This window comes from Mesocricetus auratus, unplaced genomic scaffold (assembly GCF_017639785.1).
Source record: "Mesocricetus auratus isolate SY011 unplaced genomic scaffold, BCM_Maur_2.0 Super-Scaffold_100691, whole genome shotgun sequence".
NCBI classification, from domain to species: Eukaryota; Metazoa; Chordata; class Mammalia; order Rodentia; family Cricetidae; genus Mesocricetus; species Mesocricetus auratus.
Genome location: NW_024429267.1, coordinates 52920761 through 53064939, shown reverse-complemented (window position 1 = coordinate 53064939; position 144179 = coordinate 52920761). Strand labels below are relative to the sequence as shown.

Here is a 144179-nt window from a genome sequence, read left to right as displayed (position 1 = left end):
ATATTGGATGCCGTTTATGGTTGGATTTATCTTTGGGCTGCCAGCTCACAAATAAAGACATGGAGGCTTATTAATTATGAAAGTTCGGCCTAAGCTTAGGCTTGCCCCACTGGCTTTTATAACTTACATTAAGTTGCTTCTATTCATCTGTGTTTACCATGTGACTTTTTACCTTTCCTTCATTCTGTGTCACTGACTCGCTCCTTGTCTCCTTGGCATCTAGCTGGCATCATTCGTGAGCCTAGCTTCCTCCTCCTCTTCCTCTCTTTCCCTGGAAATCCCACCTATCTGTCCTGCCTAGCTATTGACCACTTAGCTCTTTATTAAACCAACCACAGTGACACATCTCCACACAGTGTAAACAAATATTCCTCAACAAAGAACTTTCTATAGCACTGTCTGATCAGCACTCAGACTTGGAATCAAGTTGGACACCTGATTCGCTGTTATACAACATACTGCAAGTGGAATCTTACATGGTCCTGATAGCCTAATGCAATGGTTCTCAACCTTCTATCACTTCAACCCTTTGATTAGCTTCCTCATGCTGTGGTGACCCCCAATCATAAAATTATTTTCATTGCTATTTCATAACTGTAACTTTGTTACTGGTATGGATCATAATGTAAATATCTGTGTTTTCCAATGATCTTAGGTGACTCCCGTGAAAGGGGTTGTGTCCCACAGTTGAGGACCACTGGCCTAAAGTTCACTTTTTGATGCCTGTGGACGTGACAGAGTCTGGTGGCTTTGGATTGTAGTGTTTCTTGGAAACCATACATGATGATGATTGGCATTCATTATCAATCTGATAGAATGTAGAATCAATTGGAAGACAGGTCTCTGGGCACGCCTGTGGAGCACCAGGCTGAGTGTGCTAATTGATGTAGGATAATCCATATTGATTTTGGGTGGGACCACCTCTGAGGCAAGGCAGTCCTAGTTGTATGAAATACACACACAGTGTGTTGAGTGGCTGCATGCATTCATTGCTCTCTGCTTCCTGAGTGTATATAAGATGTGGTCAGCTACTTCAAGCGCCTACCCCTTGACCTTCCTGCAATGACAGACTCCATCCCTGAGCTGTGAGCTGAAACCAACCAGTTCTCCATTAAGTTGCTTATCAGAGCGCTTTACCACAGTGACCTGAAAAGAAACTCAGACACCCTGTTCTACCAAGTGTCATATGAATTCAAAACCGGGACTTCTCCACAGGGCAGCCACATGGAGAACCCAGGGAGATAAGCACTGCCTTGTGCTTTTTGGTCTTGTCGTTTGGACTTTTCTTTTTTCTTCATACTAGATTCAGAAGACAATGTTTTCTTTAAAAATAGGAAAGGAAAAGATCAGCACAATTTTAGGCCATTTGGTGCCTGGCCTCATCCCCATAGCTCAGATTCTGTTATCCACCAAGTAGATATTAAAATAATCCAAGTCATTCGCTCCTGCAAAACCAACAGTCCTGGAAAGTTGGCAGGCATACTTGTTTAAACAAGGCTCCCAAACTTTCTACTGGCAGGTGTTTCCAGAGTTCTTGGAGCACAATTCTTTGGATAGGATATTTGCCAATATACATAGCAACAGGGGTGGGGGTGGGGAGTGTTTCCCTTTAACACAGCACAGATACCCAAATGCCTGAAGTGCAAAATTGGACATTCAGTGCACTTATTTATTTTGGCTCTAGCTCAAGCTATCAACAATAATAAAGTCCCCCAATCTCAGGGCCCAGAGCCTTGATGGGCTGCAGTGTGAAACAGACTTGCGTATCTGTCTGCAACCAACATGGCCTCCGCAGCCTTCTCCATGCTGTGACCCAATGAGCTTGGTTCTGCCTGCTTTGGCAATTCCTCAGTCTCCTGAATGCACCATTCTCTAACTAATTCTGCTTGAAATTGGGGCTGGAGTTGGTAGGAAAGTTAATAGCATGGAGGCAGACCAGGTAAGGCTTCATCCTCCCTACTTGAGCCCCAGGCATTGACTTTAGTTATTCCTAAATCCGACTTCCCGAAATTGAAACCTGGGATGGCTTTCAAAGCTCATGGCTCGCTTTATAATCTGCTCCTTGGCAGTTGGGCCAATTCATATTTTCTGCCATCAGATGCACTCCCTCAGCCTTCCATTAAACTTGACATCAGTTCTGGAACCCCGCAAAAGAGGAGTAATCCTGTGTCGTCTCCTGAACTAAATGAAATAAATAGAAACTTAAGAAACAGAAGGCAGAGTATGGAAAGGGGAGGCTTCATATCTCAAAGAAAGCGGAACATTATCGGCTTAGACGGTACTTAGCGGTCACTAGATACAGTCCAGTGAAATGAAGGTTTTTCAGCTCTGCCTACAAAATCTTAGAATATTAGTTGGTATTAAACAGCATTTTAAATCATCTGTTCTAAAAAAACTGTGCTCTCTTTCTCTCTGTGTGTATCTTGGTCTCAGTGTGTATCTTGGTGTCTCTGTCTCTCTGTCTTTCTCTGTGTGTGTGTGAGTATGAGTGAGTGTGTGTGTGTGTGTGTGTGTGTGTGTGTGTGTGTGTGTAGTACAACTTTGAGAGTCAGTTTCTTCCTATCACCTTTATGTGGGTTCCAGGAACAGAGCTCAGGTTGTCAGGATTGTGTGTTGTGCAACAAGTGTTTTGTTCTTTTTATCTGAAGCTTACAGACAGTTTTAGTAGAGTCTAAGAGAAAAAGAAAACTGGGCAGGCTGTAAATATTGGCAGTTGCCAAGAGAAGGGAGATGGAGAGGAGGAGAGAACGGTGTGTGGTTTGCAACATAGGGTAACAAGCAGCCACAAGGCAAAAGGACAGAAGGGGCTCCAGGAAAGGAGAGGAAGGAGCCCCGAGTGCCAGGAAAGCGCTCTTAGCCTTCGGTCAGTATTGGGAGAGGGGATAAGGAGAAAGAGAAGACATTCATCTTTTAAGTCACAGTTCTGAGAAGTGAGCAGGCCACGTGGAAGAGGCCTGTGGGGCTGCCTAACGGAAGGGGCTGCCATAGGCGAGCATATTTCCCTGCTGAGCCACCTGCAACCTCCCCCAACATTTCCTCTTCCCTGACTTGCTGGCAAATGAGATGAGTAAGGTCCAACAGACAATAGATTGACCTCTATTCACTCTGTATTGATTGGCCCCTCTCACCGGAGGTTCACTCTGTGGCTCTGTCTGACTGTTCCCCTGTCCTGTGGTCCCTCTCAGCTTCCGGTCACTCGGTCCTTTGTGAGCTTCTGTATAGATTTACACAGCAACCCGTGTGGGTGTTCTGAGTTCAGAATGCATACTTTCCAAGCAGGATGGTGGAATACTATCTAATTTAAAACAAAGAAAGAAAGCAGTTAGATACACACACACACACACACACACACACACACACACACCGAGAAACAGTCCACTTAATCATCAGAAGGGAATCATGTTGTTTTTTTCTTCTGGACAACACCACAGTAATCAAGCTAGAAGCTTTTTTTAAGGCAAATTAAAGAGGGGAGAATTGTGGTTAAAGTGCAGATTTTGGTCAGACAGATCTGAGTTCAGTTTGCTGTGTTTCCGCCTACTCAGAAGGTGTGCGAGAGCAGGGCCTTCCCCTTCAATCATGGTTAGATGGCATCACTTTACCTTGTAACACTGAAACCAACTTGTTAGAACCACTGGTTTTTGTTTTCGAGATGCTAAACTGGATGGCATATCCTGTAACCCAGCACTTGGGGGAGCTAAGGCAGGAGCTGGAGGAGATGAAGGCTTTTAAGGCCTGGGATACATGAACCTCTACTTAAAAAAGAAAACAAAGCAAATAAAATGGGCAAACCAAGTAAAATATTGTCGGGATACATGATGATATTGCCTAGCCATATATTTTGAAAAAAGGAATTGGTTAAATCTTGAAATCACTATACTTAAAAAAAAATTCTTCTCTGTGTGTGTGTGTGCGAGTGTAAATACATTCCCCATGATGCACTGTGGAGGTCAGAGGACAACTCTACCAGTCAGTTCTCTCCTGCCCCTTTGTGAGGGTCAAGGATTGAACTCCAGGCCTTTGGGCTTGCTCAGAATCACCTCTACCCACTGAACCATCCCACCTGCCCACAAAATTGGCATAAATTTCTGTTTATTTGTTTTACTTTCCATGTGCTTCAATCTCGTAAATATGGAATGTCTGTTCTGGAAAAGAAGAACAGAACTAGGTGAAAAAATAGAACTGTTGACCCCCTTGTGGACTTACCTGCCTGGAGTCAGCACTGTGGAGAGTTTCATTAAATCCTTTTAGACTTACACACTCGATGCGAGGGGTTGTGAGGGAGGCTTTTGTGCTTTACCCTCCCACGGCCGAGCATACCTTCTGCTCTCTCTCATGAAAGAGAGTCTCGGAGAGGTGATGAGAAATTGATTTCTGTGAGATAAACCCAGAGGAAGGAGCCTGAGTGGGGCCGAAATGAATTTTTGTTTGTTTGTTTTCACAAAGAGATGCTGTGGATTCCAGGCAGTATATTGTTTTCTGCCAGATCATTTTTGGAAGAAGCAATACTCCAAGCCAGCATTTCTCTCGGAAATATAATGGGTAGGAGAGAGTTTCTTCTGGGCGGGTTTCAGCAAATACGATGAATCAATATTGTTTCTATTGTCAAGTCCCCAGTGACTGAACTGGAAAAGATAGATGAAGCAATAACTTCTTATGTGTTGCCCCTTTCTCCTTCCTCCACAGATAGCCTGGTGAACTTTGGTTTCTAAAGTTTACATTATATTGCCAAAAGAACAGAATAATGATTTTGGAAAAAAAAAACTTTGCTGAAATCTGTTTGATAACAATGTTTTAACGTAGCATTAACATTCTTTCATGGCAACGACAAGCAGGGACTGGGGTTCTGCCTGTCTCTACTCTCCAGCACCTGAGTTGCAGATGGACACAGCCACACCCAGCCTCACGTGGGTCTCATGCTTAAGCAGCAAATGTTGTACCCACTGAGCAGTCTCTCAGGCCATACAGTGTTTCTTTCTTTCTTTCTTTTTTTTTTTTTCCGAGACAGGGTTTCTCTGTATTGTTTTGGAGGCTGTCCTGGAACTCACTCTGTAGACCAGCCTGGCCTCGAACTCACAGAGATCCACCTGCCTCTGCCTCCCGAGTGCTGGGATTAAAGGCGTGCGCCACCAACGCCCGGCCATACAGTGTTTCTTAAGAGGATGAAAAGGCTTGAAACTGAAGCATCATGTTTGTCATCGTCAACCGCCAAGAAAGATACCATTCCTGAGCTCATGTTGTCTACAAGATGCAGTCCTCCAAACCAGGGGCCAAGGCACCTGAATGCATTAAGTTTTTAATTTCAAAAGTTTCTTGATGCGTTTGTTGTGTAAGAGCTTGGAAGAGGGAGGCAGGGTAAAGATTTGTTTTCCTGGTACTTGTGTGTGCATGGGTTTCCTTTTCGCTGTTGTTCACAGAGAGGACTTTTCCGTTGACTCCTCTCACTGACTGTTTTCAAGGGAGATTTCAACACCCCTTCAGCAAACAATGCCACATAAACCAGAGATGAATAGCCAGAAAGGATGTATTCTCTCAGCACCTCCATCTAAAAAACACAGCAGAGGCACTTCCTGGATTAAATTAACAAATAAATTTCATGTGAAGTCATGAGTCCTTTGAACTGATGGCATCTAGAGCTAGGCTGTTCACACACAGATCCAGGGTGGAAGTGGAGGGGGGAGGGGATCAGAGAGAGGGGGACTGGGAGAGCCATGGACTGCAGAATTAAATTTCAAGGGGGGAGAAAAAGAAGAGAAAAGAAAAAAGAATGGCTTGGTTATATGCCACCCTCGGTGACGTAAACACTCTCAAGATGGCTGACTCTGATCTTTAGACCTGCCCCTGGATCAGCTCTAGAGGACAGCTGATTCTCACAGGAACTGAGAGCCCTGGACAGAAATTTCCCATGGTTTGCTTAATGTTTGTTCTCTCTCTCTCTCTCTCTCTCTCTCTCTCTCTCTCTCTCTCTCTCTCTCTCTCTCTCTCTCTCTCTCTCTCTCTCTCTCCCTTTTTTATCTTGAGGAACCAGAACAGATCTTAAAATGCATTTCAAATATGGAAAGCAGGTGCTTTGCATTGCTTGAGCGCATCGAGACAAAATACGGAATATAGATTCAGATCTCACACGCCATGTGTGTTCACGCATATATGGGCATGCACGTGCAGAGGTCAGATGCCAATGCCAAGTGTCTTACTCAATCACCCTGCACTGTATTTTTTGAGACAGGGTCTCTCACTGAGTCTGGAGCTCATCAATATAAGTAGACCGACTGGCCAGCAAGCTCCAGGGATCCTGCAGCCTCTACTTCCCCAGCGCTGGGATTATAGATGCGCACCATGCCCTACTTGTTACATGGGTTCTGGGATCGGACTTAGTCCCTCGTGCTTGTGTGGCAGGGACTTTACAGACTGAGCCATCTTCCCCACATCCCCACATGCCCTTGAATTAATTTGAATGTAGTCAGACTGAGCAGGAGCAGCTAGGGCTGTTTGAAGCCCACCTGGATTCCTGGCCTCCGCCTCCTCTGGTTCATTACTAGCAGCTGGGCTAGCAGGGGTTAAACTCTAGGGGAAAGAATGGGAAGAAGATGAACCATGACTCCTTTTATCAAGAGTTACAGGAACAACAGACCACTGTTTGTAGACCGTGGTTAGAAGACATGTTTCCTATACCAAATTTTGATTAGTTGGTTGGAGGCATCATTCATTTATTAATGTCTAATGTATATTGCAATATGGATTCCGTGAATAAACTTATTTGCATAATCCCCCCTTCCTTCCCAGTGAATAATTATAAGAGTTCAGGCATAGACCGCCCCCTCTGACTCCTGGCTAGGTGCTAGGGCAACAGTGGTGATGACAAGGATTATACATCAAAGGAACTCACGGCCAAGTAAAACTCAGGTAAGCATCCATACACAGTGCTGTTTTAGAAGCTGAAACAGGACTGTCATCTCCACCCAAGCATGCATGAAGGAATGACAGTTCTTGCTGGATGAGAAATCAAGACCAGAAACTTGGAAAGGCAGAATTTGGAAAACCACACAGTTCTTGAGTGTGAGAATGTCTAAGTGTAGTCCATTGGTCTGCTATGGTATCTCAAGGAGTCTCGCCTGCTTGGAGCCTTGATGATGAGAACTAGAAAAGAGTTTTGCAGTGCGTGACGACACCAGAAGAAGCTGGAACAGGGAATCCCTTGAGAAACATGTCAAGGTTTCCTGCTGCTAGCACCAAATAGCCAAATGTGGCCTTTGAACCCGGGAATGGCATGGTCACTTCTGGAAGCTTGCCTTATTTTGTTTCTGAGGATCACTCTAAGATGGAGGATGAAAAGCTATAGCTGTGAGGGCAGTTAGAAAAATGGAAACTGGGCTTTGACCTGGCCATTGACTTAGCATTATCAGTGTTATTAGTGTCAGTACATGAGCCCTGGCAATTAAAGTTGGCCACTCTTTCTCAGCAGCCAGTTAAACAGATGAGAGAGAATGAAAAGCAAAGAATGGAGATTTATTAAGTGAAGCCACATGAGAAAGAGGAACAAATAGGTCATGTGACCCTCAAGTCCTCCTCCTGGGTCCTGACATGAAGCTTAGGTTTAAACAGAAGAAAGAGTATGTGTAACTAAGCATCCCTGATCAAGGTTTAAACAGAAGAAAGAGTATATGTAACTAAGCATCCCTGATCAAGATGTGGTCTCACCCATCACTAACTATTGTCTTGGCTCCAGTCTCTCCTGCATGGTAGTCTGAGAAGCTGTTAGAGCTGTGTGGAATTTTTGCAAGAGACACACTTCTCTTCTGGTTGCACCAGACTCCAAACTCTTCTGTCTCCCAGCATGAGACATCTGAGGAATTTTTGGTTTATTGGGACCCACTGTTTAGTAATCTGATAGGCAAGAGGAGAGGCAAAAGTATCCCTCGAGAATCCCTGCTCAGATGGTTGCTGTAGGACATCAGAGGTTGACCACAAACAGCCAACAACTCAAGAGCTTCAAGAGAGTACAGTCAGACAGACGTGGTAGGGCACACCTTTAATCCCAGCACTTGGGAGGCAGAAACAGGTAGATCTCTGTGAGTTCTAGGACAACCTGGTCTACAGAGCGAGTTCCAGGACAACTAAGGCAAAGAGAGAAGTGGGGGGGGGGCTTCTGGAATTTCTCATCACCCTGAGGCAATGACTTAATTTGCAAGTGCAGTGTAGAGAGGGGCCTGCTGAACAGGGTGGGAAAGGGAACAGAGCGAAGGCATCTCACAGAATGCTTGGAGAGCTAGAAGCTGGTGAGGTGGCTTAGTCGGCTAAGGGGATTTCCTCCATGCCCTATGACTGAGACCTGTCCCTGGAACCCACATGTAGAAGGAGAGAACTGACTCCCACAGGTTGCCATTTGCCACTCACACATGCAATGTGCAACATGACAAAACTGTACATGTAGATGGTTTAAAAGACAACACTATATACCCTTGTAGTTACTTTTCATTTGCAAAATACTATATGAATTAGCTCACTTTGCTCTTTGACAGGCAGAATAAACCCAACTTGCAAAAATGTAGTTCATCTACCAGCTAAGGTGATGCATGCCTTTCATCCCAGCAGTCAAGAGACTGAGGCAAGAGGATCTGGAGTTCAAGGCTAGCCTGGATTTCATGGCAAGATCCCATCTCAAATAATAGAAATGTAGTAAAGGAAACTCGGAGTTAAATGAAAGGCACCGGTAGAAATCACACTTTTGTAGGGTGTGGTGGTAATGTTCCTGAAGGATTAGGAATTTGAAGTCAGGGCTGCATAGTGAGTTCTAGGCCAGTTTTGGCTGCATAGCCACACATACAGACACAGACACACACAAACATAGACACACATACAGACACAGACACACACACAGAGACACACATACAGACACAGACACACACACACACACACACACACACACACACACACACACACACACACACACACACCCCTGCCATTTCCCTCAGATAAAATAGCAGACACTGACCCTGACACTGTGTTCATAAAGTCCCAAGATCCGCAGTCACAGAAGGCTGGAGAAATGAAGTCAGATGAGGGACAGGGCCTCCTGCTACCCTCTTTCCCAGCAAAAGGCAGATTTTCCTACTAGCCTAAGGACACTAGAACAAAGCAGTGTTCTGAAGTTTGATATGATGTTTAAGGCAACAAAGGGTATTGTCTCTCTGAGGACTCAGAGAGAAAATTCTCATCTCCTAGCCACAGGGAACTGCTCCTTTGTGGAGAGATTAGACAGTTTTAGCATTGGAAAAGGTATGAGTCACTTACTTACCTAACTCCTTCTGCCCAGGAGAAGCAGGGAGTCTGGCTTGGGGCACACCTCTCACAAATATGCATGACCTCATTGCCCAAACTTTTGTGCTCCGCACACCTCTGCATTCTCTCAGCTTTCCTGACTCACTCCTCCTCATCTGCCATTTCACCCCCCTCTTACTGAGTCACTTTAAAGTCTTTCTGGAACAGACTGAGGTGATGACAAAGGGCATTTTAGTTAACAAGTAGCAGGGGCGTGACAGATCCAACAGATCAATGCCATACCTTATGAGAAAGAGCTAGCTACTTCCAAGGCATCCTAGGTGGCATTGCCCTCTGTGTGTGGTATAAACAATTATTGGATATGTCAATTCTTTTGGTTTTGTTTTTAGGGTTTTTTTTTGGAGGGGAGGCATGGCTCATTGTGTTAGCCCAGGCTGGCCTGTTCTCAAACTCCACATCTCCCTGCCCCAGCCTCCCCTGGGATAAGATTGTAGTCATGTGCTCCCCTACACCTGCCTTCTAGAATCTCAGCTTTTGTCAGTAGTGTTAATGCTTGACAGCCTTCATCTTCAGACTGAGCCAATAACATTCTGTGACCTCACACATCGGAGGACACAGGGACAAAACATTAAATGGTTCACATACGTCCAAAATTCATGGGGGAAGGGATTCAGAAAACGCCTCTCCTTTCTTTGTCCTTCATCTTGCTCGCTTACGCATGCTCAGACAGGAAAAATAATAATATAAAGGCGACAACACTCCAAGCCTGGATGTCCTTTAGACATTTACACAGAGCAATTTCTCTTTACTCAGTTGGCGATTCCTCTAATGCTTTTGTGCTGTGGGACTAGGGAATTCCTAACGAATGGGGTCATGGTTTTACCCACCTGGGGAAGGTTAAGGGTTAAAGTGAAATGCTCCCAGGCTTTGGAGTTACTGTGTTGTGCATGGGTGTGCATGCTTGAATGGGAATTAACTTTGAGGATGGAGGGGAATCGGAGCTGGATATTCCCCAGTGCTATATCTGGCATCTGAGTCAGACACAGTGAGCTCACACTTCCAATGACCTAGGAGTGAGTGAAGAAGTCGTAAAGCTGTCCCACCCTGCTCACAAAACAGCCCGGGAAGGACGGTAACAGCACTACCCACTGCCTCCATAACAGGAAAAATGGAACCCTGAGGAACCCCTGCAGGCTAGAGACCCTGAGTCAAAAGACTGGGCAGGGCTCAGTGGATAACGGCTCTTGTTGCTGAGAGTGACAATCTGACTGGGATGCCCAGGACCCACATGGTTGAAGGGGACAACCAGCTCCAGAAAGCTGTCAGCTGTAGTAGCAGTCTCTGCTCTCCTGATATGATCTACAATCCAACAGAGAAAGAGAGCCCACCCTTCGCTTCTCCACCTTCCAGTCATATCCGCAACTTTAAGCCACGCTCAAAGTTGTGTGGCCACTAACACAAATCCACTGGCAAGGCGAGATGCTACTACAGTCATCTGACCGCCACACATATGCTATGGCATATATACATACCCACCCACACACAAATAAATAAATGCAATAAAAACTTTAAACCCAGGCAACTGGCTTCCAAAGCAGCAGTGGGAGATGCAGAGCATAGATGTTGAGGGGGACCTGGGCCTACGGTGTGTGGGGTCAATCTCTAAGAGGCAGCAGGATACTCATCACAGCGTTTCTGTCCCTCACTCTCTCTTTCTACAGAATTTCTTGAGAGATTCAGTGGGTAATCTTTAGAAAATTCTTGGAGCTAGAAGATAACATAAATTTCCTCAATGCTGACATCGGTTTGGATTCCTCTCTAGGTTGTGCCTTGTGTCACAGACTTACCTGTATTGTCCAATAAGATATTTGCCAAGAAGAATAGCCTGAGAGAAATCATTACTACCCTAATGTCCACTATTGCCTTTGGGGACGGAGGATGTCATGATATGGGGGTTGGGGGGAAATGGGGAAGAGTCATGTGCCTTGCTAACACAGGAGATTTCATGTTCAGTCAGGATGACAGTGAATGTCAACCCTTACAAGGATCAATGCAGATCAAAATGTGAACCTTCAGGCCAAAGGGCCACGTCAAGCCTTGGGTCTGTCATGCAAGTGTAGACTGCAGCATGTGTTCAGTCTTGTGTCTGGTAGCTTCCAGGTTGCAAAAGCCTGGGTGACCTGTAAATATAGGACACTCATAATTTGCACACATAGCCAGAGAAAAGATTTGCCAGTCCTTAGCTATGAAAATACTTAGGAAACACCACATCATCTAGCTATGATAATACTTAGGAAGCACCACGGCCTCTAGTATGATAATACTTAGGAAACACCACGGCCTCTAGCTATGATAATACTCAGGAAACATCACGGCATCTAGCTATGATAATACTTAGGAAGCACCACAGCATCTAGCTATGATAATACTTAGGAAACACCATAGAATCTAGCTATGATAATACTCAGGAAACATCACGGCATCTAGCTATGATAATACTCAGGAAACATCACGGCATCTAGCTATGAGAATACTTAGGAAGCACCACAGCATCTAGCTATGATAATACTTAGGAAGCACCATAGAATCTAGCTATGATAATACTTAGGAAGCACCACTGTGCTCGGCCATGGTTTTGCTCATGCTTCTGCAGTCACTCTTGGTCACCAACGCCTTTCATCCTGGCAGTTTCATCTGGAGCCCTTTGGGATGCAGCCCATCTGTGCTGGGCAGCTGCCACTTTCAGCTTGATTGGGTTGAGGAAGATGACAAGGGTCTGGAGAGATGGTTCAGCAGTTGGGAGCACTGTCTGCTATTCCAGAGGGCCCAGGTTCAAGTCCCAGCACCCATAAGGCAGCTCACAACTGTCTGTAACTCCAGTTCCATGGACCCTAACACTCTCACACAGAAATACATGAGGGCAAAACACCAATGCACATTTTTTTTAAAAAGCTGATGAGGCAGGCATATTGTTGGGTATTTGTGGGGCCATTTCCAGAGAGGACTAACTGAGCAGGATGGTGGCCACACAAAATGAAAATGGAGAAAAGAGAGTCTGATGGAGGAAGTCCTGTGTATATGTCAATAAAGCACTGTTGGCCAATAGGGAACCAAGATAGGTGGGACTAGGAGTCCAGGAGGACTCTGGGAAGGAGAAACACGAGAGTCAAGATGTAACTCCATGGGGTAGGAAGTCCGGAAACTTCTCCAGTAAGAGATATACTTAGATTAACAATTATGGAGTAATTACTTAAGTCAGAGCTAGCCAGTAAGAAACAAGCAAGGCCAACAGCTTCATAATTAATATAGCCTCCTGTATGTTTATTTGGGACTGATGCGGCTCTGGAACCAGGCTGGCAGGAAGGCTTCTCTTTACAGGAGTCTCTTGAGCACAGGTTTTTTTTTTCGCTTGCCAAGCTTCTGTCTACAAGCAGCCACAGGCTTCCATGGAGCCCCCTGCAACCATGCCTTCCCCCGCCACAATGAGCTGCGTTAAGTGATGTCTTCTCAGGCTTTTGATAAGAACGATAAGCAAAAAAGCTAAAAGAGCCACACCAACCCTAAGTTGCATATGAGCTGGGCTGAAATTCAGCATCTCTCCCCACATTACTTCAAAGATTACATGTGTGAATTCTGCCAGATAGAGTTCTTATGTGGAGACCAGGCCTAGTTTGACCATGTGGAAATTATTTTAGCTTAAATGTATTAAAAATTAACAGATGATTTCATTTCTTCTACGTGCGAGGTCCTGCCTTTGGGTGCCAGGACACATGAATTAAACAGGTTTTAAAATCACTAACATTAAGCATAAAAGGGGAAGTAGAAGTGAGATTTAATTAAATGCAGTATTAATGGTTGTCACATATGAAAATTAAGAATGTACTAGAATAGCAAAACGCAAGCAAGGCTCATGAATCCCGTGCTCCTTTTTTCCATTCCTTCAAGTCATTTGATTAAAATGTTTCGGTTCCAAAACTACAGTGCTGTAGTGTGTTAGTAGACAAGTGTTAACCTAACTTGTGCTCAGAGTTTGGAGAAAAGAGATTGGTCCTAGCATATACAGAAACACAGTCATTTTCTATACTTAGTTAAATATGTGAGGACCTGACAGATCAACAAAATGGATGATTAGACATCTCAAACAGAAGTACCAAGGAGTGGGGTTGCAGAGACGGCTCACTGGGTGAAGAGCCTGCTGCACAAGTGTGTGAGCCTGTGTCCAGATCCACAGCACCCGCCTAAAAACCAGAGCAAGGGCGTCCATCTGCGAGGCCAGCTCTGGGGACACAGACAGGTAGGCCTGGGGGGGTGATTAGGCAGCTGCTGTAGCTGAAGCAGGGAGCTCAGGCTCAGTGAAAGACCTGTCTGGAGAAATATGGAGCGTGACTGAGGAAGACATTCTGACATGAGCCTCTGGATTACACTGGGGAGCACGCACGCACACACGCATCCATACATGCATACATACACATGCACCTCTCTCACACACATATGCTATCTCTCTCACACGCACACAAGCACACACATACACACACATGCCCACTCACATGCACACACATGCACACCTCACACATGTGTGTATCTCTCTCACATACACATGCATCTCTCTCTCATACACACACACACACACACACACACACACACACACAAGCATACCCACATAGACACACACAAAAGAAATACCCAAACAGTGACCTGTTAAGTAAAAGTGAGAACAGCACAGCCCCATTGAGCCTTGTTAGCTCTGGCAAGGAAGGAAATGACTTCATCAGAGAATATGGGTGTATTGTGCTCCGTCCTTGCCATTCTCCGGGGACCACAGATGTTCATGCCTCACAGAGTCTTGAGCTTTTCACTCAGGCCAGATCTTATGCATTTGTGGATTGTTTTCAAAGCCCGGCCAACTCCTTTCCCAACATGTTTACCTTCCCACAAAGTTTCTCTTCCCTTCCTGCCGATGCCACATTCACCAGGACTCGGAGTTCCATCCCTGCACTCCCTGCTGTGACAGCCCCCAGCCACAGGTGTTGGCAGAGCCAGTGAAATTTGGCTCATGCAGCTGAGGAAGTGAATTTTAAATCTTGTTTGGTTTAGTTAAGTTAGAATGAAATGCAAGCAAGACATCATGGCCCATGCCTATAGTCTCAGCTCTTTGTGAAGCTGAGGCAGGGTAATTACTACGAGTTTGAGACAAGCCTGGGATACGGTGTGAGACTACGGTTCAAAAGCAAACAAAAAAAAGTGAGTTGTCACAGACGGCGAGGATTTATCATTATAGGACATCCGTCACAGGCTCCAACTGAGCTGGTTTTAGAATGTCTGTATTATTTAATTATTTTATCGTTGATGGCTTTGTGAGACAGGATCTAGCTCTGTGGCCTCAACTGGCCTGAAACTCACAACATAGCTGATTCTGGCTTCCAACTTGGAATGCTCATGCCTCTGCCTCCAGAGTACAAGGACCGTAGGTGAGCGATCACTGTGCTGTCCTTCAGATTATCCCACAGCAAAAGGAAATGTGAGAGTTGTTTCCACAAATAACACCAACTTTTAAAAGATTATCTACTGTGTGCATGTGTGTTTGTGTGTGTGTGTGTGCACATGTGTGCAGGCACCAGGGAGGCCAGAAGAGGACCTCAGATTCCCTAGAGCTTGAGTCCCAGGTGGTTGTGAGTGGGTGCTGGATGCTGAACACAGGTCCTCCGCAAGAACAGTATATGCCCTCCCTATGACACTGACTCTTTTTCTTAATGAAGTTTCCGGTTTTGTGTTTTATGCTACGAGTATGACTGTTTGGCCTGCAAGTGTGTCGGTACATCACCTGTTTACGTAGTGCACTCAGAAGACAAAAGAAGGTGTTGAATCTCCTGGAACTGGAGTTAAAGACAGTTGTGAGCCACCACGTAGGTGCTGGGAATTGAACCCAGGTCCTCTGTCAGAGCAGCCAGTGCTCTTCATTGCTCAGCCGCTTCTCCAGCCCTGACTCTTAACTGAAGGGCTCCCTCTCTCATTGTATATACATCTAAATTTGACCCATGCTCTCTCACTCTTCAAACTGCACCTACTTGCGTCTCATTCCCGAAGGTCTATGCTTTTTCTAACTAATCACCCGGGTATTAACTCAGTGAAAGAGCCACTGAGAGCGTTAAATACCAAGAGGCTCTCCCACTTTGACCTTTTTCCATCACGTGGATCCATCTACACCTGAAAGGGGGTACGACGGCAGACGCATGGCTAGCCTCTGTGCGTTCCTCCCACGTTTGCTGCAAACCCAGACTTCTTGCAAAAACTCAGTGTCTAGTAAAAGCAAATTAATACAACAGTCAGGTTAAAGTTGAAAAACAAAACTTGTTTAGAGGTTGTGAGAAACCCTCAAAATGCAGAAATGTGTAAGGACAGCTACCTGTAAAGTTGAAATGTGATGTAGACCATACCATATTTAGATTTATGTGCACGTATCATATATATAAGTTCGCGATTTTCAATATAGTCAGTGTTAGAAATTTATAAAAGTAGATAAAACTGACTCTATAATAGAAGAACTTTCTAGAAAAAAATGAAACCTGGTAGGAAGACTTATAGCCTAGACCTATTGGCTATTCGGTCTGTCTATGTGGTGAAGCAATAAAAAGTCCTGTCAATACCATCCGTGGCTGATGTGACTAGATTCATCAAACCTGCGGCTGTTAGAGTCTTTTCACTAAGCTTCCTGACAATTACACCAGGAGGCTATTTTCTGAGTTTCAGTTCCCCATTTCAGAAAGGCAGATCAAACACCTGAGTGACGACAGATGGTCCCATGACTTAGGCATGCTATGGTCCTCACCAGGCAGCTGTGAGCAGGAGGAGAGAGTGTCTTAAGAGTTTTTAAAGATCACGAGGTGTTTTGTACTATAGCACATTGATTCTTAACCAGCAATCGTGTCTATATTTTAGAGAGATTGTCAGGTTGAATGAATCACTGATTGATGACTATGGCCCATCCTCCTCTGCTCACTTGTTAATTGTATCCTGTTTTACTGCAGAGTTGCTCCTACATAACCATGTCTTAAGTCAGGATAGAGAGATGGGAACCCCGGAGGAAACACAGGAAGGGAAGCCAGCATCTGGTTGAAGCCTCTTGCCAACTGAAAAGCAAGAATTCCATGGGGCCTGAGAGGTGACTTTGGGGTTAAGAATACTTGCTGCTCTTGCAGAGGACCCCAGTTTGGTTCCCAGCACCCATGTGGGGTAGCTCCCAACTGCCTACAATTCTACTTTTAAGGGATTGGACACTCTCTTTTGATCTCCAGGGATGCATGTGTGTGCACACGTGTACACACACACACACACACACACACACACACACACCTAAAATAAATCTTTGAATAAAAAAGTATCCCAATATGGTTAACTGTGGAGGCTTCAATAATGAGACAAGTCCTTTTATAAGGGGAATTATTTCCCAACAAGAACATTGAAACAGCAATATGTCTGCTTATCACCCGGGTGTATGTGATGCAGAGCACAGCCTGGTGCCCTTTCTGGTTGTTTTCTGGGGATCTCCAAGTGGGAATGGCTTTGTGTTAAAGTGGGAGCCCTCCTGTAGAATTCCTAAGGCCTACAGTGCTCATCAGCTGCAGTTACACCCAGTGCCTCAGAAAACACCTCAGCCTTTGAAGACAGAACCTCAGCAACCTGCAGCGTGGTTTATTGGCTGTTGGAAAACATGGGAAGCAGGTACACCTATTGATCTTGCCTGTGTCTTATCCTTCCCTGGCGCCTCTCTCAATGGCCTTGCTTGAATCTATTTAGAAGGTCTTCCCAGTAAACTAAATCTGCTTCATCATGGAGTTCACTGAAGGTCCTTTCGGGAGAGATGTCAAGAGCTGGGCTTCACTGATAAGAGCACACCAGGCTGCTGCAGGCTATAGGTAGCATGGAGCCCTGTCTCTGAACCACACCCAACAGACTGAAGTCGGTGGTCTTTACAGAAGAGTAGGAAGTGACTGCTGTAGCCCCTACGCCCAATGTGGGGAGAGATATCCGCATGCTTATGTAAAAGAGTAAGAGGACCCAACTGCGCTCCACTTGAAAGTCTAAGCTATGGGATCTTTTACCCCTTTGTAGCTATTTACCCTGCTCTCTCTCTCTCTCTCTCTCTCTCTCTCTCTCTCTCTCTCTCTCTCTCTCTCTGTGTGTGTGTGTGTGTGTGTGTGTGTGTGTGTGCGCGCGCGCATGCATGCATGCACTCGTGTGTGAGTCAGAGGACAGCTCTGAGGAATTGGCTCTCTTCCATTGTATGGGGACAGCGGTGATGGGGAAAGTTCTTCTGTGTAAATGTTTGTCTTATTGGTTGATGAATAAAACACTGATTGGCCAGGCAGGATGATAGGTAGGACTAGGAGACAAGGAGGATTCTGGGAAGTATAGACAGAGAGGAATCATCATGTGATCCCAAGAAGTGATGTAGCTGGGCAGAAACTGCCACTGGCTAACCATAGAGGTCTGGAGGTCTGTGCAGACAGGCAGGAAGTGATGTAGCTCAGCAGAATCAGAATATAAGCAGGGAAAAACAGGAAATCACACTCTTCTGTTCAATGTAGAGAGATGAACAGTCAAGATGTAGGATGCCAGAAGAGTGAGAGGCCCCTGGACCTTTCTCCAGTAAGAGACGACCACGTGGAGTACTTCGATTATTAGAAATGGATTAATAGTTAAGACAGAGCTAGCCAATGAGAAAACCTAGCCAAACAGCCAACAGCTTTATTACTAATATAGCCTCTGGGTGTTCATTGGGGACAGAGAAGGGTGGCGGGACCTAGCCAGGCCAAGAAACATTCACGATACATAATGGATTGAATTCAGGTTGCCAAGCTCACTGACAATTGCCTTACCACCACCACCACCCCAATCCATTTCATTAGCCTCAGATTTTTAAAAACAGAATTCATAGGAAAAATGAAAAAATAAATTAACATTTGGTAGGTACTGTGAATGTGATGTTTTAGATCATATTTTAGTATTCCAGGGACAATGGTGACAATTAAGATGAAGGGGCCAAGGAGATGGCTCAATGAGTAAGGCACTTGTGAAACTGGAAAACCCAAGTTCAGTCCCCAGTAGGGTGTGAAATTCAGGTGTGGAGCCATGCTTGAAAGCACATAGCTGGGGTGGAGTCAGGGGGACTCGGGAGACTGTGTGAAACACCAAGCCCCAGAACCAATGGGAGACCCTGTTTCAAAAAGGTGGAGACAGTGACTAGAGAAGACACCTGATGCTACCCTCTGGCTTCCACACGTGTCTGGACAGACAAGTGCTCAGGTTCAGAGCAGTGAGCTGAAGGTAAGCTGTTTGGGTCTGTTCTCTTTTCTTGAAATGTAGTTTATTAAGAAACGATTAGCATAGATTAACATTGGAAGAGAGGTAGAAGATAGATGATAGATAGATAGGTAAGATTTGACATGCTTGCTATAACAGAAAAATGTAACTTGGTAAAAGTTGAGGATTTCCTATTGATTCACTCTCTCACAAACACAGTCAAAGAAGAAGCACGATTCCTTCCCAAGAGACAACAGAGGACATGAAAGAGAAAGTTACCAGAAAGGAGGAAGCAGAAAGCAAGGCTTCGAAAACACAGAGCACTGTAAACTACAGGGCAGCGTCTTCAGCTTCCCCCAGGACGTCTCTTCTCAGCGACTATGGTGACATATTGTTTGTGATTTATCAAAGCTTGCCTGAGGATTCAGAAAGCAAAACCAGCCATAGGCCATAGAAGCCAGGCACACTCCTTTAATCCCAGCAGCCAGAAGCTAGGAGGAGGTGGAACACACCTTTAATCCTAGAACCCAGGAGTAATAGGTAGACGGATCTCTGTTGAGTCCAAGGCCACCCAGATCTACACAAAAGCAAATCAGTCTAAAAGAGAATTATAGCTCATACTTTAATCCCAACATTAGGGAAGTATGTAAGACAGAAGCAAGGTCTCAGAGAGCATTCTTTCTCTGATCACACTGAGGAGAGGCAGCAGTTTGAGACTTAGTGAAGAGCTCATGCATGGATCAGCCCCTTCAGCCTGAGCTTGAGGTGAGAGCTGGTGGCCAGCTGCTTTGCTTTTCTGATATCCATTTTGACGTCTGAACCCCAATATCACTCCCTGTTTTAATTTTATATTCCCTGAAAAAGAACCCTCCTTGGCTCCCCACCAGCACCACTGACAGACTGAGACTTAGTTAGTTTAGTTTATGTGTAAGTATTTTGCCTGTATGATGTCTGTGCACCACACATACGCCGTGCCCAGGCTGGCCAGAAGAGAGTGCTGGGTCCCCTGAATGGGAGTTAGAGATAGTTGTGGGCTGCCATGTGGATTCTGGGAATCCAACAAGATCTCTGGGAGACCAAGCACTCTCACCCTGTGAGCTGTCTTTGAGTCCTCTGAGCTGTCTGGGGAAACTAGGAGAAGACTTTACAGAAGCAATAGCATCGAAGGAAAGGCCACTGGGAGGCCACACAGACCCAGTCAGGGAACATCTCAGAACAGGGGCCAGAAGGAATTTAAGAGCTGGAGGATGGAGAGGAATGCTCTGAAAGGCCACTGAAGCCTTAACTAATTACTCTTTATCAATGAAAACTCGGAGTCAGCATCGGAAAAGAACCTGAAAGATCAGAGAAGCAGGGGAGCAGCCACCAGTGACCCCCTTCCTCTTCCGTTCCCTCCTCCAATAGGGTGGAGATTCTCTCTCAGCCCCGCCTTTCTATTTCCTGTCTCTTGTCTCCAGTCCTCCAGACCCATATGGTTAATTTTAGTCAGCTGGTGGCAAGCCCCGTCCTCTGGCTCCTAGCAAGCTTTACTTGTCAGAACACAATGGAAACATCACCCAGCAGGACATCTTGTGACCATGACGTAGCCAGAGCACACACAATCCCACAGAAGCCGTGGCTACCTACACAAGATCAAACCAGTCAAAAGTTCCTGAGGCGCTGCCCTTAGCTGGGAAGCCACCAACAGTTGTTGATGGCTGTGGGTGGTGGTGGGAAAGCCATTGTTATTTTTGTGGCCACTGATGGATTGCTCGTGCCCTAGTGAACGGCCTCACACTTAAGCACATACAGACAACACTAGTTGGGGTCAGTAGATTAATAAATTAATTAATGGTTTTAAATGGAGAACACGAAGTTGAGAGGGAGATGTGACAGAAGGGAATGCAGGGGAGATTGGGAGCTAAGAGTAGGACATAGGAATGGCAGAGACACCTGGTATACATTTATAATATTTTCAAAGAATAAATAAATATAATTCTTAAGAAGATGTGTCTTTTAAATGCTGAGTGGACAGAAATTCACACATGAAACAAACCTAAAACTCTTCTCGTGGCGTATGCTGGGCCTTCTTCCCAGCTGCTGCCATCCAAACGAGCCACTCTGCAAAGGGGCCGCTGAGGAAGGCTTTGGAATGTGCCCTCTGAAACAGTCACACACCCCCAGCCCCCCAGCACATGCGCCTTTGTCCAGTGACAGGAACAGCAGAATGGCCCCTAAGGCAGCAGAACAATGACCCATTTATTCTGATATCCTGTCTCTTCCAGAGGCTTTTGAGGAAGGGCTAACCACCACAAGAGCACCCTATTGTGTGCCAATTGCTGGACTATAGAGTTGGGGGGCCTTGGGGCGTGTGGGAAGGGTGGTTTTCTTCCTGAAACATATGGGACGTGTAAACAATAGCCAGCCTTTTGTTCCCCTCAATTTGGACTTCTGGAGAGTCTTAGGAGCAGGAATTCTGAGCGGTGTAGGACAGACTGTGAATAGAGACAGCACACAAACGTACACACACACTCATGCTCAGGCATGTCTAAAGTTATCTATGTACATGCTTAGTGCGTGTGTGACACATGTGTGGAGATGAGCCCATACTGCAGCACACACGTGTGGAGGTCAAAGAACCGCTCTCTGGGGTTTCTCCTCCCACCTCTTTGAGGCAGGGTCTCTCCTGCTGTGGCTGCTGTGCTGTGTTCTCCTGGGCAGACAGCCCAGACGCTCCTCCTGTCCTGGCCTCACACCTCCCACGGGATCACAGAAGCCCGCAGCTGCATCAAACATCAGGCCTGCGTGACAAGGGATCTTAACCACGGAGATCTCACTGACCCCTCCGGTAGGTCTGATTGTTTGAGAACATCATGGTTGTACAGACATTGCAAATTGAAAACCAAAATTTATATTGATCTATCTTCGGCCTTCTCCGTAGCCATCCATTGCCCACCTCTGGGTCCGACCTAATATTCTGTCAGCTGGCAGGCATTAACACGACCTCTAGTTTCTAGTCCCCCACAAGCTGTGAGTGTCATCAGGTGTCATCTGAGATTCACAGCAGAGCTTCTGATTGAACCTTCTCCCTGACTGCTTCCTCACTGTTGTATTTGGTTAAGCGCCTGGATTCATGACTTTCTTTCACTCTGTGACCACAAAAGTTCAAGTTGCTGCTTCTACTCATGTATAGTTGGTTACACCTGAGACAGAAGGACCCGTGTTAGCGTTGAGTCTGAAATCAACGATTCCCTCATCCCTCATCGGGAGGATGATAAGTCCTTTCCTACTGGGGTGGGGGTAGGCTGGGAAGACAACAGCAGATAGCTTTATACAGGAGGCAATTTTTTCATTTAGTGTTTAGGCCAGACCTCATAGTGCACAGCTGTAATCCCAGCACACAGGCCACTGAGGCAGGAGGATTTAGAGTTCAAAACGAGCTTGGGCTTCCTAATAAGAACTATATCTAAAGGAAAAAGGAAATGAATAAAAATAGTCCTCTCTTAAAACCCCTGTCTTGCTTTTTCTAGTCTCCTGGCCTCTCCAAGATAGCTTAATGAATAACATTTTGGACAGTCTAGAAATTGAGTTTGGTGACCCCAATCTGTATTCCTGTGTCACTAGTCTCTTGCATTTGACGCTGAATAAACTATTACTTAGTCCCTTTGAGGTGAGACATATAATTTGGTTTTTACGTTTTTATTTATTTTGTGTGTGCATTTGGGTGGGAGGGGCCTGCAGGGGTATGCAGCATGTGCCAGGCCCAGAATGTGAAAGTCCAAGGACACCCTTGTGAATCATCTTTTCCTTCTACCATGTGGATCCCGGGTATTGAACTCAGGTCATTAGGCTTGGCAGCAAGCACTTTTATCTGCTTAGCCATCCTGCTGACCCACAGTTACGTTTTGCAATGTCAGCAAAAATTTCAAGTTGCGTTACTTGACAGTATCGAGTCACGAATGCTGCAAACTTCCCGTGTAGGCACAGTGTAGATAGAGGAGAACACAGGCTGTGAAACCTGGGGATTTCATTTTATGATATACAGCAGAGAAGAGGAAGAATTAAAATTAGCACTTCAATTATTTATTGGCACTATCCTAACTTTGAACAAATCCTTTATGCTCCCCAGGCTCCAGGGTCCGATTTCAACCTCCCTGCTCAACACCAAAGCAATCATAGACAATAGGAGATGACTATGTGCCTGTATTCTAATAAAACGTTGAGAAGTAGGAAAAGGGCCATATTTGCCTAAAGGACTATGTATCTGTTGATTCCAGATTTGGGGGATATAATGTGAAGGTTTTAGTAACTGATTGTCACCAGTCTGTAAACAGATTTAGATTTTAAAATTACGTTTCTTCTCTTTTATTTGTATTTTACCTTTAAGTAATTTTTTATTACTTGCTATCTAACATAAACGCCATGCAAACACAATATTGAGGAAAGAGTGGCAAGAAGGGTGCCTGAGCACTTGCAGTTGTGGGAAGTCCCCTTCCTACACACGTCTGTGCCCCACTTACCCAGATGTATCCCCTCCACACCCAGCAATTCCTCACCCCTTAGCAGCCCCTGTGTACTGTTACTCTCTGCCTGCCTTAGGTTTCTATTGCTGTGGTAAAACACCTCGAACAAAAGCAGCTAGGGGGAGGAGAGAGCTCATTTTGTCTTTCAACTCTCAGGCCACACTGCGTCACTGAGGGAAGTTGAGAAGGAACTGGAGGCAGACACTGAGGCAGAGGCAGTGAAGGGTGCTGCTTACCAGTTTGCTCCTCTTGGCTTGCTCAAACTGTTTTCCTCTAGCACCCAGGACCGCCTTTTCCGGGGGTGGCCCCCCACAGTTTGCTGAACCCTCCCATATCAATCACTAGTTGGTAAAGACATCTCCCAAGCTTGCCTACAGGTCAATCCTATGGAGGTATCTTCTCAGCTGCGAGAAACACTTCCCTAATGGTCTCACTTATGCCAGTTGAGATAAAACTATCCAGGAGCCTCTTTACCCCCCACAACCTCCAAAGCCTCCTTTTTCTTCTCTTCAGCCTCTTGCAAGTTTCCTGGCCTCTGTACGTATGTACCCCCACCTCAAAGCACACAATAACGTAGAAAGTATCAGTCAGACCACTGCAAAGGAGGCTCTGGCATAGGGATTTTAACATTGCTTTGTCCTCGGTAAGCCACGCTTATCTGTTCAAACCTTCGAATTGTTTCTCCAGTCTCCCCAACTCAATTTTTAGACTGCTTGTCCAAAATGCTATTCATTAAAGCTCTTTGGCGAGGCCAGGAGACTAGAAAGAGTTTTAAGGTATTAAAAGGAGGATTGTTTAAAAGGTTTTAAGGGAAGACTTCTTTTATTCACTTCCTTTTTCCTTTGGATATATAAAGTCCAAGCTGGTTTTGAACTCTCAATCCTCCTGCCTCAGTGGCCTGTGTGCTGGGATTACAGCTGTGCACTATGGAGTCTGGCCTAAACACTAAATGAAAAAAATCGTTTCCTGTATGAAGCCGTCTTCTGTTAACTCATCTCCCCCAGTAGGAAAGGACTCATCCTCTTGATGAGGGAATCTTGGATTTCAGCTTCTATACTAACACACATCCTACCGTTTCCAGTTGTAATTAACCATGCACAAGTCTTCTGCCTTCTCACAAACCATGAGGGTATCTTGCCTGTTCTACTCAAACAATAAAATAGATTGCATTGTTGATGGTCTTTAAACACACATTAAAATAAAATAAATTGATTTCTTTGGGGAACTGATTTTTTTCAGGGTTTTATGGGGTGCCACTTAAAAAAAAAGTCTCACTCACACTAGTACATGCCAAAAAAGCAGTGCCCTAAAGCCATGGGAGAGGCGTGTGTGGCAGACTTTTGGCTCGGGACCACAATTCTAGCCCACACTTTGTATTTTAACGAGCAGATATACCACCCACTGCTTAATAATTATACTCTAATTTTCAGATGCTATGCAACTCATAACAAGAAATTCTGAGACTCCAAGCACCCTGTCCTTTATGAGAAAAAGATTAATTGCAAACTATTTTTCTAGGTTGTTTAACCAAATGCAATGTGGTGTGCACTTTTCGTCCTAATAATCCTATGGGGAAGGGGAAGAGAGAACAGAGGTGAAGCTAGAGTATCTGGGAGCTCATGACTCAAATCTTTCCAGAAAAAAAACACAACAAAACACAAAAACTAATAATAAGTCAGACAAATAGTATAACTGGTTTGGACTCTGCCTTTAGTCTCAATAAATATATTTTTACTTTAAAGGAAAAAAATACATAAAGGAATAGAAAGAGAAGATAGAAGATACATAAGAAATATGGATACTTAACTGCATACATACATATAGTTGATGCATGGCAGAGATAATAGATATAGATAGAAAGAAAGAATGATAGATGATATATGACTAATGATAGAGATAGGTAGATGATAGATAAATACATAGATAATTGAGAGGAATTATAATGAGGTGACAGATAGCTGTAACTGGAACTGGAGCCCCTGGGTCTGGCCTCAGAGGCCCAAATTGTATGTACTTTGCTGTATCCTATAAAAGAAAACCATTGATAGAATGGAAGAATCACTCAGAACAGACCCAATTCCCTATCCTTGCTACCTGGCACTACTTACCAGCTTCTACCCATAATCCACCCACCCCCATGAATGATGGGTTTTACTGTTCTGTAGTTTCCTTCAAAGTCTACTTCAAGGCAGTGGGTCTCTCTCTGTAATAGTCAGTTTTGCTGTAGTAACAACACCTCACAGGCCAAACCAACAAATGCATAAAAGTTTATGCTACTGTTATGTGGAAGCTCTGTTGCCACAGCCAGACTGTGGGTCAGTGCCACGTGGAAAGAGGGACTTCATGGCGCAAGGAAGGAGCAAGAGCCCCTGAGGAAACACATAACGCTTTGAGAAACTCACACTCCATTGGCTGATACATACCATAAGGCCAGGTTCAAAGTCAGCAGCAGCAGCAGCAGCAGCAGCAGCAGCAGCGAGAAGTTTGGCTTCCTCCCAGGAAGCAGCACGGGGTGGGTGGAAGTAAGCGTTCTCTCCATGGGGAAACAGGGTGAACGGTCCCAAAGTGACAATCTGCCACCCACCACCCTGTTTTTAATATCCATCTGGACACACGAGCACACGCACGCACGCACACACATGTATGCACGCACACACATGTATGCACGCACGCATGTGCGCGCACACACACACATATGCACGTGTGCATACACACACACACACAAACACACACTGCTCACTCTAGCAGCACTCTTGGTCATTGACCTGACCTGCCTCTGGATTCTCTTGCCTCCATGGCTACAGATGTTCCTTGATGAGTACAAATTAAGAACCTTCAGTTCTTTTTCATTGATTAATTTTGCCATTTGACCACTTCATGCAGATGTGGAATTTATTCTGATTACTCTTTTCCATCACCCTCGCCCTCTGACACACACTCCCCGCCCCCCTTCCCCAGTTTCTTTCTCAGGTTTCTGACCTTGGTTTTTATTTCATGACCAGCCTATGTGAAGCAGGGCCATCTGTGTGACCACTGGGTTGGAATCAGAACTCTCTTTTGGATCTTGACTGGGTCGTGAGTGGATGAACAACTGAGGTAGCGATTCCATCCCTGAGCCTACCAGGAGCAGACGGTTCAGCACCAAGGGGGCAGGACCCCTGTGTCCTCGCACCGTCCCGCCTGATGCTGACTTCCCATTCCTGCACCGAACTTCATGGTTTCGCAGTCCAACCCTTTCCTGTGAGAGAAAAAATGAGACTTCTCACTCACTCTTCGTATAAGAACAGAGTCCTGTAGAGCATGGTCCCTAGAATGAGGAAATGAAAGTCCATTGACTGCTAGACCCCTGGCAACCAAGTTGTGTCAGAACAAAGGAGGATTGTTTGGGGCCTCACGAAAAGCAAAGCACTTACTCCTAAGCCTCGTGGCAAGACCTCAATCATGTAAGGGGTCACTTTCGTCACATGGGGCATGGAGCTGGGACATTGTGATGAAAGGCACAGCTTACCCTTACTTCTCTACATCACCCACTCAGGCAGCTTCTATTCCAGACGTGTACACTATCAGCTCCGTCCCCAAGCAATGTGTATTTCCTGTGCAGAAATGAACGAGAAATAAGAAAGACAGAAAAATGCAGCAGCCTAACCCCTTCAGATATGGTGACCGTGCTCACCCACCACCACCACCTACGACACTCTCCTCATTTCTTGTTAGTTGAAACTGGGTCACTGGATTTTTACTGCAAAGAAATCTGAGGTTAAGTTCTGAATTATGTTTGAGTTTTTTTTTTAATGAAGAGCTATAAGAAGTTGCCAACTTGTAAAAACCATACCCAAAATCCCACAGTAGTATTGACGTGATGCCCTTCAATGACAGCATCTTAGATAGGTAGGTAGCTATTGTAATTATTGAAATTAAGAATTTCATATTCATTAGAATTAGCTGGAGTGCAAGGGTTCGCTAGTTTTAAATATTTATTTTTATCTTGTACGTGTGGGTGTTTTGTCTGAATGAATGTGTGTGCCAAAGGCATACAGAGCCATTAGTAGGTATCTGATCCCCCGGAACGGGAGTTAATAGCAGTTGTGAGTTCTTAGGCAGGTGCTGGCAACTGCAGTCAGGTCCTCCCCAAGAGCAGCCAGTGCTCTTAACCACTGAGCCATCTCTCCAGCCCCTGACTTCACCAGTTCAGCCTTATTTTCAAATGTTTATATCTGCATGCCTAAGTCTTCTTGTATTTGATCCCTGGTTTGGAGTCATAGAATCCAGGTTGAAATTATTCTATTGTTCTATTGTTGTTGTTCTTGATGTTTGATTTTTTTTGCGTACATTGAAGCTCTGAACAAAATCGAGGATGCTGCTAAGATAAAGGGGGGTGGATTTGGGAAGCAGTATCCACCGCAAATAGCTCTTGTTTTAAAGAGAGAGAATTCTCCGTGATCCTGGAGGCAGGGATAGATCCAGCCACCCCATCCTTCCTTCTACCACACATGCCTTTTGTTCTTCAGGAATCTCTCAAACAAATACTGCATGGTGTGGTTTATCTCATCTTGCAAGGCTGCAACGGCCCCATTGAGATATGGAATTTATGATCTCAAAAAATAGCAAATCTCCGTGTGAGTTCAGTCCCACTGAAATCACCCAAGAGACTTATGAAAGAACAAAGGGTTTTTGTTGTTATTGTTCTAGTGAGAAGAACTCGCTGCCACAGAACCAAAAGGCAGCAATGTATAGGAGAAATGGAAAACCCAGCGGTCTCAAATCGTATGCTGTTTAGACAGGGCATTGGGGATTCGAATGATCTCTTAAGGAGAGATCCAATTGACATTTTTCACACCAGTTCCACAAATCCCCTGAACAAAATCTAGCAGCTTCCTTACTGTGGGACCTGAGGAATATACCATCCCATTGTTTAACAGGAAATTCTCAAAATCTGTAATGAGGAGAAGCAGAGATGAAGATGCATGTAGAGACTAGTAATAAAGCAATATGTGCGTGTGTGTGCATATGTGTGTGTTCTTGCGTGTGTGTGTGTGTGTGTGTGTTCAGAAAGTACAAATGCATCTTCAAAATAGCATCACTTATTAAATTCACTTGTTCTATCAAAACAAGGGCAAGCTTGACGGGGTTGATTGATTGGTGAGTAATATGGGCAATCTCATTATAGTCTAATAGGTTATAGAAGATTGGTTCTCCCTATAATTATTACCTAATGATGAGTCTATGGCAAACAAAACCATTACAATCAGCTGTTCAGACCTGAGATAATGACACCAGCCCAAGCGACAGAAAAAATTACCTGCACGCGTTTGCTGAATATTGTTATCCAGCAGCATCAGGCGACTGCAGAAGGATGTCTTCTGAGTAATGTGGTGGCCAGTGTCTTGGCTGTAACTAGAAGAAAATGATGGTGAACTCTCCATCCTCCTTCTATTGGGAGGCAGAGTCAAAGCGCCCTTCAGCTTGGAACTATGCTGACACAGTAGAGTGCAGAGAAAGGTATGCTCTAGAATTTCTAAGGATAGACCTTAGGATACCTTGCCGTTCCCACCCAAGTCTTTTGGGTACAAGCCTCAGGAAATCAGTTTCTGTATGAGAAGCCTGGGGCCCAGGGGCTGGCTTGGTGAACGACAAGCATTTCACAGGTTAGTCTTTCCTGCCAGCCCTCCCGAGACACTAGACATGTAAATAAAGCCTTCTTGGTCTCCTCAGCCCAGGCTGGCCCCTGGCTAAGAACCAGCGGAGGACCCTGTCAGTGCTGTGTGGCAGAAGTTCCCCACGTTCACCCTGCCATGTTCTGACCCACACAGAGAAGAACTTATACTTCCCAAAGCCACCCAAGCCAGGCCTAATTGTTACATAACGTATTGAACCCTAAATTGCTCGTACCTAGTTTAAACTAGGTATATGTGGCTCCGTTCAGAAGAACAAACACATTTGTAGCACCTTCTGGGAGCACAGCAGAGTCCTAAGTAACAGGCATGCTTCTTAGGAAAGTCACCAAGCAAGTGTCCCATTGTGGTGGTCATCTCTCTAAAGGAGAACTGTGCAGATAGTTGGCTATGTTCACCAAGGTAAGCGGTGAAGATCAGGGCTGGGCTCCAGAGCCAGGCCTGACTCCAGAGCCTGTGCTCCTCCGAACACCTGCATTAATAATCATAGCAGCTGTTTGTGAAGTCGGGTTTCAAAGTCTGGTGAGGAGGAGCGAGTCCGTAATCCCAGCACGTGGCGGTGGGTGCCAGCGCCAGGCGTTGCTAGGGAGAGTCTGAGATCACTCTGGGTTCCATGAAACCCTGCCTCAGAACTCTGATGTTATCCACTCCGCCTTTTAAAGGCAGATCAGTGTGCTTCCCGTCCAGGTGGCTGTCACCGCTGGCATCTGCTCTCTCCAGCCCCACCTGGGACCGTGTTCATGAGATTCTTGGGGACCAGATGCAGTGTTAGGGAGCTCCTGAGGAGGGGACTCGGGTCACACCGCACAATCTTTATAAGGATACTCTGGGGCAGATTCTCTTCTGAGAACGGTGTCGGGATCGGTTACTGTGGTTCTGGACTGCTTGGCCGTGAACGTCACTACCTCCTCCGTCTAAGCGCAGCAGACACTCGGCTCCAGGCCTTGGCGATTCGGCTTGTGCTTTCTGTTTTCCTTTACCCAAACACTTTTATGCTCCAAACTTTGCGTGTTTGTTTGATTTTGTTTTAATTATTTCAGTGTAATTTGTCTGTCATTTCGTAAAATCCTGTAACATTTTCTAAACATGCATTAGAGGGAAGCAAGGTATATAATAAGCTATTAATAAAAGGTCTTGGCTTGCTGCCAAGCCTGATGACCTGAGCTTGACCCCTTAGAACCCACGTGGTAAAAGGAAAGAATGACTCCCCCGAGTTAGACTTCCATCTAACATGCTTTGGTGCCTTCTCTCTCTCTCTCTCTCTCTCTCTCTCTCTCTCTCTCTCTCTCTCTCTCTCTCTCTCTCTCTCTCTCTCCTCCTCCTCCTCCTCCTCCTCCTCCTCCTCCTCCTCATCTCTTTCCTACTCACATAAATAAATAAATAACAGTTCTTAAAAAGAAAATGAAATGATGCCTAGGCTATGAACTCAGTCAATGCTAGAACTCTTGCTGAAGATACGCAAAACAAGCCCTGAGTTCAATTTGAAGTACCGGTATAAATAGAGCAAAAACACACCTGCTATCAAGACTGCTTTAAGGGTGGCCTAAGCCATGAACAGTCCTGGCAATGGGGACAGGAGGATCATAAGGTCAAAGCCAGCTGAGTTACAGAGAGATTTAAACCAAGGGCCGAGGCTGTGACTCAATGGTAGAGCGTCTATACTGTGTGCTAGGCTCTGCGTCTTATCACATAGTACAGAAGAATAAGAGATAGTTTTGAGTGCTTGCACAAACTACACATAGCTTATCTTTAGGTATTGTTGTGTTGAATCTCTCTGTGTATGTGTGCAAGCTGTGTGTGTTTGTGTACAAATTATACCATAGAAACAAAGTCATGTCCGCTTGGAAAATAAGTCAAGCTTCAGAACTGTATAGTACTTTAAAATAAATCATAGCTGGGCATAGGCGCACACCCCCATAGTCTCAGCACTAGGCAGGTGGCGGGCAGTAGAGACCAGGAGTTCCAGGTCCTTCTAGGCTACTCTGTGAGTCCTAAGCCAGCTGGGGCTACATGAGATGCTCCTCAAAAACCAAAAGAAGAGGAAAATGGAGGGAGACTTAAACGAAGTAGAAAAAAAAAACGGTTTTTAAAAGCAGCACCAATTAGTGTTATCACAGGTGAACAAGGCAGAACACTGACCTAAGGAAAGATGGAATTAAGGCCACAGATCCTTCCCCAATGCCACCATAGCACAGCTGAGGTGGTAAATGGCCCTCTCTCGGTCCTTGCCTGGATGGATGGTGAGGTGACAGTCACTCCCTTACGGGCTGCAGTGCAGAAAGCTCAGGCAGGTGGCTCACATGATAATAGCTCTCTTGCTGCTTCTGCCACAGAGGAAACTCCTTCCCACAGACCCTGCAAGGCTTCTTACATTATCAGGTTCCCTGGATCTGGTGGCTGGGCCGCCATTTTCTTATAAGCTACAATAGTCAGGGAGATGACCAAAGATCCAGATAAAAGGACGAGGAGTGGAGAGATGGCTCGGTAGCTAAAGGCATATGACCCCACACCAGATGACCCGGTGACCAGAGTTTGATTCTTGGGTCCTGTGTGGAGGAAGGGGAAATGACATCTTATCAAGTTGTCCTCTTAACCTCCACAGATGTGTGCACCAAGATATGCGCCCCACTCGATAAAAATTAGAATAATTTATTTGTGTTATTTTAAGTTAGATGTGTGTATGTGTATGTGAGTGCAGGCATCTCCAGAGGTACTGGATGCCCTGGAGTTGGAGTTACGGGACATTGTGAGTCACCTTGTGGGTTGCTGGGAACAGAACTCAGCTCCGTTAAGAAGAGTAAGTACTCAGAACTGCTGAGCTGTCCCTCCAGTTCCTAAGGGGAAAGAGGGAGGGTGGAGATATTACAAAGGAAAATGATGACACTGGGTCTCTCAAGTTATGCTCTTCTCCTCCCCTAGGCCCCTGCCCTTCCCAGATGCCTCTGAAGGTTCCATCCCGTCTCTGAAACAGTACTCCACTCCTGGTTTCTCTTGGCTCTTGTCCACAAATGTAAAGTCCAAGTCCAGATACGCATTGAGAGTGTTCTATATAAATTACCTCGTGGTCCCTGCCAGGAAGATTTTCTTCCTTCCGTCAATGAGGCAATAGTTTATAATTCTTCCAACCGCCTGATGCAGGCTCCCATCCAATGAGGAATTAAAGAAAACAGCTGAACAAAGAAGCCCAGGACTTTGCACACAGTTGCAATTCTGGTTTGCCTTGGTTGGATTTTAGCACTGTGACACAGACTGACTTCCAAGGGTGGGGGTTTTCAGCATAGTTCTTGTGCCTGCAAAGTGTCTGGGGACATTCTTTTGCAGTAATAATCTCCCTCTCCGGTAATGAGATTGCTTCTAGGAACTAAACCAGGAAGTTCTTATGAAAATTATAGCTCTTTTTCATTGATCCCAATAAATAAGGAAAAACCCGCAGGTTAATTAAGCACATGTGCATTTGTTTCTATATGGTATTGATTTCAACTCAGAATTCAAGGGCACCTATCACAGAAGAAAGGTTGGGAGCCAGGTTGAGACCTTCTTCTGGAAGGGTTTAACTCATTACTCTACGTAGTCACCTCCAGTTTTAATTGCTCTTAACAAACAAAACAAATATGTCTGTCGTGCTTGGCAGAGTGGAGCTAGAGAATGCTCAGCCATGAACTTTCAGCACTTTCTTTTCTCTTGTGGTCATTCCTGCTGAGACTTCACTAAACTTGTCCAAGTCCCCTTTTCATTATGATGGGCCCAAAGAATAAGACCCTGGGTTCCCTGCACAGAGGGAATTCCCTAGGACCCAGTGTGGTAACCAAGAGGGACGCTGTATTAAAATTTTCATTACATTTGTTTATGTGTGTGAGCACTCATGGCCAGGGCATGCATGAAGAGGTCAGCTTACTGGAATTGTTCTTGCCCTCTGGTGAGGGTCAGGAATGAGTTCAGGTCGCCAGGCTTGGCAGAAAACGCCTTTTCACTGACCCATCTCTCTGGCCCAAGAGGAATAGTTTCAGTGATGAACAAAATAAGACTTCTCTTCCAGCTCCCAAGCTCTCAACTCCACCTTCTCTTGGTTCCTCGCTTTCTTCTTTTCCTTCTTAACGTAATTACTTTGAATTTCTTATTAATACTTAAGGTCTCTGTAAGCATCCCTGTCGGATCCCGTTTTGAGCATCTGAAAGGAATGCCAAGGCATTGAGGAAGGAACTAAAGTGGGCTCAGAGGCGAGCGGCCTTCCATGCAAAAACAATAAAATATTAGCAAGTAATCGGGCTAATTACACGGGAAGCCTTGGCATCAGAAACCACCCCAAAATGCAAGCACCAGTGACCATTTATAGCTCAGCCCCTCTTTGACGGCAACGGTGAATAGAGCGCTTGACTCGAAAGGGCTCTCTGCTGTTTTTGTTGCTCTGCCTCTGTCCAGTTGGGGATTTCCATTTGCTTCATTTCCACTTCGAATTCCTGTTTATGTCTTAACGGAAAAAAAAGCCAAGCTGATCCTAAGTGGGCCTCAAAGTCACGCTGGGGAGTGGAGACAGTTGATAAAGGTAATCCCCCCTTTCTCCCAGCCTGGTGGATGAAGGCTGAGTAGATTAAGCAGCTCTGAACCAAACCAACAATGGTCTATGAAAGGCCAAGCTGTGAGCTTGGCATCAGGGCAGAAAACACTTCTGGAACCACTGCCTGAGGAAGGGAGTCAGACTCTTCACCCCTCCCCATCTTTTTTTGTTTTTTTCTAACAAGGATCAGATCACATTGGATACCTAAAAATTAGTCAGGCCTGATGCTACACACCTGTAATCCCAGCACTGGGGTGGAGGCCTGAGGACCGGAGTCCACTGACGTGGAACTCACTAAGTGTAGGCTGGCTGACTAGAGAGCCCCACAGACCTTCCCTTCTCCCCATTACCAGCTATGTATGGTGCCACCGCGTCTGACTTTTTAAACTTCTCTTCCGGGCATGTGACTATGGCCTTGCAAGCACTTTGCCCACTGATTGTTGCCACCCAGGCCTGAAATGCCTTCCTCTTTTCCAAAACAAATCCGACTTTGGTGCTGACCTTCACACCATCCCCATCGTGTGATTACATATATAATATACCCAATTGGGAGGAGGACACATTCAGGCCACAGCAATAGACACACAGAAAATTAGAGTGCCTTTTCTAGTTAATTACATTTCTTATTCTTCGTGCAAGTTAAGAAAAATACCAGGTAGACAACCTGACCCCAAACCTCTGAACCCATCTCCATAAACTCATTTTTGGAGAAGCCGATGGCCCATGGAAACTTAGAAAATCCCTGTCCCTAAGTTCTGCTGAGTGTGCTTTCCTTTGAAGAGAAGACGCACTACTCCAATGACTTCAGTCTGGAAATCCGTAGTTGTTGTGTTTAATTTCATTCTATGCATATGGGTGTTTTGCTTGTAAATGTATGTATACCACATGAATGCAGTACCTGCAGAGGCCAGAAGAGGGCATTGAATTCCCTGAGGACTGGAGTTACAGATGGCTTTGAGCTGACATGTGGGTGCTGGGAATTGAACTCAGGTCCTCTAGGAGAGCAGCCAGTGCTCTTAACTGCTGAAACATTCCATAGTGTTCTCATGTCTGTTTATATTTCTTCAAAGGTCCCAGAAAGGATCATATCTTGGAGAAATGAAGCTATGAGTAGTTTTCTGAGTTACTAAAAATAGAATTTTTAAAATCTCTGCTGCACATCCTTTTTTTTGACAGATATTTCATAACTATTTCTGTTGCTTCTGGTGAATGAGGCTTTCTTATAATTAAAATGAATAAAGTATATTTTAAACCAAATACCTGTGCTTATTCAGAATATGTGAAAATAAACCTTTAGGAGGTCATTGACTGCAGATATATTAAGTCTTGAAAACAAGCTAGAGCTATAAGTGATGGCTACTGACAGACTGTCAAGTCTCTGTTCAAGGCCTTGCTCTTCTAAGCTATCTGGTTGTTTTCTGTCTGTCTGTCTGTCTGTCTGTCTGTGGTAGTGGAAGTTTTGAGGCAAACACTCATGTATGCCAGGTTACCATGATTACATCATGAGAATGGGACTCAAGATACAGTTAATTGAATATACACAATGCTTACACAGCCAAGGATGAGCCTGAACTCCTAATCCTCCTGCTTCCATCTCCCCGGTGCTGGAGTTACAGGTGTATGTCACTGTGCCTGGATTTATTTCATATTTTCTTCTGACCATTTTTACTATTAAGAGGTTTTCTGTAAGATCCATAGTAAACAATTTTATTCTCATATATATACAATTAAGTATATGCTGGGTGAGTGTGGCAGCCTGCCCTTCTTTCTAACACTTGGAAACTGAGACTTGGAGCAGACTGCCCAGTTAGGCTAGCCTGAGACCCTGACCCTCAGTGAATAAGATGGAGAAAATTTGAGAAAGAATCCAGATGTCAACCTCAGGACTTTACATGCGTATTCACACCTGTTCACCTACACACATGTGAATATACATATACACAGGCATGCACACACACACACACACACAAAGGGATGTTGGCATTGGCATTGGCTCTGGATGTCAATTTTGCTAGGTCTTCCATATTATAAAATACTACCTGAACCTCTCATTGGATCCCATGATTGGCAGACCTGGAAGCAAGTTTTCTTTCCACATTCTCTCATCTGCATGGCTGTGGGCCGAACACTGCACCTCAAATGTGTTAGGCCAGGGCTCTGTCATTGGGCTATACCCCAGTTCCAGGCATACTAGGTTGTCAACAACCCTGCATCTGGCTGGATTTTGTGTCTATAACAGAATTCTCTGCATTGTGAAGCTTCCCTTCAGTTCCCTACTCCTGGATATCTGGAGTAGTTCTCAGTTGGTCTCTTAGTGATCTGTCCTCAAACAGCTGTCTTGGGTGAGTGCTTAGCCTTGCCCAGTGACACAAGTTCCTGTAATGCAGGGATTATACCATAACTAATTTCTGAAATGTTTGGGTACTACATAAGTTACATTGAATGAATGACTAGAAAATTGAATAGTAGGATGCTGTTCTTGATGATCAACATTTTATAAATACAGAAGATGTGTCATCCTATTACGTTAAATAGATAATGTGAACACCGTTGATACGACTTTAAAAACAAGTCTTGCCTGTGTGACTATCAGGAAATCTGGACAAAGACCTGGGAAATCCTGAGATAACCAATCGGTGGCATAGAAGCGCCTGTCATCTCACCAGCACCCAAATCAAACACAGCACACTTCCCTACCTTTTGCTTCTCCGTGATAACTTTAGGGAGTTGGCTTCGTTAGTTTGATGATTACCTGCTATTTTGAGATAGGATTTCATCTCACTGTGTGGCCTGGTGGTTTAGTTTTATTCTCTTGCAGTTGTATGATACCCATCAACAACAACAACAACAAAATCAGTGTACAGGGGGAAATGATTTAGCTTACATTTCCATGCTACAACTGATGACTGCAGAGAAATCACAACGGCAGGAGCTAGAAGCAGGTCTCATACATGTGCCTGTGGGCAAGACAGCAATCTTGGCTTCAGTCTTCCAGCACTGTCCATTATCCTTCTATTTTGAAACACAGTCTCTCTCAGTGTTTGCTGGATAGCCTAGGCTGGGTGGCCAGGTAGCGTCAGGAATCGCATCTCTGCTCCCCTAGGACTTAGAGAACAAGCACACACATCTGTATCCAGCTGTTTCTTTTTCCATTTTTAAGTAGGTTCTGAGGATCGAACGTAGATCATTCAGTGTTACTGACTGAGCTATCTCTTAACCCGTTCTTCTTTTTCCTCTCACAATGAGAATATGTTGTACAAAGTTCACTGTGAAAATAAAAAAACCACCTTTCTATTGGGATTTCAAGTTCAAACACGTTTTTAGCTGAAGTCCTCTTAACCCCGCTTCTATGGAACTGCTAGGCTCGCTCCCTAAAGGGTGTTCCAGTCTCCTTCCATCCAGGAGGCACCCACTGTGTTTGTGTTCTTGTTGGAGACTGCATGCTCAGAAAGAGAGGAGGCCAGCAGCAGGGGCAGAAACCAATCTCTGGGAACAGAATGAACGGCAGACAAGAATTTCAGGAAACATTTTTTTCCAGTGTCAGAAAAGAAGCACTTAGGGTTCTGATTGTGCATTGAGGCCCCCAAAACATTTAATTATGATGTCTGAAGACAGTAATAGATATGGGGGGCTCCTTGACGACCATGCAGCAGACACCCTCCAGAAACACACGTAAGAGCAAGAGCAGGGTTCCCCCATCTCTTGCGCCTGTGTACTCGGTCAACCAGCCACACATATCTGTCAGGGGTCAACCACCACCAAGGTCAGGAGAATGGAGACTCTACTTTGGTAAATCTCACTTCACATCCTGGCTCTGCTGTATTCAGTGGAGACACTAAAACTTATTCTTGTTTTCAGATTCAGGTTCCCTCTTGAAAAAAATAAGGCTATGTAATACTTTGTTGAGATGGACATTGCACAGGAAACCCTTCTAGGGCTGGGCAGAGCCTGCCTGGGTCACAGCACTCATGGATATTATTGGGAGTTCTGGTAGCACAGCTGGTATAGCTTGCCTGAATCCTACTGTGTCAGAAGCCCGGCTGAGAACTCAAACTGCTGGGCCGACTTGAGCGGCTGGAAAGCCAAGATTATTCAAACTTCAGTTCCTTTGTGTCTGGCACCTGGGACAGAATGACTCTGCTGACACTTTGATGTCACATACCATGTGCCCTAAGAGCTTCACCATGGGGTTTTCACCCAGGTATCTCCAAAGCACTGATCTGAGAGTAAATGGACTTCTTCCCCCAGTGACTGGAATGCTCAGCCCTGACTCTTCCTCAACACAGCCCAACCTTGCTCCTGCCCACCCAGATGTATATATCCCACTGTCCCCAGGAAGCCATGAAAATGAGTTCCTAACACAGGGACACCCCATGGGATCGGGCAGGAGTTCATGCCAGCTGGTGCCATGCCTGTGGTGAGCTTTCTCCTTTTTCTCATAATGTTGCCCCAAGTCCATTTCTGCTGTGAGTTCTTCCTCTATAAATTATATGGACACTCTCCTTGGTGAACCCACCTACGAAAATCCCTGAAAGCGCGGTGAACCCATGGGTGGTGCCTTCCTGGCTCTGCCGTTCAAGCCCTGCACTCCAGAATAATCCTCTGTGCTCAAGGGACGTCCAAATGAAGTTCATTGTTGTTTACACTCTGAAGGCTCCTAGGGAGTTGTGTAGAAGTCACTGGGCTTGAACTGGAAGGTGCCTGAGAAAAATTACATAGCATAAGCTAAATACAATGGACAGCTAGCTGGTGATTGCTAGTCTAAGACAGAGCGAAGGACAGGGAAGGACAAAGTGTGCTTCTGATGTAGATGCCTCTGACGGTTTGCTAAGTCTGTGTTTCTTTGAAGTCTTATTTGCCTCAAGGACTGCAGGAAATTAGGCCAAGCCAGTGAGATCCACACCCACGGAAGAAGATGTAAGGCCACTGGGAGACATAATGGGTGGACGGACACAGTTCAAGCCAAATGCACCCACACCACTGCCAGCATCGCATGTTACCATGAGTTCTTTTCACAAATTAGTTGGGATACAGAATTTGAGGACTTGACATTGATTGGGTTTAAGAAGTTACGGCATATGTCTCCATAGGGGAATATCTGAAGCTGTGGTGACCGATATAGTAGCCATTTATCCCAGGCCACTACTGAGCCCCTGAGACAAGACTAGGATGAAGCGACTATGTACAATAAATCTATAAATGAAAATGTACAATGAAAACCATAGGGTATGGTGGGACACACCTTAAATCCCAGCACTCCTGGAACAGGTATGCAGGTCTCTGGAGAGTTCCAGGTCAGCCTGATTTACAAAGTTGAGTTCCAGGATATTCAAGGACATGCAGCAAGATCCTGTCTCAGAAACAAACAGGTGACTACAAAGATGACTCACTTAGTGCTCTTGGGGAAGACCTGGGCTTGGTTCCCAGCAACCATCTGCAACTCCAGTTCCCAGGGGATCCAGTGATTTGACCTCTGCAGGCTCCTGTACACACATGGTGCGCATTCATACATGCACACAGAATAAAACTTAAACATTTAAAAACACAAAACCAAACAATCAAGCAAACAAAAATTCAAGGACTTACTACAAAGAAAATGTAAAGTGATAGCTTTATGCTGATTGTGTACTAAAATGGCATTTGAATAGTTTAAGTGAGACGCCACTTCTTAAATCAGTCGTATTTCTTTAAACATGGCTATTAGATTGCAAATACAAAAGGTTAGTGACCTTTTGACCTCATCCTTCTGTAATATTTTTCTCCTTGCCTGACCAAAAGGCATCTGAGGAAGGAAGGGTGTGTTTTGGCTCATAGTTAAAGATGGTACAGTCCATTACAGCCAGGAAGGTGTGGCTGCATCTACAGTCCGGAAACAGAAGACGTAAAGTGGGCTGGGCTAGAAGACCTCTGTTCTTACCTTGTTGCTCCTCAAGAGGACCTGAGTTTGATTCCAAGCACTCACACTTACAACCACCATAGCTCTCAGGGATCTGACCACACCCCATCCCCCCCGCCTGCCTCCAGCAGCTTCTGCACATGTATGACACACATATGAACATGCACATAAATAAAAAGTAAAAATACGTCATTGAAAGAGTCACAGCCTTCCATATCAGTTCCATCAGCTGGATGCCAAGCCTTCAAACCCTGGACTCTGGGGGCCATTTCACATTGAAAAACCTCTTCCTTTTCTTCTCTCCTAGACCCCAATGAGATAGGACTCGGAATGACAGGAGTTTGTGACATCCAAGAGCAGCCAGACTGACTGTGACGGGTGAAGTTCTAAGCTTGTTTCATCTGAGAGAAAGTTTGTTTTGCCTTCATATTTCCTTAACCAATAAAGGAAAACAACCAAACCCTTCAAGACCCTGAATCTATGGCAAGCATAGAGTTCTACGATGAGTCATCAGAGATGCACAAAATGAAGGGGACAGGGTCAAAGGAGAGTGAGCTAGAGGTCGGGAAAGAGTCATCTCATCAACGCCTGTCCCAACATCCATCGAGGAGCAAGCTGGCCTAACAACCACTGCTCAGTAGGTCCTGCAGAGGCACTGTATTAATGTTTCCATCCCGATAACAAATACTAATGATCAACACAAAAAGAAAAAAAGGTTGGTTGATTGGTTTGTTTGTTTCTCAAGGTTTTGAAAGTTTATGGCCAGATAAGCTCCTTGTTAGGGCCTGAGGCAACACAGCACATCACAACGGAAATATGTGACCAGAAAAACTGCTCATCTCCTGGCCAAGATGCAAAGGAGAAGGAAGAGGCTGCAACCCCTTCACATGCAATGACCTCACTTCTTCTAAGGTCGTCCCAATAGTACTTACTCTTCTGGAGACCAACTGTGTTAGATAGATTTTTTTTTGTCAAAGTAACACAAGCTGGGAAGAGGGAATCCCACTTGAGCTAATGTCTCTTACTGATTGGCCTGCAGACTGCAAGTCTGTGGGGCATTGCCCTGATAAATTGCTAATGTGGGAGGGTCCAGCTCACTGGGGTCAATGTCTCCCCTTGGCAGTCTTGGATTGTATAAGAAAGCAAAGTGAGCAAGCCATGAGGACCAAGCCAGTAATCAATGTTCCTTCTTGGCCTCTGCTTAAATTCCAACCTCCGGGTTCCTGCCTTGAGTACCTGCCCTGGCTTCCCTGAGTGATGGACTGTGATCAGGACAAGGCAAAGAGTTCCTTTCCTGCCCAGGTAGCTTTTGGTCATGCGTTTGTCACAGCAATACATCAACCCTTTATAACAACACATGACCTTTGGATGACCTTCAGGATGTGGATGACAGCTGACACCTGGAAATTACAGAGGAGACGAACCCCCTTTGTGAGCAGGCCTCCTATTCCACTCTGGGATTGTTTTCTCTCATTCTCTCTTCTTTCTCTTGCTCTGCCATTGATCTATGGTTTTTGTTTGCTCAGATGTTTGTGTGTGTGTACTGCCTGCCCTGGAACTCACTGTGTAGTCCATTCTGGCCTTGAAACTCACAGAGATCCTCCTGCCTCTGACTACCAAATGAAAGCTGTGATTAAAGGAGTGTGCCACCATGCTCTGCCAAACTTACCATTGTTTTGAAGACTTATGCAGTCATCCATTCTTGCTGTTAAGGCCAAAGTAGAAACATCACGGATCAAAACACCTAAGTTTCCATGAAGTCATTTGCCTACCACATTCGAATGAGACCAAGCTTATGGTGATGCTTTGATGACAAAGGGCTGTTTACCTACAAAAAGAGTTCAGTCAAGATTTCATGAGAGCTGGATAGGCCAGGGTGGGGGGAGGTGATAGGAAAAGTCCTTCTGTGTATATATTTGCCTTATTGATTGATAAATAAAGCACTGTTGGCCAACAGAGAAGCAAGATATGTGGACTATAAGTCAGGGAGGATTCTGGGAAACAGAGGCACAGTCAGTCACCAGAGGAGTAAGAGGTCCAGACCCTTTCTCCAGTAAGAGAAGACCATGTGGAAATACTCAGATTAGCAGTTATGGATTAATAATTAAGTCAGAGCTAGCCAACAAAAAACCATAGGAAATGGCCAACAGCTTTATAATTGATATAGCACCCTGCGTGTTCATTTGGGACTGACTCAGCTCTGGGACCAAGCTGGCCGGAAGAATGCTCATTACAAAATGGTGCCCAACATTGGTTGCATGAATTTCCATGTAAACTTGAAAAAAGCTTAAAAAGGGGATTTTAAAAACAAAAGAACAGAGCATGGCTTCTTGGTAGCAGCATTTCCTCAGGTGGGCTCTGTTTGGCTAGAGACAAGCAGAGACTTGCGCAGCCAGTGCTGGTGGTAACCTTATGCACCTTTCTGTGTTGGAAAGTCAGAGGCTAAAAATTTTAACAATGTTGTTTAGCACATAAAAGACACGTGGCCAGAAAAACATAAAGATTTACAGTTAAGTCAGATTCAGATGAAGTAAAAGATCTAAAAGGTGTACAGTGTGTTTAAAATATATATGCAGGCTTGGGAGAAAAAAGAAACAGGAAAGTGGTGAAAGAAATAGAGAAGCCAGGCGTTGGTGGCGCACGCCTTTGACCCCAGCACTGAGGAGGCAAAGGCAAGCGGACCTCTGTGATTTCAAGGCCAGCCTGGTCTACAGAGGGAGTTCAAGCACAGCCAAAGTACACAGAGAAACCCTGTCTCAAAAAAGTAAAATTAAAAGATATAGAGTAATAAAGCCACATAAAGATGGAAAATACGCAGAGAGTCTGGATACTGTATGCTATTGTGTTGTATTTGAATTGTTTAATTGCTGTGGAAGGAGCAACAACTGCTAAAAGACATTTGATTATAAATGCTGCTGAATTAATCCAACTTACATATTTTAACAATGCTTTGACTTCTAAATTTAAATATAAGGACAGGTTACTTGGGAAAGGAGTTTTTGCTTTTGTTTCCACAGAAAATGAAAAGCTGTGGACTTCTTCCATACTTATATGGTTTGATGAAGCAAGACCCCCTGAAACAGTGTCCCCGGCAACCCAACATCTAAAGCAGCTGAGACCATGCAGTCAGGCAGACAACAAAAACAAGGGCCTGGCCAGATTCCTAAGTTTTGTCATGATCCCTATGGTGTGGACAGCGGCCCCAACCAGCAGCAGCTCTGGGACCAGGCTGGCTGGAAGAATGCTCATTACAGGTAGGGACTGTCACTGTGCAGGAAAGATCTCCTATGGCAATCTCATGGGCATGGACCCACTTCCAGCCTCACAGGGTACTGTTTGCACTTTGGTCTCGCTAGCCTTTGAACACCATGTGGAATGTGGATTCAGATTTCAGCCAGAATATAGCAGTTACCCCTCCACTCCTTCATCTCCAGAAAACATCTCACATTCTCCAGGACCACACCCACCTCTTAGACTGAGTTTAAGTTTTCCTTGATTCTTGAGATCTTTCCAGAACCTTGACAGAAAGTTTCCCTGGATTCATTCATTAAGCCATCCATTCATCTGACAAATACAGTATCGAGATCATAAGAATTTAACCTTCCAGCTAGGTGTGGTGGCTTGCATTTTAATCCCAGCCCGTGGGAAGCAGAGGTGGCCACATCTTTATTATAACTGAGACTCAAGAGCTGTATGATTCAAGGTCCCTCATTAGATTGGAGGGTCATGGTGCCAAAATCCTGGCCTTTGCTTATGAAAGATGTGTGTCTCATTTGCCTGCAATCTGAGAGATGTGTATCTGTGTGTGATGATGGTTTGATTGATAATTAAGAGAGAACTAATCATACATGCACAGCATTTCTTATGTTGGGAATGTAGACTGGTGTGAAATTTAGCATGGCAGAAGTACAGTGTGAGCTTTCACACGCAAAGGACTTTACTGTGTAGTTAAGTATTCTAGTCACTGTGTGAGATGGAGAACCCAGCTTGGTTACTCTCATAAGAATGGAGTGATTCATGCTGCTGAAGAGATCCACCTTTAGGTTTGATCCAAAAGTCCCTGGCATCCTCAATTCTCATTTTCCTGTAGATCTCTCTTTTTCTCTCCTTTGTATGTTTCCTCGTGCCCAGTCTGGCTTCCCTCATAGGTAGACAGGGCTTCTGGGCATCTGTACCTCCTTCATTTCAAGGTAGGAGAGATGACTTTTATACCAGATATCAGTGAAAACCCAAAATTCCACTCTGATTGTTAGCGTTCAGCATGTTAGCTCCTTGAACTGCAGAAGAAAGGTGGGTTACCTTGGTTAACACGAGCCAACTGCTGGGTCTGGCACCTCAGGTGCAGTTACTCCTGTTTAAACATTATCTCCCATATCCATGGGGCAAAGCAAATGATTGAGGGCCTCCAGAACGCCGCTGCCAAAGAAGAGGGGACAGTCTGTCTCGAGCTCTGTCACCCACTTGCCTTGTATCGTGTACATTTATATGAAACCTTGAAAATAACATAGATAGTAGACGGGAAGAACTCACAGGTTGGGTTGAATGAATTAACCCACAAGGTAATTACAGCCTAGGACTGCAACTCAGTAAGTGACCAATAAAAGTATTACAGAGTGATAAATCAGTATCGTGAAAAACAAAAATGTGGGCTTGGAAGCACCTGGGCTCACATCCAAGTTATGCTATGCACCAGTTGTGAGACCTGAGACACAGTTCCTTGGCAGTGAATGTATATAAAGGCACTTCATAATTGTGGGCAGCTCAGCCACACATAAAACAAAACCAGACTGGAATTATTCCAACTATGAGATAGTCATTTGCCTCGTGCTAGAGGAAATTCAGAGTGAATCAGTAAAGGCGCGAGTGACATCGTTAAGAACCAAGACTATTCTTTTGCTGCTGGTGCTTTCTTCAGTACTACCTCTTCATGTTTGCTGTCTGGTTACAGCATCATAATCTCCACACACAGACGTGCTCATAACTCCCAGAAAGAAGCTGTTGTAGAATATTATTTTAAGATGTGTTAACATTTGTTTATGCTGTGGAACATTTGCCTAATGATGCAAAGATGTATTGCATCCTTCTATGTCACATTTGTTTGACTCTGTGAAGCTGTGTTACTGTACCTGCCTAAAACACGTGATCGGTCTTATAAAGAGCTGAATGGCCAATAGCTAGGCAGGTGAGGGATGGGATAATTTAAGTCAAGAGAGCTGGTGAGAAACAAGCCAAGCTTCCACCGGGCGTTGGTGGCATACGCCTTTAATCCCAGCACTCGGAAGGCAGAGGCAGGTGGATCTCTGTGAGTTCGAGGCCAGCCTGGACTACAGAGTGAATTCCAGGACAGCCTCCAAAGCCACAGAGAAACCCTGTCTCGAAAAACCAAAAAAAAAAAAAAAAAAAAAAAAAAAAAAGGAAAAGAAACAAGCCAAGCTATGTGGCAGGCCCCTGTGATGATACATTATTTATGTTTTATTAAAGCTTGCCTGAGGATTCAGAAGGCAAAGTCATTGGAGCCAGGTGTACACCTTTCATCCCAGGAGTCAGAAGCTAGGAGGTGGTGGTGGTACACACCTTTAATCATAGGACTCAGGGTTAAGAGACAGAGGAATCTCTGTGAGTCCAAGGCCACCCAGATCTACACAAGATTGATCCAGTCCTAAAGAGAAACAGCTCACACAAAGATGCTCTCAGCACCTGGGATCACACGCCTTTAGTCCCAGAACTAGAGGGGTATAAGAGATAGGAGCAGGGTCTTCAGCAGTCATTATCAGGGATTCATACTCCAGCCACACCGAGGATAGGAAGACATTCAGTCTCAGGATTCTCCAGCCATGCTGAGAAGAGGTTACAGTCTGAGGTTTGGTGGAGCCAGGATCGCCTTTCATTCTGAGGTAGAGTAAGAGTTAGTAACCAGCTGCTTTGCTTTTCTGATCTTCAGCTTGAAGCTTGAACCCCAATATCTGTCTCTGGGCCTTTTATTTTTAATGCTACAGCCCCCCCCTCAAAAAAGAGTAATAAAACAACCAACAACAGGAAGCCCTTTGTCTCTCACTAAGAGCAATACGATTGTCATAAACTGTTCTTGTCCTGTCTGCCTACCCACTTCCCAGCCCCAGCAGATTTCCTGTTAGCTAGAATGGTACCTTATGCCAATGTCTTGAACTCTAGATGGCAAACTAGTAAAATTTCGTGCTGGACGCAGATGGATGAAGGCTCATTCTCTTGATTGTGCAAAGACAATGCTTTCCTTCCTAAGGGTTATCTGGATCTCCAGAAAGGGAACCCTTAAACAGAATCTGCAAAGAAATCATGGACAAATGTGGGACATGGTGTTGAAGGCTATGCATTGTTTTGAGACCCAGTCTGTAAAGGCTTGGACATGGGAGCCACCCAGGAGGCACTCTATAGCAGAGTGAGATTGTCTCCCTTTTGCGTGACTCTTCCTGGTTACTTGCCTGGTGCTGTTCTAGAACAAATGTCTTCTGAATCCTCTAAGGAGATGTTCATGTGTCCACCAAAAGCCGTGAAGTTGTCTATTCACAGTTACTCTCCCATGCAGCCATATCCAAATCCTAGATCTGCTGTGCAAGTATGTGGGGTAAGGACAGGTGGTCCAAACCGTTACTCTCTGTACAGGCTTTCCCAGGGAGGAATCTTATAAAGATGGTTGGTGAATAGAAGCACATCTCAAAAGTATCCCATAATTGGAGATAAACAACTGGTGTGTGTATGTGTGTGCGCGTGTGTGTGTGTTTGTGTGTGTATGTGTGTATTGTATACATACAAGAGGGGTAAGGAGGGATGGCACATGAGCCCATGCACATTTGGAGGCCAGAGGAGGGCATCAGGTATGTTCTATTCAGTGTCCACATGATCCCCTCCAGACACGGTCTCTCACTGAATCTACCTGTTAATCTGTGAGTCCCAGAGGGCCTCTTGCTGCCATGCCTCACCCACTCCTCAGGAACCTGTGCAGCCACACCCATCCTCTTACACGGTGCTGAGGATCCGAGCCTGGGCTCTCTTATCCACAGAGCCATCTCCCCAGTGCCACGGAAAATATCTTGAAGTGTGGGAATGTTATCATGAAAGAAGCGAACACATTTCATTAGGGGCAGGTGGCAGAGATGAAAAAAAGAATGGAATAGTGAAGGCATTCATGGAACAAGTCACATAATATGTTACGTATTAAGTGCAAATAGCATAGTGATGCAACTGTTTTTCAGGACATTGTTTGATGTGTGGAGGCAAAATGATAAGGAGGGATGGTAAAGGTAGCTCCCCCGAGCAACTTCCTTTGGATTCCCAAGGAGCCAGTAGGCTCTGATAGCCCGTTAGGTGCAGAAAAAACTAACTGGGAGAGGTTGCTTTGATTTTATTATATCTTGGAGATAAGTATTTGCAGCGGCAATTCCAAACATTAAGGAATGGGTTCATTGTCAACTTCAGCAAAAAGGCAGCCTTTGAAATGCCCGAAGGTCCAAGTGGCACAAGCTTTCCAGTGAGCTGGCAGGTTAATCATTAGCATCCCTTGAGAGTTGCACAAGTCCCTCTGCAAGAAACAGGAATCACACTGTGCATTCTTCACCTCTGACACACCAACCAACGCCCAAGTGTTTCACTACCAAGTAGTCTTTGCGTTTGCTCTTAGCATGCAGAGAACTATTCTGCATGAAGCAAGACCAGATTGTCACAAGGTGTATGACTGGATTGAGTGTGGTAGGTGGGAGATACCAAAAGTGAAGGATTCAAGGTCTCCCCAAACCCTGCTGCCAGGCAACATGTAAAGGGGAAAGTCTCAGATGGAATTTGGCCACATGTACCCATGTTTATTAACAAGCCAGCAAGGAAAGTCTGCTATAAATAAAAATGAAGGACCCCCCCCCTTGGCCACTGTTGTACATGCTCTGGATAGCAATCTCTCTAGCAGTGTGGAACAGTTAATTTCAGATGAATGTAAGATTCCAAAACCAACCAAACATGGGATTGGGTACTTGAGGTTCTGGCTTGACTCCAAAGGACATGGGTTTTCACGCCCTGTTCATGCCACAGCAAGACTATCATCTTACTGTGCCTTCAGCCAGTCCCCATATCCTGAGTACTAATAATTTCACCAATGAAGATTTATCTCGGCCCTCCATCACACCAATTCACAAATGCTTTTTAATTTAGGATAAAATGGTTGATGTGTGACAGAAGCCATCAGAGGAAGCAGCATTCTGGTAAGAGCTGTCCAAAGACTAACTGTGCTCTGAAAACAGTTGCCTTTCACCAGGCTACAGCATTTCATCTGTTTGCTTTGTCCCAACATCTAATGTGTAGCACTGTTTATGTGAAGGACACATGAAATATGGCACTTTAAGTGATGACTGATAGCTTATGCCAGTTGTCAATTGTCAAGACTGAGACTCACCCTAGAGACAGATCTCTGGGCATGTCTGGGAGGGTTGTCTTCACTAGGCCAACTGGGATGTAGGTGGCAGCTTTCCCCCCGGCCCTGGACTATGGAAAAGTGGAGATGGTTAGCTGAGCCGTCGGATTCATGGCTGTCTACTTCCTGACCACAGATGCGATGTGATCAGCCGCTTCACGTTCCTACCATCATGGCCTCTCTGCCGCGATGAATGGTATCCTCAGACTGTTGGGCAAGGTGACCCTTTGCTTCCATCCGTTGGTATCAAGTCTTTTGTCACAGCAAAGAAAAGAGTAATTAACAGTTCTATTATTACTTATTTGTCTTAATAAAGACATAAAGTCAATGATCTTATATAACTGAGTGGTTTTGTATTTTGTGAAATGAAAAGATAAGTTAGTTTGCTGTGTTAAATTGATAACTGATGTTTGATTACATATTTGACTTTTGAGTTTTACAATATAGTTTGGTTGATAGATGCTCCTAGCGTCCAAATGAAAATGAAATCCAATATTTCTGAGTTCAGATACCCACAGACAAACACTGAACTGAACCCCTGGAATCCAGTGTCAGAAAGGGAGAACTGATGGGTAAAGGAGTTAAGACTGGGCTGGTTTAACCCACAGAAACAGTTGACCTGAACAAGGGGGAGTGCTTGGACCCAAGATTGATGGCTGTGTGGAAAGCATGGGACTGACTCAGACTCCCTGAATGTGGGTGTCAGTGAGGAGGCCTAGGTAATCTATGGGCCCTTGGGTAGTATTTATCCCTGGCATACAAATAGACTTTGAGGTCTAGATGTCTTGACAGGATGAAACTCATTCTCTACAAATAGATGAAATCAGTTTGTACACATCAATCACACAAATCTAAAAAATAAATCTTAAAAAAATATGCTGGCTTCTACCTGGTGTTGTTAAATATGATCTTTTGGGGTTTATTGTTGAAGGTAAAGATAGCAGCATACTAATTGTCTTATCGTCTTTTGGCTATGTTTCAAGGTTGGTGACGGAAGGGCTAAGAAGCAAATGATGCTTTCTCTTTTGTTTTGAGATGGGCCACTGTGTGTCTCAGTCTAGCTCAAGCTCATTATCTTTATGGCTTTGCTTCCCAGGTGCTGGGATCACAGCCTACGGCCATGGCATGTGGCAGACTGGAGGGAAGGCCGAGGCAAGGGTATGAGGCAGCTGGTCATGTTGTATCCACGGTTAGCAGAGAAAAGGGTATTCAGAAAGCCACCTCCTTTCATTCGATCTAGGCCTCCAGCTCACTCACATTCAGGGCCCCTTCCGTGACATGATGTGGCAGTATCTTCACAGACATACCCAGTGGTACGTGTCCTAGGTCACTCCAGCTCCAAGTTATGAGTGAAGATTAACCATCCAGCATGGGGCAAGAGCAGCCTCATGAAGTCAGGAGTGTGACTGAGTGTTCTTCAAGCAGTAGAGACTCCGGGTGGGTGGACTCCAAGTGGCCCACAGGTTGTGTCTGTTGAAGATGAGATTTGAACTAAGCAAAGGAACTTTCCAGTGGAGGCTGATGTCATTGGCTGATCAGCAAGGGTCTGCCCTGTTGCTGAGATAAAACGCCACCACGACCAAGGCAAGTTACTGAAGAGGTTTGTGTGCGCTTACAGATCCAGTGGGTTGAGAGGCTACCATGGCAGGGAAACATGGCTGCAACTTGAGGGCGTGGTTGCATCAGCAGGAAGCTGAGAGCTGTCATTTCAACCATGAACGTGACAAAGAGAGAGGAAACTGGCAGTGGCTTGGGGCTTTTGGCCTCAAAGCCTATCTCCAGTGATGAGCTTCCTAAGCCTCCTTGTACTACCAACTGGGGACTAATTCAAATGCTGAAGACCCTGGAGGGCGTGTCTCATGCAAAACACCTAACAGACTGGATGCAGCAATAGGAGAGGATGGCTTTGCTCATTCTACAGTTGTCTTAAAATCATGTGCTTACTACTTCAGCATCAGGGAGGGAAACCATTCCTTCTATCCTCTGAGAATGCAATGGCCACATCTACTAAATAACAGGTAAGTTAGGACAGGAAAGCTGACTGAACTTTCTACGTCCACCAAGGCCACAAAGGAAAGGAACTCGAGGACTCAGAGCCCAGGTGCAATGTGCCAGGAGCCTGGTACCTGCCCTGAGGAGTTGGGAGTAGCACCTGGAGGTGAATCCACTGCACTGGGAAAAGATGAATGAAGTCTTAGGACTCACCATAGTTTGTACAACATGGCAGGACTTGGGGTCCAACTCTAGACTCTTCTCTTGAGATGCAGATAACCTTTCTGGGTAGATGAGACACTAGGAGGGTGATTTCTCAAGGCTCTGTCTAAAGGCAGATAAGGGGAACTCAGGAAATCCTTGTCTGCGTTTGTGTTTGGAATGTCTTCAACCCAGTGAGGGCCAAACTACAGGGACACACTTTGGGGTGGCCTTTCCCGAACTTTCTGACTAAATTTTTACAGAGCACAGCCTCCACAGCCAGTATAGACCTGGTCTCTATATTCTACAGGCTATGTGACCTTTGCCAAGTACTTAATCCCGCTGATCCTCCAATTCTTCCTCTGTAAAGGGAAGATTAGGCTAGTACTGCAATGGCTTGCTGAAAACCTTAGCCATGATTATCTGTGAGGTTAGAGATAGGCTCCTCTTTCATTTTTTTTTTTTGTGGAAGGTTTATCTGCAGTTCTTGTTTTCCTACAATTAATATACACTGCATTTGTAGATGGCTATGCTTTCCAAAAAGAACATGCTAATACTTTATGTAAACACGCATAACTGCAACTTATTAGCAGCTGCAAAGAAGGGCAAACAAGAGGATGGGTTGGGAAAACAGATACAGCCATTTTCTCCTCCTGTAAAGACTAGACACACACACTGTGGGAAAAGGGTGGAAATCTAAGGGTAAGAATATTTTATAATTTCTAAAAAGGAATGAAGACCTTAAAATCCTCCTTGTCGGTATGGAGGAAGCGGTGGAAAATAGGTGAGACACGAGAGAGGTGACATGGAGGGTAGGGGAGCTGGCGGCCGAGACTGATGAATTCAATCCCTTGGGCAGAAAGGGCTGGGGGAGACCTTTCTCTACTAAGACGTCTCCTGTATACACACACACTCTCTCTCTAAATTAATTAATTCATTTTTAAAAAGCCAAAAACGATTCTTCTTTTTTTAAACTCTAACTTGCATTTTCACACTCTCTCTTCCGTTCTTAGGGAGCTCATGCTGGTGTCTCAGGGTGCGTGGATGTAAACCTAAGGACAGAGTCGGTTGTCTCTCTCCACCATGGAGTCAAACTCAGGTCTTCAGGCTTAGTGTCAGGCCCCTCTACTCCCACCAGCCCTACCATTACTCTGGTTCCCTTTGAAAATGGCTCCGTCTCTGAAGTGATTTTATAAACACACAGGAAATTATGATCACCCAAGTTAAGAATGGTATACAAAAATAAAACAATGTCTCCCCTTTTTCGTTTTTTGGTGTTTTGAGGTAGGGTCTCATTCTGTAACCCAGGCTGGCCTGGAACCCACTATGTAGATCATGCTGGCCTCGGATGTGCCACAGTCCTAACGTCTTAGTGTCTCCAGTTCTGGGACGACTGACATGGACCACCACACCCAACTCAAATAAAATCTCTTAGTTGGCTTTCCCTTTGAAAGTTTAAGCGTTTTCCGTATCGGAAGTTGTTTTGGAGCATCTGCATGCCACATGCGTGGGGTTATGATGCTGTGATCTCGCCATGATTTCTAGACAATGGGCTTGCACTCTGCAGTGCCTAATGCAGCCCTCGGCTAATGCACATGCGACTGGGTTAGACCACAACCGTGAAAGGTCAACCAGAGTGAAGTCAGTTTAGCAGTGTGTAACACAAAGACCAACCGCTCAATGCTCCACCAGAGAACTAAATGCTGTAGCTCACCCTCTAATAATGTAAAGCATGTCTCGTGTGTGTGTGTGTGTGTGTGTGGTGTGTGTGTGTGTGTGTGTGTGGTGTGTGTGTGTGTGTGTGGTGTGTGTGTGTGTGTGGTGTGTGTGTGTGTGTGTGTGTGTGTGTGTGGTGTGTGTGTGTGTGGTGTGTGTGTGTGTGTGTGTGTGTGTGTGTGTAATGCTTCCCTTTGCCATGGTGAGGGGTTACAGTTAGGCTGAATCCTAAAGCAGTGGGATCGTTGTTTTTATTTTTCCTAGTTTTTCTGTTTAAGACTTCCACTTGTCTTGCTGTTGTTATTTCATTTTGTTTGTGGTTTTGTTTTTGCTCTTTCTTCCTTTCTTCCTCCCTTCCCCACTCCCTCCCTCCCTCCCCCCTCCCTCCCTCCCTTCCTTCCTTCCTTTCCCTTTGACAAGTTTTTCCATGACTGGCCTGAAAGCTATCAAAAGACTAGCTGGGACAGCCAGGAAACCCAAGGATCCATCTCCCTCCTCCTCCTCCTAGAGCTGAGATCACAAGCCAGTGCCACCAGGCCTGGCTTCATGGGCGTGGTTTCTGGGGTCCAGCTCAGGCTTTCCTGCATGCAGGGTAATCAGCTGTGCAGTCTCCCCAGGCTTCTTGGGGTGGTTTGACCTTTGCCTGCTTTAGCAAATGGAGGAGAGAGCGCATCTGCCACACACAGGAGGACTGGACAGACTTAGGGAAAATGAAGAAGACAGCGATCGAGCGAGGAACGGGGTCACTTCTCCTTTCTCAGGAAAGGGAAGTAGCATTGCATTGCCCCTGCTGAAAGCTTATCTGCCCAGATCTCTGTCTGGTTGCATAATGCTTTCCCCCGGGGTTCCGAAATAACTAGGTCCCTGAGGTCACTTGTCATTTGATTCCTTGTTACCTCATGTGTTCACTTAGCAAACACATGCCTGACTACACACCTGTGATGGCTTCAGTGTGGAAATGTAGTGGAAAGAAAAGTATGTAGCGCCTGCCCTCAGATATTTAGAGTTGAGGGAGGAATGTGACTGGGAACTGATTAGTGAGAACTCATTATGGAATCCAGCTAGAGTAAGGGCTGTAAAAGATACCAGCATGGTGGGTAGATGCGAGCCTGTAACCTCAGCGGTGGGGAGGTGGAGGCATAGGATCCAGACTCATAGAAGGCAATGGGCTGGAGAGATAGATCAGCGATTAAGAGCACTTGTTCTTATAGAGACCTGGATTCCTAGCTCTTACTTACACGGTCACCTCCTGGACCTAGTGGCTTGCAGCCTTTGGTGACTGTAGTTCCTGGAGATCTGGCGTCCTCTTATAACCTCTTCTGCAACAGGGGCACGCACGGTTAAGCACATACGAGAAGTGAAGGCAAAAGGCGCACACATAAACCTTTAAAAACAAGCCAGGGGACGCGATTGAAACAGACACCGGATGTGGACCTCGGCCTAAACGTGCCCCACACATGCACACACACACACACACACACAAGGCACACGCAGAGCTCGGGTAAAGCAGGGATTGTCTTTGGAAACCGTGGTCACCCCAGGAAGAAGGGAAATTTGAGGGCATGTACTGTCTTCCCACTGACAGTCTTTCTACCTTCAGTCAGGTATTTTGGTCCCTCAGTCGAATTATGGAAGAGCGATCAATGGAAAGCAGGAAGCAGACCCCACCACCAAAGACACTTTCATTCCTAGGTTCCGGCCTCACAGGCAATGTCCTGAAAATATCTCCACCGCGATCACATGGGTGACTATTTGGCTTCACCCAGCAGACCACGCCCAGGAAATGGCTCTTCCAATGGGAGGCTCTACCCAGGTGCTCATTAAAAATGCAGACACTCCCGGCCCAGACCTACTGAACCAGAACCTGCATTTTAGCTGAATTCACAACCCAAGATGATTAATACGCATACAGAAGTCTGAGACTAACCCCTGGGTTTTTGCCTCAACAGTGAGAAAACAGTCCTTTACAACGTGATCGAGCATGCGTGTACATAAAACTGAAACCAAGCTCTCGTGAAGCAGTGCTTACCGTTATTTTTATGAGGGAAAACAATGTGTCGAGGACTCTGGAGCTCCGTTTCCGAGCCCCCTTCTTGTTCTCAGTAGAATTATGAAGGCCCTGGGAGCAGTGCCTAGAAGGTGTGGGGAGGGCTTGGTGGAGTATCAAGAAAAGTGGTATAAGCACTTTCTAGCTTGTTTTGGGAAACGTGCGCTTAGTCACTTCTGAGTTTGAACTTGGAGCCTGGACCTGGAGGGCGGGGGGTGCGTGGGAGGGCTGCGAGGGGGCAGCTGAAAGTTTGCAGAGTCCTTGATTGGCGGCAGGAGGACTGCAGGGGCTGGAAGCTGGGGAGGGCTGGGGCTGGAAGGCTCTCCGGCGGCGAGAGGTCCTGCCCAGCTGTTGGCGAGGAGTTTCCTGTTTCCCTCCCGGCGCCCGGGTAAAGTTGATGAGTGAGTCACTCGCGCGCACCGACCGACGACACCCCCCGTGCGCGCACACGCTCGCCTGGGGGACGGAGCCCCAGCCTCCTGCGCAGCTCTCCTCGGCCGCCGGGGGCCTCCTCCGGGCCTCCAAGCTCCCCGGATCGCCGGCCACATCTGGCCCGCACCTCTGCCCCGCGCGCTCGGGGCGGCCCAGGCACCCTGAGAGGACGAAGAGTCAAGGCGCAACCCGGGGTCCCTGAGGCTCGGTTCGCGGCGCCCCAGGGGCCGGTCTATGACGAGCGACGGGGGCTACCATGGGTCGGGGGCTGCTCCGGGGCCTGTGGCCGCTGCACATCGTCCTGTGGACGCGCATCGCCAGCACGATCCCGCCGCACGTTCCCAAGTCGGGTGAGTGAGTGGCCAGGGCGCGACGCTGGGGGTCCACTAGGGCTCCTCTGCCCTCCTCCGACCCCCAGGGCAGCGACTGACAGTCGGCCGCGGGTCCCGGCGAGAGGGCGGAAACGGGAAGTTTGTAGCGGCCCGAGTCGTCCCAGGCCCGCGGCGGGGATCGGAGAAGATCTCTAGCAAAAGAGGACAGTTCACTTGCGGGAGACATGGGGACGCTCCTGACCGCTTTGTGCGAGCACGAATGGTTAGGGCGGCAGCGAGGGCCTGCACCCCCGGAAAGGGAAGTTTGAGAAGTTAGGGCTCGGAGGAGTCGCGGCAGGGGACTGGCCGCCCAGCTGTTGCACACCTGGGCCGGGTACTGCCCTAGACACCCCGACTGAACCAGACTCTCAGTCCTCAGTTCTACCGCCTCGGGAGGGATCCTGGGCCCCGACTCACTGGAAACAAGTTTGAGAAAAGAACTGATTTCAAAGGGCTGTCATCTATTCCCCTGGCCTGCGGGGATGGGGACTCCATGAGGGTGGTCAGCTTGATGGTTTAGAGTAATTTACCACGTTCCTATAGAGTGCTGCACCCCAGGGTGGTGCCTGGAGTTTAAGATCTCAGCAGTTGTCATTCGGTGGAAACACTAACCCAGGATGCCCACCAGGTTCCATCGCAGGGGCCACAGTCAAGAAAGAAAGGAAGGAACCAGGACTCCTTCCTAAGGACTTGCCTGGGAAGTGCACAATCTCTGACGTATTTACTCAGAAGTTAGAATTGTTGCAGCTATTTGTGGTCAGGACCACTATTTGGGCAAGTTACATGACTCTGGGCCTCAGTTTCCCCCTTTGTACATCTCCGTGGTTCAGTTTGTGTAAGCTTGGCATTTTTTTCATCATCGGCTTCCCATGCCCTTCTCTAGTGATTTCGGTGACTAGGACATGGCCAGGGCCCCTTTTGGGTGAGGGAGATCTTCGCACATGTCAGAGTAGATGAGGCGGTTTTAAGCATTAAAGATCCCATTGCAAACAGCAGTGGAGCATTTCAGAAGGGACGAGCCACACAAAGCAAAACAGCGAAACTCCCAAGAGGGTTTTAGTTCTGCAGTTTCTTAAAAGTCTGCTTTGGTTTTGCTGGTCTCCATTTAAGCTGCAGCTCCAGAAAGTTAAGCCTCTCTGATGTTGCCCCAGCCTTGATTGGAGACTTGGCTCCATGGATAAGGACGTTTGCTGTGCAAGCGTGATGAGCTGAGTTGAAATCCACATATCAATGTACAAAGTTGGGTGTGGTTCCTTGTCAACCCAGTGGTCGTGGGAGAAGACTGGAAGCCCTTTAGAAACTGATGGGCGCCAGCCTGACTGTAGGTTGGGAGAGAGACCCTGACTCAAGGGAACCATGTGGAGACTGCTAAAGCAGAACGCCTGATATCCTCCTCCCCCCCCCCCACACACATACATCCTCCCCCCAACACACATAAAGATGAAAAATGTTTTAAAAAGAGATGAAAAGAAAACTTGCTGGATTTAGCTGATGACCATCACACATGACACCCATCCCTTTCTGTGTACAAAAAAAAAAAAAAAAAAGAATTTGCTTTAGACTGGGAAGGAGAAAAACTCAGGAGGCCCGGATTTAAGTTTTGTTTACAAGATTAAGATTTGTGATTTTTCAAATTCCGGGCTCTGAGTCATTTACACACACAGTTTTAAGCCATTAGCTGATGGGCCTGGTGGGTCTTTTTAATATGGGCTTTAAATAGTTTTATGAAACTGGGGGGCTCTGCACATTTCTGTGGAATGGCCTTTCCAGAGCCTTTGAATAATTAATTTTGAGTCCAACCCACGTGGTCAAAGTTCTCAAAGATGGTTTAGAGTTGGAAGACAGGTCCCAGGGAGTGGCTGCGTGGACTTCATTCTGCTTGCTTCTTTTCCACAGGAGGGAAGGGTGGCAGAATGTCTCTGATATGGGTGGTAAACTGTGAGAACTGTTTTCAAGATAATCTAATGCAAGATAGGATGCGAGGGAACTAGAGATTGTTTACCAAGTCCTAGTCAGTCCTTAAAAGAAAATTAAATTCAACCCATCTTATGCTTACCAGCCTGCCAGACGAGCAAGCGATTTCAGCACAAGGCAAATTTACACTAATATCTAATCTATCTGTCTATCTATCTGTCTGTCTATCTATCTATCTGTCTGTCTGTCTATTATGTATCTATCACTTTTTTCTTGTGTGCATCTGTGGGTGTTACACGTGAGTGCTGGAATACAGTGGGCGCGCACTTGGGCGCTCATGGAGACCACAGGTTGACATCCGCTATCTTCTTTAGTGGCTGCCCCTCATTTGCTCAGGCTTGTTTCTTTGACGGTGCAGGGTGCAGGGCTGCTAACTGAACCCAGAGTGTTGGTTTGTCCTGCTAGCCAGCTTGCCTTGGGGACCGCAGTCTCTGCCTCCTGGGTGCTGACACTGCAGGTAACCATCTTGGCTATTTATGTAGATGCTGGGGATCTGAATTAAGGTCCCTAGACTTTCAAAACAAGTGCTTTATGAGCTGAGCCAAGAAATACACTTAGATAAGTTTTAATTTTAAATAGTGCTTTTAAAATTTGTGTGTGTGTGTGTGTGTGTGTGTGTGTGTGCGCGCTCGCGCGCGCGCGCGCATGCGAGCGCCCACACGCGTGCGTGTCTGCACTGTCAGAAGACGGCTTTGGGAGTTGGTCCTTGTCCTCTACCATGCAAGACCCAAGACCTCAGATCTTGGAACTTGGCTGCAAGCCCCTGGACTTGTTGAGCCCTCCTGCAGCCTTCAAAAATTAAAAAATTTGTTTTTGATGTTTTACTTTCACACTTGTAACCTTCAAAATCAGAAATGACTTTTAGAGGAAAACACACCTGGCAAGCTCCAGACCTCAGAAAACATGGCTTTCATTTCTTAGGTGCCTACAGAAGGTTCCTTGGTCCAGTGACCCAGGGATCACTGGTCCTGACAGGCTCTTTAAGGTCCAACTCACCTTGTCCAGGTCGGGGACCAGCAGTCTTTGTGTCCTGGAGATTGCTCTCTGGGCCTGCTTTCCTCCCACCCCCATAAGGTGCATTTTCACCTCCAGGGCACTTCCTTTAATGACGTCTTATTTTTAACAATTGGCTTTAATTTGGTGCCTCTGTTTTGACTTAGCGCCCCACATTGAGGACCCCTTATTAAATGCCCACCCGCCATAGGTCCTCCAGGACATCCATATCTGTCCTACCATCAAGCTGCATCCTTTACAGTTTTCTTTACGCGTATAAATTTTACATTAAATTTTGTTTTTATTTATTTCATGTGTGTGTGTGTGTGTGTGTGTGTGTGTGTTTGTGAGGCAGCTGTGTGTGTGTGTGAGACAAATAGACAAGATAGTGCACTGAATACAGATGCCCATGGAGACCAGGGGGTGTTGCATCCCCTGGAGCTGGAGTTACAGATGATTGCGAGCCTTCCAGTGAAGATGTTGGGAGTGGAATCCAAATCCTCTGCAACAGCAGAATGTGATCCCAACAGTGCAATGAGCTCTCCAGCCCCTGGGAACGGCTCTATTTCCTGAACATTAATGGCACCTCATTAATGCTATCTTCCAAAGTGGCTTATTATTCTTCTTTCTTCACAGTATTTATTGAAAATATCCTGAGGCAGCAGTTCTCAACCAGTGGGTCCTGACCAAGCCCCTTCCCAGGGATCCCATCTCAGATAGCCTGCACATCAGATACTTACATTACCATTCATAACAGTAGCAAAACTGCAGTTATGAAGCAGCAAGGAAATAACTTTATGGTTGGGGTCACCACACACGAGGAACTGTACTACAAGGTGACAGCATCAGGAAGGTGGAGAACCGCTGCTCTAGAGGGATGCTAAGACCCAGAGGACCCTGCCCCAGCTGAGTGGGACAGACCCATTCTTACTCACTTTGTGTCTCTGAGCTCGTGCCTGCACTGTGTCACAGACAGCGCCAGCACGGTGGGGGCTAGAACATCGCCACGTCTCCCACGCTCCAGATCCCTTGCTGAGTGCACCCGGAGGGCGCACACGCTAGAGATTTCCTCCCCGGTGCCTTTGTGTGTTCTTACTTCACCATCTCTGTCTGGTTCCAGGCAGAAGACCTGCAGTCCTCATTGGTTCCTGTTACACAAGCTGGACCAAGTCTGCCCCGGCCATCTTTCTGCTGGATGGGCCTGAGGTAGAATGAGGACTACACACCGTAGACCAGGCTGTCTTGTTTTCCAGCTTTGTCTCTCCCTTACTGGCTGTGTAGACTGTGAGTCCTTTGCACTCACCGTGCAAAACTGGGATGATAGACTCGAGGTAGGGTGGGATAAAATAATACTTCCAAGTGCTTAGCTCCGTGTTCACGCCCCGCAGACAACGGGTCTGGTCGTTATTAACTCTCCAGTCACACCTGACAAAGGCCCCCACTGACCCTGTTCAGTCTGACTTTGCATCCTACCAAGGCCTGCAGCGTCCCAGGCCGCGATCCAGGCGGCTGTCCCTCCATTCACTTTCTGCTGCCTCTCTTGGGAAGTCCTGTCCGACTACGTTTTCCCACCTTTGAAGACCTACCTACCTTGGACCTCATAAGGAAGCCTGCTTTGGGTGTGCCAGGTGGGCCAGTTGTCCCCTCCTCCGCCCTCTCTCTGCTCCCAACAGTCATCTTTGTGTGATTCCCTGGTCCACTGAGCCTGGCAGTCCCCTCAAAGGCAAGCAAGGTCTGTTACTCAGAGACCGGTCTCCAGGGTCACCCCAAGCTGACACATCATTTTCCCAGGAAGGGCTGAGCAGAGCCCTCTTCATCCTGCTGGGAAAGTGTGACTGGGGCATGGTCTTTGCTACCCAGGCAGTCCCTGCTGTGGTGGCTTTGGTCTTGAGTGGTTGGATATCTGATCAGTGAGGCTTTGCAGCACCTGCAGTTGAGCCCAGAGCTTTGGGTATGCCCTATCCCTCTCTCTCCTGCCCCAGTCCACCTTCAATCCCCTGGGCTAAAGCAGCTCTTCAGCCTGCATTGCTTTTGCCTCAGTCCTTAATAACCAGGTCCCCAGGCCTTGGCCTCCAGGCTCAGCTGGGCTATTTCTATGCTGTGTAATTGGTTCTTATAGTCTGACCAAAGACAGAAAAAGATGTTTTGAATTGTGACATATTTTTAAACTGGTATAGAGGGTTCAAAACCATGACCCTTCAGAAAAATTTTCACCTATAAAATTACCCTGTGAAAGCCAGATATATCCTCCCTCTCTCTCTCTCTCTCTCTCTCTCTCTCCCTCCCTCCTTTCCTCTTCTCTCTTTGTTTTTTCAAAGAGAAAAGAAGACAGTAGAAAGTAGAAAGGAAACAGTAACTCAGTAACTGCAAAATATAATGTGAATTTAAGTTCAGGCTTTGTCATTTTGTGGTGCTGTTTGTTTGTTTGTTTTTGAGACACGGTTAGACTCTGGCCTGGGTTGGCCTGGAATTTACCGTGTTGCCTGGGCTGTCCTCACACTCATAGCAATCCTCCTGTCTTAGCCTCTCACATGCTGCTATTACAGGCATGAGCCCATCTTGAATGTTTACATTTACTTTTCCACCCAGGCTTCGTGTTTGGTGTCTGAGCACCGTGTCTAAGGGAAGTATTTCCCTCCAACACCAGCTGTCTATCATATAGCATCCTGGGGATTATTTAGGTCAGATGCAAACCACCAAGGTACTTCAAAACAGGCTGCATGGAACTATACTTCCTGGACCCCACTTAGTATATTCAGACAAGTGCTAAATAAAAGTTTACCCCTAACACCCGGCTGAGTTCCCCAGTCCAGCTCTCATGGATCTTGTGTGGTTGAAATCATGGTTTTTGGAGCCAGCTGAGCAGACGAGCAGTAGCAGCACGGTGTTCACAGTTTGTTTTGTCTCTCCCATGGGGGCTTGTGACCCCTGACAGGGGCAGGGGGTGGTTGATCACTGTGTTTCTGTGTAGGGTTACTGAGGGGTTTTAGGAAGCTACACAGGCACCCGGGCTCACCTCGAGGAGCAATTAGAAAGATGCTTACTTAATTCATTCATAGAAAGAGACCAAAAGGTAATTCTTACAACTCTCTATTGGATGGCGGCTACTCATATCCATTCAATGTGTGTGTGAGTGTGTGAGTGTGTGTGAGTGTGTGAGTGTGTGTGAGTGTGTGAGTGTGTGTGAGTGTGTGTGTGAGTGTGTGTGTGTGTGTATGTGTGTGTGTGTGTGTAAGAGAAGGTGGCAGGGACAAAGAGATGTCACATTTGACAGTGGGGGACCTTCCCCCCTCAGATGCCCTCGGTGTGTCACTGCTGATGGGGTCACATGCTTTTGTGATCTGCCATCTTTTTTGCTTTTTAGTTTCATTTTGTACTTCTCCTTATGTGCATTCATTGTACGTAGTACTGTGTGGTAGAAGCACATTTTTTTTCATGGAATATGTTGTACCTCCTGATAATCTTTGAATTGCAGAAAATCAAAACGGGGACAGTGTCTTGCACACAGATACTTTACAGTTCCAGGCCTGACAGTGGCATCATGGGAACCAGGGTGACCAGGGCTTTGATATTCATAGCAACTCAGCTGCATCATGTTCAATAATGTTTATTGTAAAATTCAAGTTCCAATCATATGGGACCATCACATAGGCACAGGACACAAACAACTGCCGGTGATCAAGAGTAGAATAGATTTTACCTGACTTAATGAAGATGGAAATTTTTTCTTCGGAGGTTCCAGGTCATTGACAGCCTATAGCAGGGCAAGATTCTCCTCTACATTGTACCTTGATGGGTTGTGACATGTTCTGACCTGGGTCCTCCTCCTCCCCCTCCCCCTCCTCCTCCCCCTCCTCCTCCTCCTCCTCCTCCCCCTCCTCCTCCTCCTCCCCCTCCACTTCCTCCTCCCCGTCTTCCTCCTCCTCCCCCTCCTCTTCCTCTTTCTTAGTCAGGGCCTCTTGAAGCCCAGACTGTCCTCAAACTCACTATGTAGCTAAGGTTGACCTTGAACTCCTAATCATCCCGCCTCTAGCTTCCAAGCATTGAGAATACAGTCATGCGCTTCTGTCTCTGGTTTATGTGGTCTTGGGATAGAACCCAGGGCTTTGTAACCCTAAGCAAGCACTCTACCGAGGAAGTATATAGATGCCCACCACAGAGCTACTGTCCCCTGGGCTGCAGTGGACTCAACCTCTGGCCTCCTGCCAAGGTTCTTACTGGGACCTGGCATCTATGCGTGCTGTTTCTAGGGCTAGAGCTGTAAGCCATCAGAAGGAATTAGCTGTAAGGCAAGAACCTGTGACTGGTGAGATACTATCTGGGAAAGATCAGGCATGCAGGCTCTCCCTCTCTTATCTAATGGAATATTTTCTCTCAAATACTTTCAGCATTGCAACTAAAATATGAGCCTGGTATACGCACAAAAGGAACCCGTGTCCTCAGGCCCCTGCCCATGGGGCGGGACACTCTTCACATTTCTGACCCTGCCTCTGTTCCCTTTATGATAGTGTTTTGGGTATCTGGATTGCCAAAATTCTTTTCCCCAAACCTACATCTGCAGCCTGCAAAGGATGTTTGGGTGGTTTTGTGAAGGCCTTCCTGACCTCTGGTTGGATACCTTATACTTTACAGCGGATGAGGAAAGAAGGGGGCAGGGAGAGGAAGAGTAGGGAGAGAGCTTGTTAGAAGACATGATTCTCCGTCTTCTCAGTGTCTTGCTTTTAAAATTTTATTTTTATTTATGTGTGCATCTGCATGCTAGTGTGCACATGTGGGTGCCTGTGGAGGCCAGAAGAGGGCCAGCCGCCTTGGAGCTGGAGTTACAGGTGCTTGTGAGCTGCCTGATGCGGGTGCTGAGAACTGTGCTGGGTCCTTTACAGGAGCAGCCCACGCGCTTACTATTGAGTCATGTCTCCATCCCCTCATGACTGAACAGGCCACGGAGAGAAAGACAAGATGTCAGCGAGGGCTCCCATTTTCGGGAAGGTCTTTGAGCAAGGAAGACCTTCTAAAGTTCAACCAGGTCCTCCAAACATTGGGGAGTTGTCTCGTCAGTCAAGGCACAAGGGGGTATGACTCATTTGGTTCTGCAGTGTGTTGGTTTGGTTTGTGACTTTACCCATTTTGGTCCATGGCATTCTAATCCTGCGTCCTCCAAGTGTGTGGGTGGGCTTGGCATGAGCCATGATCCTCTGCAGAAGAATTGGTCAAGAGTTACATCTGCTCACGGCATCCTGTTTTCCTGGAGCAGAGAATACTCCGGCTAATGAAAGCTAGGAGCCTGGCCATCTTCTCGGGAGAGGAAAGCTCAGGTCAGCTGTGTTGTTGCAGGAAGGAGGGCTCAGTCTGCTGGACTTGCTCTGCTGCAGCAGCTTCCAGGGTTTACAATGCCTTGGTTTCATCTCCCCACACTCAGATTATTAGCACAGGGTGAATGCGGTTTTTTTCTGGTGTTAAGAACACTTCTTCAGAGCAATTCATCGCTTCTCAAGTATTCTTTAAAATCGCGGATCCTAGGACAGTTTAGAGAAGTAAAACCCTTTCCTCCGCTCCAAGCCACAGGTCCGTTAAAGCACACAGTTTGGAGAACTGCAGCTTCAGCTGAACATGCATGACTCTGAGGAATAGTAAGGGGTGGTCCCTGTTTTCAATGGATGCCACAGTAGCTTTCCATCTAGTAAACATCTAAACTGTTTAAAAAGAGGGATTTATTTTGAGGTGGTCATTCACTGATGCCTTCAGGTGACTGCCTTCACCCCCAAACTCTGTGACCTCCTTTCACACAGAGAGACGTAATTGTCCTGTACACCTGATAACCGATGGATCTGGAGTTTTTATGGACAGTTACTAACCATGGCAGGAGCTCTCTGAGATCGTCCTATGGCCTGGAACATCGCTGAGATCTCCTTGTATGTTAGGAAATACTAAAGACACCTCTCGAGTGGGTTTTCTAATTGTAGTCTCTTAGTTAGATTTCCATTGCTGTGATAAACACCATGACCATAAGCCATGTGCCAGGAAATGGTGTATTTTTCTTATACCTTCCTGTCACAGTTCATCACCGAGGGAAGTAAGGGCAGGGAATCAAGACTCTTAAGAACCTGGAGGCAGGAGCTGATGCAGAGGCCGTGGAGGGATGCTGCTTACTGACTTGCTCCTAGTGGCTTGTTCACCCTGCTTCCTTATAGAACCCAGGACCACCAACCCAGGGATGGCACCGCCCACAGTGAGCTGGACCCTCCCACATCAGTCCCCCTCTATCAAGAAAATGCACCACAGGCTTGCCACAGGGCAGTCTGGTAGGAGCGTTTTCTCAATCGAGGCCACCTCTTTCCAAATGACTTTAGCTTGTGTTTAGTTGGCATGAAAACTAGCCAGCACATAGAGTAAGTCTTTAGAGGATTTGTTTTGGAGATCTGAACCCACGGTTCTTATGGAGTACTGATATTGTCTCAGCCGACATCAACATTTCTCCACCAGCACATAGAGTAAGTCTTTAGAGGATTTGTTTTGGAGATCTGAACCCACGGTTCTTATGGAGTACTGATATTGTCTCAGCCGACATCAACATTTCTCCACCTGCACATAGAGTAAGTCTTTAGAGGATTTGTTTTGGAGATCTGAACCCACGGTTCTTATGGAGTACTGATATTGTCTCAGCCGACATCAACATTTCTCCACCTGCACATAGAGTAAGTCTTTAGAGGATTTGTTTTGGAGATCTGAACCCACGGTTCTTATGGAGTACTGATATTGTCTCAGCCGACATCAACATTTCTCCACCTGCGAGAAGACGCAAAGAGTTAAGTGAAATAATGATATATTCAATATGTTTCTACTGCATCAGCATTTAGCGTATGTCATCCTGTTTCATTTCCTTAGTGAAATAAAGTGAGGCCCGATCCGAGTACCATGTATGTCACACCTGACAGATGGCCTCGAGGCAAACACGCACAGTGTGCCGTAAATGACGGGCTCTCAGCTGAGCCATGGTGGAGTTACACACCGGGAACATTAGGTAGCTGTAGAAAGACAGGCGCTATATTGGGAAGGACTCGGGGAGTTCAAGGCCGTAGTGTATATTAGACGATACAGACGTAAATCCAGGAGGATTTGCATTTTGAAGGTAACCTCAAGTCTTTTGCCTGGTGGAAGCCAAGCTCCTGGTCTGATACTGTGGCCAACAAGAATCTTCAATGCAAACAATAATTAAGAAACCTTGCAAGTGTTTTGTTTTTCTGCTGGATGTTTTCCCAAGTCTGGAGGCACACCAAAATATTTAGATGGTATTGCCTATGATGAATTATGAAATGGGAAGATAGTTTTGTAAATTATTGAGGAATAAATAATTGAAAGGCTGGAGACATGGCTTCAAGACTGCTCTTCAGAGGACCTGAGATCAGTTCCCAGCATACACTCTGGACACTAACCAGGGATTCCAGCTCTGGGGAAATCTGAGCCCTCTTCTGTCCTGAGCAAACCCACACAGACACACACGCATACACGTAAATAAAAGCACAGTTTACTTTGAAAAGTAAAGAATGATAAATTCTTGTTTGAGACTTAGAGAAAGGATGGAGAAGGGTTTTTTTTCCTACAGTAGAAGATATTACAAGGTCGTTGGGTGAGAATGAGATTTGGTTTTTAAAAAAGGTTTCTATTTGTACTTTTTTATAATACCATGCTAATAATTCTAAATAAATATTCACTCTCACAGCCAGATTCCTGTGTTAGTTTCTCAACAGAGTGCCTCTTAAACATGTAAACATCACCTTCCTCAAGACTTGAAGCTATCCCTAATGGTAGGGTTCACTCCCTGGCTTAGGACATACAGTTAAGATTGCCTTCCCTTCCAACCCCCCTCACCCTCTGCAAACAGACTGAAGTCTGCGCTATGGCATCACCAAACAAAAACCTTCTCCTCAGCCCCCCCCCCCCCCCAGCTCGGGTTCAGCTAAAGCCTTCATTACTTGCCTCACGTTCCCGTCCCGTGCCAAGGAGACACGGAGTTGGAAATGTGTAATTACCACAAGACCTTGATCTTAAATGAAAGGTAACCCAAAACTGACCCTTATTTTGAGATTAGAGTGACAGACAGCAGGTGGGGGACTGAGGCATCAGGCACAGGAAGGTGTCCAGGCAAACCTCCTAAGTGTTGGCTTCATCGGGGCTTGCTTTTAATTATTTGTGATGAGAACTGGACTAGAAGAGATTTCTTCTTTTCTTTCCCTTTCTTTTCGTGTGTGTGTGTGTGTGTGTGTGTGTGTGTGTGTGTGAGCACAAGCTTGCACATGTGCACACATGTATCAGGCAATGGGGAACAGGTGCATGCCTACCACAGTGCAAGTGTAGAGGTCAGAGGAAAACCTAGGGGGCTGGTTCTCTCCTTCCAGCTGCATTATGATGTGGTCTCTTTTGTCGCAGCACCACAGAGGTCCCTAAAATTCAGGCCCCAAGCTTGCTAGGTAAGCGCTGGTATCCACTGAGCCATCTCTCTTGCCCTAACAGTTTTTTGAGACAGGCTCTGTCTTCGGCTTGGAGATTGCCAATTCGGCTTAGGGCCAGGGAGCCTCTCTCTACCTCCCCAGTCCTGAGATTACAAGTCTTCACTATATCTGACTTTAAACAAAAAATAAGGTTCATTTTTATTGTTTTTAGTTATGTGTAGGTGTGTGGGTGTGTGCGTGTGAGTAGGGTGCCCATGGAGGCCAGAAGCATTGGATTCCCATGGAGTTGGCATTATAGGCAATTGTGATCCGCCCAACAATGGTGCTGAGAATCAAACGCAGGTCCTCTCCAAGAATGGCATACATCATTCTTGATGTACCATCTCTCCATCCCTGTGCCTGGCTTTTTTATATTATTTCCAGGGATCCAAGCTCAGGTCCTTCTGCATGTGGGCCTTACCCACTGTGCTACCCTGCCTGCCCCCTGAAGCATGTAATTCATTATGCTAGTAGGGACATTTACCAAAGTTGACTTAGAAAACATTTATTAGATCCTGAATTAATCCAAATAGAAAACTACCCAAATCCTCACAGGCCAGACCCATCATTTCCCTGGAGTTTTAAATTCATTATTATTAAGGAAAAACATTTAAGATCTATTACTTTAGCTATTTTAAGAATTCCCTGTAGCAGGTGTGTGAATGACAGACTGTGGAAATGGTGGGTTTGCTTCAGCTGGAACTCATGCCTGACTCAAGACAGCCTTACTTTGTCTAGTGGTGATGCCATCTCTCTTTGGTCAGTTACAGTGTCTGGTTCTGATCTTCCCTCGAGTGGGAAAAAAACGTCCAACAAGGTCTTTCCCATGGTAGAGAAATCAGGAGGGACTTTATCTTGAAGAAGACTCAAGGAGTGTCTATGTGCCTTGGGCAGGAAAGGAAACGTGCGTGGGTATAATTAGTGCTCTGTTGCCCTTCAGAGATCCGTCCATCACTTTCCTTAAAATACTCCTAGAGAAGACAGGCATTGCCGTGGCCTGGCAGCTTCTAGACTGCTGTTTTAGGCAGGGAGGAGCTGCTGAGACCTGTAATTGCATTTCTGTTTGGTTCGCAGACCCTTTTTAGGCAGAGGGTATGGATATTTTGGGGTGTGTGTGTGGGGTGGAGAATCTGTGTGCAGGTGCACGACACATGTATGTGAGGTGGGGGCAACCTTGACTTTCATTCTGCAAGGACCATCCACCTTGTGGTTTTGAGGCAGGGTCTCTCACTATCCTGGTTGTGTACCACGATGGCTTCTGGGGTACAAAGGGTTCATTTTCTTTAGTGCTGTGGCTCCTGGTAGTTAGTTCAGTCACACTCCAATGGATGACCCCACACAAATTGGAGCTGATGGGTTATGAAAATAAGTTTGTTAAAAAGAGAGCATGAAGTTGGGGGATAAGGAGGAGGGGGTAGATATGGGAGGAGTTGGGACGATTTGGGGTCCATATGATCAAAATGCATTGTCAACGAATTAGTCAAAATATTTATTTGATAAAAGAATAAAACATCAAAAAATGAACAAGTAGCAAAAGAAAACCAAAGGCGGACCACCATGTCCAGTGTTTAACATGGTGCTGAGATACAGCTCAGGTCCTTACATTTTCGAGGCAAGTACTTTATCTGCATAACCGTCTTTCACATCCAAGTACAGGACTCTCAGTGACTCTCACATGACCACTTATCATGTTCACAATTTATTCTCTAGAACCTACATAATGCTCTGGGAGGAAATGGTCATTTGATATCATCTGCTTTGCAAAAATACATAAAAATAGAAACCAAGCCACAACCCCTGACTGACAATCTGGGGTCTCTGAAGTTGTGTGGTTCTAGGTTGAGCGCAGACGCCTCAGCCCATGCAGGGCACTCTTGTTTTTAGCAGGGCCACTGCTAGGAAAACGTCCCGGGTCACCATTCGCAGGGCACTCTCATCACCGGCTTTGCTCTGGAGCTCAGGGGTCAGTCTGTCTGATGCCCCAGGCGTCCCCGTCTCCTCTAGCTGTGGCCTTGCTCGGTCTACATTCTTCCGCAGCCTCCTCCCGTGAGTTCATGTGTCAAGAACCCAAATTTGAGGCCCAGAGCTTTGACACTGAGCCCAGTAGATGTCTGTTTCTATTGTTGGTGGCAAACTGAAGGTTTTATAATACTTACTGCTCCTCTTGGTCCAGCAGATTGTCATCCCCAGGAACCTTGAGCCCTTCCCCACAACCTACAACCTTGGAGTTTGCATTTGTCAGGATCCCCCGAAAGCATGTACCAAGAGGGTTTACTTGTCTGCTGTGATGTCAGCGGGGTCCTGCAGGCTGGACCCATCGCTCCAGAAGAGGAGGATTCTTAGGGGAGCTGTCCCCAGCGTCACCAACCCCAGTAGCCGCCACACTAGGCCTGTCATGGACTGTGTCCTGGCCAGCTGCCAGTCAACTGAGGCAGTTCCCTTCACTGTAGCCTCCCTGGGCTTTTCAGCCACCAAATGCCCATCTCACCCTCCCAAGAATTTGATTCTCTATGGTATATACGCTCTTAGTCAGGTCACATCATCCAAGTCCACCTTGACCTGTGTAGACTTTAATCCACGCTGGCATCTTTGTTCCGTGGCATTCCTCACAATGTGTGGCATCATCGTCTGTGTCTAGTGCCAAGTATGTGGAAGCAAGCCCAACAAATTATAAATTACCGACAGTTAATATTGCTACTTTTGAAATGTCAGTTCTCACCTTCCACTGTATGGGCCCCAGGGACCAAACTCAGGTCCTCAGGCTTGGTGGCAAGCACCTTCACCCCCTGAGCCCTCTCACCAGCCCATCCCCCATCCTTTCCAATCTTCCTCTTCTGTTTTGAGGAACTCAATTCGCTGAAGCTCAGGAAGCACGTATCAGACTTTCCCCCAACACACTGGGCATTGACTTCTAACTGCTCTGCGTGTGCCCCCGCTGACTGGCTTCTGTATTTTTAGTCAATCCTAAGGCAGTTTTTAAACCCTGGCTACTTTCATCTTCTAGAATTCTCAGTTCTGGTTAGTGATTAATGCCTCCTAAGTAATACTGTAACACTAAACAGTTCTCAGGACCAAGTTTCCGATCATTCCAATAGTTTTCTTTTCTCACCTTTTTTTTTCAGACCTTTGCCATTTGAACTGTACTTGCAGTGAAAGAAAGAAAAAAGAATAAAAAATTTCCACTGCCTTCTGTGTCTCATGCTGCTTCCTGTTGCGTCAAATCTCAACATTTCATCAGCCTGACTTAGTTCTTAGTGCCTGGATCCTTGTAATGAGCTGTGTTTACAGCCAAAACCTGCTTGTGTGAAATGCAGGGCTACTTGGTTTCAGTTTTACTCTCCAGTTAAGCGACCACAGCACCAACTTTCTGTCATCGAGGACGGCTCATGGGCTTCTCCTTGGTCACCCTTGACTGTCTCTAATCAGGCCTCACATATTTCTGTCAGTTGAATCTCCCTTGGCCCAGCCTTCTGCGGGTTCTCCCCCTGAATCCTCGGTGACCACGTGACTTGCCTTCCCCACTGAGGTCAGAGTCTTCTTTGGTGTGCCTGGTGCACACACTAGGCAGAGCCGTGCAGATCCATTTCATCGGAACACGCCTGAATCAGACTGGGACTCCCTCATCTCCCATTCTGTTATTGGATACTTTATTCCCTGGCTCCTGTTTAATTAATTACTTAATTAGTTATTTTGTTGTGTATTTATTGTATTTATGAGGATATACATTTGTGTATATATTCGTGGTATGTGTGAGGGTACATGTGTGGGAAAGGAGGATGTGTCTATGGTATATGTGAGGGTACATGTGTGTATGTGTGTGTATGTGCATGTATTTTCCTGGTGTGTGTGTGTGTGTGTGTGTGTGTGTGTGTCTGGGAACACTAGAGAACAACTGTACAACTTCTTAGATGCTATCAACTCATTTTTAAAATAATTAAAACCTTATTGTAAAGAACTTTCAAATAAAAAGCACTACTCAGTGAGATTAGCTAGATCCAAAGTTTATACATCTCAGTGTAGATCTCTTCTCTGTGGGCCTGGATCTCTCCAATGTAGACTAGCCTGCCTGGTGGGAGCCTCACATGTCTGCCTGTCTCCACATCCCCAGTAGGGGGTTATCCATGGAGGTCACTCATGGTTGTGAGCCACCGTGTGGGCACTGGGAATCCTACCCAGATCCTGCACAGGAGCAGCAAGTGCTCTTGACCATTGAGCCATCTCTCCAGCAGCTGGGCTACATCTTTGACTCCTGTGAACTGATTTAAATCCCCATCTTTCTCTTGCTCACTGCCTCTCTTGCAAGCTTATTTGCTGGCTACTCGCTAACCTATGGTGTATGCCTTCTCACTTCGGTATTAGGTTGAAAACTCTCCAGGGGAACCGCTGTCTATGTCTGACTCTCTCCATCCCCCGAGCAAGTGTTCTCCCTACACGTGCTTATGTGCTTGTGGCGTAGCTTGCTGTTGTCAGTTCACTGTTTTTAAAGTCAAAGGAGCAGGCTTGTGAACCTAGAATCCTTGCCTTCTGGCTATCAAGCATTACTGCCAGAGCTTTGCTACCTATAGCTACAGGTATGTTTCATAGAACTCTGGGCTTGTAGGATCTTGAGAAATCTACCCTGTGACTGTCTACAGTGTAGATTTGCTCAACCTTCAGGCTCTCATTCTGCAAGTTTGGGGGTGCTGCACTGGGAGGGGGTTATAGGGCTTGTTTTTCTTTCATACATTGCATTTGTCTTTGATGTAATTCTTCTTTTGTCCATCACTTCAGACAATATGATTCTAGAAGTCCACAGAACTCAAAAAGTTAATAGCCATATTGCTTAGGAGAGTTACTGGCCCGGCTACCTTCCTTTGTATGAACTGTATGCTGGCTTCTGCCACCGGGATTATTGGAGAAGGGATGGGTGGGAGACGGTTGAGGAAGAAGAGAGTTAGATGACTCTTCTTTCCTGCCTGAGAGTAGTACAAATGTCCTTATCACAAAGGTGACTCTTTCAGGAAAGCCCTGTTAGAATGACATAGTTGTAACAATTGAATATGAGACCTTATGTGGATGCTTAGCAGGAACGAGCTGGGAGGACGCTTGGGAAAGCTTTTAACTCTCCCCTCCACCACTGTGTTCTCGGATCCATAAGGCAACACCAGTGTGCATGCAGCCTGGGCTCCAGGAACTGTGTGTTTCCTGCTCTGCTCACAGGCAGATCGCCACCCAGTTATCCACTGGATCATTCCTGTGATGTTCCCTCTCTGAGGAAGGCATGGAGTAACGACTGGCATCCCTCAGGCTTTGTGTGAGTTAGTTTTTCTCACCACTGTGGCAAAAATACCAGACAAAAGCAACTTAAAGGTAAATAGATTCTTTGGTTTGGGTCCATTGTAAACGAGGCAGGCATGGTGCAGAAATCATGGCCACTCTGGCAGAGACCCCATAACAGGAGTTTGTCATGCCTTAAAAGGATGTGGGCAAAAGGACAAGGGAGCAGACAATTCAAGCTAGAGCCAGAAGTAGCTGCCACTTGCAAGACTAGACCCCTATGACTTACTCCGCTAGGGTGGCTGTGGTCTGGAAGACTTCACAAGCTCCCCAAACAGTGCCACCGTCTGGAGATGCTGTGTTCAAACACCAGCCTGTGGGAGACATTGCGCATTCAGACCAAACAGCAGGTGTGCACGGCCTGAGCTTTTACCCACTCTAGGGAGTCAGAGGAAATGAAAGAAAAGTTAATAACCTTAGTCTTGATAGTCTGATACTTTTCAGGAATGGTTGAGAGGCAAGACTCTTAATTTGACATACCAGTGCCAGTAGTGAGCTTTTAAAACTGCCAAAGCATTTATCTGTCAAGATTTTAATGATGGAGTTGATGGGAGAGTGCTCATGGTCATCATATAGTCACTTACACTGTTCAGGACAGTACTAGCCACTTCCAAAAACTTAGAGTGTCATGTCTTGCCCACTTATTAGTGAGATAGATGCCCTGAGAGTCTCCAGGGCATAGAAGAACACCCGGTTTCTTTTTAATGATGATTAATTTTGTTATTTGACAATTTCATAATGTATAAATGCGTTCTGACTACTTCCTCTTCCCGTCCTCTCTTATCTCTCCCACCGCTGTCACCCTTCCCCTATTCCACCAGCACGTGACTTGGTTTTGTGGCCCATGTAGATAAGCGGTACCACCATGTGACAGTTGAGCTGGTGGCATCCAGTTTCTGAACAGTTCAATGATATCTTCTTGAATCACAGCTCTAACTTTAGCTCCCATGAGTCATCTCTGCCACTGTTTAATAGCAACTTCCCCGCCCACCTCTTCTTTTTCTCTTGGTGTTCATATGTACGTGCTGCATGTGTGTGTATGTAGTTAATGTATGTGTGAATATATGTGTGCGAGTGTCTGAGTGTGTGTGTGTGAGAGAGAGAGAGAGAGCATGCATGTGGAGACCGAATGTTGAGTGTCTCTCTCTATTGCTTGCTCTCTCTCTTTCTGTTATTATTATTATTATTATTTATAGACAGAGTCTCTCTCTGAACTTGGAGCTTATCAATTAGGTTAGACATGTTGGTCAGCAAGCCCCAGGGATCCTCATGTCTCTACCGTCCCAGTGCTGGGATAGTAAGGGAGCATTTCCTTGTTCAGCCTTTTCATTTGGCTGCTGGGAATCTGCACTCAGATCCTCTTGTTTACATGTAGACACTTTACAGACTGGGTCCTCTTCTCATCCCCTGCAGCTCCCTGTATATAAAAAACAAATGGCCTAGGTATCCAGCGTCTATAGGAGTCATGTTCTGCCAATCAAAACAGCCGTGTTTTCTGACTATTTCTTGAGGTGTTCATCTTTTACAAGTTCTGGGAAGAGGAATGAGAAACAATACACATCCCCTGAAACAAGGCTAGCTGGTGGTGATCAGTGCTGTAGTAGGCTGCAGAAGGGGCTTTGCAGGCAACCCTGGGAAGTGTGGGAGTGTCATTGATGGTGTTGCTTCTAGTCCATCTTCACTTTGATGTCACCAGGGTGTCAACTACTTGGCTCTTGTGCTCCATAAATGCTAGGGTCCTAAGGTGAGAAGAAAATGGAGAGATTAGAGGACCCAGGTGACATACTGGTTCCAAGTAGAGCTTAGACTGCATTCAGGAAGGTCAGTGTGCACTCTGTCGGAGTAACCAGGGACACAGCAGGGCCACTTTAGTGAATTTCACACCCCTGCTGGCTGTCCTTCTCATTGCTGTGACAAATGTCTGAGACTGTAACAGCTTCAGGAAGGAAGGCTTGCCTGGGCTCACAGTTTGGGTTTCCCGTCCGCTTATGATGATGACTATGATGATGACGGCGTGGCAGCAGGAGCGTGAGGCAGCTGCTCTCACTGCACCCACAGTCAGGAAGGAGAGAGAGAGAGAGAGAGAGAGAGAGAGAGAGAGAGAGAGAGAGACAGAGAGACAGAGAGACAGAGACAGAGAGACAGAGACAGAGAGAAAGAGAGAGGGAGGGAGGGAGGGAGGGAGGGAGAGAGAGAGACAGAGAGAGACAGAGACAGAGAGAGAGAGACAGAGACAGAGAGAGAGAGAGGGAGGGAGGGAGGGAGAGAGAGAGAGAGAGAGAGAGAGAGAGAGAGAGAGAGAGAGAGAGAGAGGCCTGCTGGTGCTCGTTTGCCTTCTCTTCATTCAGTTCAAGGCCTCAGCCTGTGAGGTGGGACCTTTCACACTCAGGGATGGTCTTCCCTCCTCAGTTAAGTCTCTCTGGATACACCTCATAGACACAAGCTTGTGTTCCAAGTGGACTGTCAAGATGAGTCATCTCAGTGTCCATGTTCCTCTTTGTTCCATATAATCTAGAAACACATCAGATGTCTTTAACTGTCCTCATAGGTAGAAATGAATGTTAAAATGAATGTTTAAAATGAACATTAAGATGAAATGACAAATATTAAAAACAAAACCTTTGTGAGGAGTGGGAAGCCTGCCTAGCGTCTGGGAGGCCTGGGCTTCAATTCCCAGCACCACACACACACACAAGTTGCCCAAGTTGTTATTTACCCACCTCTCTAGTGGTGGGAAACCATCGCCCAGAAAGCAGATTAGAGAACCAACTTGAATTTCTTTATTGTCACTGAAATGGGCAAAGAACAGCAGCTTGGCTTGGGGACTGTAGTCTGATAGGCTTGAAGACAACCTATTGACCATACCTGACTGTGAATAGTCTACACTTAATCTTTTGCATGAGTACAACACTTTATTAACTGAAAAATGTGTTCGCTTGCATGCCATTTTAAAATCACAAAACTGCCTTCTGAGAGGGTATAATTTTCCATCCCATTTTGCAGATGTGGAAATGGAGGCCCAGAAAGATGCAGCCATCTACCTAAGCTGTAATAGGACCATCCATCCACTGAAACGCTGTAACGTATTGAGAACTTGTCTTTTCATCTTCCTCTCCTTTGTAGTTAGTGTGTTCTTTCACTGCGCACTCCATGTGAGTCTAAGGTAAAACCCTGAGGTGGTAGGGCTGGAGAGCCAGCTCAGCATAGTCTGCTCTTGTAGGGAACCCTAGTTCAGTTCCCAGCACACACAGTAGGGCTCACAATTGTGTCTTAATCCAGCTCAAGAGGATTCAACACCCTCTTCTGGCCTCCTTGGGCACTGTACTGATGGGTACCATTCACAGACACATATGCGTGCACATAATCTAAAGACGTGTATACCCCTCTCATACACGCTAGTAACTAAACTGTGGTGAGGTTGGGGCAGGGGGGACCAATACCAGACGCCTAGTTCTTGCTTTGAAAGCTCAGATGCTGGATAATTTCCTCTTCCAGGTCACACCTAGAGGGGTTTTGCCCCTCTATTCCATCTTAGTGGAGTTCAGACTGTGCAACCAGTCACTTTTTTCTCTTTTGCTTGTGGGGGCAGCGGCCTTTCTTCTGGGCACCATGGGATCTTGTTAATCCTACCGGTTGAGAACACCACCGCGATTTAAAGCCAAATTTGAAGCAAGCTTTAATTAAATACTGGCCAGGTGGATGGGCTCTGGCCAGGTCCATACCCAGTTTCCCAGGAAATTGGCCCCAAGTCACAGTTTGCAGGGACTTAAATATTTCCCATCAGGTCCAATCAGGGGCAAGCGTACATCCTGATGTAGTTCCTGCCCGCAAACCTCCTACCCACATATGATCAAGCACATCTGATGCAGATGGGTCAAACAAACTTGTTTAGGGGAATGAAAACATGTGGCTTATTATAGCCCATAAACAACAGCCTCCAGTATTTCAGGAACTATCTGTTCTTGGGCAAGGGGCTTGCAGATCAGAGGCATTTTTGTTTCATGAATCTCTTAGGCATAGTAATTAAAACCTAAAACGTGACTTAGGCTCTCACAGTCTGTCTTTTTGAGGCTATGTCACCATTCTCAGGAAGCACATGTTGCCATTTACGGAAGGCTGTGTGTGCTATGCTGGGCAATGTTGGGACAATCCTGGAATCCTAGAGCATGGGACAGGGAGGACCAAGAGTTCAAGTTGGTCAGCCTGAGTTACAGGAGCCCTGCCTCAAAATACCAAAACTGATAAACAAGTAAATAAAGGAAGACATATAACAGACAACTAGTTGCTGTCATTCTGCGACTCCCCTTTTCCTAGAGCTTCAGGTGCCTGGCACATCAGCAAACACAGGCATCTTTATATAAGAAGAGCAGGACTTCACCCCGTGAACCTAGAAGGTGGTTACTAACTCTGCGCGCCCTTCCTATGGCTGCTTAATTGTGAGTCTCCAAGTTAAGGTGGGAAGACAAGTAAAGGTGTTTCAGAGGCAGGGTAGGAGTAGGAGAGACACCCGGCATGTCATCAGATTGCTTGGATAGAAAACAAGATGGAGTCTGAGGGCTATCGCAACCTCCGTACAGTTGGGATAAAGGAGGGGCTGAGGAGAAGAAGGCTCAGTGGTTAAGAGCACTTGATGCCCTCAAGGACCTGAGTTCAGTTCCCAGCACCAAGTCCAGTGGCTCACAGCTGCCAGTAACTCTAGCTGCAGGGGGTCTCATGGCCTCTACTGGCCTCACTGGGTTGCACACACACACACATATAATAATAATAATAATAATAACAACAATAACAAATCCCTTTTTAAAAAGAATGACCTTGGCTAGCAGACAGTGCATGGCTTGCCATTTTAGCAACCTGATTGGTGCTCCCAATTTCCCAGAGATTGCTTTACAGAAGTGCTGTTATATTAAAAAAGGAGAAGTTGAGTCATACATGATATTTTATTTAATTTTAGCCAAAACATGAATTAAATGAGCTCTGGTGACAGTGGCTTCATTCTCTCCAATGCCACCAGCCCTCAGCAGTGTGAGTTTCCTGTGGTTTGAGTGAGCTGGAGGGGCCTCATGACCCTCCTTCCTGTGCAGATTTTCCGTTAAGGTCGGGCTTCATTAAGTAACGACTGGATTAATGGATTTATGTTAGAACTGGCAAAGTTTCCCTTGCCATATTTGTAAGTCTTGCATATTTGTAAGCCTTGCATATTTGTAAGTCTTCTGGAATAATCCTTTTTATGTGATCCTTAAAAATTGTCATCTTTACGTACTGAGCCTTGTATTAAGGAAGAAGTCACTGTAACAACAACACCAAGTTTGAAAATTTCAGAAATGGCCCTTCTTCAGGTAGGAATAGAGGCGGTGGCTAAGGGGATTAAAATGGCACAAAGGCGAGGGCAGTGGATTAAATTTTGGGGATATAAGTAACTCAGGTCATCAGGCTTGGAGACAACCACCTTGACCACTGAGCCATCTCACCAGCCTAAGAGACATTTTAGATGTTCATCTCTCTTGTGGACGGGAAGTGACTCACAGGGCTACACATATATTCAGAAGCTAGAGGCACTGATGACTGCTGGGAGTGATGATGTTTCTTTCTTCAGGGATGAGATTCCTGGTAGGTTGCTCAGGCTGCAGTACACGGCCCAACATCCACAGGCTTTCAGAGGATACTGTCTGTCTGTCTGTCCGTCTATCATATTAACTACCTGCCATCCTACCTGTCTTTCTCTGTCTGTCTTTCTGTGCATACATCCTTCAGTCTACCACATATTTATCCATCTCTATTATCTCTCTCTGTCTCATCTATCTATCTATCTATCTATCTATCTGTCTGTCTGTCTGTCGTCTATCTCTCTATCCATCATCTGTCTGTATCTATCTATCTATCTTATTACCTACATGTTATCCAACTGTCTTTCTTTATCTTTCTGTGTTTTTGTGCATCCATCCTTCAGTCTACCAATGCATTCATCCAATCCACCTCTATTATCTATCTATCTATCTATCTATCTATCTATCTATCTATCTATCTATCTATCTATCATCTATCTGAAAGAGGACATCCAGTGGAAAGGAGATGGGGAAAGTCCTAAGAAGAGTTGGAGAGTAAAAGGTGGTTTTGACCAAAACAAAACACATTCATGGAAAAGGAAAACAAACAACTAAATAGAAGCTCAGCTTCATCAGGAAATTCTCCAGTCTGCTCTTTCAAATACTTCTGCCTATGTCCTGCTGTGTCTGTGAGGACTAGCTAAGGAGCTCCACCCTTTCAAAAGATCACACCCGCAGAATTCACCCAGGGTTCCCTTCGAAGGAGAGTGTTCGCAGTGAAAATGAAAGGCCCTAAGGCCCTATGTTTATATTACCTGCCTCCTCCCCAAACAGGATTTGAGGTTGAGTCATGTAGGAAGATGCTTTGGGTTGGGCCTGACCACACCTGCACTCAGCTCTGGAGGTGCTGTACCGCGGCGCTTAGGGGAGGAGTGCTTGCAGGCAGCTGCCCGTTGCTCAGCTCTGACGTACTTTTGTACTTTTGTCTGTTCAGTTCACCACTCTGTAGAGACTGCAGCTCTCTCCTTCCCATCTGCATTTCAAATGCCATTGCTTTTAGTGTCATCTCTTTTAATTTATGTGCATGAGCGCTGTGTCTACATGCATGTAAGTGTACTACCATGTGCGTGGCGGGTGCTCAAGGAGGCCGGAAGCTGGTGTTGGATTCTGTGGGCATGGGGCTGCAGATGGTTGTTGCTGGGACTAGAATTTGGATTCTCTGAAAGAACAGCAAGTGCTCTTAACTGCTGAGCCATCTCTCTAGACCACCTTACTCTTACTTGTGTGTGTGTGTGGGTGTGTGTGTGTGGTGTGTACACATTTGGATGTACATATGTGTAAGGGTGGGAGTGCATGCACATATGTGTTCATTCCACTGCAGGCTAGGGAACAACTTCTGGTGTGTCTTACTTTAAAATGCTTCCCCCCAACCCCACCTTTTTTTTTTTTTTGAGATAGGCTCTTTTGTGTCCTGGAGATCTCCAAGTAAGGTAGACTGGCTAAGGAGTAAACACAGAAACACAGGGGCCCTTCTCTGTCAGTCTTTCCAGCCCTGGGAACAAGCCCACACCACCATGTCCAGCATCTTTACATAGGTTCTGGGGGTCGAATTCAGGCCCTTATGCTTGCAGAGCAAGAATGTGACCAACCGAGCAATTGCCCCACCCCAACCCCAAGACTGTGTCCTTTGCTGAACTGTATTTCATTTCCAGCCCTGCTGTACATCTAAATTCTGAGAAGTTTTAAAGTAATCCCTCTGCCTGAGTCAACCCCTGAGTTCTGGCTCACTGACCTGAGCAGGGCCTTGGCTTCATCTCAATCTTTAAAAGAAATCCCTAGATGCTTCTGATGTGGAAGCCAGGATTGAAAACACTGATTCAGCCAAACCCAGTGAGAGTACAAATAAGTATGTGTCCAGGAACGGCAAGGTATTTAGGCAGTGCCCCACAGTAGAGAAATACCCTTTCATGGGTTCAGCAACTAGCAACTCCCTTTCATTGGCATTCTAACAAAGATGAGAGAGACTTCAGAGCAGAGCTGTGCAAGAATGAAGATTCTTTTATTTTGAAGTCGGCCACAGAACGGCGGCTTCCTCGGAGACGGGGTGTAGTTTGGTCGTCTAGTGTGAAGCCTGGGTTCTGTCCCTAGTAAGGCATGAACTGGGTGGGAAAGCAAAAGCTGGTGACCTCTGCTTTCTGGAGGGTGAGGATTCCAGGGTCAGAAGGTCATCTTTAGCTGTGCTGTGAACCGGAGGCCAAGATCTCCTGCGGTTGATGCCTACCTGGGCGATGCTGGGGAGTCAGAGTGGGGGCGGAGTCTCTCACTGAACCTGGAGCCTGCTGGTTCTATTAGGTGCTAGCCCCTGAGAGCCTCCTGTCTGCCTCCCGGTGCTGGGATTACAGGCATGAATTTTCCACTGCTCTTATTTAATTGGTGGGTGCTAGGGACCCAAGTCTTGACCATCATGGTTGCATGATAAGCGCTTATTGACTGAGCCATCTCTCCTCTCCAGACCCTTAAACATTGTTTGAAAACGATAAGATGTAGCCATTGGCTACTGGGATCTTTTCAGATCTCACTCTTGTTGGTGCCTAAGGAGGCAGGAGAGGGACAGATTAAATTCTTTGTTCCTCTCTCTTCCTGTGTTCTGGGCTAATAGACGGCTTCTGTCTGGTGTCTAAGGCTGACCGTAACATGGTTGACTAATACACTCTAAACTACCCTGTTTTGTTGGAGGAATGAATGTCCAGCCAGGCTGCTTTTATCATGTAGGGTTTTAGCAGTCATCTGTGAAGGACTCTAAAAACAGTATTGTCACACAGGGGAGACGGCTTAGTGACGAAGTGAGTAAGAGTGCTTTCTTGGAGGCTCAAAGACTTGTTGAAATCTCTAGCATGCTCCATAAAGGCTGGGTGGTAATGGCAGCCTGTGTTTGTAACCCCAGGACTGTGAAAACAGGGAATGGAGGATCAGTGGGGCTTGCTAGCAGGCAACACACACACGCACACACACACACACACACACACACACACCACACAGGCACTCACATACACCACATACCCACACACCACACACACACATACACACGAATACACATATATACCACACATACACTCACACACATTGATACACATACCACAAAACACACACACAGCACAACACACACACATGCACATATATACTACCACACACATACTCACATATACACACATACACCACAACACATGCACACAACAGCCTACACATACCAACACAGACCACACATACATGCACATACACATAGACATGAGCATACACATATGTTCACATACTTACACACATACAGCACACACACACATTCACACACATACTCTTGTAGAAGGGCTATAAGAAGAGTATTGGTGGGCTGGAGAGGTCACTCAGAGCTCACATGCCTATACAAACCTGAGGACCTGAGTTCAGATCCCCTAGCAACCGCGTAAAAGCCTTTAATAGCAGCGTCAGCAATTCCAGCAGTCTTTGGTGAGATGGCAAGCAGGAGAGACAGGAGAATCCCCTGCAGCTCTCTGATTTCCCTCACCGTGGAAGGCAAAGGCCAGCATCCAAAGTTGTGCCCTGACCTCCACATGCGTGTTTCTGCACACGCACACACACACACACATACATACTCAAACACACTCTCACTCACACACTCACACACACTCTCTCTCACACTCTCTCACATGCACACTCTCACACACACAAACTCACACACTCACACTCACTCACATACACACTTACACACTCTCACACATAGTCACACACTCACACACACACTCACACACACTCACACACACACTCTCTCACATACACACACACACAGGTTAAAACACGCTATTTTTTTGTGGGAGTCGAGTGTGCATCCAGGCTCAGCCTCTGTGTACAGGGCAGGGGGGGATTATGGGATCATAAACAACTCAAAACGAATCCTGGACAGAAAAGCAAAAGGTTGGAACAGTTGTGGGTTGAGAAGGAGCACAGGGAAGGCTGTGGGAGGGGATGGGTTAGAACGGAGCACGAGCACAGGACTATTTGTGGGAGAAAGCCATAATGAAATGCATAACTTTTCTTGCTAACTTTAAAAACCACTCCTGGAGACACAGGAAAGGAGGGAGAAGGAGGTGGGGGGATGGTTGAGAAGTCTTGGGCTGAGGAATACTTGCTTTTACCTGGGCTGGACTTTTATCAAATCAATGTGGCCTGCAGAGAATTGGCTTCCCTGGGGTCTTGGAGTGCCCCCCCTCCCCCCGCCTCCTGTGAGCTGGTCACCTCTCTTTCTGTCCTGGGAGCTCGGCTGAAACCCTCCAAAAAAGCCTTGCATTTAAAAAAGCCAATGTTTTCACTGAAATATTAACTTCCTTGCTCTAGGCTGCTGTGGACTTTGACTGGAAACTTAATCTCAGTGCCTCAGCTCAGCACTATGTTTCTGTCATTGAAAAGGGGCTTAATGAGAATTACTTGATACCTTGGCAAGCCTCCCTATTTTAAACACTCTTTTATCTTGGGGCCAGGGATTTGCATTTGGAGAGGCTAGGCCAGCTGACTCCAGCCCTGGCAGGTTGCAACTTGTTGCAGACCGTGTTCAGCCCATTTCTCTCACTATTAGAGCCTTCTGGCCATGCCACTCAGGGCTCATGACTTTAGTAAGGAGTGTTAGCTAGTCCCTGTGCTTCTAATTGTCTCTGCTTTTGCTCCACCAGGGACACCAAGGCCAGAGCCAGCGAAACACCTAATACAAGCCCCATTCCCCCTGGGGCAGTACTTTCATTATAGAGGACCCCCAAGGCAGGAGCAGGTCTCTTCTGCCCTCCCGATTTCCATTCCATTTCCAGCCCTGCCCTAAGTCTAGGGCCCCTTCCTGAGGTGTTTGTTATCGGCTTGTGTTGTTTCGTGGTCTCTGTTGTTTTCATTTGCTTGCTTGCTTGTTTTGAGACAGAGTCTCATTCTGTAGCCCAGGCTGGCCTGGACCTTTCTGAAGTCCTCTGCCTCCTCCTTCCCAGTGCTAGGATGACAACCACCTTGAGCCGTTTTTTTTAACCCCAGAGGGTCTTCATTTTCAGATCTCCCTGAAGACTGATGCTGCTGCTGGGTCCTTTGGCAGTTCTTTGACTGCCTGGAAAGACTGTGTGTGTGTGTGTGTGTGTGTGTGTGTGTGTGTGTGTGTGTGTGTGTGTGTGTGTATGCACGCGGACACACGTATGTGCGGGTGTGCATATAGGTGCGAGCATGTCCATGAACATGTGGAGGTCAGAATCCAAACCCAGGAACCATTTAGCCTCTCCCTGCCCCCCCCCCCCACTTTATGAAGCCCCACCACACTGGGCTAGCTCCAGGGATCTGCCTGGGTCTCCTCCCTAGCAGGGAGATTACCATCAAACACTAGGCTGCTGCTGCTACTTCTTTTTGTTTTTTCACGGATTGTGGGATTGAACTTTGGCCCACGTTCCTGTGAAGCAAACTCTTGACCCAGTGAGCTGTCTCCCCGGCCCCTGGGAGGTCTTTTCCTGATGGAAGTCTCTCTTTTGATGACCACATGTGACAGATGGCTAGTATGACATGAAACTGAGTATGTGATTTTATTTGCGTATTTTTAATTTTTTTTGTGTGTTGGTAGTATTGGGAATTGAACCGAGGGCTTCAAGTGTTGAGAGGTAATTGCTGCCACTGAGCTACTGCCCAGCCTGATTCTGCTTATCTTAATCTGTGCTGGCTGCCTTGCAGCTTGGGATCCTGTCCTTGACCTCAGACTTCAGGAAGGGGCCTCTTGCCAGAAGCTGTTCTGGGGGCTCTCTGCAGTCTGTCTCCAGGGCCTCATGGCCTGCTCCTGAAGGAAAGGAATTCTCCTTGACTTCTAACCCAATGTCCTCTCCGCTGCTAATTTTGACAGCTTAAACCTTGAGCTATTTATCTTTCACAAATTATTTACACTCTTGTGTCTGGATTTAACACACTCCCCCCACCCGCCTCCATTGTCTCGATTCCCCTGCGAACATATCTCAGTTCCTTGGGCAACAACTATAAATACACGATTCCATTTTTTAAAGATCAGAGGAATTTGGCAGGAGAGAGGACATTTTCTCTGAAACGTGAAGATGGGATGTGGGAGGAGGTTTCACTGGACTTGGGGGAACGATGAACAAGTGTGTGCTGAGAGTCTGCCAGTGTCGGAGATGCCCAGAACAGCCAGGAACTAAAGCAAATCTGTTTAAGTTGAAGAACAGACTCAAGCCATAAGTCAGAGGCAAATTGATTGGAAAGGAAGGGCCATTATGAAGGGTTTATTGGGAATAGCCTACAGCCATGGCCCATCCAGTAAGTGCCCAATCTTGGGAACCTGAGCTCTGCTTCCCAACACACGAAACTGGGCATGGCATATGAGCCTGGGATCCCAGCCCTGGAGAGGCAGATGCAGGACGGTTCTTGGGGCTTTGGGCCAGAGAGTCTAGTCAGATCAGCGAGCTTCAGGATGTGAGGGAGTCTAACTCAAAAGTTAGGTGGAGGGGGATAGAGGAAGGGCCCCAGATGTTGACACCCAGCCTGCGTGTGCACACATGAGAACGTATGTGCACACAGACAGCACACACATGAATTTAAAGTTAAGGAAATAAAGAGCAGCCTATTTGGTAAGGCTATGTTCGAACCGAGGCTGGAATCAAGGCACAAAGAGGGAAGGATTTGGAAGTGAGACCACTGCAGTGGAAGGAAAAATGGATGAGTGTCACCTCTTGCCTTCAGCCTACTCTCCAAGGTTTCCTATAGTCACCTCTTTTTTGCATGTGTTGGTGTGTGCTTTTCCAATGGACTTCGTGAGAATTGGGATCTAGGTGGCTGGCCTGACTGGTCTGGAGGAGGACATGATTAGGTTAAATCTGATAGAACACCTCCTACTCAAATACATTCCTTAGTCGCCTCCAGCCCCGAACCCCACCCTCTCTCCAGCAGAGGTAGGTTGCTTGAGCAAGTTAGGTGAATGAGGGTCAGAGTGAAAGAGGTCAAAGTTAACATTGATGGTAGAGCTTCCATAACAAGGCTTCTTCAGAGGTCTGAAGCAGGGCTGGGGTGATGGCTCAGTTGATGGATACAGTGTCTGATATACAAGCATGAGGTCCCGAGTTCAATTCCCAGAACCCATGTTAAAAAAAAAAAAGCAACAATGAAAAATCAGGTGTGAATGAATCCTAGCGTTGAGGCAGAAACAGGTGAATTCCTGTGGCCCACTGTCCAGTCAGCCTAGCCAAATAGGTGAGCTTCAGGCAAGCAAGAAACCCTGTCTCAAATAATCAGGGAGGGGTGGGGATGTCATCTGAGGAACAGCCACCAGGATTGTCCTTTGTCCTTCATACATATGGGTACACACGTAAACTTGTATTTATAAGCACACAGGTGCCTGCACGAACGTGTCTGTTTTTAATAAATGAGCTAGCCTCGGGTACGTTACCACCACAGCACAAATAAGCTAAAATACCAACCGCCGTGGGATCTTTGTGGGATTTTGTTGTTGTTTTGTTTTGTTTGTGGTGGATGGGGATGGGGCAGCTGACTATTCCTGCAGTTGAGGGCAGCCTCTCACAAGTTGCAGTTGCTTCCCTCAGAGAGGCCTTCATGCTGCGTGTTGAAAATTGCATTTCTGTCAGGACAGTGAGCAACGTCCAAGGAAGGCAGCCATCAGCCACACACTTTCTCATCTCAGCGCTCTGTGAGAAAACAAGCAAAATCGCCCAATTTCAGGGCAGATTCTCAGGTTTCATTTCAAATTTCCTGCCCTTTGTTGTCTTTTGTTGAAGTCTGGACAATGTTGGAGACTGGATTCTTTTTCCTTTCGCTTCCTCTGCCTGGAAACCGCACAGGGGAAGGTTCCAGAGGGCCTGGTGTTATCTCAGAAACCGAAGTGGATCTGAGCCCTCAGCTGGTCTTCTGAGGCCAGCCTGTCAAGCAGTCCGGCCGCTAGAAGCGACCATTGTTTCAATACCGCACCAGAGCCACACAAAGGATTGACATTGCTCTCATTTCCTGACCAGGGGCTGCATCTCTGACCTTTGGTTTGCCCTGAGAGGAAGGAGAGCAGCTTGACTGAGAGATACAGGAGAACTGGACTCCCTTTCAGTTTTGACTTTAATTCCGTTGGTAGTTGTCAGACGGCTGGAGATGTAGCTCAGTGGGTAGGACACGCGTAAGGCCCTGAAAGTCATCTCCTGAACTGCAGGAAACTGATGTAGTGGCTCACATGCCAGTAACTCCAGCACTCTGGACGCAGAGGCAGAAGGATTACAAGTTCAAGGTCATCCTTGCTGCATAGTGTGTTCAAGGCCAGCCTGGACTACGTGAGACCCTGTGTCAGCTAAGCAAAACCAAACGGCAAAAATGGGCTGGGTAAGACGGGTCAGTGAGTAAAGGCGCTTGCTCCTAGCCCGTTCCTGGGGTCAGTTTACGTGTATGTGATGGAAGAAGGAAACCAGTTCTCTCCAGTTGCATTAGCAGTGTGGCATATACGTCCACACATGCACATACACAGTAAACACGTGTTTAAGTAAACCAGAATCTAGAATTTAATACTAAAGATATATTGAGCCTGTATTAGATGGCAGATCCAGGACTGGAATAATTGCCATTTCCCAGGAGTGGAGAGTCACTTCCTCAGGCCACTTACAACCAGATAGTCTGAGCCAACTTGAGCAAGTTACTAGACCACACCCCTCCTCTTGGAAACAAGAGAGCAGACATGAGTGTTCCACTCATCAAACTTAATCAACCCATTGATTAATAACTAGATGTTTATATGCAATCACCTCTGGGCTTCATCATTGCTTACCATCATTCAAGCTGAGGCCAGAAGGCACCAAGTAGACCCCCACACTGCTAAAGCAAGGGTGTTTGAAACTCTTGCAGTCAATGACTTGCTCTGACCTGGAGCTTCCTCGTTGGCCCTGGGGGCAAGGGGAGGGAACCAGAGGAAATGCCTACAGCCTCTGGATGGAAAGTGGTCCTTTGTCACTTGGCAGAATTTCCCTTCCTCTGAAGTCATGATACCCAAATGACATTGTGAGTTTAGTCTTGAGAGACTGCTCAGTTGCAGCGATTCAAGTTCATGTCTGAACCTTGGGTGGGGACCTGGAAGCTGTAGAGTTGGAGTCTCAGGCAACAAATAGAGCAAATTCAACAACATATGAGGACTCCCTTGGGCTCCGCGGCCTCGCTTCTTTTTGTCTGTCTGTGTCCATGCATGAGTTAGTGTGTGCATATGTGCACTCTCCTGTGTAGAGGACAGAGGACAGCTTTGGGAGTTAGTTCTCTCCTTACACCACATGGTCTCAGCAACTGCACTCTAGTTGTCAGTCCTGGTCACAAATATCTTCACCCGTGGAGCCATCTAGTCTGCTTTACTTTGTTTTGTGAGTCCCAGGCTTACTGGTTCAGTAGGCTGGCTGGCCTGCAAGCCTTGGGGATCTGCCTTCCACCTCCCCAGCACTGGGATTACAAGCATGCATTGCCACACTTGTCTTGATTATTTCTCTTTCTTTCTTCCTTTCTTTCCTTCTCTTTTTTTTTGAGACAAGGTTTCTCTGTGGCTTTAGAGGCTGTCCTGGCACTCACTCTGTAGACCAGGCTGGCCTCGAACTCACAGATATCCACCTGCCTCTGCCTCCCGGATGCTAGGATTAAAGGCGTGCGCCACCAACACTCGACCACTTGTCTTTTTTTTTTTTAATAAAGTGGGTTTTAGTAATCTAACTCAGGTCCTCATGTTTTCAAGGCAGCAATTTACCCACTGAGCTGTCTACCCAGCCCTAACCAACCTTTTCTTATAGGTTAATTCTCAGCGTCCTACTCTGTTTGGCTGGGGCTGAAACACATAGAGTTCCTATCTCTTGGGAGTTCAATTGAGAATGTTTTCCAAAACAAATAGACCTTAAGGATTGTCATTGACAACTGGCCTGTTTGGTTCATGAAAAGACAGAAAGTTGAGTGGCTAATTTCTCAGGCACCCAAAGTTTGTTTTGAAGCCTTTGCTATTTTAGTCTGCTTGTGTTTCCAGCTCGCTGAAATCTCCCCCAGAGTGAATCAGAAGGAAGCGTTGTTCAATTAGCCTTCATGCAAAGAAATGGCTGGAGGAGGGAGTAAGGAATTGTTTTCTATCTGTCTGGATGAGCAGAACACCTCTTACCTGGATACCTGAAGATGTACTACATATATCTCCCATGTTCTCTTCCCATTCTCTCATTGGCTGTGAGTCTAGGTGTGCCAGAAAGCTGAACACAATACAACTTCACCTCAGTATTTCAGAACCCCACAGTTCTAAGGTGCATTATTGCCTTGTCATGTTTGCATATCAACATTATTATTAGCATGTTACCAAGCAGATCAGTTCTCACCTACTACATGTGTAAGAAGTCAGTAGAGGATCTCACAATAGATCCTAGCTCTTAAATTGCCAGTGCCACGCTGCTTATGAACAATCTAAGCAAACAGACAGACAAATGGACACCTCTAGGAATTGTACTCAGAGCCTCATGCATGTAAGGTAGGTGCTCTGCTGTTGATCTGAGTCACAGACTGTGATAGTTTGTAACAGTTGTTTTGGTTCTAGAAAAGTCATTTAAGAATCCTTGAGCATACTTATTATTAGAAGACAGAGTCTGCCCCTTGTAGAAGGGACCAGACACGTCTTATATCCTATCTAGAACTTTCCCTATGCTGCCAGACTCTTAGCATGTAGCAGCCTCTAGACAGGTTGGGACTATAGGATTAGTTTCCCAAATTATGACTTTATATTCTATCTAAAACCATCATTAATCTGCTAAACTCAGAGACCCCCTGCCCTCTCACTTCAAAGACCCCTCCCCTCTAACGCAGAGACCCCTCTCCTCTAAGCTCGGATCCCCTCCCCCTCCAGGCTCAGGCACTCTACCCTGCTATAATCTGTTATAGCAAGGCTCTCTGGGCTGTTGCTGGCTCTCTTGTCTCAGCTCCTCCTGTGGCAGATGGCCAGCATCGCAGGAGACTCGTCTGAAATCCATCCTAGCACATCTGTCTTTTGAATCTTCATAATTTATGGCTCTGTTTTACCCGTTGAATGCTTTAAAGTACAGCAGTAACAGGACATACTATGCTATGCTTGCCTGTCCACTCAAACTCCCAGAAACGTTTGTCAGGGTCCTTAAACTGCCACCTTCCATTAGCACACGGGGACAGATTTACCATACTCTTCATTATCTTATCATTTTTTTAAAAACTATTTTTTTGTGTATTTATTTTTATGTGTCTGAGTGTTTTGCCTGGATGTATATAAGTGTAGCATGTGTATGCTTGTGTTTGTGGAGGTCAGAGAAGGTCAGAAGAGGGTGTCAGATCCTCTGGGGCTGGAGTTACAAATGATCCTGAAACACTTAGTCGATGCTAGGAATGGAGCCTGGGTCCTCTGCAAGAACAAGTGATCTTCATCATGGAGTCATCTCTCTAGCCCCCTCTTGCCACCTTTTCCTAAAACCTTCCTTAGGAAGGGACTGTTGTGTGGAGTATTACTTACACAAAGAAAGGGTTGAGTCATGCCTAGAACACTTCCACACATTCTTCTTGTGTGGTCTCCATCTCTACCCTGTAGGGTACCTTGTCATTACTCAGGAAACATAAGTTGTAAGAAATTGAGTGGATGCTGTCCCTGGCCCCACAGGAAGTCCAAGGCTGAGCCCACCAATCACCCTTAGTCTAGTTAACTTTGTGGACTTGACACAGACTAGAGCCGTCTGAGAGGAAAGCCTGGTTGAGTTAACTACCTAGATTAGGTTGGTCTGTGGCCATGCTTCTGGGAGATTGTCTTGCTATTAATTGATGCTGCAGGGCCAGCCCACTGTGGATGACATCATCCCTAGGCAGGTGCTCACACAGATGAGCATGGGCATGTGTGAAACATCATGCAGCATCCTCCATGGTTTCTGATGTGAGTGAGTTCTCCAGTCGGAATTAATGTTGCCTGGAATAGCAGACAGGCCTGCCTTCACACTGCTGTGCGGAGTTCTATCCCCGGACTTCTCTCAGTGATGGACTGTGACCTGGAAGTATAAGATAAAATAAACCCTTTCCTCCCCAAGCTGCTTTGAGTCAGTGTTTCATCACAGGAACCTAAAGGAATCTAGAACAACTCTCAAGTCTTTATACTCAGAGTGCCTGGGCTGCTTCATTCACTGTACCACTTAACTCATTTCCAAGAATCCCACCATCAGGCTTGGGATTTAGTTTAATAGATAAGAGTGCCATTGGCAAGCATTAGGACATGAGTTCTAATTTCTAGCACACACCTCTCTCTCTCTCTCTCTGTGTGTGTGTGTGTGTGTGTGTGTGTGTGTGTGTGTACTGTCTGTCTGTCTGTCTGTCTGTCTGTCTGTCTGTCTGTCTGTCTGTCTCTCTCTCTCTCTCTCTCTCTCTCTCTCTCTCTCTCTCTCTCTGTGTGTGTGTGTGTGTGTGTGTGTGTACAGGCCAGAGGTCAGCATTGAATACCGTACACCATCCACTGTAAGAGTTGTTTTAAATGTTTAGTGTTTTCCCCCATTATGGTGTCTTGATTTGGGAACCTGTAACAGCACAGGGATAAAGGGAAGGAGGGGGGAGGGAGGGAGAGGAAAGAGAGAAGAGAGGGGGAGAGGAGGAGGGAGAAGAAGAGGGAGAGAGAAAGAAAGATTCTCTTCAAGTGCAAGGATAATCTAAATCCCTTTGTTTCCTAAACCAAGAGAAAGCCAGGAAACTATATTTGGGAAAATCTTGGAGTTGCTTGGGTTGCTAAACGGGGAAGGAGGGAAATGAGACTCCAGTTCAGTTATTTGATGTTTGGAACTTAAAATGATAACTTTTCCATTCAGCTACTTTGGTTTATGCTGCAAACGGCTTCTTTAAAATGTCCTTGTCAAATACATTTTTAAAAGTCTTCAGGTATAGCCAAGCTTTCCCCTGAAGTACCTATTAGGTTAATCCTTTAAAATGCAGATAATTATTCTTTAATCCTTCCATTTACTTGCTTGAAGAATATAAATTTGCATTGAGGAGCTTTTCATGAAAGAGCTGTAGTGACTACTAAACTCCTGAGCTATTAAAGGAAGTGTCTGAAACTCTCCTGGTCAAATTCTCCTGGTAGAAGCAGTCCCAGAGGCTTGGGAGCACATGCAGGAGTGACTGCCCCTCTACCCCAGCCCCTTTCCAATAGCCTGCATCGTAGTGAGTTTCAGCTGGAACCACAGGAAGGTGGTTTACAAGTGATTTATTTATCAGCCTTTAGCTTGGATTTTTTAAACTGGGCAGAGAGTTCATACAAATCTTTGCACAGACAAAATAATGAGTTGTGCTACTTAGATGCTTAAGGTCTGGGCTCTGCTTTTGCGGCTCCGCTTCTCCTGGGGTCTTTTCCTTCTCCCTTCCAGTCTTCTTGCATTTTGTAACTCCGACTTTGCTCAGGGTTAATCTAATGAATGGTGGACCACCCTAAGGTACCAGTGTGAGCTCCAGGTGAGAGGCTCAGCCTGCCGGGGAACATTGCCCAGGGATTGAGCTGGGCAAGGATGCTCCAAAAGAACCTGCCTTGCCTCTGGGTGAAGTTGCTGGGTCTCCACACTGACCAGACTTCCAGAAAACTTGCAGATATCCAACAAGTGAGCGTAGTCCAATGGAGAGCAGCTTGCTACATCAGAGAGTCAGGAGGTTGGGGTGGAGAGCGCATCCCCAGGGCAGCAGACTCTGTCCAGCCCAGGTGTCCTCTCTGTGCCCTTGTCTGCATCCTGCTTCTTTTCCTGAGTGCTGTAGCTCGGGCAGCGCCACTTACAAAGACAGAGCTGTCCCCTGCTTTTGGTCCACTCTATGGGATTGTTGGTGTGGGACCTGGACTTGCTGCTGCTGCTGCAGTAAGACTGCGGGTGAATGGAACGCATGCCTGGAAGTGAAAGTGCCAGGTGAGAGGCTGTTTGCATTTGCTCCTCTCATAGACACAACTACCCAGAAGGAGCACAGGCCTGCACCACTCTGAGAGTGTTTCTGCCCCGCACCTTGGCCAGCTCACTGTGGGTTCAATTGCTCATCTTTTCTTTCTTCACGTCTCTTTCCCTCTTTCTTGTTTATTCTTTTTATTTCTCCTTCCTTCTTCCTTTCCTTCCTTCATTCCTCATCCCCCTCCCTCCCTCTTCCTTCCCTCCCTCCTCTGTCCCCCTCTCTCCCTCCTCCCTCCCTCCCTCTCTCCTCCTCATCTTCCATTTCCTTCCCTCTGTTCTCCCATCTCACCTTTTAAAAAACACTTTTGAAACGGGTCCTTGCTCTATAGCCCAGGCTATCCTGGAACTTGCTAGCCCAGGCCATCTTCAAATTCGCAGCAGTCCTCCTACCTCAACGTCTGAAAGTGGGGTTTACAAGCAGGAGCCCCATCATGCCAGCCCTGGATGATCTTTGCCAGTACGAGGCAGGTGAGGCCTGCGCCCGCTGTAGCCTGAGTTTCCCTCCTTAGTCACACAGTCCAGAGGCATTAAGTCCTTACTCTCTGTGATAAGAACAGAAGCTGCTGTTAAAACCGTTTCCTTTTCACAGCAGCAGTGAAGAGGAGCAGCTCCGGTGGGGTGGGTCACTTGTTTTTAATGACCCTAGATTCATGCACTGCTAGCGGAGAGAGATTGTTTTACTTGCATCAGGAAACATAAGGTACTAGCATTTCAAATAGATTTCAGAGCATTAACTTTGCCATGTGGTGATATATTATTTATGATTTATTAAAGCTTGCCTGAGGATTCAGAAAGCAAAGTTGGCCACAAGCCATAGAAGTCAGGCACACTCCTTTAATCCCAGCAGCCAGAAGCTAGGAGGTGGCGGTACACACCTGTAATCCTAGAACCCAGGAGCTCTGTGAGACCAAGGCCATCCAGGGATACACGAGATTAAATCAGTCTAAAAGAGTAACCGAGCTCACACCTTTAATCCTGGCGCTAGAGAGGTATGTAAGGCAGGAGCAAGAAGTCAGTATCAGGCATTCAGTCTCCAGCCATGCTGAGACAGCTCATGGGTCAGCCCTTTCAGCCTGAGGTAGAAGTGAGAAGCTAATGGCTGACTGCTCTGCTTTTCTGATCTTCAGCTTGAAGTTTGAACCCCATTATCAGTCTCTGGGTCTTTTATTTTTCACGTTACATTGTCATTATTTTTAAGGCAGGGTGTCTGTGTGTAGCTTTGTAGACCAGGCTGACCTCAAACTCATAGAGATCGGCCTGCCGTTGCCTTCCGAGTGCTGGGATTAAAGGTGTGCCCCGCCAACGCCCGGCTACAATGTCATTCTTGAAATGTTTTAATAAAGTATTAATAAAGCATTTTGTATGTGTATAAATACATGTTCATGTGTGGATGTTGGGAGCACAGGCCCAATTCTGAAGGAATGCCATCCCCCTTTTTTGAAACATGGCCCTCAGATCACCCAGTGGGCTGTGGGGCTGAGGATCATCCAGCAGGCTGTGGGGCTGCAGATCACACAGTAAGCCATGCTGGCTTCCGGCAAGCCAGTCACCTTCCTGTCTTTGCCTCCCATCAATGGTATCAAAAGTGTGCCATTGTACTCTGCCTTTGTACATGGGATTCAGGGTTGAACTCGGGTCTGCGTGCTTTGCAAAGCAAATACTTTACTGACTGAGCTGTTATTATCTCCCTGGCTCCCCGGTAAAGCACTATGACCACAAAACAGTCATGCAAGAAAGTGATGGGTGCCATCTGGCCATTGCTACCTTCCTGCAGCTTCCATGGTTCTCCAGTAAGCAAAATAATGGCTGCCTAGTACCAGTGTCTAGGGACCACAGGACACTGACACCCGAAAATATGTGCTTCTCTCTCCCGTGTCAAAATACTTGAGTTACACAGGGGAGTGGGAGGGTCAAAGACTTTTTTTTTAAAGCAATAAGTATAATTTTATTTTCTCTATAGTTGTTTGGTAAAACAATTAGGACCAAACCAACATTTTAAAACAAAAATGAAGAAAAACCTGTGTGGAAAAAAATGACATTGAAATGGGGACAGAGTTGCTGAGAGGGGCCAGTATATTAGCCATGATAAGCTATAGCAACTCTGATTGGTTCAAGAAATGAAGATACTGCGAGGACATAAGAGAGAGACAAAGGCAATTGACTGAGGAAGTGGTCCCCGAAGTGGACCATGAGGAGGAACTGGGGGCCATGGAGTGGGTTTGGGTGGAGGGAGGGGCCCCTGCTGGTAGCCATAGGGAGGCCCACACACACACCATGTGAAGGCATGGGATCTGGGTGACCCATGGGAGATCCAAAAGGAGGCCCTGGGGAGGGGCATGCCCATCGGAGGAGGTCCAGGATGAGGCATTCCAAGGTCAAAGACATTTTTAAAAAATGAAAACTCAAATGAGGAAGCATTTTTGCATTTGTTGGATGGATGAACTGCAATAACTGGCCACCATATTGGGCAGGAGTGGAAACTTTTGGTTCCCACTGACTTGCTTCTTTGCTCTGGGTGAGAGGTCATGTGACAGGCCAGTGGACTGGTCCCACCCGGTCTCCTGAGCCGGGGGTGTTAGCTGCTGGCATCACTGACCACATCACTGTCTGCCAGATGGTGACCTGGGTGTCTGACTCTGAAATACCAGCTGCAATTAAAACCCATTCAGAGAGTGTGTCTTTCAGTGTGGGTCCAGATGGTGAGCCGGCCTCTGGGCCTGTGATCACTTACAGAGGCTGAGTTCAAGGAAAAAGCAGATAGAAAGAGCTGTAAGTTGAGACAGGCCTGTGGAAAGCACGTAGTCAGTCTTCCGGTGTGCCAGCTCTGAAATCCACAGAGAAAGGGGACAGTGGAGAGTCTCCATGCTGTGCTCGGTGGTCCTCCACCCGAGAGGGGAACAGGGGCAGGCTTGCTAGGCAGTGGGTGTGTTGTGTGTATGTGACTAGATGCTTCCACCGTGTGTGTGTGTGTGTGTGTGTGTGTGTGTGTGTGTGTGTGTAAATCAGAGCACAACCTCAGGTGTCATTCCTCAAGTGACAGAGATCCACCTTTAAAAAACTTGTTTGAGAAAGGGTCCTTCAGCCATCATTAGTTTCGAGCTTGCCAAATAAGCCAGACTGACTGGCTAGAAGGTTCCGTGAATATGTGTGCCTTCACCAGCTTTTCCGCCTTCACCAGCTTTTCCTCCCTCCCTCCCTCCCTCCCTCCCTTCCTTTCCTTCCTTCCTTCCTTCCTTCCTTCCTTTTCCTGTCGTTTTCTTTAAATCCTGGGGTCTGGGGATTAAATTTAAGTCTTCATGCTTGCTGGTAAAACCCTTTAATGACTGAGCCATAGGTCCCTAGTTCCCATTCAGCTTTTAAATGAAGCCTTAGACCTGGCACTGTCAGGGAAGTATTTTGCAGATGGGATTGGCATCTGTAGTCAGCTGGTTTTACTGAAGGAGGTGGCCATAGAGCCCTCGGGTCAGTTATACACTAGAACAGTGAGCACTGGGCTTTCCCTGGGAAGAAAGCCTGCGTTCTGTCTGGTTTCCATTCTCCCCGTCTACCCCGCAGACATCTGGTGCACCAGCCCCTACAGCGCTGTGAGCCGGTGAACTCCCTCCACCTGCAGATTCAATGTGTCCCTTGAGGGCTTCCCATGCGTATTAATATTTGACAAGCATAGCTTCAAGGCATGGTGGGTTCTATTCATGGCTTGCTACGAGTTAGCTCTTCGGGACACTTCCCCTTTCTTTAGCTACATCAATGGCAATGGCATCATGAAATATACAGCACCAAGCCAGACATCACGGGTGTCTGTGGAGTGAGCTCTCAGGGTCTCCTGGCCCATAGAGGAGTGCTTGAATCCAGAGTTATTTAAATGAATAGCTCGCACTGCTGAAATGGATCATAGGATGTAAGTCCTTGTATAAGCCTGAAGATGCTAGCTGGATTCCTGAGACCCATGAAGACCCGGGAGAGAGAACCAACTCTACAAGGTTACCTTGAGTCTGCTGTCACTTAAAGGCTTGCTGGAAGAGAAGTGAAATGTGGTGGACCTCCTGAGCCTGTCACATGCTGTGTCAGCTGTCCCCGTTCCCAGGCCAGAGGGAGACTTTCTAGGTGAGAGAGCCCCTGACTGGAACTTCTCTTTTGAGAACATTTTGAATAATTAATTTGCCTGCTAAGGGTAGGAAACTCCCGAAGGATGGCCAGCTGCTACTAGAGAATCTGTAGCAACTGAAATGTGTTGCCTTGATATTAAACTTTAAACACACAGAGAGTAATTCAGCTGTTGGATTGTGAGGCGCTTTGAGTTTTGGTTACAGATTGTCGAAGAGTAAGATGTCTTGGTGGTGGTAGTTCTTTTGTTTTTTTTTTTTTAGTGTGTGTACATAGGAGGTACATAGGCAAGTATACACCTGGTGTGTGTGTGTGTGTGTGTGTGTGTGTGTGTGATAGACAGAGAGAGGGGGTGGGGCGGATAACCTTGGGTTTTGTTATTCAGGCCCACTTCACTTTATTTTTGAAAGTGAGGTCTCTCATCTTTCTTCATCTCACCAATGAGCCCCAGGTTCCACCTGTCACTGACTCTGCAGCAACAGAATGACAGCAGTATGTGATCGTGCGCAGTTTTTGTGGTTGTGGTTATGTTATTTGTGTTTTTACATGGGGTGTAGGAACTGAAGTTCTTGGGGGTGTTTAGAATTATGTCTCTGTTCTGAGCTGTTTTGTCTAGATGCATTTTCTTGCATTTCCATTGACTGATGCATTACAGATTAAGCATAAGGAATTCCTGCTTGATGCTGAACGACATGGCTGGCATGGTTTCTTCCTATGGACTGGGGTGGGCAGTATGGCTGCCTCCCTCCACCTGTCCTCATGAACGTACCAGGCTTTCAGGGATTCTTGCGGACACAGAGGGAGGTTTGGGATTCTTCAGTTGCTGCTTACAGGCTGCCAGGGCCTCTGAGAACCTCTTGGAACCATGAACAAAAGCCGGCATTTCTGTGCTCCCTATCCCACGGTGACTTCACGGAGCTTTCACCAGAATGGCTTGAGACCAACACAGATGGTGAACACTGTTGTAGTCTGAGCATATCTGCCTTACCACACAGAGGGTGACTGTCACATAGAGGAAAGCGGATGTTAGTTAAAAAAAATAGGTTGAAGGTTGATAGACTTGTGGGGTGGTGGGCTGATGGAATTGTTAAAGGGGGTACATCCTCTATCAGCTATAATAGGGTAACTGGGTGGGGATTAATTGTATGCCTCCTGTAAAGTTTACAAAAAGGAAGTCAAGGAGCTAGTAGAAGAGAAGGAAGAGGCACGGAAATATCCTGGGCAAAACTCAACAATAGTAGCTTTTGATTTGCTGTAATGGCGGAAAATAGAATAAAATAAAAAGCTTGTCCCCAGCCGGATACTGAGATGGTCTGCTGAAACCCCAGCCCATTTCTTAATGCACACAGCGCCCTGAGCAGACACACATTCCCCTCACCCGCTGCCCGTCTCCTCCAACTGCCCATGCCTCCGAATGTGAGGTGTGGGGTGCTGCTCGCCTGCCCCCCAGAATTCAACAGAGAGGCTTTCCCTTGGGCCTCCTTGTAGGGCAGGGTGCATGCTGTATCTCTACATGTTTAGACCCTCACACAACTGGTGCAGGCAGCATCAAGAGTGGTGTGAGCTGCTGTCCTAGTGTCCCTCCCCTCCCTCCCCTTCCTCTCTCCTCCCTTCTCTCCCCTTCCCTTCCCATTCTCCCTCCCTCTCTCCCCTCCCTTCTCTCTCCCTTTCCTTTTCTCTCTGTTTCGTCCCTGTCCGGGACACCGGACCTAGGCGCTTTCCCTTGTCAGCACAGCTGTTTGGTGGCTGCTGCTGCTGTCTTCAGTCTTGTCTGCTCTTCTTGCCCCTTTGTCGCCGCTGACTTTGGTCACTCTTTGGCTGGCCTAGACCAGGGAAGGCGATGACCATGAGCCACGTCTTTCTGCACAGCGGCCCCCTTCCCAGCACTGCTGAGAAGCCTTCCTTTGGCACCACAGACACTGTGTAATTGTAGGTTTTGGTTTTGGCTTGGTTTTGAGACAGGGCCTCGTATAGCTCGTGCGAGTCATGATCTCCCTGTATAACCAAGGATGATTTTGAACCCTCCTGCGTCCACCTCCAGGATGCTGGGCATGTACCGGTTTGTTGTGTTTATGTGCTGTTGGGGGAGGGAGGGACCAGAACTTGTGCATGCTGCCAACTGAGTTACATACTTAGCCCCTTGTTTCGAATTTGTTGTGCATTCCAAACCCCCCTACCCCCCAATTAAGTCTAGCTCAGGGTGCTTGGTCTCCACTCCTCATTAGAATCACCTGCAGAGCTTCAAAAAAAAAATCCTAAGACCTAGGTCTGAAGGTATGGCTTAGTGTTTAAGACTGCATAGTTTGATTGCAGGGACTGGAGTTCAGTTCCCAGAACTCGTACCTGGGATCTCACAACCACCTGTAACTCAGTCTCCAGAGGGGTTCCAACTCAACTCCTCTGGTTTCCAAGGGCACCCACAGTCACATGAGCGTAGAGACTTTTCCATTGCTGTGACCAAACACCATGACCACGGCAACTTATAAAAGAAAGAGTTTAATCGGGCTTGTGGTTTTAGAGGGTCAGAGTCCGTGGTGATGGAGCAAGGACCTGGTGGCAGGAACAGCTGAGAGCTCACATCTTGATCCACAACTAGGAGGCAGAGAAAACCACTCTGGGCATGGTGCTAGTCTTTTTAAACCTCCACTGGCCCCTCCTCCTCCAGACTGGACTGCACCTCCCAAACCTTCCCAGCTTCTCCAACTGGGGACCAAGTGTTCAAATGCATGAGCCTGTGGGGGCTACTCTCATTCCACCCACCACACTTAACACATAAATAAAACAAGTCTTCAAGAAAAACAAACAAAAAACACCCGAACCCAAAGCCCAGTCTACACTTCAGGGCTATTCAATCAGGACACCCGGAAGTCTCCTAAGGCTTTGCTATCTCTCCAACTGCTCGAGTGTAGATACTGCCCTGTCCACAAAGGTAAAGCTGGTAGCCGCCCTAAGATCTTAAAATGCTAGGCTAAATTCCACCTCCTAGAGATTTGACTACATGATGAGGAGACCGCCGAAGCTCCCTAGTCGGCAGATGATGTTTAGAACACAGCCAATACCAAGAAGGAAAAAAAAAAAGAACCCTGTATTTCTTTCTTTTATTATCTTATAGGGAAATCTAAGTGGTTGAATGAATTGTTTCATAAATGGATCCAAACATAACCATTGCTGGAAAAAGTATATCCATTGTTGTGTTGGTACCAAATTTAAACAAGGCTCACGGCCCCTTGATGCCTATATTTTTAGCTAAGCAGAACAGTCTGGAAGACATTGAGGATTTCAAAATAGTTTCTTACCTAAAAATATACTTCCTGAAATGAACTAGAGGCCTGAAAGGGATGAATGGCTTTACTTTTTTTTTTTCTTCTATGTTTACGGTCACCACAAGAAAGCAGATCTTAAATATATAAGCTTGTATTTTTAGAGACCCAGGAAGCAGGTGCTGGGCCCAAGCAACAAAGGAGGTCACAGGGTGAATTGTTGAGGACAGAAATCTAAAGTTCTCATCAAGGGGAGCGACTGGGAGGAACTGAAGCTGATACCCCCCAAGGCAGGACGAGCTAGCACAAGGAGAGTACACTGCCCTTCTCAGGCCTCTCCCAGAGAACCTCTTGGAGAAGTTCCTCCCAGTTTCCCCGGGGCCAGCATCTGCCCCACAGTCACTTGCAACCCAAAGGTCTAATCTTTGTGCAGCAGAGAACACGAATTGACCCCCGCCCCGTTTGGTTGAGTTCATAACAGCGTTGTCTTATTCCATCAACTCTGATTAACAAGCTCTACTCCTCTCCATTGCACGGCTGCGCACAAATGTGACAGCTGCCTTCCATGCCTACTGCCATGCCTTCCTCACCGTGGTGGACTGTCCCCTCAAACTACGCGCCAAGTCAACCCTTCCTTCTTTAAGTTGCTACTTGTCAAGTATTTGGCTAGCAATGAGAAAAGGAACCAATACAGACGCTGTGCAGATGACAAGTGCTCAGCGACACACCAGAGACACCGTGTTTAGACAAGGCAGACGGGGGCTCCCGGAACTTCATGTTGGTGGCTAGGTTATAGGGAAGTGTGTGGCCCAATAGCTTGGCCAACAATGAGACAGAATCCTGTGGTAGTTACTAGCTGGTCACTTTAGGATGAAGGGTATCCTTTAATCAGAAACCAAAAGTGTGACATAGGTGATAGAAATAGACACTAAAAATCGCGCTAATGTGTTCCTAGCGGCTGCCATACCCTCCACTACGAGGAGTAAGGGGTCAGAGAGGGGCAGCGTGAGGGGATGTGGTCAGAGAGGTGTCGGGCCTTGAGATGTGGTTGGTTTTCCACACAGAGGCAGAGGGCAGTGGCGGAACACAGGAGGGAGTGGGCCAGGTCTGGGGAGGGACATAAGACTGGCCATCTTGTTCCACACCTGAGAGAGCCGTCAGGGCCTTTGCACAAGGGATGGTTCCACTGCTGCCCCCTGTCCCGGCTCCACTGACACTAGGTGGAAAACTGACTCTACCTCAAGGACCTGCTAGTGGTCTGCCACCTCTCTGGCCACGCCCCCCACACCGCAGCCACCCCACCCTCCCCACCTTCTCTTTCTCTCGCTTGGAGGATATGTCAGGGTAGAAACACATCAGGTCAGTCCGTAATGTCTATCGCTACCGCTTCACGCTTCACTTTGGTAGTGCCCCGCCCCTGCCCCGCCCCACCCCGCCCCCTTGGGTGACTCTGCCTCCATCTTATGGGCCCACCTCCGCTTTGTCCCCCTTTCCCTGATCTGCTTCATTGGTTTTATTTAGTTAGTTATTTTAGACAAGGTCTCGTGTAGCCTGGAACGGCTTCAACCTCACTACACGGCAGAGGATAACCTTGAACTCCTGACCTTCGGTCCTCTGCTTCCTAAGTGTGTGGGTCACAGGCGTGCACCACCATGCTGAGTTCACGCAGTGCTGAGGATGGAACTTTGATAGTCGGGCAGATACTCTTGAGTTTCCTGATATTCGGGTAGATTCTCTAGGGACTGAGCAACACCAACCTTTCTTCAGAGCAGTGGGCCAACCTGAGACTCTGTTGACAGATTTTGGTGGAAAGCATCCTTCATGCCCATCACGGACAAAGCCCAGAAGCTTCTATGCACCCTCATCATGCAATGCATGTCACTCCTTGTATGAATCTTGGAATTCTGATATGGGATTTTCTGTTTTTTTATTAACCTTCCTCCATAGTCTCTCTCTTTTACTTATTATGGAGGGTAGACGCACTCACCTTGTCGTTTGTGTGGCGGTCAGAGGACACAGGTCAGGAGTGGCTTCTCTCTTTCTCGCATGGGACCGACCCTGGGATCTAACTGGGGCCATCAGGCTGGTGTGGAGTGGAATAACCCTCGGCTCTTTCTTTCTCTCGCCTCAGTTAACAGTGACATGATGACCAGTGACAACATCGGTGCAGTCAAGCTTCCACAGCTGTGTAAGTTTTGTGACGTGAGGTCGTCTACTTGCGACAACCAGAAGTCCTGCATGAGCAACTGCAGCATCACGGCCATCTGTGAGAAGCCACACGAAGTCTGCGTGGCTGTGTGGTAAGGGGGCCTTTGAAGAAAGGGGGGGTTCTTGCTTCTTGTGTCACTTTACGCGATGCTGTGACAAAACACCTGGCCAGGCAGCTTCAGGAAGAAGGGTTTTGTTCTGGCTAACAGTCTGAGAGGGAGCTAGCCCATCATGGCAGAGGAGACACGGCAGTCACATGGTGTCAGCATTTAGGGAGCAGAGCGTGAACCAGCTGGAAATCAAGTGCTCGTACACCTGGCCTGCTGGGCACATTTCACATTCCAATCATAGCACTTCGTTTTCCATCTTTGTAAGCCATGCGCGCTCACGGCAAGGGTCACTGTTTGTGTTCCTTAAATACAGATACCAGTGTTCACTTCTCCCCTCCACCGATTATTAAATCTGATTGCCAGAGTATTTCTTATTACGATTTGGATGTGAAATGCGCCCCCACCCCGGAGGGTCATTCCTACATTTGAACATTTAGCCCCCAGGTGGCTGAGTTCCCTGCTCAGCACCCACATGGCAGCCCAGAACCTCATATAATTCCATTCTAAGGGATCTGATGCCCTCGTTGGCCTCCTTCAGGACTGAGCATGTACGTGGTGCACACACAGGCACCCACAGGTACACGTAAAGTAAATACATTGGTATATTTAAACAAATATAAAGTACATTAGGGGTATATATTTTCCAAAGTATATACCATGCCATTTATCCTTTGCTCTCTAGGCACAATTAGTCTCCAAGAATGTGGGTGACAAGAGATAATCCATTTCCTATGGCATCAGCTATTCCTACTTGCCATTCTGTCCATTGTTTTCTCCTCAACCTCTTTCTCAAATTCAGGAACTTACATTTCTTTCGTTAGGATCTTTCTTTCCATGCTGTTTTGGGAGACTTAAAATGACCCAGGTCCCCAGGAGCCCTCTTTTCCACACCGTTTCTGTGTAAAATTCCAGTAAGGCTCATGCCTGCATTTTCAGATAGAGATCTCATGTATAACCGTAAGGAGGCTCTGAGGTGAGCAGAAGATGAAGGGGGATAAGCAAGGTTGATGCAGGAGAGCATGGGACAGTTGAGGGTGTTGGAGAGCAAGAAGCGATTGCTGCTGGGGCAACAACTTCCGAGCAAAGTGCAGCCTTGGTTGTTCTGTCCCGACACTCTTCATTCATCTCCCCTCCTTCTGTCTCTCTCTTCCCCTCCGCACCACAGGAGGAAGAACGATGAGAACATCACACTGGAGACCGTTTGCCACGACCCCAAGCTCACCTACCACGGCTTTCCCGTGGAGGACGCCACTTCTCCCAAGTGTATCATGAAGGAAAAGAAGAGGGCCGGGGAGACTTTCTTCATGTGTGCCTGCAACATGGAGGAGTGCAATGACCACATCATCTTTTCAGAAGGTGAGTGTCCTCTCTGGCTGCGGTCCTCCGCATGCACAGGGAGCCTGCTGTGCAGAGCACTGGTGCATGCTGGGAGGAGATGTGGCCATTCCCTTGGAGGACAGAGGTACTCAGGAAGCAGTGGGGTCCATGCTGGCCCTCCTCAAATTTGACTCCCCAGGGTTCATGTTGGTACCTGGCATTGACGAGTAGTTTCTTTCTCCAAGAGCAGTGGATGGATGGATGGATGGACGGATGGACGGATGAAGGGACAGACAGCAGACAGTAGAATGGACAGACAGACAGGCATATTGGCAGGAGTTTTTCACCTGTCTACCTGTTGCATGCCAGACTCTTCAGAAAAAGGGACAGATTACAGAAAGACCTTGTCATCCATTCGTAAATCCATCCAGGCATTCCCAACCTGCAGCCTGCAGGATAGCTATGAATGCAGACCAAAGCAAGATCATGAACTTACTCAAAACTTTGTAGGGTGTGTTTTAGTGATTTGTTTATTATTTTATTTTTGGTGTGATTGATCGTGTGGTTCTCCAGCATGAGCTTTGTAGGTGACAGGCTGGAAGCGTTAAAAAGTTGGTTTCTTTGCCATGCCACCATCACTCAGGAAGACAGGTTTTGTGCAATGCCTGGTGGTGGCTTCAGTGACTCCTGCACTGGCCAAGGAAAAGGAGGATGAGAGAGTGTCAAAAACAGAGGGTCACTCGCCTGAACCTGCCGAGTCCTCACAGCTGTCCCTGAACACATCTCCCTTCCCGTCTCTGGAGATCTCTTTAGCTAAGACCTGAGAACCTACCCAGTACTCATCCAAATTCAGAGTGCAGAGTAGAAGAGGGAGCGTTGTGATGGGCAGGTGGCAGCCGTCCACCAGGCAGGACGTGGTGGGTTCCAGGACTGCAGTGTGGTTTGGGGTGTAGGAAAGGAAAATGTGTTCAAGAGCAGTCTTGGGACCAGGAGATGGCACGCCAACTTTGCAGGACATTTATCCATTTTGTTTTCATTTTTTCAGTATGTGTACACGCGGGGTCTGTGTGCATGTGTTTATGCACACCTATACGTGTGTGCACATGTGTGTGCACATGCATACAGAGGCCCAAGGTTGACACTGATTGTCTTTCTCTATTGCTTTCTGCTTGGTATGCTGAGGCTGACTCTCCCTGAACTCTGAAAAAGATGGGCTCACCATCTTTCTCTGAGGATTCCTGGCTCTGCTTCCAGAGTGGTGGGATTCCCAGAGGGTTGCCACACCCTCCCCAGCTGGCTTTGTGTGTGTTCAGGGATCTGAACTCTGGTCCTTATGCTTTGAGTGCAGCAAGCACTTCAGCCCTGAGGCATCTCTCTATGCCCGAGCAAGACACCTACTGATCTCTGTCTGAACTGCTAGGACCCAAAGAGTTCCTTGTCTACTCCTCTCTTTGTTGACTTCATTAGTTCATTTCCTACCATCTCCTTTTCTTCCTTCCTCCCTACCTAGATAAAGTCTTATGTACCCCAGGCTGGTTTTGAATTCACTATATAGCAGAAAATGACCTTGAACTCCTGATCCCTTCAGAAGTGCCTGGACCACAGGCAGTCACCATACCCACCCAGCTCTTACAAGTGTATTCGTGGTCTGAGGTCTGGTCTTTAAGCTTGCATGGCAAGCATTGTATCACTGAGCCACCTCCCAGCCCAGCCTTGCTTTTGAGACCAGGTCTCTTGATGGCCCAGAACTCACCATGGAGGTTGGGCTGCACACTGAGCCCCAGGGATCCCTCTGCCATTGCTTCCCTGGTGCTAGAATGGTCAGAGTGCTGTCTGGCTTCAGGTCTTTTCTGGCATCTGGGTTCTCCAGCTGAGCTCTGGCCAGGCCCTGTGAACAGCATCCCGATGTCTAGGTACCACACCACAGGCACACTGGGAAGGCTCGTTTTGTTTTAATATGAGCCTCTTTCAGTCTCTCTTTTCTCCCCACATACCTTCCCCAGTGAAAGGGAGCATACTGAATTTCGGATTTCTAATCAAAGCTAACCACAGCCCCTATGTTGCTGGATAGTATTACAAGTTAGATGGTTGTTCCTGTTTTTACTCGGGATCACAGCAGAAAGCGACTAAATAAGAGTGGAAGGGCTTGCAGTGCCTTTCAGATCAGTGGCTGGGATGATCATGCTCTGGGCCAGTCCCTTCTGCTTCTTTATTTCCACAGGAAGCTTGCTCGGGGCTGCATGGCCTTATCTCTGCTTGGCTATGCCATGCTTTTGGATTAGTGCTATGGTGGCATCTCAGGGTGACTGTCAATACTCCAGAGTCCCTGGTAGGTGCACAGAGTCCATCTATGTAAACACAGCCATCCTAGTTAGGTTTCTATTGCTATGGCAAAGGCCATGACCAAAAGCAACTTGGGGAGGAAAGGGTTTATTTGTATTCACTTCTCATCATTAATTCATCACTATGGGAAGCCAGGGCAGGAACCTCAAAGCAGGAACTGAGGCAAAAGCCCCAAAGGAATGCTTCTGTGTGTCTTGTTCTCCAAGTGCGTGCTCAGTCTGATAAATGCGAAAGCGCAGCGCGCGCGCGCGCGCGCACACACACACACACACACACACACACACACACACACATACACACACACACCCAGGACTGCCAGGGGTGGCATTGCCCGCCATAGGCTGGGCCCTCCACATTAATAATTAGTTAAGACCTGCCCACAGGCCAGTCTGATGGAAGTAATTCTTCATTTGAAGTCCCTTCTTTCCAGATGCCTCTTGCACGTGTTAAGTTGACCAAATAAAAAACAAAAAATAATAATAATCGCAAAACAACCCCCCCCCAAACACATCCAACACAGCATCTCTCGATCCAAAGAGAATGAGACTGTTCCGAGGCAAGCAGGAGTTGGTCTGGGAACACAGATTCAGGTCTGCCTGGAGAATATGTTCCACAGTGGATATAGTTACAACAACCTTTTATAGCTATAGCACCAAAGGCGGCTAGCTATAGAGACATTTAGTAAATATATTGTTGGGGGCACCAGGCTCCCCGTGATGTAATGCTCTATTTGATGTCATTCTTAGCTCTGGCCTGGTGAACACCAGGGGTCTGCTAGTAACTTAGCTCATTCCAAAAGTCTCACCTGACCCTCAAAGGGTGTGAAGTCAGATCCTGAGGCGGGTGACAAACACTGACTAAAGGGGAATAGAGACAGCCCGAGATAATTTTCTATCTGTAGCAGTCTAACTCAACCATCAGTAAGATCTGGTGGACTAATCAGTGGCCCTTCTGATCTGTAGTACAGCGGTAGCTTTTCTAGAAAGGCCAGCTAACATGCCTGCCTTACCCATACCTCCCTGGTAAGGAGCATGCTTCTGAGTGGGACAGCCCAGCCGCGGGCCTCCAGCTTTGCTTCTGAATGGGGCAGAATAGCCAGCCGTGTGCCACCAGCATCTGCTGCATCACATGGCCTTGGGGACACTGAGATGTCAGGAACCTTTAGGGATGGCGGTGGGGATGGTCAGGGAAATGTTGACCCAGCGGTTGAGTGTTTGCTGCTATTGCAGAGGGCTGGAGTTCTGTTCCCAGTACCCAGGCCTGGTGGCTCATAACCATCTGTAATTACAGCCTGCCCACCTTGCTGGGGTCATAGATGCACACGTCCACACCTAGACTCTGTGTAGATCGAAACCCAGGTCCTCATGCTTGCACAGCAAGCAAGTTTACTCACTCATCCATCTCCTAGCCCTACCTTATGGTATTTCAATAGACATAGTAATTGTATGTATTTGGGGGTCAATGTGATGCTTTGGGTACAATGTGACATTATATTACAATGTAACATTTAAGTACATGTGTAACCATCTTTAGTACAATTGATATGTCACTTACCTCAAACATTTACATTTATCATTTGTTGTGTGTAAACTTTAGTTACTATTTGAAATATTCAATTAGTTTTTGTCAGCCTGGTGCCTCTACTGTGCTGTAGAACATTAGACACCGCTCTTCACCCCATTGCACTCCTGTACTGTTAGCTGGTCTCTCCACTCCCTTCCCAAGCTCCAGTGTCTGCTACTGTGCTCTCTACCACTGAGACATTAACCTTTTAGTTTCCAGGGGGAGGAATGCGCAATATCCATCCGTCTGTGTCTGCCTTATTTCACTTCCCATATTTTTAGCATGATTCGCACTACTGAAGATGGGAGAATTTCATTTTTAATAACTGAATAGTGTTCTGCCCCAAGTGTCCATGTGCGTGTGTGCATATTGTTGCATAACTTTTCCTGGTGAGAGGAAAAGGCATCAACTACAGACTCAAGTTCAACTTGGCGAAGCAGTGAGTTTACCAGGCTTAATTACAGAGCATGAGTGAGGGGGAACTTACAGGATCATGGGTGACCTCCAAAGCAAAACAATAACTCCAAAATCTCTCCAGAGCATGGATGACAACTTCCCTAGATATGCAAATGTGGGTACTCCCAATTCTACACTTTGTGTGTAGTATAGACTTTAGTGACTCCAAAAACTGAGACCTTGAGCATCTGGAGTGGAAGGACTAACAGAAAGAAGTGGCTGAGAACTCATCAGAGGGTCCAAGGACCATTTCCACTTCCTCCTTCTATGAGGGAAGTCAGAAGGCTCCATCTCAAGGGCCTCTTAGGCCATTGCAGCTTCTTTCTTGAGTGGGATGACTGTTAGGCTTAGAGGACAGCATTCCACAGCAGACAAATACACACATTCGCATTTTGCTCATCCATTCAACCATCAAGAGACTCTTAGTTTCTGTATCTTGGCCGTTGTCCATAATGTTGCAATGAAGATGGGTATGCAGTGTTCTCGGACTATCTCTAGACATATTGACTTTGCTATCGCTGGTCTGATGGGAACATACGGAAATTCTATTTCTAGGTTTATGATGGCCACTATGCCATTTTTCATCATGGCCACCATGCTGCTTTCCACGATGCCTGTGCTAATTTACATTTCTATCAACAGTGTGTGGCAGTTCTCCCTTCTCCCAGTTTTGCAAGTATTAGTTTTTTTTTTCTCTTTTTAAATGACAGTTATGTATTCGTGTGTGGAGAGATGTGTACGTGCCACAGTACGCCTGTGGAAATCAGAGGGCGGTTTCAGGAGTAGGTTCTCCCCTTCTGCCTACCACGTGAGCCCTGGGGATTGAACTCAGGCTGCTAAGCTTGACAGCAAGCACCTCTACAGGTCCCAGTGCTTGCCGTATCTGGTCTTCTCTTTTTGTTCTCAAACACAGCCCTTCTCAGTGGGACAAGATGGCATTTCGCTGTGCTTTTGATCGGATTTTCCCCGTTGAGCATTAGTGATAATGAGCATTTCCGCAGTCAGCAAACACTTCTCTTGATTCCTTGTTTGTGTCCCTTTACCTGTGAGAATGTTCCTTCTATTTCCCAATAACAAGAGGACATCTAGTCATGTCTCCATGTTGCCTGTTACAAGCCACTGCTAAAGAGATGCCCCTTGGCCCAGGAATGTGACACTGTCGCAGTGAAGAGAGTTTGTCTGAATTGTGTGGCTTTGAAGTGGTTTGTTATGTATGCTGCTGGCACTTGGAATGTGGAAAGCAAAAAAAAATAAACCACAAGGAAGTAAATGAGGTGGCTTCTAGAAGCTTCCAGATCCCAGTGATTGTTCTTGATCATCCTACATTTGCTTCCCACATGGAGAAAAACAGCTCATTCTGAAACATTACTGTGGGCGTACAGAAAAGGGAGTTAACATTGGAGGTGAATCCTAGACATCTAGTAGACTGGGTGTAAGGCAAGTCCTTCTGTGCAAGCAAGACAGAGCCATCCCCAGGTCTTAGACTAAGAACGTGCAGGACTATCATGGTGATGAGGGCTTTGCCAGGTTGCAACCTCCTGTGGATGTGTTCTGGTGGGCAGGCCACTTTCACACATGCCTTGTTTTCCTGTAGTGATTCTTCTTTTGGAGACAGGGTCTCCTCACACAGCCCTGGCTGGTCTGGAACTCACTATGTAAGCCAGGGTGGTCTAAAAATCATCGAGATCCACTTACCTCTGCTTCCAGAGGGCTGGAGCTAAAAGCATGTACCACCAACCACCATGCCTGGAAAGATAATCCTTTTCTCTTTAATTGTCTGATGAGTCATTCATTTGAGACAAGCCATGTTAGCAAGCTCCAGGTTAAACTGGGAGACCCTGCCTCACGCATAAGGTGGATGAGTGATAGAGGGTCATTTCCGACATCCACCTGGGGTCTTCACTGACACGTATGTGCCTGTCCACACACATGCACACGTCTGTCTACCTTAGGCCTTTACATGCATGGGCACTCACACATATGTGCCCCTCCGCACACATGTAAACATCTGCCTTGGGCCTCCATATGCACATGCTCCCCACATGCAATCATGAACACACACATGCAACACACACACACACACACACACACACACACACACACACACACACACACACACACTAAGTAATTATTTTTAAGGAAAGAAAAAGAAACCAGGACTTTCCAAACCACATCTGACTCCAAGTAGAACCTTCACGATTCTATAGGGGTACAGACCATTGCACTACCCCGCTGTGAGTCCTGCTGGCTTCAGTCTGCGTGCAAGCTTTAGCAGTTGTCATGGAGACACGCATAGGCTAACCCGAGATGCCCAGAGGAGGGGGAGAGCAAGGACGCCTAACCACAGTGCTTGAGTCCTTCCTCTCTCATGGCTGTAGATTTCTTTAAACTAAAACAGCCTTTTGGTTTGTGAGCCTCACTCTGGCAGGAAGACAAGTGATTTTTTTCTTTCTTTCTTTTTTTCTTCTAAACAGTATCAGACATGTGGTTTCCTGTCTGTGTTTAACTTTGCTAGCGGTACATCTCAGCCAGCTGGTTCCCTCCGGGCCCGTTGCATCCTTAACGGCGGTGCTTCTCCACCATCCAGTCAGCCCATTCTGTGTGCGCCAGGTGCCTTGCATGCGTTACTGGGTCCCAGTGACTTTCCAGTGAGAGAAGTTTAGAAGCACTCCCCCCCTCTCCCCCGGAACACCATGCTGCTCTCCCCCACCAGAACACCAGTGTTGAGGCTGCCCGGCCACAGCACTGGACAACTGGCTTCTTAGAAAAAAGAAGTTCAGGGTTTTCTATATGAGTTCTGTTTTGTTCTGTTTGTTTTATTTTGAGACAGAGTCTCAGATGCCCCAGGCTGGCTTTCAGTCTTTTACATAGTTGAGGATGACTTTGAACCACCTATCCTCCTGCCTCTGCTTCATACATGCTTAGATTGCAGGCCATGCTTAGATTGCACCACCATGGCCAGTCACTGGTCTGCTCTGGATCCAGCCCTTGAATGCCAGGCAAGTCCTCTGCCAGCTGGACTGTACTCCTAGTTCAGACCTCAAACTTTCCCCTGCCTCAGCTTCTCAAAGCTGAAACAGCAGATGTGCTCCGCCAAGCCCTGTGTTTGGGGTGCTGGGATGAAGTCAGGCAAGCACTCTGCCACCCGAGCCGCACCCCAGTCCCATTCCAGCGTTAGTGGCACCCCGGCAACCGGAGCCTCTGGCTACACATTGCCATTGGATTGTGCATGCAACCCTCACAACACTGCTTTCCAGCTATGCATCTGTTTTGAGAGAGATCAAGGCATATTTGCTTTCTGGGCTAAATACAGAATTTAAGAAAGAAAAAAAAAAGAGAAATGGGTGTAGAAAGATGGTTGGGAAAAATTGTTACAAAAGAAGAAAATTATGGATTAAAACTGGTGGAGTTGTCTCCCAGAAGGCCATGCTGTCACTTGAGTGGTGACACAGAGCTGAAGGAGTCTCAGGTCATATATAAACTTTGACTGGAGAGCAATTCAGTTTAAGACTAAGGAGAAAGCAAACAAGCCTCACATCTAGGTTGGCCAATCTTGAGAAGATCAGGATTATGTTTTCAACTAACTGCAAGAAATTAGTTCAGTGAGGTCCCTGGGTCTGAGGAAGACAGGCATCTGTGGCTTTAGAACAGTCTTTAAGAGTGTTAATGAGAAGTCTGATGACAAGGACCAAGGCAGGGTACACAGTTTATGGCAGTGGTTCTCAACCTTCCTAATGCTGTAGCCCTTTAATACAGTGCCTCATGTTGTGGTGACCCCCGGCCATAAAATTATTCTCATTGCTACTTCATAACTGTAGTTCTGCTACTGTTATGAATCGCAATGTAATATCTGATGTGCAGAATATCTGGTATGTGACCCTGTGACCCATAGGTTGAGAACATCTGGGTTAGAGCATGAAGTATCAGGGTCAATGCATCTCTGCGTTCAGGATTCCCAAGCACAGGTAGAAGACTGGCAACCAGGAAAATAATGGCAGGGCCAGAGTTCAAGGCAGCTGGGACACAGTACATCCTGGTCAAGAAGCAGAAAGAGACAGCCACCAGTGCTCAGCTCACTTCCTCCTTTGCATTAGGTCCAGGGCCCCAGCCCACAGAAGTGCGCTTCCTAAGGTCAGCTTGGCTCTGCCCACCTCAGCTAGCCCAGTCCAGAAACCACCCCACAAACATGCTCAGTGTTTGTCTTGTAGGTGATTGTAGAGCCTGCCAAGTTGACAGTGTTAGCCATAACAAGGGGTCACATAGAGTCGGGATGATGCGACCTTCTGGACATAAACACGGTGGACTAGCCAGGGAGGAAGTAGGCATGCTCTATCACCGTTGGAATTAACTGTGTGGTTAGTAGAAGGCTTTTACTAACCTAGGCGTGCGTGCTGTAGGTAGTGGGGGATATCTGCTGTTGTCAGGTTGCCTCTTAGCTTCAGGTCCGTGATCAGCTGCCCTTTCCATGGGCTCGGCTTCAACCTTATAGCTCTGGTCCTCAGGCTGGCCTTGCTTGGTGTTTAACTGTATAATGACAAGCTGTTTGAGGTTCTCTGGCCCAAAGGCTAACAGTTCAAAGTTTTAAGCTGTGCCCTGGAGAATGCCTCTTTTCTCAATTCCCTAACTTCTTGCTACTCTGACCCAAAGATCATGCTGCAGAGAGAGGCCATATTAGACTCTATAAAGGTGTGTGTGTGTGTGTGTGCGCGTGCATGAATAGAGCTCAGAAAACAACATCAGATGTCATTCCTCATACACTGTCCATCTTTTCTTTTTGAAGTCAGCTCTCTTACTGGCCTGCGGTTCACCAAGTAGGCTAGGCTGGCTGGTCAGTGAACCGCGGGGACCCACTTGTTGCTGGCGCCCTAGTGCTGGGATTGCAAGCAGAGACCAACATTCCCAGCTTTGTAAACGTGGGTTCTGAGGGTTGAAGTCAGGTCTTCCGGCTTATGAGGCAAGCACATTACTGAGTGAGGCATCTCCCCAGCACCCATGAAGAGTGACTTTGCGTATCCCAGCGTTTCAGCTTTGTGCCAATTGTGGCTAAAATGGTGGGCCTCTCTGTTGTGGCTCCTACCTTGAGGCTTTACCTCCCAAGAGTAAGCCAGAAGACGCTGTTGCATTGGACTGAACTTTTTTCAAAGTAAAGTCAAGAAGAAACCCTTGCAAAGGAGACTGTTGAGTAGGGAGGGGAGCTGGGGGGTGGCTTAACTTTGAGGTATTTGCAGGAGGGCTTAAAACAAAGCACACAGAGAGGCAGCCTATTCCCTCATTACAGGAAGAGAAATATTCTCACAATCTACCCAGAATGCTTAGCAGCTCTGTCACCATGGTGCCAGTTGAAGTTGTCCTGTGTCTCCAGCCAGCTTACTCTCCTGATGTTTAATTAAACGCGTTTTTAATTGTTTGCTCGCATGTGTTTGCTTTTCGTGGAGACGATGAATGGGGAATCCTATCTCATTCCACACTCCTCTGCGGGCTAATTGACTGGAATGTGCTTGTGCATTGTTTTCCTGTTGGCCAGTCTGAATACAATTGTGCCAGCACTTTGCCAACGATGCCACTAAGAAACTTAGCTTTAGGAATGCATCCTCTTTGGCAGAATGCCAAGAAACCTACTCTAGCTTTGCAAAAGGGACTTCTGAAACTTCAAGGTGCAAATGAGCCACTCAGGGAACACTCAAATGTGCACTCAGAACAGGGGCAAAGACTCTGCTTTCCAGTGAGCTCCTTGGTGACGTGCACTCATGCTGCTGGCCTGGGGACCTCTCTTTGAAGGGCAAGGTATCAAGAGATTCTCCCCACGACAATAAGATGCTTAAAGATCCAGGTGATGGCAGCAAAATATGCGAACTCTAGAATTGTCAAATAAATATACATCACCACAGCTGGTTTTGCTCTCTCTCTCTCTCTCTCTCTCTCTCTCTCTCTCTCTCTCTCTCTCTCTCTCTCTCTCTCTCTCTCTCTCTCTCTCCCTGTCTGTCTGTCTCTGTCTCTCTCTCTTTCCTTCCCTCCCTCCCTTTCTTTTTCCTTGTCTATCTACCTACCTATCTACATGTCTTTCTATTATCTATCTACCTACCTACCTGCCTACTTAGTTACCTTACTTACACACACACACACAATATATATATATATATACACACACACACACACAGATAAATACATCTATGAGTGTGTGTATATGTATGCATACATACACACATGAATATATACATAGAGATACTTAGACGGAAATACATAAGTGAATTGGGCAGGACTACTCTGGTTTGATTTCTGATGTGTAGTAAATACCATAACCGAAAGAACTTGGGGAGGAGAAGGTTGATTTGGCTTATCCTTCCAGGCCACAGTTCACCACTGAGGTTAAGCCAGTGCAGGAGCCCAAGCAGAAACTAAGCAGAGCCCGTGGAGTGGCAGGGCTTGCTTGCTAGTTCTCTACGTCATGCTTAGCTGTCTCATGCAGCCCAGCTGCACCTACCTAGGGATGGTGCTGCCCACAATGGGCTGGGCCCTCCCACATCTGTCATCAGTCAAGACAGTCCCTAACAGACATTGCGACGGGCCAAACTGATCTGGGAAGTTCCTCAACTGAGTTTCCTGTTCCCAGGAATTACTAGATTGTGTCAAGTTGATAATAAAAACTGACTAGGACAAGACCAGAGCATTTTTTAAAAAAATAAAGACACTTTCAGCCAGGCATGGTGGTGCATACCTCTAATCTTAGTACTCGTGAGACAGAGGCAGGTGGATCTCTGAATTTGAGGCCAGCCTGGTCTATAGAGCGAGTTCCAGGACAGCAAGGGCTACACAGAGAAACCCTGTCTTGAAATGAATAAGTAAATAAATGAAAATAATACATGAAGATACTTTCAGAATTTGTCTTGTAATTTCTTCTCAATTATATGTGATTAGATGTTTTGTTAGGCTTGGAATGGTTTTATAATAAAATCAGAATCATTATAATTCCTCAAAAATAGAAATTCTGCAACATGCACTCAAACCTGCTAGTAATGTGAGAAATGCACACACACTCTTTGATGAAACCATAAAAAAACAAACAAAGAAACAAAAATCTCAAACAAGTTCCAGCTTGAGGCATGAGGAGGAGGAGTTGCTTTTTGAGGGAAAAGAAAGGCAGTTGTCTGAAGGCCAGCTGGGGGTCATGAAGAGGCTTTTGGGGTGCCTGGCAAACATGCTTTACTACCAGGCTGGTGGTTTTAAGATTGTTTGCCTTACAACACTTCACTGATCTTGATACCTGTTTTATGTGCTTTCTGCATTTGTGTTTTATTGGGCTGAAAAGAGAGGGAGAAGGCAGAGGACAGTCAGAATGATAATTTACAGAGGCCAAGTGTTGTTCCTGAGCTAAATGTGTTGTTTCAGATACCCTTGTGTTCTAGTGTCATTTCTGTTTCGGTGACAAAATACCCAACAAAAGGCAACTTGTGGGAGAACAGTTTTATTTGACTCATAGTTCCAGGTTCCAGTCTATTGTGGAGGGGAAAGAAGGAACTCAGGAGTTTGAGACTGCTGGCTGCATCATGTCCACAAGAGGGAGGGGAGTGAGTGCATGTGTGCTCCTGGCTGGATTGCTGGTGCTCAGCTCCTTCTCTCTGCTCTCCTACGGTTCAGGACCACCTGCCTAGAGAATGATGCTGTCCATAGTGGACTGGGGCTTCCCACAACAGTTGGCATGCCTGTAGACCAACACTCCCTCGACAATCCCCTGTTGAAATCTCTCCCCCAGGTGGCCATAGTTTCACCAAGCAGATAGTGGAAGCTGGCCACCACACCTTGAGAGGAGCATCTTTTTTTTTTAAGATTTATTTATTTATTACATATACAGTGTTCTGCCTACATGCCAGAAGAGGACACCAGATTGAATTGTAGATGGTTGTGAACCACCATGTGGTTGCTGGGAATTGAACTCAGAACCCCTGGAAGAGCAGTCAGTGCTCTTAACCTCTGAGCCATCTCTCCAGCCCCGAGAGGAACATCTTAAATTTGTTCTGGCTTCTTTTTTTTATTCCCATCGCTTGCCAAGAAGTGCCCAATAGGAAATCCCGCTTGATACTCTGAGCCCTCTTTCCACGTTATTGTCCCATGTTAGGGATAAGAAATTAAGAGGATGGAGATGTGCCCGGGACACGTAATTCCAGGCCTGAGTCACTGTGCAGTCCTTGTTCCTCTACTCCATCTTACAGCCTCCCTAGCACAGAGCCCGCAAGGTCATCTTAAGCTTTCTGCTGTGTGTGTGTGTGTGTGTGTGTGTGTGTGTGTGTGTGTAGAGAGAGAGAGAGAGAGAGAGAGAGAGAGAGAGAGAGAGAGAGAGAGAGATCTAGCTGAAAATGAGGAATAATTTGTCAGTTTCAGAGTTCAAAAAGTAAAATAGTTTTGGAAGATAATTTTTTTAATTCTCTTTAGTTTTGCCTTAAAAGATAAAGATTAATATGCCATAAAATTATACAAACTGACAAAAAAGAACTTAGGGGATAATGCCATGGTGCTCTCTTCTGTACATTGATTGGAGAGTAAACAACTTATTTTCCAGTCAAGCCATGTATACACACACACACACACACACACACACACACACACACACACACACACACACAGAGAGAGAGAGAGAGAAGAGATGAAAACAAGTGACTCCCAGACTCCTTATGTCCTCTGTCATGCCCACATCTAATGACTAAAAGAACTTAAAACTGAAAGTCTCTAATGCTTTTAAGTAAAAGTGACTTAGTAAAAACAAATAAGGTGACAAAAACATTCTATGTGGAGGACTGAGGGGTTGCTCAGTTCGCAGAAGGCTTGTTTACCATGGCCCGAGGCCTTGGGTTCAACCTCCAGCACCACAAAGATTGGGTATGGTGGCGCATGCCTGCAATGCTACCATTCTGGAGGTGAGGCCAGAGGATCAGAAGTTCAAGGTCATCTCCAGCTATTCAGAGAATTTGAGGCTAGCCTGAGTTGTGTGAGACAGAGTTTAGTATTGTCTCAAATACTAAAGTAAAAACTAAAACAAGCAAAAATTCCAAATGGATTGTTATTTGTGTCTTGATAAAAACCTGATGAACACAGATGAATCTGAAAGATGGACTCTTGTGTTAATATTTAAAAGTAGTTGAGCAATTCCAATGAAGGTGTCTGGAGTGAAAATTCATTGATGTAACTGTATATTTGAAAGGGACGTGGGTGGCAGCTTTCTGCTCACCCTGGTGACCTGGTGTGTATGTTCATGAACATTACATGACATCCAGAGAGATCCTTGGAGAGATGTCCCTAAGTCTCTAAGTACAAAGATTTCGGCATGTCACTGCTATCATCTGGAGCCACAGGATATGTGTGAAATCGTCCAAGAAGGAAATGGAGATAGAATGAGACACACCGTGGAAAGGAAAGGCATCCTGTCCCAAGTCACTACCTTAATTAGGACTTCAAACTTGACAGTACTCATTTATTCACTCAGCGCCTACCCGGGGGAGGTGCTGTAGGGACCTTCACTAAGTATTCCGTGGGCTGCTCATGGAAAAAGCAGAACCTGATTTGGAACTGTTGCAAGTAAAGCAATGCAATGCTTGTGGATGAGTCGCTTAGTACCCTGCCTGCCAAAGCTCACCGTGTGCCGCTTGTCTTTCCTGAGAATCACGGAGGGCTGCCCGCTGCAGCACAGAGCTCCTTCCCAGACTCAGCAAGGCCATTAGCAGAGGCCCCAAATGCTTATATGGAAAGTCATGCACCAACCCAGGCACAGCTATCTACCTGTGCCATCTGCTACCCACACCCCAGGGTGATGGACCAGTCTTAAACCTGCTGTAGGAACACTGTCAGAGAGGCCAGTACTCGGATACCTTCCCTTTTCCAAGGGCAGTTTGTTTTTGATGTATGTGCACTACGGACTAATTGCAGTCAGATGAAGCCTGTGGAATTGCTCAGAGAGACTTGTAAACACGAGTGAGATGCTGCCGGGCTGAAATGCAGTGACCTCATATTTTATAGATGAATACGTATTTCTATAACGATGCTCAGGCAGGATCTAACAGCAGATCTGAAGAGGAAGAAAACCCGAGATGTCTAAGTGATAAGTAAAGCATCCATTTGTCAAGGTGTCTCTTCCAGGTATAATGTGGTGTGAACATGTCGGTGATTTCTACTGGTGACATAATCCTGGGTACAGAAACACTCAGGGATGATTCAGAGTCCTTAGTGTGGGGCTGGAGGGATGCCTCGGCAGCCAAGAGCACTTACCGCTCTTGTGTAGGACCTGGGCTTGTATGTGGGCACCCACACAGCGGCTCACAGCCATCTGTAACTCCAGTTCCGAGCAGCCAGTGCTCTCTTCTGGCCTCCCTGCGCACCGTACACACATGGTGCGCATGTATTCGTGCAGGTGCACACACATACTAATGGAATACTAAATAGTTACCTTGTAAAAACCAAATGATACATTGTAGTTAAAGGTGAGAGAAGCTGAGGCCCTTTGCTCATTAAATTCAATGGAGCCCAGGCTGATAATATTTGCTAATATAAAAATAGAGCCTCATTTAAAGAAATGACCCTTCAAGAAATTCTATCCAGAGCCATCTCTAATTTTATGTTGTATAAAAACCTTTCCATGCAAACTAGTCATACTAGTTTCACAAGTATAACTTGAGTCACCGTATGTATGAGGCCCTGTGGCAGGCTGCTGAGTTCTCTCTCATGCTAGAGCCTTTTATCCTAGCAGGAAAAAAAATGCCTACTTAGGGGTAGTTACCCACTGTGGTTCAGATTTGAGAACGAGAAATAGTCTCCATGCTGGTGGTGTGGCCCTTTAGACGCCCTACCCCGGAAATGACGGAGTGGCTCAGCTGTTAAGAGCTCGGCTGCTCTTACAGAGGACCAAGCACCCTTATGAGGGTTCACAATGGTCCCTAACTCTAGTTCCAGGGGGATTCAACACTTTCTTCTGGCTTCCTTGGGCACCAGGCATGCATGTGGTGTGCATGCATTCATGCAGGCAGTCAGACACATAGAAGGACAAATCAATGATTTGTATCAGTGAGCAGACAGTCACCATGTACTTGCTGTAGCCTCCAATAAAGACAGGCACTGTACCAAATTGAAAGGTTACTTAAAGCCATTCTTCATGGGCTCTGACCAGTGTCACGGATGTGACATTTAGAGACACTGTAGCACAAGGCTTAGAGCTCTGTTCCAATAGAGCTTGTTGCAAGCATTAGCTTGCTTATTGCCGGAGTCAATCTTAGGAAATTAAACACTCGGAACTTCGGCTTTCCCCTCTGGGACTTGGGTCTTAAAATAATAGCCATTTGTACCCTGCAGAGTTAGTTCTCTTGCAATTAAGTATAAGAATTATGTAAGTCCCGTGAGCCCAGCCGACACGTGGCCTGTGCTCAGTTTGGGGTTCTCACTTGTTTTGAGGGTTGGCAGGGAGAAACACATTCTGTGGCTTTCTGGGCCACGGAGACCCCTGTGTGTGCCCACCTGCAACTCCAATAGAGAAGCCAGAGGCCAGCGTGGTGGCGTGCCTGGGCGGCTCTTGTTTAGATCCAGCCACATCCCAAAGCTTCCTTCCGGCCTAAATTGTTATTGTGACTCCCTTTGCCTCCTCTTTGAAGTTTCTAGATTGACAGATGTTATCCAATCACTCCACACACGTGCAACTTTATGTGTAGGTTGGAGGGGAAAAAAAAAAGAAAGAAAAGGTCACAGGAAACTGTAGGGGAAAGTGAAGCTTTGGTTTCTAACCTTAAACCAGGGGATTTCTAGAACCTTCTGCAGTCAACGCCACATATTAATTTCAGTTTGGATGCTTGCCTCAGACTTAGAAGACATAGAAATGAGCAAGGAGGAACTTTCCTGTAAGTAATTATAAACTGATCAGTAGCAAATGAACAGTTCGTGCAATGCATTGGAGACACAGGTCATAGTTAAAATTCTGGATCGTATTTTCTTATATGAGGAAACGAATATTCACAATAGACCAAAAATAAAGTCTCTCCTAATCCTCCCAGTGTATTACAGGGTACTAAAAATGACATTTATAGGATAGGGTGCTGCTTTTTTTCTATAAAAATAGTACCAGATAGTAAATATTTCTGGCTTTGTGGAGCAGAGCTGACCTTTATTGCAGGAAGGTCTCTATTGAGAGCATCCACAGAAGGCTCCTCTCCCCTTCCCCACCTCCTCTGTTTAACAACTATTGAGAGTGTGGGGCTGTCCTGATCACGAGACTGTACAGAAACTGACTAAATCTGCCTGCCTTAGAACATAAGGCAGGATTCATCTAACAGCACACACATAGGAATTCATGGAAGTGACCTGGCCTCTGTTGGTTGCCAGTATATCCCTGTGGTACCAGATGACCTGACCATTGCCCATGCCGCGTTTCCATAGCCCTGAGAGGACCATTTGGCCAATGGACCAAACAGTTGTTTGGCTTTTGTTTTGTTTTTTTTTTGAGATGGGGTTTCTCTATCTACACAGTCCTGGCTGTCCTGGAACTCACTTTGTAGACCAGGCTGGCCAAATAGTGTTATGGTAAGGGGTCTCATGTAGAGAGCTGAGACAAGCAAGCCTTCCCTTGCAAATATGTCCACAGGGAGCAGGGATACAGGCTCTGATTTGCTGTGACCCCTAAGTAATATCTCATCTCTATCTTTAATTTTGCCATCAAGGAATTGTTTTGTGTGTGTGTGTGTGTGTATGAACTGTCATAGTCTGTCATCACCACTGCCACATTGGATAGCTCAAATTACCCTATAACTCCAGCTCCAAGTGATCTGATACCGTATTTGACCTCTGCGGACACACACACACACACACACAGACACACACACACTTACATGCACTTAAGACATAAAATAGTCTTAAGGAATTTATGTTTTGAATGCTTCATTACCAATTATATATCTTTCCCTATATTTTGAAGATCTAGTTTTCTTTTATTGTGTATACATGTTGCCAATGAAGGACAGAAGAGGGTGCCAGACCCCCTGGAACTAAAGTTAGGGACCTTGGAAATTGCCACGTGGGTGTTGGGAACTGAATCCAGGTCCTCTGCAAGAACAGCAAGTGTTCTTAACCACTGAAACACCTCTCCAGTCCTCCTTTTTTTCCTGTTTTCAAAGTGCATTAGTGTATCTCTTTCAGAGAACTGTGTTATTCCCCCCACCAACTTTCTGGAATCCTAAAGTTTCAGTACTTTAATTTTGAGTGGTAGGATTCTGGCCTTGGAGTTTAGTCAGTGGGTTCAACAAACATTTCATTAAAAGGTGGAGTCATATGGAACCATTTCTGCCCATTCTCCCTTCCCTTAACTCCCTGCAATGTCTCTTAAGTGACTGTGTCAAATGCCAGTTAGGTCCCAAGTTCCCTTTGAGACTCCTTAGTCGTCTTCCTAGCTACCTGGCTTGAATACTCACTGCTCCCCTGGCCCCAATAACTGAAGTAGCTAAGTATTATTGGTTGAATAATTACAAATCTCCCGACTTTTCTTGGAGAGTGGCGTTTAGGCTGAAGTTTGAAGAGCAGGAGATGTGGATGCGGATGACCTCAGACAAGGGTTGTTTTTGCTCCTTCCCGGCTCCCACCTGCTCTGCTTCACATCCAGGCCACTCTGGCATCAGCTCTGTGTCTGAGTGATAAGGAAAGGCACGGAAGTGTTCTCTGGGACGCCTTTTACCTTATGTCAACTCGATATCTGTGTATGTGCATGAGTGCATGTGTGTGTGTGTGTGTGTGCACATGTGTGTGTGCACATGTGTGCATGCTCACATACATGTATTTATGTCTGCAAGGTACACAAGTATGCAAATGTGTACATGTGGATGCTAGTGGATTTCTTAGGAGTGACATGTACCCTTTTAGGGACAGGGTCTCTCACTTAACATAAGACTCACTGAATTGTCTGGACTGACTGACAAGTGAGCCTCAGAGATCCATCTGACTCCATTTCCCCAAACCTGGACTTACAAGCATGTGCATTTTTACATGGGTTCTGGAGGTTTAGCACAGGTCCTCATGCTTGCAAGGCAGGTACCTTACCGACTGAGCCATCGCCCCAGTTCCCCTCGGATCGTATCTACTGTGGTGGTTTCACCGTGGGGAGGGCATGGATGGTGTGCCAGTGTGTAGCATCACTCTAAGAATCACTAGCTAGTATCCATGAACACAGTTCATGGTTGTAGATTTGCTTCCTAGTGGCTCACGCCTCCCAAACCTAATCAATCTCTCCTGCCTTGTCTCTATATCAGAATATACCACCAGCAGTCCTGACCTGTTCCTGGTCATTATCCAAGTGACCGGCGTCAGCCTCCTGCCTCCGCTGGGAATCGCCATAGCTGTGATCGTCATCTTCTACTGCTATCGTGTCCATCGGCAACAGAAGCTGAGCCCATCCTGGGAAAGCAGCAAGTCACGGAAGCTCATGGAGTTCAGTGACAACTGCGCCATCATCCTGGAGGATGACCGATCAGACATCAGCTCTACGTGTGCCAACAACATCAATCACAACACGGAACTGCTGCCCATTGAGCTGGACACACTGGTGGGGAAGGGCCGCTTTGCAGAGGTCTACAAGGCCAAGCTGAAGCAGAACACTTCAGAGCAGTTTGAGACCGTGGCCGTCAAGATCTTCCCCTATGAGGAGTACACTTCCTGGAAAACGGAGAAGGACATCTTCTCCGACATCAACCTGAAACACGAGAATATCCTGCAGTTCCTGACGGCTGAGGAGCGGAAGACAGAGCTGGGCAAGCAGTACTGGCTGATCACGGCGTTCCATGCCAAAGGCAACCTGCAGGAATACCTTACAAGGCATGTCATCAGCTGGGAGGACCTGCGGAAGCTGGGCAGCTCCCTGGCCAGGGGCATCGCTCATCTCCACAGTGACCACACCCCGTGTGGGAGACCCAAGATGCCCATCGTTCACAGAGACCTCAAGAGCTCTAACATCCTCGTGAAGAATGATTTGACCTGTTGCCTGTGTGACTTTGGGCTGTCCTTGCGCTTGGACCCCACTCTGTCTGTGGATGACTTGGCCAACAGTGGGCAGGTGAGTGAGTGAGAGCTCATGTTCCAGCCCCTGACCTCATACCTGGTCTCACCTCTGCCTTTCTGTAATTTTTAAATTAGGTGTGTGTGTGTGTGTGTGTGTGTGTGTGTGTGTGTGTGTTCACTTACCCAAGCATACCTGTATGGAGACCAGAGGTTGACATCAGATGTCTTTCTTCATTACTTTCCACCTTGTTTTTTGAGGCAGAGCCTCTTACTGAACCCAGAATTCACTGATTGGTTAGACTGGTGGGCCAGTGAACTCTGGAGTCATAGTCTCTCAATCCCACTCCAACCCAGAGGCACTGGGATTACAGAAGTAAGACAGTGTGCCTGGCTCTTGCCTGGGTATTGGAGATCTGAACTCAGATCCTCATGCTTATGCAGCAAACACTTGATCCATTGAGCCCTCATTTATAAACTCATCAGCACGCTATATATGTTCTACAAAGTAATGGGCTTTGTTATGACATTTCCATCCATGCATATAGAGAACTTCAAACGATGCCTTGGAAGAACATCTTCCTATTATCCCTTTTCTTCCCTGCCCCCCCTCTCCTTCCATATCTCTAATAAGCCTCCGCCCCCCCTCCCCTTACTTCCATTTTCTTCCCATCTTGTAAATTTCACACAGGATAGACAACACTCGATATGTCTTCCTGAGCCTGGCTTATTTCACTTAACATGGTGTTCTCCAGATCCACCCATTTTCCTGTAGATGCCATCTTCTTATTCTTCTTTACATCTTAATAAAACTCTACTGGGCATGTGTGTCACACATACACATGTATGTCAGCCCAGGCTGACAACATAACTTGGCTATTTTCAACTTCCCTCTTGATCCCCCACTCACCCTCTTGTCTCAAGGAGCTCTATATTATAGGATTTATTTAGGGAATCTAGATAATTAGTCCCCATCAGTCCCAAACATACATAACCCACGGTCTTTCGACCAGGCACCTCTGTTAACAGATAGCATTGTCCCTCCCTGTCTTCAAACTCCCGGTCAGCTGTTGTCCTCCTTCCTTCTGCAAACGGCTTTCTTTCTTTCAGGAACTGATAACATCTTACCTCTATCTTTTCCTCTCACACAGTTGTTCTAGACCCTTTCTGCTGTCCAGTCTCGGTGCTTATATTGGTTTCTAGACTCCAGAAGGAGACCAAACCCAAAGTCTCCAAATCCACACTTAGGAGGCTACCAAAGATACCCGGCACAATGCCTCAGGCAGTGTAGGTGACCAATAAGTATTTGTTGAAGGAGTGAAGAGTTCCATTTGTGGTCTGTCTGTCTTTAATTCTGTGTGTGCACTGACACATATGTGCACCTGCACGCGCGCACACACACACACACACACACAATATATATATATATATATATATATTTGTATGGAGCCCAGATATATTCCTCTATTGCTACTTTCTGTGAGACAAGGCCACTTACTGAAACTGGAGCTTTCCAGTTTGGCTAAGCTGGATGGATAGACAGCTCCAGGAGTCCTCCTGTCTCTGCCCGCCCCCCACATACACTGGTGGAATTACAAGCCTGTGCCACCACCACCACCTTTGGTTTGGATGCTGGTGACTGCAGTGCTGTCCTCCTGCTTGTGTGGCAAGCTCTTTGCCGACTAAACCATCTTCCCAGCCCGATGATTCCATTTTTGAAGCATTGCCCCAGGTCCAAATGGAAACCCTTTGGTGAAGGCATGTTTGGAGGATTTCTTTCCCTGGGGACAGCTCAGGATAACACAGTGGGTCCATCCGGGGCACTGCTGCTCTCTCCAGCTCACTAATGGGGCATACTCCAAAATGCGAAATGAACCGAGCTTGTGAAGTTTCTGCCTTGTCAGCACTCCGTCCATGGCGTCACATGCAGTGTGGAGGTCACCAATGCTCTGTCCATGGTGTCACATGCAGTGTGGAGGTCACCAATGCTCTGTCCATGGCAGCAAATGCAGTGTGGATGTCACTAGCGCTCTGTCCATGGTGTCACATGCAGTGTGGAGGTCACCAATGCTCTGTCCATGGCAGCAAATGCAGTGTGGATGTCACTAGCGCTCTGTCCATGGTGTCACATGCAGTGTGGAGGTCACCAATGCTCTGTCCATGGCAGCAAATGCAGTGTGGATGTCACTAGCGCTCTGTCCATGGTGTCACATGCAGTGTGGAGGTCACCAGAGCTCTGTCCATGGCAGCACATCCAGTGTGGAGGTCATCTTGCTGAGACATAAATTAATGTGTCAGGACAATGACTCATAGAGCACTCCATTAAAAAGAAAAATGTCTTCTAAGATATGCCAATAAGAACTATTCTTTGGAACAATGGCACATTATTTGATCTCTGTATGACAGGACAGTGATTGACATTGGATGAACTTGTATGTTCTGCAGTAGCAGACATTTCCATTTGAAAAACTTCCCTTAGAAATAGCTTTCCCCTTTCCCTGTGGACCTCCTGTTTGTTTAATGTCAATCATAAAATTGATCACAAGCCTAAATAATCAGAATGCAGCCACACATCACATTCATGGAAATTATGGTATGATTTGGTCTTTTCACAAGGCTTTAATTTAGCAGAGATTTATGAAATTATGTCATACGGGCCATGGAGTAAATTAAAATTAAATGGTCCTGAAGTGACCCATATGGGTGGCTATTATTTTCCATGGGTTTTAGAATTTCAAGAATGAAAAAAATCTTAATTTGCAAAATCAAATATAAATACAAATGGCTTAGGAACTAAGGGCACTTGCTGCTCTTAGGGAGTGTTTGACTAGGGGTTTTGACCAAGTTTCTTTTCTCTGGCAGTTAAAGAATTAAAGGTAGGAAAAGGCCTTGAATGGTGTCTGTGGAAGAATCTCAAACAGCAGCAAACAGGGTCAGAAAGAGTCAGCAATTGAAGAAAGGTGTTTATTGGATTGAAGAGACAGACATGCAGCAGACACATAGAGAAAAGGCAGCAGAGCCTAGAGGGACGAGGAAACTGAAAATCCAGACTCTTCTCGAGGCTGGGGTTGATCTTCTCGGAAGGGTCTTCCTCCCCTGATTTCAGGTCGGTCAGTTTGTAGACAGTTAGAATGGCTGATTGCCTCAAATGTTACACACCACGTCCTGATCAGGCCTTGAACTTGGTGACCCTCTCCATCTGGAGACACAAAGCCCAGGAGGTCTTTGTTTTAAGCTGCCAGGATTTTGTACCAGGTCACCAGGGTGAGGAAGAAGTCAGCCATTTTGGAAGTTCACAACCTTTATTACCTAGTGATAGCCTCTCTCACTGTCTGTCTGCCTTCCACGGACTCTGATTCTTGGTTCCTCCAGAAGACCTGGGTTTTGTTCCTAGCATCCATATAGCAGCTCACAACTGTCTGTAACTCTAGTTCCCAGGGATCTGATGTCCTCTTCTGGCCTCTGCAGACACCAGCCACACACGTGGTGCATGAAATAAAACTAAATAAACCTTTAAAAATATAAGCATCTAAAATATCATAGATGTGGCCCTTGGGGGCTATCTATAAGAATATTGGATGATAGGATGGCATATGCACTCACATACGTGTCTCTGGGCTGGGACACTTGTTTGAGCATGTTTTGTTTAGAGTCTTTGAAGAGTTTTCAGAGAGAGGAAATAATACTGTGTGTTGGGTCTGCCTGTGTAATTCTCATCATTTAAAACAGCCCTATGATTTTCTTAGAGGGAGCATCTGTACAGGGCTGGGCTGTAGCTCAGGCAGCAGAGTGCTTGCCTAGTGTGCCTGAAGCCCTGGATTAGATCCCTAGCACCCACATAAAGTGGCAGTATGTGTCTGTACTCTCAGCACTCTGCAAATGGAGGGGCAGTGCTTCAAGGTAATCACCAGCTAAGGAGCATGGGGCCAGCTTGGGCTGCATGAAACAGTGTCAAAAAAGAAGGAAGGAAGGAGGGAAGAAGGAAGGAAGATAGAAAGGAAGGAAGGAAGGCTAAGAAGAAGGAAAATATCATACCTGGAGCTGAAGAGCTGTTGCCAGTTAATGACTGCTGGGAGAGAGGGGAGAGGAGCCATGTGTCTTTAGTGGTATAGCCACTGCTAGTGACTCTGATCCTGGAAAGGCCCCACCAATGCCTTATGAGCAGCACTAATAAAATGCAATGGGTGGTTCAAAAAAGACATGGAAGTGGGTAGGGGACATATTATCAAGAATTGGGCAGCAAATAAGAGAGGATAATGGGAGTGAATATGATCAAAACACATCATATCCACGTATGACGTTGGCTAAGAGTACAAGATGAAACCCCTGGACACAAACATAAAATCATCTGCCTATGAGAAGCCCAAGCTCAAGTCCCCTGTGACAAATTCCGTCAAAATTAAAATTAAACTAGGAGCTTCATTCTCTCTGTGTGTGTTTTTTCTTTAGGTGGGAACAGCAAGATACATGGCCCCTGAAGTTCTAGAATCCAGGATGAATTTGGAAAACGTGGAGTCCTTCAAGCAGACAGACGTCTACTCCATGGCTCTGGTACTCTGGGAGATGACATCCCGTTGCAATGCGGTGGGAGGTACGTGCTTGGTCACAGTGCAGTTGATGGCGGGTCCCCATTCTAGACGATGTCATGGTGTCTGTTTCCAGCGTGGTTTCAGGGTTCCTCGCAGAGCAGTGGACTCCACACAGGGAGGCAGTAGGTCATGTCGTGTTATTCTAACTAGCCAAGGTTCCTAACTGAAAAATCCCATTAACTTTGCATTCCCCTTCATACAGCTGCATAGAATTACTTTGTCTCCATAGATGTTTTAATATCTTGCGGGAGGTGGTCACTAGAAGCAGGAATAAGAATGGCTTCTGTTTACCTAAAGGATAATAGTCAGTTGAGCATCTGCATGTTGCTTCTTCTCATTTGAGTTTACAGGACTGACAGAAATGCTTGAGTAAATATTTACTCCTGTAGACATGACTTCTTTATCACAAAACTAAGCAGGGTGGCTTGATATGTCTGTTTGGGTTTTAAAACGCTGGGGACACTTATTGAAGAAGATCGTTAGCTCCTAAGACTTCTCCTCTACCTTTCCTCCGGGAACCTCAGGGGTCCCCAGGGTCACCTGTTGCCTTCCCTCCCCTTTCTTTGAGCATTCTCCCTAAGCAGAGCGCCACAGCTCTCCCAGGTTCCCGTTCTCTTCTCTGCATGCTGTGTATCGACAATCCTCTCTGTTAGAGACTGCCTTAGGGTTCCCATCACTCTGATAAGATACGGACCAAAAGCTGGGGGCGGGAGGAATGCTTTATTTATTTCACCCTACACGTTCAGATGAACAGTCCATGTCTGGGGAAGTCAGGAAGCCCCTGAGGAACCTGAAGTGGGCAGCAGTATGAAGACCATGGCTTGCTTAGTCTGTTTTCTTGAGCTCTCAGGACAACCTACCTACCCAGGAGGGGAGCTGCCCCCAGTAAGCTGGACCCTCCAAGACCAATCATTAATCAAAAAGATGACCCCACAAATCAGTCTGCTGGGGGAATTTTCTCACTTGAGGTCCCTTTTTCCAAAAGGACTCTAGCTGTGTCCAGTTGACATAAAAGTAGCCAGCACAGAGGCTGCCATTGCCTTTACCTTGACAATATAGGTAAGAATGACCACCCCTTGAATGTTCTACTTCTGTTTTGTCTTGGGGGCACTGCTTCCAGATAGCCAGAAAGAAAGATTGATTGTTTTTCTACATTCTGTCTCCATTACCCATTCTCCACTCAGTAACTTCCATCAGGTCTCACCTGGAAAATGAGTACATCCTATTGTCCAGATGAAGTCAAGCTTGGCTTGATTCTTTCTGAAATTTTGTTTTATAATATTAGATTTACAAAATAGCATCAAGAAGAGCACAGAGAGCTAAGGAGATGGTTTAGTCGCTAAAGTCTTGCCACACAAACGTGAGACATGAGTTCAGATCCTAGGTAAAAGGTGGGTTTTGTAGAGGGTACCTATAATCCTAGTGTTGGGGAGACAGACACAGGAGGATGCCTGAGGCTCGATGGTCAGGCGGTTGACCCAAATTAGTTTGCTTCAGAATGAGAGAGACCCTGTCTAAAAATATAAAGAACAATGTCAACCTCTAGTCTACATACACACCGTCACAAACATCCATACACATATACAGAAAATTAAATAAAAAGATTAGCAGAGAGATCTAGATGTGTAATTCCAACACTCAAGATTTTAATGCAGGATGATTGAAGCAAGTTCTAGGTCAGTTTGGGCTATGTAGTAACTTACAGGCCAGCCTGGACTGTAGAAAGGATCCTATCCTAAACACACAAACAGATAAACAACCGTCACAACAACACAAATGCATAAATCCAGCCCTCTCACCCACCTTTAATTTAGTTTAAAATTTAGCCCAAGTGCAACAGAGAAGAAGCAATCTAACTGTATTAAAGCCAGGACATTAAGGTTGGCGCAGTGCTCACTTGTACTCCCGAGTCACCAGGAATGTTTTCCTGGAAGATGACTTGGGTTAGGATTCACATGGATCTAACTCAGGTGCTTCCAAAGTCTTCCATGACCTTGACACTTGTGAAGATGAAGCCAGCTCCTCAGAGCCTGGATCCCACTTGGGTGTTGCTGGTGTTTTCTCACCATTAGACTGATATGACATGTCTGGAATAAGAACACTGCAGACACTGTGGTAACTTCTCTGCACTTGGAACCAAGGGCAGGGTTGCTGGTGTCGGCTGGGAAGTCTGAGTACCAGGTTCCCCTCGGTAGATATGCCATTTTCCAATTGTAATGGGCACACACAGGGAAAATACTCTAGTTTGTAATCTCACCTGTTAATTTGGGGAATCTACCAAGAATTTCCCATTTTAAATGATTATCACTGTGATGTTTGCCTCTTGCAAATATTTCTGTTAATTAGTAGATATTTTACTCTGAGGGAATCCCTGAGTGTTCTTCCTCTCACTATCCCTTGGTATTTATCCATTATTTGTGCATTTATGTTATCTGGGGACAATGGGTATTTCTTACATTCTATGGATGTCCAATAATGTCATTACTTATTTTGATGCTCAAATAGTGACCTCTTTGGTTACTGACTTAAACTTGCTGACTCATTGTCCAAGGCCTTTCCAACTGGACCTGTTACTGGTTCTGAGTCTTCATCCCTTGCAGAAAATGTTTGACTCCCCAAAACCCCCAGGAGGATCTAGGTCACCTCTTCCTCATCCACAATTGAGTCACTGCCATCTATTTCTCTGGCCTCTGTGGAGATGGTGATTCCTATCTGGCTGGCACAATTCTCTCCTGGTTTCCTGCCTAAGGGGTCTTCTTCCACACTTCTAAAAGTTGTGTGTGTGTGTGCGTGTGTGTGTGTTTTCCTCACAGTTGAATTTGTTTAATCAACTACCAGCCATTGTAAATCATTTTCTGTTTGGAAGATTCGAGGACTACAACATGGCTCTGTAGATTGATAGGAGTCCTGTCAAAGACAATGCTGTCCCCGCCAGAGTCAATGTACCTGACTAGTGGTGTCCTCTCCCATGCTCTGGGGGGTGTGCTTCTATAAACAGCCCCTGAGATTGTGTCTGGTGTCCAGCTCTAACAAGGCAGTCAGCCTAAGGCTCTGGCCTGTTCTGCTTTCGTTGTCCTCACTGACGAGAGCCCTTTCCTGTTGATATTTGCTGAGTGAGGAAGAATCGAGGCGTATGAGGAAGAGCCAAGCTCACCAACTTTTATGGGTTCTAAAAAAAGCTCCGGGATAAACAAGTTTCCCTGTGGAAAGAACCAGGATCTGTTTTCGTCAGCTCATCTTAGAAAAACCATTTACAACCTCTGAGGTAAAAACAGGCAGGAACTGGACGGAGCCCCTCCTGGCGATCCTCTTTCTGATGGTAGCTTCCCACTCCCGGTTCTCCAGTCTCCACTCTGGCCGTATCCACCCTCGCGTGCATCACTAGACTTGAACTTGTGACGTCGGGCGGCATGTCCCTGACTGAGAATACATCGACCTCTTCTAAAAGTGTCAGATTTGTGTGTGCATGAGTGCTAGCGTGCCTGTGCACCTGTGGAGGCAGGAAGCCAAGCTCTAGTATCTTCCGCAGTACTTCTTCTCCACTTGGCTTTCTGAGATGGAGCCTCGCTGAACTTGGGCCTGTCTGAGTTGGCTAGGCTGGGTGGCCAGTGAGCCCCAGGGATCCACCTGCCCCTGCCCCTGCCCTGTCTTCCAGTACTGAGATTACAAGTGCATGCCATGATGATGGCGGGGGCGTGTCCCTTTTCCTTCTCAGGTCCCATCTCCATGCTGCGTGCTCACCCTGGGGCTCTCACTGCAAGCTCCCTTCCTGCCCCAGCTCCTCTTGCAAGCAACACTCTGGGACCAACGCTGTGGCATGGGCGCCCTGTAGTCAGGGGCTCTTCATGTAGAGTAACGACTGTTAAAGGGCACAGCAGAGGGAGACGGGGGCCAGATGTTCAGGCCAGGCTAAGTCAGTGGATGCCAAGATAGGAAGGACGGTGAGGGTGAGACCCAGTCTTGAGCAGTGTGGCTTGGGCGTCCCATTGTCATGCTCCTCTCACAGTCAGCCTGGACTCCGTGCAGAGCAGCCCAGGGGAGGGAGAGGCACACAGCCCATCCCTGGGGATGTTACCCTCAGTGTTACCAGGTAGACATTGTACACAGACGATAGAGTTCCTTCTGACGCCGAGTCTGAGCTTCCTTTAGCACGTAGTTCCACCACAGTGCTCCACAGACCATCATAGGGAGTAAGGAGTGTTCTGGAGAGGAAGCCGGTTTGGTCCAGGTTAAGAACAGCCTGGAGGAACCACGGGCAGCATCACCAAGGCAGTGGCTTCATCCATCAGTGCACCGGATCCCCCAAAATAGCATTTGGGGCATGCCAGTCGGCCTCCCTGAACAGATGAGAAAACCGGGTTCCAGGGGTCGGACAGCCATGGAGCCGGGAGCCCTGTGGCCACAGGTCTTCCCCTTCCTGGGAGAGTCAGCCTCACTGGTGGGGGACAGGGAAAATGAATGCCCAGAGTAGCATATGGGGGATCAGAGTCCTTCTGCACCTCCCACACTGGAGGCACAGCCCTTCAGAGCACTGGAGGAGGCAGGGTGGTACTCCTGAGGGACCTCACTTCTGAAAGTCTGCATCTCTGAGTTCTCCTGTCTCCCTTGATGAATTACTGAGTGTGTGTGTGTGTGCATATGTATCTGTGAGAGAGCTTGTGTGCATATGTTTGTGTGCATGTGTGTGTGAGAGAGACAGCGAGATAAAGAGAGGGGGGGGGGAGAGGGAGACAGGGAAAGAGAACTCCAGAGGCCAGCCTCTGGTGCTGTTCTCAGGCAATGTCCACTTTTTTTTTGAGACAGGATGTCTCATTTCCCTAGAACTCGCCAAGCCAAGTAGGCCAGATTGACCAGTCAGCCTCCCCAGGTATGCACCTGCCTCCACCTCCTCTGGAATGACAGGCATGTGCTGCCACACCTGGGTTCTTTAATTTTGCTTTCTTTTAATGAAATCCAGGTCCCTGTGTTTGCTAGGCAAGCATTTTACTGACAGTCCTCTTCCCCGCCCCCAGATCCCAGTTAACAGAGTCAAGGATGTTAATCTCTGTGCACAGATGCCGTCAAATCTGACTTCTTTATCCTGCTTTCTCCAAGGACATAGTCGGTCATCCATTCATTCACACACTCATCCATTCATTCACTCAGATGATATCTAAAGAATGACTCTTGTGCCCAGGCACCATTCCCTCTGCTGAGGAACAGGAGTGCATGCTTATTTCTGAGGCCTGGTCTTGCTCAGAAGCTCACAGAGGCGTCACGCTCACGCTCAGCCTCCCTGGTACTGGGATATCAGGAATGTAACCCTGCATCTGGCAAGAGTAGCGAGTCCAAAGGCCCAGCCTCCCCCGAGGGAATGGCTTAGTGAGGAGCGAGGCTGGACTAGCTCAGCAACTGATCTGGTGTCCAGCAAGGGACTGATGTATGCGATCATTTTAGAAAGAAAATTATAGCAGACTAGGGGAAGATAATGCCCCTGGGGTGGGTGCTTCAGGCACTCTGATCATCTCAAAGAATGGATACGGAAAATGAGGGGAACAACATGAGTTGTGTAAGGAGAACAAGGTGGAAGGTGTTTGGCGTGCCGCTGCTTTCTGATGGAGAGAAGGCGGGAGACCCGGCCTGGACAGGACAGGGAGACCTGGCCTCTTTTACAAAAGAGCCTCTGTCCCGGGCCAGGCAGGCAGTCGGCCTGGGGTCTGGGCAAGTGTTTGCGCTATGGTGTGTGGGAGGCGGATGAGGGAGGTGTCTCAGGTCCCCTTTGGGGACTACAGCACTACAGCAGACACCACATGTATTCATCCCCAGCCAGAACTGGCCCACGTGCACACTAATCCAAGCGCTGGCCACCTGGACGTCTGAATAGAAGCTGGCACACAGTGGCCAGTGAGCAAGGGTTTGACACAGACAGCTCCTTCTGGAAGAAGCATCGGAAGAACAATGGGCCAAGCAGAAAAGAAAGGGAAGGAGGCTTGGAGAAACTTCAGGAAGGCCAGGCTGGAAACCCACTTTGACCGGACTTCAAGGCAGCACCATTTGGGAAGTAAATATAAAATCAGAGGAGCACTGCCTTGGGGGGACACTGTCTAACTACAGCCACAACAGTTGTGGACCAGATGCTGATGGTCAAGGTGATGCCGATGTCTGGGGGACGGGTCTGTGGCCATGCAGAGAAGGGCAGGCTGTTTCCCTTCAGAGGAGCCGGGGGCTTCCTGGGAGTAAGGAAGAGCAGCCTGCAGCTGCTCCTCAGCCTCGGCTGCAGGGAGGAGGGAAGGAAGAGAAAGTTCCATGCAGCCTTAAAACAAAGGTCTCTTAGAGAAGGTGTGTTTTGAAGGGGCGCGGGGACCCAGGGCATTCCGTCCGAGAACCCTCAGCATGGGCTGGTTTAACTGTGGCAGAGATGTCTGCTTTGGTCTGAGCACCCTGGATCCCGCAAAGAGGAACCTGAGTAAACATTGTAGGGGTGCCATGCCAACCCCGCCCTCCTGTGGTGCCTGTGGTTAAAGAATGAGAAGGCCTTGTTCTCTCTCCACCCCCAGCCCTGCCACTGCCCCTGCCTCTCTCAAAGCCAGAGCACACAGATGTTTGGGTGCACTGCAGGAAAATCACAACAGTTAAGGGGATTTCTTTTTAATTAGTAGTCTTTACATAACTTGTTTAGAAATGACCAAGTGTCTCCATCCAGCAGACCCTAAAATGCCCTTCCTGCTGGCCTATGATAGAGAGGGCCTCACCAAGGTTGGCAGGGAGAGAGACCTTTGTCAAGTTTTCAGTGGGTGGGGTATTCCCTAGGGTGCTTGCTCTGGGCAGGGTTGGGGGAAGCAGTTTTTAGGTGGATAGAAGAAGGAGTAACAACTCCTTAGCACATCAAAGGTAGTCTGCAGGTCCCTGAGACACCAGGGGTAGCTCTCAGCCCTCTGTTTGCCCACCTCACTTTCCTTCCTTCCTATTTTGTTGTTGGCATTTTGTTTGTTTGTTTTGTTTTTCAGGACAGAGTTTCTCTGTATAACAGTCCTGGGTGTCCTGGAACTCACTCTGTAGACCAGGCTGGCCTTTAATTCACAGAGTACTGCCTCTGCCTCTGCCTCTGCCTCCCGGAGTGCTGGGATTAAAGGCCTAACTCAACCTCACTTTTTGTAATGGTGAACTGCGGATGTTGGGTCACATCTCTCCAGGCTGTTGGTCAGCATCCTCTGCCTGGCTCTTGGACACTCTTAAAGCCTGCTCAGTTCCCTCCGCTCATTTTCCTTTGTCATGATCCGGCCCCTGCTCCCCTGAGCAACTGAAGCCTGTTTCAGACCTGCTGTAGAATAAGGAAGGAACCAAGCATGGGTCTAAGTGAGTGTACATTTTTTAATGAAATTATTTATCAGGACAGCATATATGGGCCATGGGGTGTTTGTATACATCAGAGGACAAGTTATAGGACTTGGTTCTCTCCTTCCACCATGGCTCTTAGGATGAAGCTTGGGTCTTCAGGTTTGGCTTTTACCCACTGTGACTTAAATAGCCACGCCTAACTGGGATTCACTTTTCCTATAACTCATTTCTGATGCCTTTTGCTGAAGCCTCTCTCCACTGAACTGAGGGCAACCATCTCATCCTCTGTAAAAAGTGGATTGGGAAGTGCTCACATACAACCAATAAGGTAATGGTTTCAAATCCCTTTTAATCTCATAGAAGCTACTTGCATGGAAGAGCCCAGGAGCACAGCCATGAGAGGAGATTGGGCTTTCTAGAAACCTTCCTTTCGTGATTTCATGGGTTTAAACATGTGCATTTTCTGAAACATTCTAGACACCAATATGAAAGATAAGTAGGTGGATTGAGTCAATATGGATTTAGCTGTGAAACTTTTACTGAGGGGGTTGGATTGCAGTCTTCTAGGCTGGACATACTGGGAGCCAAAGAGGTCCAGGCCACAATAAGTGTGCTGTCAATCATCCACTCTGCTCCATTCCTAGGACTATTCTATGGTACAGAGAATAAGTAAGATTTCCCCAGGACATCCATCAGTGTCCACCCATCAAGCACAGGACTCCCTGCCTGCTAACCTTCTCCCTGAGGTCTGACCGCTAACCTTGTTTCTCAGAGTTCATAGTTTATCCTCTCGTTCAGAGTCAAGGTGGACATCTGCCAAAACTTGAAGCAGATTTAGAAACTCCCTGCAAGAGGGAATGGCCTTCTCTGCACTGTTCGTGTCCCCAGGTCTCCATGGAGGCTCAGAGAACAGCAGATAGGATTGCCTGAGTAGCCACAAAAGCAGCAAGCAGGCCCCCCCACGTGTGTGTGTGTGTGTGTGTGTGTGTGTGTGTGTGTGTGTGTGCCCCCCTCTTTAGTGCCGGGAGCAGATACTAGATACATAGGCCGAGTGGCAAGCGTCCACACGGCTAGATCTGAGTCACCTCAGCACGCTTGGGAGACACGAGAGAAGAAAGTAGGGTCAGGACTAGGGTGTTCAGAATGAGGGGAAAGACCACAGAAAGAAGAACCAGCAAAACCCGCGGTAAGAAAAACAGTCTAGCGTGTATTGTTATGGAAGCATATATTGGGCAAATGCGTTATTTTCAGGGGGTGGAAGAAAAAGTCCAATTGAAACGTGTGCACAAGGATACAAGATGGCCCAGAAAGCGGAGGCACCGGCCCCCAAGCCTGGGCTCTTGAGCTCAAGTCCAGGCCCATGTGGTGGAACGAGAGAATGAGCAACTCCCAAAAGTTGTCCTCTAACCTCTGACCTCAGACCTCCACAAGTTCACCATGGCTTGTATGCAAATGAATAAGTGTGAATATGTGTGCACTTCAAATCCTCCCCACCCGAACCTGAGGGATTACTGACTGAAGATTGATTGATTGATTGATAATTGATTTTTTTTGAGATGGGGAGGGGCCATCACACTTGAGGCCCAGAATGTTTGCCTACAGGTCAGTCACTGTCTAGGCCTAGCTGGCTTCAAGTTTATAGCATCCTTCTGCCTCAGCCTCCGCGGTGCTGAGATGACAGTCGTGTACCGCTGTACCCTCTTGAAAGGTCCCTTTCAAGGGACAGGCACCAGCCAGTCTGGGTCACATGATGTGGGTCACACGATGCTCTTGGACCACACCCATTTTTTTCCATTTTAAACTTAGAAGGCAGCGAAGCTCTCAGATCCGCCCTGTGTGGCACAGACAGTTGGTCTCTGCCAGCATCTGGCTGATGAATGACCCTTGACCTCCCTTCCCCAGTGTAGCCAAAGAGAGGAAGTAGGCCTTCAGAGCGCAGGAAGTCTCATAGTTCCCAAGGTTGCAGGAGAAACAGGGGACACTCAGTTAAGCTTCCCCTTGCTTTGGGGAAAAAAAAAAAAAACCGTGTGCCTCGTCTCCTTTCCCACCGGGGCCGGCGTCCGTCACTTCACCTCTGAGCCTCCTTCTCCCACGCTCCACGGACGCCTCCTTTGGCCCACACGGAACTTACACATTAAGATGACGGCTGTGGTGACAGCTGGGGCCAAAGCAACTTAAAAGGGAAAGGTTTATGTGGGCTCATAGCTTGAGGGTACAGTCTGTCACGAACACAGGAACGTGAGGTCACCGATGGTCATGTTCCGTATCCGTTAGCACGGAGCAGGGAAGGGATGCATGCACTCAGCTGGATTTCTCCTTCTGCCTTTGTACTTAGTTTCGGATTGGAGCCCAGTGGATGGTGTTGCACACCCTCAGAGCAGGGGCCTCTCCCCTCCCCGATCCTCAGGGACACCCCAGCAGTGTATCTCCCAGGTCGTTCCAAGTCCAGTCAAGGTGACAGTAAAGATGAGGGGTCACAAATGGTTTTGAGGCTTGGAACTCAGAGTGGAATAAACTAGCCCTAGTTAATAGTTCAACCATAGATGTGTTTTCTTTGTTCTCGGGGCCTCAGCCGTGAGGTAGACTCTGGGCCAGATTCTCACCCTGATATTTCCCTCTCACTTGCTGCGATGGCCTGCCTGTCATTTCTGAGCATGGGCATGAGAACCGTGGCCCCTGGAGCACTCCCCCTGAAGTGTTCCCTGGGAAGGAGAAAGCAAGGATGCCTTCTGGAAAAGCAAAGGTCCTTTATCAGACACCCATAATGCCGCGTGGCTCTGAGCATCCTTCCTGCATCTCAAGGAAGGACTTCGAGAGCTCCCTCACGGTGGAGTGGCAGTCATCTTCAGAGGGGCAGCTGAGCAGACAGAAACCAAAAGAGAAAGAGGGAAGCTCTTGGTGGGCAGCTGGCTTGGACCAGCGTTGCTGGAAGTAGGACCTGATGTGAAAATTTGGGGGGCATTGTTTATCGAGGAGCAGGTCTCATGGGAAACGGGAACAGTCAGGAGAAGGAGCTGTGCTGGGATTACTACATAATTCAGAGAGCCCGGCCTCAGTCTTGTCTCACAGATGCTCTTAGAGGGGTTTGCAGAGGCAAGAAGATTGAACCAGTCAACACACATGTCACCGTGTGACATGGCTGCCTCTGGCAGGTGGGTGTCATGTCCGGGCATCTCCAGGCTGGGGTATTTCCATCTGGCCAGTACAGTTCTGCAGAGAAGGGGGAAGGAGTGAGGCCCGTGGGCAATACCTAAACTGCTCGAGATTCTTGGCTTGGTAAAGGTGTCTCGTTAGGCAACAAATACAACTGCAACAGCAGCCAGAGAGTTAGAAACAGAGAGTCTGTGGCCCAATACAGTATCCAGTGAGCAATTTATATCTCTTACAGATCCCCTGCCATCTAGTCCTTTCTTTCTTGGAAGAGTGCAACAAGGAAATGAGCTATTTGGTGTGAGTGGGCCATGAGATAATCTGGAAGGGAAGATGATGGTCCCGCAGGTCACTCCACTTGCTCCGTAGGAAGAAGATGGCGATGAGCGTGGGGTCTCATCTGGAGCTGGCTCTGACCCGCCCAGCTTCAGCTTTTGCTTGAAGTCACCCCCGTTTGCATTTACCGGATGCCTAAAGCAAAATGGAAAGCAGCAGGCAGAGGAAGACATACAATCCTGCCCCAGCCTTGAGCCTCAGGATCAGTGGTCTGATGGAGGATAGAGGAAGGGAGAAAGAAGGGGTGTATGGACCCCAGAGGTCAGACCTCGGAATGTACCCCTAGACCAGTGTAGATGAATTCTCGGTGTGGTTACAGTCAAAGGGTGACAAAGGGGGCTTGTGTTCATTTCAATGTCATAAATGCAATTGCATTCTAAAATACAATAAGTTTTTTAAAATCTATGGAAAATGAGGTACAAAAAATACCCTGGGGGGATTGATAGCAAAGAAGGAGAACATGAAGTTAGGAAGAGAGAGGAGTCACCAGGGAGCATTTGAAGGAGGCGGTGGTGGATGGGTATGGTCAAAATACAGTGTATAAATGTGTGAAAATTCCAAAGAATAAACAAGGATATTATTTTTAAAAATCAGCCAGCAAATAAAATGATAAAATAAGATCCTGACAGCTTTTCTACTGGGGTGAGGCTGTAAAAGATCCTAAGTGCACTTCTGGGAAAATGAAAGAGAAAAATAAAACAGACTATTCCTCTTTTAAATTCCATTTAACCATGAAAGCATCTTCAATTCTTAGCATAGAAGGCAAATGACTGAAATTTTTGCTCATTAAGGAAAATTATCTTGAAGTTAAAGGCCAAAGATCCTGCATATTAGTGGGGGGAGATGCGGAATATAGCCCAGCCTTCCCCTTCAGTGCTCACCCCCCCCTCTCACACACACACATGCACGCGTGCACGCACACATGCACACACACGTGTGCACACTTTCCTTCATGACATTGGGAACTGAACTTGAACCCAGGACTTCATGCATGCTATGCAAGTACTCTACAACTGAGCAACATCCCCAGCCCCAGAAATCTCCCATCGCTCCCACTGAAACTCTATACCGACTGTAAGCACTAACATTTCTAATCCCCTCCCTCTGGTATTCATCTCTTAACCCCTAGAGATACTCTCTTCACGTCTGTGGATTTGTCTCTAGGGAGATCTAGCTCCCTTCTTACTGCCATAATACACTCCCCGAGACTGTCATTATTTACAAAGGAAAATGCTTTCTTTTGTCTCACGGTTCTGGAGACAGGAATCCAGCAGTATGGCCTGGTGCTGCTCTGCACACCACCACAGGGTGAGGAGACTTGCTTGTTCTCTCTTGTTGTAGACAGGGTCTCCCTACCATCCCAGGCTGGCCCTGAACTCCTGACCCTGGTGCCTCAGCCTCCCAAGTGCTGGATGATACCTTGGGACCACATAATATTTTCCTTTTAGTCTGATGTACTTCCTTTACCCAACGTCTTCAGGAACCATCCAGGCTGTAGAATCTTTCAGAATTGTATGGCTTTGTAGGACTAATGCTCGCTTGAAATTCAACACACTCTACTAAATCTGTTTGTGTGCTGTGGGCCTACGGAGGACCATAAGCTTTGTAATAAATAAAGGATTTTATTTTTGTTTTTAAATTATGTGTGTCCATATATGAATGTTGTACATGAATGTGTGCACATGGATGCAGTGCCTACAAAGGCCAAAAGGGGGCATCAGATTCCCCTTCTGCCTTATTCCCTAGGTGCCAGCTATTGGCATGATGCCTACAAGGACCGAACAGCCACCAGGGGGATATTTCCCAGCATCCTCCCACCACCACTCCTTCCTTCTTCTTCTGATCCACTACCATTAACAGTGTTCTGGCAACGGCAAGCGCATTCTGTCCTTGTTTCCAACCAGGCACTCAGCGGGCACACTTCTCTCGGCCCTGTACTCATCTGGCCTGTGTCTGCCTGTTTTCTTCACAGAAGTGAAAGATTATGAACCCCCGTTTGGGTCCAAGGTGAGGGAGCACCCGTGTGTGGAGAGCATGAAGGACAACGTGCTAAGAGATCGAGGACGGCCTGAAATCCCCAGCTTCTGGCTCAACCACCAGGTGAGGCGTGCTGGCTCGGAAGGGTCGGGAGGTCCCTACAGAGGAGTCTGCTGCCAGGCAGCAGAGAGCTCTGGGAGGTGGAGCCTCACCATGAGTGTGGGGGATCGACCTTGGGTCCCTGTAACCCCGCTGCCGGGCAGCAGAGCTGTAGAGCCTCACCCTGAGTGCGGGGGACCAACCTTGGGTCCCTGTAACCCTGCTGCTGGGCAGCAGAGAGCTCTGGGAAGTGGAGCCTCTCCCTGAGTGCGGGGGACCGACCTTGGGTCCCTGCAGAGGGGTCCGCTGCCAGGCAGCAGAGGGAGCTCTGGGAGGTGGTGCCTCGCCCCGGAGTGTGGAGGATCGACCTTGGGTCCCTGTAACCCCGCTGCTGGGCAGCAGAGAGCTCTGGGAAGTGGAGCCTCACCCTGAGTGCCGGGGCCCTTGGGTCCCTGTAACCTCGTTAGGTTTGTGTTCCTAAGGAAAGCTTCAGTGTAAGTGGGTGACCCTGTTCTCGTACGTGGCTCTCACCAGGCTTCTACAGCGTCCACAGAGAGCTCTAGGATGACAACTGGAGGGCACTGGTCTCCTTTCCCAAGCCCTCTTGATTCAGGGTTAAGATACTTTGCTAGCTGTGTCTGCTGTCCACGCCTGTGCCTTCGTGTCAGAGGCCTACGTCTCATTCCCTCTCACTCTGCCTTTGTTCGGCTGGGGTTCCTCAACTTCACAAAGACATAATTAGCAGTTGGAAGCAAGCAGGGCCGTTGGATAGATGGCACCCTCATATCTATCTGCTGGCTGTGCATGGAGATGAGTGCGCCTACGAAGGGGTAGGCTGGCCACCACGATGGAGGCCAGGAAAGCGATGACAAGGAGCTTGCTGGTGACGGAGGAGGGGACCAGCCTATTGAGTGATAGCCACACAGTTCATCGTTATTCCTTCCCAAGAACTGGAAGTTAAGGCTGCTCAGAACAGAGGTTGAAGGAGAGGGGAACAAAGGTTAGGTTGTGAGCGAGAGACAGTTGACCACATGTGATACATCCGAGGAAGAGCCTTGATGAAGAAAGATCCAGAACAGTTTTTTCTATCTCTCTGGAAGAATGATTCTCTTCCACCCAGCAAAGCCCTTTATTGCTCTCTTGGATGAAGTCCTTCATCCTTGCTGGCCATGGGTATGTAGGTTTATCTAAAGGCATGAGAATTTCAAGTGAGAACCAGAAACAGCAAGCTAGGCGCATTCAGGTAGACAAATAGGGCAGGAAGCCTGCTTGGGGCCAGCCTTGGCCCAGAGCCAGCACTGTGATCAGGGAGTAGGTTAGCCAGGCTTCCCAGGGTCAAAGTCTTCTCCAGACTCTCAGACAAATTGTCTTTGGTTCTAAAAAATGCAAGACTGTTTGAAAGAACTCAGGAATTAGAAGGTGCCAGAATGGTATGTCCTACTGAAACCCTGCCACCATCACTTGAGGTCTCTCCTGTAAAGTTCTTATAATGAAGCCGTTATTCATTATGATAAAATTCTGGAAAGAATTTGCATAATACATTTTTTTCTCTTAATGAGATTTGTTGCCCTATTGATTTCAAGGTAATGCTTAATATTTAATTTAATTTACTGCCTGTAATTACTGTGTCAGGACAAAATAAATGTTTCTGGTATAGGAACAATAACATTCTACTCTTAACAGGGCCATCAATCAATACCATTAGTTAGGTGAATTATGCAGTTAATTCCACATCAAGAACTGGGGGTGGGGGAAATCCCTAGATGTTGTAAAAGTTGCTGGTATGGGCAGGCAAGTGCCAACTCTCCACAAAGAGTGTTAGATGTATTGGCCTCTGCAAGGAAGGGACTGATCTTCCCAGTTCTCAGACTATTTACTTAACTTCTGATTTTCTGAGAGGACTGAAAGTAGTAACAAAACTCTTCTTGACGCAAAATGAAATCCAGCCTGTGGTAAAGCACTTTGCTTTCTGGACAGGCTTTCCTGTCTGGGGGTGAGGTTCAGTGGGGGAGGACAAGTTATAAAATAGCTTCCAATCAACCAGTCAGTGGTGGCGCACGCCTTTAGTTCCAGCACTTGGAAGGCAGAGGTAGGAGAATCTCTGTGAGTTCGAGGCCAGCCTGGTCTACAAAGCTACACAGAGAAACCCTGTCTTGAAAAACCAAAACCAAACCAAACCAAAAACAGCAACAAAAAAACTTACAATCTGGCATACAAAGACAGCCATGTCAAAGGGCCTAGCTTAATGTCACTGGAAATGACAGGAGCACCATGGAGTCACCCTTGACAGTCCTGGGAGTAACTTCTGAGTCATTCGATGAAATATAGATTTTACAAAGTGAACCCAGACTAGTGCCTGCTCCACTCTGGACTTGGGTGTCCAGCTCTGTTCAAACAGAAAGATACCTATGAACTAGCCATGTTACATTCTCAAAGAGTAAAACTCTGGAGGGCAAGGGATGATAGGACACCATTTGATAATGATGTATTGATCCTAACTGCATGGAGACCAGCCACTGACAATACTCTTGGGACCCCCTCCCTTCCTCTGCAGGGCATCCAGATCGTGTGTGAGACACTGACAGAGTGTTGGGACCATGACCCCGAGGCCCGCCTCACAGCCCAGTGTGTGGCAGAGCGTTTCAGTGAGCTGGAGAACCCAGATAGACTCTCTGGGAGGAGCTGCTCCCAGGAGAAGATTCCAGAAGATGGCTCACTGAACACTACCAAATAGCTTTATCTGGCAGGCTAGGTCAAGCCTCCAGAAGCCGTCCTCTCACCAAAGACAGGGAGCTGGAAGCTGTCCTGACTGATGCTTCTGGGAAAGCCAAGGACTTGCTCCCTTCTTCCCTGACGGTTGCTCCATGTTCAGAAGCAGCAGCAGCAGCGGCAGCAGCAGCAGGGGCTAAGTGACAGAGAGCATTCTATGCCCTGGACGTTGTTGCCATGGCATAAGCTGTATTAGCACCTCCTCAGGAAATGAGATTGATTTTTACAACAGCCAATAACATTTGCACTTTATTAATGCCTGTATGTAAATATGAATAGCTATGTTTTATATCTATATATCTATATATGTCTATATATCTATCTATAGCCATACTCTGCAAGGAGACAAAGAAAAAGATCAAACGTTCCCGGGAAATTAGCTTTTATTGGAGAGCTCCAGAATGGAGCAGAAGGCACTCACTCGGGACAGCATTAGCACTTGACAATCACGTGGGCGCGGTGGTCCCCGGAATGTGGGTTAGGGGGACAGTCGCATGAGAAGGATCCATGCCTCACGGCCTGCTTTGGCCACAAAACACTTTCTTTTGCAATAATTACCCTGTACGCGAGGGTGCTTTTGCCCAGGGAGCTAAGTCCCATCACTGTGCCCCAGGGTCTCCCGTGTGCCTTGCTTTGCTTCCTGTTACCCTCTACATTCAAGCCCCACATCTGACTTTGTGAACCTTCGGGTTTAACCTGGAAGCTCGGCCTCAGCTTTCCATTTTCATAGTCCACCAAAATCAAGGAAGGCCGTCTCCCCACCCACGAAACTGTCCCATCATCTGCTAATAAGACTGGGTGGTTTCATTTCCTCCGAGCCTGAGTTACTGTTACTCCCGGCAGGCAGTTATCAGTTGTTGCTGTTTAAAGCGGCACACCCCACACCCAGCCCTGCAGCTCATTGTGCTTCTCTCCTGCTGGGGTTTGCGGCTTCCCACAGCAACGCCAATGGGTTCTACCTTCCCAGGCTCCCAAACGGCAGGCACGATTCGAATGACACACACTGCCTGTACCGTACAACTGTGTCTGGGGACGCTCTGAACCCATGTTTTGCTTGGTCAGCACAGCGTCTGAAAAAGTCGCCCTTCGTTTCAAGTAACTGAGATGTGGCAGAAAAAAGAAATCTGTATTCTAGAGAAGGAGGGAGGGGTTTCCTGGCTGCCGCACTAGGGGGCAGCATTTGCAGCAAGGTGTGACTCTGAGGTGGCTGCTTGGTTTCTCGGTCTTCACATTACCCACACCCACCCCCGTCTGGAAATGAAAGCTTCCTTGGGTCAAGATCCATTGTAAGAAATGAGCATTCATAAGCTGGGCGAGATAGCTCAGCAAATAATAACGACTGCTCACAAACAAGAAGACCTGAGTTCGATCCCCCCCCACAACCCATGAAAAAAGCCATGCTCATTGGAACACACCTGTAATTTCCTCACTGGGAGGTGAGCATCCCTCGGAGCTTATTGGTCAGCCAAGAAGACTCTGTCTCCGAGGCCGAGTGAACAGTCTCCTGACAAACAACATCTGTCTTTGACCTCTGACCTCCAGACGTACATGCACCACATACATGTACACCCTCACACACATACACACACGAGAAATGTGCATTCATGTCACCTTGCTTTGGTAATGTGTTGGGCTGTACATACCTTGTCTGAGGTTATGATTTGAAGCTGATCACGAATTGGACATCGGGCCCTCCTGTGTGTGATCCTATTAGGTTAATTTCCTTTGTATGCATATTAAGTTCCATTTGCCTCTGCAAGGTAGGCTCTCTGCTCTCCCGATCGTTCTTTATGGTTCTTGGTCTCTGTATGGTCCTAACCTCCGCAGAAACTACAGTGAGGATCTAAATAGGGGACACACAAGAGTCCCGTGAAGAGTCCCAGAACTGTGTCCACTCAGATGACAGTAAAGAATGAACTTTAATGGGAAGCTTGTTAATCTATCAACAGATGTGGATACTGCAAGCAACAGTCTCTCTTTTTGTAAATGTGTTTTGAAGCTACTTATTTTCAGCCAGATAGGAGCATGATTGACGAACTACCAAGGAGTCTTTTATTCTGTCTGGACCATGGAGGCGTCAGATCACAGGGGGGTTTAGGATACATGACCAAGTTGGGGATGGGGCAAAAATCTATGTACTCTGCCCCGTGGAAGTGTGCTGTGCAACACCTTGGAAATCCCCCAAACCCACTTGCACCATAGGGCTTGCAGATGCCCTCCCAATAGCTGTTGTCCGCCGCCCTCTAGCGGTGAGTTTTTAGAATACTGGTCCACTAGTGGGATTTCTAGGGTTCAAAAGTGATTTCACTTCTGGGTCATCATCAGAAACTGGAACACAGTGTCATGTTACTGTGGCTTGTTTTGTTTATGTCAATTTGTTTTTCCTATTCAAGAAAAAGACCAAGGAATAACATTGTTGTCATTCCTAAAAATGCTGACTTCTATTCACTACTCTGCATAAAGGGAAGGTTTTATTCTTTTGTTGAACACTTCAGCCATACTCATGTATTAAAATAGGACTGTGAATGCACAAATATTCTTTTTATATCAAAATCTAAAGCACTTATTTTCATTCTATGCCGTTTGTCTTTTATATAAATAAAAACATCTAGTGAATCAAATCAATCAGAGTTCATGATGGCCTTGTCCCTTGTTGCTGTTCCCAGTAGCTAAACCCACGTCACACACTGGATTATTCCGAAGCATGGCAGAAAATGTCATCTACAAGTCCTTCCCGACGTTTCCACGTAGGTTGTCTTTTAACAGTGTTGCGAGAGCGTTTTTTCCCCTGGGCACGTGCGCACACCATGTCTGCTCACCTCAGATTATGGTGCCAGCGACGAAAACAAAGTAATGATTCCATCCAAGTCCCACTTGGTGA

The 144179-nt window shown here is 46.8% G+C and overlaps 1 protein-coding gene and 3 long non-coding RNA genes across 8 annotated transcripts; 1 reads left to right on the top strand and 3 right to left on the bottom strand.

The window, feature by feature from the left end:
• Positions 1-25972: 25972 nt before the first annotated feature.
• LOC121137429 lies at positions 25973-29378 on the bottom strand. 2 transcript variants are annotated; one of them, XR_005874646.1, is made up of 4 exons: positions 28971-29378; positions 28381-28475; positions 26590-26674; positions 25973-26319 (listed from the first exon to the last, which is right to left on the bottom strand). It is a non-coding gene; the product is annotated as an uncharacterized LOC121137429 (long non-coding RNA). The 2 variants fall into 2 exon arrangements; XR_005874647.1 differs by having other exon boundaries at positions 29028-29378.
• Positions 29379-36167: 6789 nt separating this feature from the next.
• On the bottom strand, positions 36168-40735 carry LOC110341801. The gene is made up of 3 exons (XR_002383806.2): positions 38551-40735; positions 37825-38009; positions 36168-36794 (listed from the first exon to the last, which is right to left on the bottom strand). It is a non-coding gene; the product is annotated as an uncharacterized LOC110341801 (long non-coding RNA).
• A 4147-nt stretch (positions 40736-44882) lies between these two features.
• LOC106021534 lies at positions 44883-53849 on the bottom strand. Of its 3 annotated transcripts, XR_002383837.2 has the most exons (6): positions 53577-53849; positions 52786-52931; positions 48946-49108; positions 47621-47890; positions 45351-46759; positions 44883-45093 (listed from the first exon to the last, which is right to left on the bottom strand). It is a non-coding gene; the product is annotated as an uncharacterized LOC106021534 (long non-coding RNA). The 3 variants fall into 3 exon arrangements; XR_005874984.1 differs by having other exon boundaries at positions 45351-47890; XR_005874985.1 differs by lacking the exon at positions 53577-53849 and adding an exon at positions 53142-53263 and having other exon boundaries at positions 45351-47890.
• A 197-nt stretch (positions 53850-54046) lies between these two features.
• Tgfbr2 (transforming growth factor beta receptor 2) lies at positions 54047-143919 on the top strand. 2 transcript variants are annotated; one of them, XM_013117089.3, is made up of 8 exons: positions 54047-54376; positions 74170-74244; positions 100190-100358; positions 101542-101732; positions 120320-121119; positions 125511-125652; positions 138426-138553; positions 141084-143919. In XM_013117089.3, exons 1-8 carry the CDS (start codon positions 54283-54285, stop codon positions 141261-141263), a joined length of 1779 nt encoding a protein of 592 aa, XP_012972543.1. In that variant the 5' UTR covers positions 54047-54282; the 3' UTR covers positions 141264-143919. The 2 variants fall into 2 exon arrangements, with proteins under 2 accessions (XP_012972543.1, XP_005075097.1); XM_005075040.4 differs by lacking the exon at positions 74170-74244 and having other exon boundaries at positions 54049-54376.
• Positions 143920-144179: the final 260 nt, after the last annotated feature.

Bases quoted from the DNA above. Each gene is read 5' to 3' on its own strand.
- Tgfbr2 (XM_013117089.3), top strand. From the start codon at position 54,283: ATGGGTCGGGGGCTGCTCCGGGGCCTGTGGCCGCTGCACATCGTCCTG. The intron at 100,359-101,541 runs GTAAGGGGGCCT...TCCGCACCACAG, and splicing joins GAAGTCTGCGTGGCTGTGTG to GAGGAAGAACGATGAGAACA. The intron at 121,120-125,510 runs GTGAGTGAGTGA...TTTTTTCTTTAG, and splicing joins ACTTGGCCAACAGTGGGCAG to GTGGGAACAGCAAGATACAT.